Genomic DNA, 144,179 nt, shown 5'->3' on the forward strand with positions numbered 1-144,179 from the left:
AGAAGTTTCTTGTCTGTTTTTGTTCTGGTCGAGTGTTTATGTGTTTAACCATTGTTTTGGGGACTTGTTTGAAATTCTGGTTGATTGATTATCCATCCGACCGTTCATGTTTTAATCAAAAGGCCAGCTTCAACGCTCGGTCAACCTTTTAATTGTAATGAAAGACTCAGCATCTTGTACAAACAATTCAGACATTCGATACGCTATATAAAGTCGGATAAATCGGTTTATTCCTGTATTCAAGCCGCGGTAGGATTAAGTTACCTCAGAGACTTGTACGGCCCCTTTTCTTTTTAGTTGATTCTGTAATAAATAAAATAGGCGGACAGAGAATAGTTAATTTGTTTGAAGTAATTGATAATGATAAATTAATTAGACGGATAGAGAATAGCTAATTTGTTGAAGTAATGAATAAATGTGTAAATCTTCTTTGACTTAAACACTACCGCGCTGACTCTAACTGCAAAAGCTGGGAGAAGCAGAAAACGTGGACGAGCATAAGCGCGGAGAAATCAGCGGGGACGAGCAAAGCAGGGGCCTGCATTAGCAGAGTTAAAAATAGAAAACAGGGTGGGGGCCACATTCCAATCTTAGGGAGGGAAATAAACGCCGGGGAGAGGTGCACATCTGCAGCCTTAGAGATAAAGAAAGTTAAAGAAAGTAAATTAACGAGTAGAATAAACTTAAATAGATTGTATTAATAAATAGTGTATTTCAAAATAAATAAATAAAGTAATAATTTAAAATGGCACCAACAGCGGCAGAGATTTTGAGTAGAGACCGTATATTGCTTAAGGGTGAGATGAAAAAATCTGAGAAATAGGAGGAAAGAACAAAAGGATCAGGCACTATATGGCCCATGGGAGGGACTTTTTGATCCAATAATGTATAGGGACATGGAGGTAGTGATAAGAAATTACAAAGCTAACAGAAGCGGAAAACAACTTTATCTTTGCTTTTGTCCTTAATTTGCTCTGCTATATTTGGTGTGTGTGTGTGTGTATACTTGGCGTATGCGTATGTATGTGTGTGTGTGGTTGATAGTGTGTCCTAAAAGTGAATCCTGGTGGGCCAGGTCATTAGATTCGGATGAAGTTGTCATGTGTTACAGCTCCAAAGATGACAATCGGAGAATACTTATTTTAAGGTGTATATGTGAGCGAGTGAGTGAGGAGTGAGTGAGTGAGTGAGAAAGTGTTAGCATTGAGTTGAGTTAGAGGGGTCAAATGAAGTGATTTGTGAAGAGTGAGACAGAAGGAAAGAGGAAGAGTGTTTGGATGGGCCACTGTTGACTGTCCACTGTTTAAGAGAAAACGTAGAACCACCACTGGGATTGGTGATTCTGTGGTTCTTGGAGACTCTCCATCGCGTCGAAGCGCCATGTGGTATAGATCATTACATCTTGGTACACAGAGCACTGGTGAAACACTGTGTTGGTTAAGAGGGAGACAGTATGTCGGGTAAGAGAGTGGATTGAGAAGATTCTGGATGTGATGAGTTTAATGTAAAGGACACAGAGAGAGATGGTAGGGCCCAACCCAGAGGTGATAAATCAGGGGAGAGCCCAGTATTGAAGTATTAGAGCTACATGGTAATCACAGGATTTAAGGGTAATTATCTTGTTAAGGGGGTTGCGGGTGCAGGCAGGCAGGTAGGACCCAAACGCAGACGGTATTGAGGAAACGGCACTTTATTCACGCCTAAAGGCTAAGGCACAGGAATCAGGGAACTCGGGAGACAACAGGGAACTCGAGAGGGAACAAGGAACTCGGGAGACGACAGGGAACACGGAACACGCAGGACTAACAACCACAACTAACCACAGCAAACCACAAGCAACCACAATGACAGCACAAGGAACAAAGGAAAGACGAGGGCTTAAATAACAAACACAACGAGGAACAGCTGAGACACATTAGGGGAGGGAACAGTAATCAACACAGGAGGGAAACACAGGGAAACACACACACCCTGACAGTACCCCCCCCTTAAGGGTCGACTCCCAGGCGACCCACGACAAGCAAAACAACGAAGAAAGTCAAACCCAAAACGGGTGGGTGGAGGGGCGCCAGGAGGGGGGAATCCAAAAAAAATAAATGGACTGGGGCAGAGCCGAGGGACGTCAGGCGGGCGGCCAGAAAACTGCCCCAGGGCATGGCACGGAGCCTCAGGCGGACGGCCTGGGGGGCAAGCAGAGGCAGAGTGAAGGCGGAACCCTTCAGGAGGCCGGCGGCAAGGACGATGAGGGCTCAGTCCCTCAGGAGGCCTGCAGTGGCAAAGAACCCCCTCAGAAGGCCGGCAGCGGTGAAGGCGGAACCCTTCAGGAGGCCGGCGAAGGCGAGGTAGAGGGCGGGTCCCCTCAGGAGGCAGGCCAGGTAGAGGGTGGGTCCCCTCAGGAGGAAGGCCAGGTAGAGGGCGGGTCCCCTCAGGAGGCAGGCCAGGTAGAGGGCGGGTACCCTCAGGAGGAAGGCCAGGTAGAGGGCGGACCCCCTCAGGAGGAAGGCCAGGTAGAGGGCGGGTCCCCTCAGGAGGAAGGCCAGGTAGAGGGCGGACCCCCTCAGGAGGAAGGCCAGGTAGAGGGCGGGTCCCCTCAGGAGGCAGGCCAGGTAGAGGGCGGACCCCCTCAGGAGGAAGGCCAGGTAGAGGGCGGGTCCCCTCAGGAGGCAGGCCAGGTAGAGGGCGGGTCCCCTCAGGAGGAAGGCCTTGAAGGGGAACCCCCCTCGGGAAGGAGTGGAGGAGGGCCCCCACAGGCAGGAGCGGAGGGCGTGCCTCCCCTGGACGGTCTGGAGGGCGGGCCACCTCCGGCAGGAGCAGAGGGCGGACCTCCACAGGCAGGGGAAGAGGCTGGTAGCTAGGGACCGGGGGCAGAGGCTGGTAGCTAGGGACCAGGGGCAGAGGCTGGTAGCTAGGGACCGGGGGCAGAGGCTGGTAGCTAGGGACCGGGGGCAGAGGCTGGTAGCTAGGGACCGGGGGCAGAGGCTGGTAGCTAGGGACCGGGGGCAGAGGCTGGTAGCTGGGGACCGGGGGCAGAGGCTGGTAGCTAGGGACCGGGGGCAGAGGCTGGTAGCTAGGGACCGGGGGCAGAGGCTGGTAGCTAGGGACCGGGGGCAGAGGCTGGTAGCTAGGGACCGGGGGCAGAGGCTGGCAGGTAGGACCCAAACGCAGACGGTATTGAGGAAACGGCACTTTATTCACGCCTAAAGGCTAAGGCACAGGAATCAGGGAACTCGGGAGACAACAGGGAACTCGAGAGGGAACAAGGAACTCGGGAGACGACAGGGAACACGGAACACGCAGGACTAACAACCACAACTAACCACAGCAAACCACAAGCAACCACAATGACAGCACAAGGAACAAAGGAAAGACGAGGGCTTAAATAACAAACACAACGAGGAACAGCTGAGACACATTAGGGGAGGGAACAGTAATCAACACAGGAGGGAAACACAGGGAAACACACACACCCTGACATATCTGGACTCCAAAACATGAGCAAATAGCATTAAAAGTTGTCTGCACACCACACTCCACAGGAGTCAAGGGGTTCAATCGCGCCAGGGCAAACACAGTTGCACTCATCAAAAGAGGAGCTGACCCAACCCATTGACTCTGCGGGAGCGGGATGTTGTTTTGGTGCTTGGACCTGACGAGGTCTAGGTGCCAAGATAACAACACAAATAAAATATTTCCTTAGAGATTACGATAGTAATAGACAATTTATTAAAAGTGATCTTATAATTTAGAAAAAACAATTGGCAATACTTAAAATTAGACCAAATAAGTACGATAAAACGTTATCCAAATTTCTAATTCAGGTTATCCACAATGACAAATGTCATTTAAAATAGATAAGTAAAATACAATAAGAAAGGATGTGTGTGTGAGCCTGTTCTCGTGTGTGTGTCAGGGCCGCCGAGGTAGGGGAGAATCCTCTCCTACTCAGAGTGATGGAATACACAAGGGGATACACAAGCGTGATACACAAGGGGATACACAAGCATACTTCAGATAAAACAATATGGTTAATTAGTAAATGGAAACAATGTATCAATTCAGTGTTGAATAAACTAGATAAGGACAACATAGAGGGTTAGGGTTGGGTATAGTAGTGAATCAAAATGTGGAAAACACTAAATGTAAGCAATAGGTAGAATAAAAGGTTTAATTAGGTTGTCTAATTTAAATAGATAGTGAAGGGCAATCGGGTAGGATTATGAAGAGAATTGTGATTTTGAGTAACGGTTAAGACAGAAGTGAGTCGCCCAATATTGAAAATGCAAGTTTTAATATTGTGATTTTTGTTTTCTTTCACATCTCCCTAGTTAAGGACAATAGGTGGATTGACGCCACATCTGCTGGGAAGGGGTCCTACATGCTATGTTGTCAATTTGGATTCGGAAGTAGTGGGTTTACCTTTCAAATGCCACTACTGCTGCTGCAACACTTAATTTAATTAATTATAATTTTAACTCTGATAAATTACCTTTTGTTTTATAGTTTCCCTGATGTGTATCCATTACGCACACACTTGGCTGCATAGGGTAGATGGGGCTGAAGACTCTGTCTCCATCCCACCACTTTGCGATCTATACCACTATATGGGTGGGGATTGATTGTATTCCAGGTACGGCATCCTGCAATAAGCCAGTATGGAAGGCTGGTTAGCCAACGACGGGTAAGATCCCACCTTGAAGCCCGGGACAACCTAAAACAGGCACAGTCACGATTACTTGGCAGAGTCACTGTGAGCACTGGCTCACTTGATCATGAAGTGACGAACTGCAACCATCATAGGAAAAGCCGGCTGATGAAAGGTGGAGGGGGAACAGGAGTCCGATATGTCAGCTCTGGCAGCAGAGGTGGTCTTGGAACGGGGCATGTCGCGTTTTATTTTATTTTATTTTATTTTACCTTTGTGGTATAGAAGCCCACTATGTTTTTCGGTTTAGTGCATGACTTTGGAACAGCGTGGTTTCAGGCGGCTGATGGTAAACCCACCCATATTGGGCTTTGGTTTTGGACATACTGGTTTCGATTTCCCTTCCCAAAAGATTGGTTTTAGTTTGCTGACGTTTCGACGTTGGTTGCAGTCCCATCAAAAGACCAAAGTGCGGCTACATTAATCAAGTTTCTGACTAGAGAAGTCATGCCAAGGTTTGGAATTCCGTCACAAATTAGCTCAGACGATAGGGCAGCGTTTATTCAGAAAACACTCAAACAAGTGATTTAACATCTGCATGTCAAATAAAGACTAGTCCGTGTCTACAATCCTCAAACCACAAGGTATGGTGGTGAGAGGAATGGGACGCTTAAGACAAAGATTAACAAAATTAAATTAGAGTACTAAATTAAAGGACTAATGCACTACGGCTGACACTAATGAGTTATCGCATGAAAATTAACAGAACGACACATCTAACTCCGCATGAAATGCTTAAGGGTCGACACATGCCTTCACCTAACATTCGAGGGTCCCAAAATGGACTTCCATTAGAGTAATATAATTAAGGAAAATATGTTTGAACAACTAACTGCTGTACATAAATTTGTAATCCCAGCGAAAGAAGCACAGAGTTCCAGAGTTGGAGGAGGAACCACCAAGAGGGGGGGAGCCAGGTGACCAAGTGTACCTCAGGGTGTTCAGGAGAAAGTGGAACGAGCCCAGGAGAGAAGGACCATACAAAGTCACCAACACAACACCAACAGCCATCCAGGTGGAAGGAAGTGCCACGTGGTATCATCTCAACCACTGCACAAAAGCCGCTCAACCCAAAGCCAGGGATGAGCGTGAGGAGGAGGGTGAAGAGCCAGATGCAGACACGCCTGGGGCTGACCAGCTGCCCCAGGACCAGACCAAGCCGAGCCAGCAACAGCCACATGATGATGCTGAAAATGGGGAGCTTGTTCCTGATCCACAGGTTGTGCCAGATTCCACTGGCTCAAGGACAGATCACGAGGAAGGATGAAACCATGGAGACAACACAGACCTGGAAGAGCCAGGAATCAGGGGCTGGTACTGAAGGAAGCCTAAGAGAAACACAGGACAATCCGGCCCAAACTCATTCAGGAATACTTAACAAGAAAGGGAAAATATTCTTATATGCTCAGATACCACCGCAGAACCAAGTTAATGAATTTTGTGTTTACTGTTATGTCAGGTAACCAACCGTTATGTGCGTTAACCTTCCGCCAAAATTATGAACATACGAATAGGAAAGATCGGTGTGAAGTACATATCCAACCTAAACCAATGAAATGGAGTTTAACAGTAACGTCAAGAAAAACATGGGATTATAACAGAAAGTATAAATTAGATATGAGAGAATATAAACTTCTTAAAGCAGTGTCAGACAGAACATTCAATTTTACATTAGAAGCAGAAGACCCTTGTGTAATCAAAAATCAACCGGGTAAGGTCGTTGAAATTGATCAAAGCAATCCACTAAAATCTTCGGATAATGACAAGGTAAATGTAACCACAGCCACCGATAAAGTAGATCAACCTCCAGTTAGAGATAATGGGATAAATTTATTGGTAACCACTAATAGATTAAATTCAACTCTAGATGCAAGTAAGACTAATGAAAGTTCTGATATCAGGGATTTAGCACAACCTTCAATCACAAATGTAACCTCTATTAGAGAGGAAGAAACAATACTAGCAGCCACTAACGTAACTCCAATTAGAGAAATAACAACAGTCATGAGTGATCTAATAAACAAACTAACAACATATGGTACAGCAGCAACTGCTCAGAGTAAAATAAAATTAACAACAATACTAGCAAAAGTAGAGGTGACCACAATGATAATATCTAAAGAGGATAATATAGAAACATTGGCAACCGCAATATCAATGGCGAATTCAGAAACCATGGCGACTAAGATCTTAACATCGACACCAATGTCTCTTGAAGAGACTCTTGTAGAGCAGACAACCATTCGGAAGGGTAATAACACTAAAAGCATTGGTCGCCACTCAACAGCTAGGACTCTAAAACAATATAAACCTGATCCCAGTGGACGCATTAGGGTAAGAACAACAGACCAATTGTTCAGGCAAGCAAAAGCAAATAGGTGGTACAAATGGGTCGAATTTACTGTAAAACAAATAGAGGCAAATAACTTATTTGTGTAGCAAAAATCGTAAGGATGCCGTAAATATATGAGGATGCCGTAAGTATATGTCGTAAATACTAAATATGATTTTGAATTTTGCTTAAAAGAACGGACACAGCAGGAGTATGATCTAGAGGTCAATTTAAATAGAACACGAACAGAAGGTATCCCATATCAGAAAAAGTATGTTATATGTTCAATGAAAGGTTTTCTGCTGTTAGCACCATAACAAATATCTTGAAGATAAATATGACGGAGAGCCATGGAACGTAATTATGAAAAGATGCCGAGAATTTGAAACCAATACTACCTTCAATAAATGATGTTGTCTGTAACTTAGAAAATAATAACCTAAACAAACGGAAGAGAGCATACGGACCAGACGAGAACATAAGAATTGATAAAATAGGACAACCCAAACCCCCCACATTTATACAGTATACCGGTACATGAAGATAATCAGAGCTATCTGAATCTATGCATGCTTGTGGACAATCTTAATTTTTAATTTCTATTATTTACTTATTTTTTGGAAATGTAATTTTTTGAGTTTCATATTTTTATGCCATATATTCTGAAATGCTAATTTTCAATGCATGCTGAAAATACTATGTTATGATTACTATGTGTGAATTCTAGTTAGACATTTGATAGATTTTTTTGCCTTAAAAAACAAGTTGAAATTCCTGGGAATTATGCAGGTTAATGATGATCAAATGTAGTGCAAAGTCCGACCTGAACGACTTATGTTTTTGTTGTGATCCTAGCAGTCACAAAAGGGGGATGTGTGGTAGAAATTAATGATTATATTCTATGGTAAACTATGATTATTATTAGGCCTGTATATCTAATGGTAGAAAACACACGGTGCCTGGGAGTCTGGGGTCAGAACAGATGGTGGAACCCATGATAGGAGCAGGAAGCTACGGGGTTAATGCGTGCTGACCTCAGACTGGTGTCCCAAATTATTTTTGTTGATAATGTGGTCAGTCGAACTCATGATTGATTGTGGGCGGAAACCTCGAACAAAGAAACTGTTGTGTGTGTGTGGATAAAGAAGAAGCTGATCCGTTGACCAGCAGTGACTTTTGCAAACCCACCCGGCTGTTATCGTTGTTGTTGTTCTTACACGATAAAGTCTTTTGTCAATACTTGCTCCGGACCCCTCGATTTCTTTTACTCTCTCTTACTCTCTCGAACACAGAGATTGTGACATCCGTCAGCAACACACAAGCTCTGTGTTCGTCAATCTACTTATCGAGTCTTGAAAACAAAATGGCGTCGACGGGTGATCTACTGATGATATTGTGTGTATAAAATGTACTTTTTAATAAACAATCTGTACACTTACAAAGTTCTCAATGACTCGTTTTATATTTTAAGACCCATATTATACTATCAAAGAAGTGTCAGGCTACTTCTAGCCTTTTAAGTTGTTTAAAATAACGATTTCGTTTTTACCATGACAAGATGCCCCCATGGTTCCCAGTTTATAGCGTTTTGGTAGAATCGGCTAAAAACAGCCTATTTAAGAATGCGTTTACATGCGCTTTTGTGCTCCCAAACGAACATCCCATCTCGTTATCATCTTAAACATATCCCAGATCCATTTTAAACCGGATTTCTCCTTTAAATCAATATATGGTCTACTCAAACTCCGAAAAAGCAAAAGTTTGTAAGAAACCAAACCGTTTGTAAATCCGTCAAGATTTCAGCGAGATAAGAGCATTAGCGTTTGTGCAGATCACTGATTTACGTCCGCTACAACAGATTCCACCAGAAAGCTTGAAGATGGCAGCCTATGGTGACGTTCTAGACGCCGCCGTAGGGCATCTAGTTAATATATATATCTATGCTCCCGACCCTGGGCCTGTACCACGAAGCTCGCTTAGAGGGTTAGCGAGGTATGATGAGCTCAAAGCCTGGGTTAGTTGTACCACGAAAGTCGATCTCTTTTAGCGTCGCTGTATCACCATGGTGACTTATGCTCACAACCAAACCTGGTCGGGAGCAGTTTTTCGGCGGGTGCGTTTTAATATCCATCCGTCTCGGAGGTCCGAGGATGTTGCCTAGCGACACGCACAAACACGCCCCTTTTCCTCGGACGGCGATCTCGCCATCTCGGTTGAACTCAGTGGTGACCGAGCGAAATTCCGAGACAGAATTCAAGATGGCTGCGCCCATTGTGACTTGAAGTATGAACTGTTTTCATTGTGCTTGGACCACTTTGGTGGTTTAAATGGTAATTTCAATCACTCGTATTACTGCAATACCTTACTACGTCCGTATCTCTGCCTATGTACACAAATATATTGTATTTGTGTACAGCACTTTGGTCAAATACTGTTGTTTTAAATGTGCTATATAAATAAACTTGACTTGACTTGACTATTGCCTATAGCCTACTTATATTGGATCGCCTGGGCCCTGTACCACGAAGCTCACTTAGAGGGTTAGCGAGGTATGTTGAGCTCCAAGCCTGGGTTAGTTGTACCACGAAAGTCGATCTCTTTTAGCGTCGCTGTATCACCATGGTGACTTATGCTCGCAACCAAACCTGGTCGGGAGCAGTTTTTCGGCTTAGTCTAGCCGGAGATCGGCTACTTAAATCGGCGTGCGCAGCTTCCTAGCCCCTCCTCTGACAATGGCGTCACCATTTGTGGGTGTTCCCGTTGACCCCGGCGCACTTCTCGTACAGGCGTCTCTCCGGAGACAGAGGGTTTTACGGGACAGAACCGATCCCTTGGCATTGTCTGACGATATTCAGATTTCAGACTTTATTGTCATTGTGCAAACAACGAAATTGGGGTTCTTCATGAGAGATACAGATTCTCATCAGAGGGTGTTCGTTATTTGATCGTCCTTTTGGAACTTATGTAGACAATGATTACTGTTGCGCATTGTGTCTCAGTGACATAGTGCTAGAGTGGAGGTAGCGCGTCAGTCTTGAATTTCTGCACTTGTTCGACTCCCAAGTGACGTGAATTTATGTGAAGCCTATAAAGTCCTAATTCTCATGCATATGGAATACTTATTCACTAAAGCTTATGGAATTATATTTTTGTGCTTATTTCGTACTTGAACTGTTACGTATTTTAAGAATCTAAGCTACCCACACATAGACCCAATGAAGCAGGACCAAACATATAAGCCGTAAATACTATACAAAGCCACAAGGGGAGCAAGACCTTATTGGAGGCTGCTCCAGCCACAGATAGCAGCACCTTTTGATATATGAAGAAGCCGAAGCCATTACGGCATCCCGGCCACGCCCACTAGGCCACGCCCACTTGACGGCCTCTACCTGTGCACTAGAGGTGGAGAGCGTCAGAGATCAATAGGTAGACGGCAGAGAGCCACCCGGGCCTAAGCCCGGGGGGCTTGAAGTAGATCACGGTATATTCCTCTCACACGCGTTAGATACAATTCCCTCCCTAAAGCTTCAGTTACCATACCGAAACATGCCTACTTTATAATAAATGAAGTCAGTTAAAAGCAACCCGGGATTGGACAACTTTCTTCAAGAATATGCAACATATTTGGTGACCCACAACGTTTGGAAGAAAGTCCCGAGAATCCCGGCGGGCGCGACGCTAAAACAACTTCAACAGGCCACACACGTCTGAGGTAAGTAGAACTCATTGTCTTAAAGATTTAATCTGAAATAGGATTGGTTATAAGAACATTTAGGTGTAAGTTTGTTTTAGCCACCGTCCGATCGTGCTACTCCAGAGGCCTAGCATAACAACACGTGTAGATCAACGGTTGCAAGGAACACTGAAGGCCCTCCCTCCCCACACTTGAGTTGTTTTGAGTACTCGTCGTTAACGATCATTCTTGGTACTGGATGAGAGGTGAAGCCCTCCACTATCGGTCTCTGTATAGATCGGGCCAAAATAGTATATTAACGAGAGTTATCTTTCACTTCTCCGCTGAGAAGTGAACACGGTCTGTGTTCCTAAGCAGTAGCACCATAGCGGACGTTCGGAGTGTATACTATCTTATCTGCCGATCCGCTAAATGTTACCCTAAACGGCATGCTTACATTTTACATTCAAGTCTGTTGGTATTTTCTTATTAAAGACGATGAATTATTAAGGTAAAAGACCCCCTGACCCCCTACACTCGTAAAAGTCCCCACCGCCCCCCCTCCAGGCCCCCTACACACGAGTACCCCCCCCACCCCACCATTCTAACGCCTCCCTCCCCTTGAAACCTTTTCATGTCCCTCTAAAGATCCCGTCAAACACCCCACTCCCCTCCCCCGCACCCCCTTCGTGAATTTACTTTCAAACACTCTCTTCCCCTACCCTTCCTTATTCATATTGCTTAAAGAAGGCCACTCGCCTCTCTATTGTTAGTTAAATTTAAGTTATTTTCTTATTGTTCTTTCTTCCCCTTGCCCCCTCCCACCCTCACACCCAGCCATGTGTTGGAACCAAGATGTAAATTTAGTGTTTGTATATTTGAGGGTCTGTGTGTCTGTGTGCTGAAATACAGGGAGCCAGTTCCTAGTTGATATCGGCAAAACACGCAAATATTTGTGTAGGTTGTAATCAATGTTTTTTGATTCACCAACATTAATAGTTTAAACGATCTGTAAATTTTGACATTTGTACTAAATTTATTCTTTCTCTTCAGGCCTTTGCAACCCAAGCAGTGATGGATGCCCGGCATTCGTCATTTTCATTGTTTACATTTCTTAATATTCTCTCTCTCTCTCTTCAGGAAATAGCAGTATATGCAGTAACGAATGCCTAACACTCAGACATTATGTTTTTCAAGGTTGCTGGGCCCTTCTGTCTGTTTTCTTGCGTTTTGTGTATCAAAACAGGTGTGCAATAGACACGGGTTGTGTCATGCACATTGATATTAGGGAACCAGGATGGTTCAAATAGACACAGGGTTCAACTGCTAAAATAATATGTTTAATTAATAAATGATGCACATGGTTTTAACCGGTGCACAAGGCGGGAGTTAGCTCAACTGCTGTAGTTCAATTACAATAACATTTGTTTCAACCGATAACTTCTGAATTTTTCTTTTAGGTTCAGTTTTTGTTTTGTTTATAGAATATCACCATATATTTAATACCCAGATGTGCATAATTGTTGTAAGTTTGGATGACTCTTTATTCTACCTAGTTTAGACGGTTTTGATTGACCTAGCTCAAGATTCACCAGGTGTCAGACGTAGGATTGTGGCACTCCTTGGGAGCCCCCGAGCCACACGTCGACTGCACCGGGTGTCAAGACGTAGGATTGTGGCACTCCTTGGGAGCCTCCGAGCCACGTGTTAATCGACTAATCGTTCCTGCAGTGTTCTGAGGTGGTAACGGTGGAGCTCAATGGGAGGCTCCGGGAGAGTTAACAATCGCGGGCTCACACGGGGAGTGGTGGCGGTGGGGCTCATGGGTTGGCCCCGGGAGAGTTGTCAATCACGGACTCACACGGGGAGAAATCAGGTAAGTCAGTAAGTCAGAAGGATGAATTAATGTATCGATATATACTGATAAATACTGTTCATGTAATGGTATAGTTAGGTCTGGGACCTGCGTAGCTAAAAAAACTGTTTTGGAAATAGTAATGAACGTGTCCGGGACATGTATAGCTATAAAATAAGTAAAGATAAAACTGGGTTTTACTTTACTTCACTTTGCTAATACATATGCACGTTTGATGTGGTATGCAAAAAGTGGCACAATAGGATGTTGTGCAGAGAATAAGGCGTATTCACGTTTGATGTGGTATGCGATGTACATAGGAGTGAATCAAAGTGTGGACAACATCAAATGCGAGCAATAGGTAGAATAAATTAAGATTAGGTCATCCAATATACATAGTTAGTGTAGGACAATCGGGTAGTATGATGAAGGTAACTGTTATTATGAGATACGGTTAACACAGAAGTGATATTGAACATGCAAATTTTAACATTGTTATTTCCCTTTTACATCTTTTTGGTTATAGCAACTTGGTTGCACTACGGCGTTGTTAGGTTTGGTTGTCATTCAATGCGCATGGCTGAAGCAATGCGCAAGGAGGGATGTAGTGTGAAATTAAATCAAAGTAGATACTGTAAAACAATTAAAATTAGAATTAATGGAAATATGTTTTTGAACAACTAACTGCTGTACATGAGTTTGTATTTCTGCAATAGAAACAAAAGTTCCAGAACCAGATGCAGACACACCCGGAGCCTACAAACTACCACCGCCGAGCAAGGACTTAACAGTCACATGAGGAGATCAAATAACAGCAGGATTTGAATCGGTTCTGTTTTGGTTGTCCACCATCAGAAAAATATTGTTTGTATAAACAACATATCATAATCAGAAACAGTTCGTACAGTTTTCCACGAATAAGGTTAAAGGAATATATAAGGTATGGATATGTTATTGACAGAGCAAGGAGGGATGTATGCGATGATAAGGCACAACATGAACATGTTGTACTTTTATCCCCAATAACACAGCTCTGGATGGGTTGGTGGCCAGGGCGCTGGCATGATTACAATCCCTCAGGTTAGAATTGGCAGAGAACTCCGGCATTAATGACCCTTTCACAGGATGGATGGAGAATATGTTTGGGAGGTGGAAAGGCATGATCCAGTAAGTGCCCGTCGCGGGAATAAATGCAGAGACCGTGTTAATTGTCACCGGCTGCCGTTGTATTCCCTGCGCACGAGGGCTACTGCATCTGCTGATCACCACAGCAGTGGGCGCTACAGAAGCGCCAAGTGCCAGGCTTACATGGGGATCAGATATGATCCGATGAAAGTGAACGATACATCACCTGAGGGGCCCGACCCTATCCAGCTGTAATATGTAGAATAGTCAACACCTATACTAATCTAGTAGAATCGACTGTATTTAAGATAATCAATATCCCAGATTTACTTGAATAACACATTTTAAAACAACCATACCAGACTATGTTTATTATTGTGTAGTGTTGCTTGGTTGCGAGTGCAACCCGTTATTTCTGAATCGCTGCATTGATAATGGTACTGTTGATCTTCTTTGAGACGGTTGTTTACAGGCCACCTGTTGCTGACACGACGACGACGGAGAACCTGTTTGGAGGCTCCCATGATGTAAAAGTAACCTCTCTGTGAGCTGAGCCCTTGACAAGGAGGGACGAGTCTTGGGTTCATGAATTACAGGCCCGACGGCGACAGAAGAAACAATGGCTACGATAATAACAACGCCCAAAACCACCCACATGCAACAGCGAACCAATGCACGAAGATCACCTGAACCACACAAATCCATGCTAGGCTATCAATAATCATTATCTTACGATATTCAGATTTCAGACTTTATTGTCATTGTGCAAACAACGAAATTGGGGTTCTTCATGAGAGATACAGATTCTCATCAGAGGGTGTTCGTTATTTGATCGTCCTTTGGGACCTTATGTAGACAATTGTTACTGTTGCGCATTGTGTCTCCGTGAGAGTGCTAGAGTGGAGGTAGCGCGTCAGTCTTGAATTTCTGCGCGGGGGGCTCGACTCCCAAGTGACGCGAATTTATGTGAAGCTTAAAAAGTCCCCATTCTCATGCATATGGAATACTTATTCACTAAAGCTTATGGAATTATATTTTTGTGCTTATTTCGAACTTGAACCCATATTTTCAAGGCCGTGCTGGCACCACATCTATGGGGGTAAAATGCATGATGATAGACCGGCGAATTTGAACCCCGGTCGCTGGCGTTCGGGTCTTATACTAATCCACTACGCTACAGCCGCTACCTCTCAGCGGTTGAAAACATGCTATACATTTCTTACATAGGGTGTATTTAAAGTGAATTCCCTAAATGATAGAATAAGGCAGGATGGACGTTGCTTATGCATTTTTAAATCATCATCATTCTATTTGGATGAATGGCGAACAATTCTGCATTTGGCATAGTTATTTTATAGACAATATGCAGAATCTTTTCACTTATACGCATATAGACTGCTTGATCTATCGTAAAGGTGATTAAAATGACGCAAAAAATGCCCCTTTCAAGTGAACGTGCACTGAACCTAAAGTGGAAAACCTGGGTATGTTCAGCGAGGTTCGTGGTATACCCCCCCTATGTTTCGCACCCAGTGCCTGTAGCACTTGGGAAATCTTTGTGTTTACCACACTGGCGTCAAAACGTACCAGTGAGAATAAGTCGTCTATCCTATCTCCCAGAACACGCACTCTATCTGCTGCATCTGTGTCTTCAACACGATTGTTCTCCACATCATCGGCCAAACTTAAGTTCGGAGCGTATCAATAATCTCCATTGGTGACCATTGACCTGACACATACGAACTAGAAGTGAACGTGAACAAGGAAATTACGAGCAAGTGACGTAGTTCCCACCCAGACGCTGATTGGCTGATACGTTTGACACTTAGCATATTTACTTTTTGGAAAACATTTTGGATTACGTTTTGGAAAACGTTTTGCAAAACGTTTTGCCAAATCTTTTGCTAAGCGTTCGTTTTGCGGATTGAAATGTCATTTGAATATCGCAACACACGAAGCTTGGCGAAGTGGATTGCAATCACGGGGACGCTATAGCTTTTCAATTTGAATAAAGGAACTCAAAGAATTTGATAAAATGTTATTCTATTTTTATTGTTATAACTTTTGCAAATTTAACTGAGGATTGCATTGTCACTTTGCATATAAAAATACACTTTGAATAACGTATTTACAAATTACATTATAAAATTGCATAATGAATTGTCAATTGCATAATGTAATTGCAAATTGCATTGCCATTTAAATTTTGCTACATATATGCTTCCACATGATATGCGTGGGGTCGAGATTCGGCACAACACCGGCTTCTTGAAAACAAATGCATATGGCTAGCGTAGAAGTGGATGGGGAAGGGTCTTCAACAAGTTGTTACGACATGCCGTAACAACTCGCGTTCAATGCGAGCGCAAACCAAGAAAACAGCGAAGAATCGCGAAAGTTGCATCTATCCCCTTTAAAGATACCATTGAGAATGAAAGGGAAAAGTTAAGAAAGTTAAGCCTAACCATTTTCGGCTCCTGGGCGGGAGACCGGGGACGGGGAATTGAACCGTTGGGGATTGTCTTTTTGGTTTTAAGTGTTATATTTAATTATATCATACAGAATATATCCTGATTCATATTCTCTTCCATTTAATGAATCCATGATCATCTGGTGCTCTTTAGCCTAAAAGAACAATGAATTTTATTCTCCACTGTATTTTCTCACTCATAAAATACAGTACATGGACAGAATTGAAGATTGCATTATGTATTAAATTTCTAATGATGTTGATGTGGAGAAAATCCATGGCCAACACAAATAATGTCTTAATCAATCTTGTACCTTCTGCTGTTCGTCTGGCAGCACTTAGTGGCCACTGCCTGGCTGACAGAACTCTCTCTCTCTCTCTGTCTCCCTCTCTCACTCTCTCTCTCACTCTCACTCGACTCTCTCAAAGTCTAAATATCTTATCTTTGAAATTGGTAGGAGTAACAGTGAGAAAAGCTCTCATACTAAAATAAATATGTGTGTTTTTATGATATACACCTATCTTTAAATGCAGCAAAGTCTGTTTCTCTCTATATCCCATAATTCAAAATCCTGAGGCCTCCTAAGTTGAAGTACAGAGTATATAGTGCAGAACTCGCTCTGGTCCAAAGACCACTGATCATACTAGCCAGTGAACAAAAAGTAAAATCCAGTAAAATTCATTGTTTTATCGTCTGTCTCTGCAAGACACTTTGTGAAGGAAGTCATACAAATGTTCTTTAAGATGACCAGACTCTGAATGCTAACTCGAATATTCGTTTTTGTTAAGAATTAATATTTGTACATGTTAACCCGTCAGATAGATTTTCACCCCATGAAAGGTCTCATTTAAAAAAAATATATGTATCTGTAAATACTGCTAGGCTCCCTTATCGTTTTGATTTCACTGTGAAATTTGGTAGAGCGTAACTGTAAAAAAAATATGAATCATCATATTGCCAGTTTTCTCCCATTCTACTCCCTTCAAACACCAAAAGTACATCAAAAGCACCAAGAGCGATCAAAACACAGTACGTTGATGTCCACGTATCTGCAAAAGTTGACATTACATATATTTTGGTTCAGAAACGTAGAGATTCAGCGTATTCACGCTTTGCAAAAACGTACAAACGAGGCACATTACCTTTGGCGTTCATATCTGTTTCTGTGCCTTTTGAGCCTGTGGCGTCATCCTAGCAGTAAGCCTGGGAGTCAGGGCCGCTTCATGATCCAGGGGTCAGTCCCCGCTCTCGTAGGGCTCAAGACCTTCCTGAACAACCCCAACCCCCTTCCAGACCCCTAGGCGGCTCGCCTCTCAAGGACGGTGAGGCACGGCCAAACTAACGGTTTATACGTTGGTCATAAAGTTGAAACAAGACTTAAATCAATAATAATTCATTCATCTTTTATTTTATGCAAGTTGTCCCAAACCAGTTGGTCTGGCGGCACATCTCAACTCAGAGAAAAGCTTGTCAACAAGGGTTCAACAAATAATCTCAAGGTTCTGTTCAAAGAGCATTGAAATGCAGAGTGAGAAAGTGATGTATTCCAAAAGAGAGAATAACAAGTAATGTGTTCCAGAAGAGAGAATAACAAGTAATGTATACCAGAAGAGAGTATAAAAAGTAATGTGTTCTAGAAGAAAGAATAAAAAGTAATGTGGGCCAGAAGAGAGAATAAAAAGTTTCCATCATAAATTTTCAGATTTGTCAATGGAATTTAGCCACATTTGGTTTGGTTTAGTGTGTAGAATTTAGTGGAATCTTGCGGAACAGACTTGCATGCATTCTTAAATGCATCCGTATTTCGGAGGTGTAGTTTTTGAGGATGATTTCCCTGTTCGAAAACTAAAACTAGGCTACCACTACTTCGGGAAAGTTGGTATATATTCACCTCCCGCAGTGCGAGTCAACATTGGCTTGGAGCGCCGACTGCTATCGAGATGGTTGATCAAAACATATAACACGTATGATAATTAGAGGTCTATGAATGAAGTTCACCACTATGGATGCAATCAGAGGACTGGGTGTTGAGTATCGTGAATAGGCTGTAACCTCCACCATGTCCTTGAACATGTACAGTAATCATAGTGATAATGATTGATAAAATAAAAAAAAAGATTAATTTGCAGTCTAGCCGTTAAATGTCGCTTTCTTCAAATTAATGTTGCACCTTACACAACACAGGCCAAGACAGGCCCCCGCGGTCAATAGTTTGAGGGGTGAGGGGTCTGAGTTTTCAGTGGGTTGTAATCCCCACCGCTGTTTATAAATTCGACACACTGGACCTTTAATCAACAACAACAACAACTACCAAATCGACCAATCCCTCTCAGACACATTCCCCTCTTCCTAAATGACTCGGCGTTCCAAGAGGGAAGACCGAGTCCCTCGGTGCTCCAGGGACCTCGAGGCGGCCGGCCGGCCCGTCGGGGTCCAGCGAGGCGGGGCCCGGGCGCCGGCGGTCCTCCTGGCCCGGGTTGGCACTGATCTGGGAGGACTGCAGGCTCAGCATGTGACCCCTGGCCCGGGACTGGTACAGCTCTGTGGACGTCTTCTTGTAGCTGGCCTCGGGGAGATGGGCAGAAGGGAGAACACGGTACTTCAAACCAGGGTACAACGCCCCCGTTTGGTTAAAGGTCCCATGACATGAAAATCTCACTTTTATAACATAAATATGAGTTCCCCTAGCCTGCCTATGGTCCCCCAGTGGCTAAAACTTGCGTTTGGTGTAAAACGAGCACTAGCTGTTCTGCTCGCCTTTGAAAAAACGGAGGCTCAAGCGCGCTGATTTGGAATGTCTTTATTTATGTCGTCATAAAGCATCTAAGCTCCTCCCCTTACTCTGCCTGGCCCGCCCAGAGACGTTGGCCCGCCAATGAGACACGACCGTGCGAGCGCCACATGTGTGTGTGTGAATACACACACTGTAACGCAAGTGTTTCTTGTCAGTTCTTTGACACAACGTATTTCCACAACGAGACTGTAGTGGGGGTTATCTGAGCCATGGTTGAGAAGGAATTGGGGGAAAGGAACTTTGGCTTCGACTCGCTGAGGTACATGAACTGCGACATGCCGCCGGTTGCCGCGAGGCACCATCGCCCGGCAGCGGGCAGCCGGCAGCAGGCAGCGCGCGGTTCAGTCTACTTCAGATTGATGTGAAAGTTGAAGAACCAGAGACGTCGCAGAACCCGACAAAGTCGTTTGTGATTCATAATATCGTCTGGAGGCGCACACAGCTTTTGGCCGTGATAATATGTATTATATGATATAGATATGTATGTATTATATGATATTATTTAGATATAGAGCTCCAGAACTGTAACGCAAGTGCTATACACTTCCTTGTTATTTGGATAACCGTTCTGCTTTTGGTGTTATGGCGTATAACACGTCGGACTCTCGTCTCTGGTATTTCTACAACGAGACTCGTAGTGGGGGTTATCTCAGCCAAGGTTGAGAATGAATTGGGGGGAAGGAACTTTGGCTTTGACTCCCTCAAGAACATGAACCACGACATGGAGGAGAAAGGGATTGTTGGTGGCGAATGTCTCCCGCTTGAGCCCCGCTGAGGGATGTGATGGAAAATCTACATGTTGTTACGTTTTTGGTCTATCTATGAACTTAAGTTTTGTTACTATTTTGTGTGATGCATATATTGCCTGCCTTCTACTCTCCTAGTGGGTCATCTGAAGTGTGAACCTTCGAGGGTCATGTGATGCATTTTATTGCCTGCCTGTTCCTATGTTTTCGTGTGTTGTAAATCATCTTCCATGCAATCCTTTGATGTATGGGCCTGTTCCTCGACCCCCTGGCTAGCGTCAACGAAGCCAGAGGGTTACATGGCACGGCCGCCACCCACTCCAATGGCATCCAGGGGAGCTTCAATTGTAAAGATTACCATCTGGTAAACCAAGGCTTTTGGTTTATTGGGGGACACACCCCCTCCAGAACCCAACCCAAGTGAATAAGAACTCACGACTCTGAACAATCGGTGGACTTCTTCCGAGCGTACCTTTAGAGTATGAAGTAAGACGCAACGAGAAGCTACCATCTGAGGCCTAAGATTATTGAAATGTTTGCCTGTTTTATTGTTTGTTGATGCATGTTGTGATGTATCTTTGTTCGTACTTTTATTACAAATATATATGACCACCAATTGTCTACAGTATTGTGTGCTTTTTGCATCTAAATATCTCATCTGTCTTAGACGCAAACTCTGATAGAGAAATTGCCACGACAATTTGGGGGCTCGTCCGGGATACTTAACCTGACGATCCCGTGAAAAATCCCTGGGTGTCTGCCAAGTCAGGTCTGAGGATTCGGTCTCAGTCCCAAAGCTCTACCTCGCCTCCAGGTGACTGTAACCAGATTAATGGGGTCGAGGAAAGGGTGTCTGTGGGGGATGAAGTAGGGGTTCTTCAGTACGGTATCCAAAGGAAAAATAATTCGAGCAGGTGAGATCACAATACTGTTTAAAGCTTCAAAATGAAATCCGTTACAGGAACGGTATATAGATGTTTCGGTAAACGTAAACTTTTGTCTGAACAATAGGCCTTGTTCAAGGAAACTCTGTTATAGGAACATACGGTAAAGCTCCGCTTCCGTCAATATATATATGATTATATATGTAACAGAAAGGGCAGCTAGGGTCTGTCGGGGACGGTAAAGGGAAACCCGTTGAAGCGCGGTTGGTGTCATATATATATCTATAAATAATAATAATAGGCATTCATTAATAAATATATGTATATGTGTGTAGTAACAAGGAGGTTACGGGGATATAGTTGAAAAAAGCATCTAAATTGTTACTCCTCAACACATACACTTGCAAACACTGACTTATACGTGCTATGTCCCCGTTATGTGTTGTATGTAAATGTGACATGCGATGTGCCTTGTCCCTGTTACATGCTATATGTGCTGCAGAACAGGAACCTGCTGGAAATCAGCTATTTTACTGAGACAGGCCCGTTTTACATTGTAACTTTGTTACTTCTAATACTTTCCTGTATAATAAATAAAAAGAAAGAAAGAAAGATATTAGATAATTCGTTAAATAATAACTAATAGTGTAAAAGGATCTAAAACATGGGTAATAGATCAGGAAAAACAGAAATAACCGGACCTGCAAAGGTAATGTTGGGGAAACATGGTGATGCGGCTCTGGAGGGTTTAAAATACTGGTGTAAACTGGGCTTTCCTGAGATGGGGAGTTTTAGCTTAAAACGGTTAAATGAGTTAGAGAGACGGATGTTGGAGTCAGAGAAGAAAAAGAAAAGTTCCAAACTATGTTGGTGTGCATTTTATTTGTGGGAAAGAGAGGGCCAGGATAGAAAAAAAAATCAGCCAGAGACAGAGAGCGTAGAGAGTGTGGGGATTTTTAATCTCAATGTCACCCGAGATATAGACCCGGACCTGGACTGCACCGGCGGACCGCGTGCGAATCCCCCTTCACCTCCCCCGTATGACAACGCCCATGAAGCCGCCTCATCGGACAATCTCTACCCTGACCTCAAAGAAGAGGAGGAAGCACCCGCATGAAGCACGACAGGAGATAGGCCTGCAACTCGTAGCCAGGGGAAAGCTCCACAATCATTCCAGCAGGCGACGGCCACACCGACCAAGCGGGAGCCGCTTGAGGAACCAGGGAATGTCGTTCTCCCCAATTCCTCAACATGGGGACGTGAGGGATGGGCAATTCCCCAGGATCAAAGTACTGAACTCCCAGGATGGCAGTCCAGCATACGTTTTCCTTGCATGGAGACCCAGTGACATTAAGGACATAGCGGAATGGCTCCCAGACCCATCTGCAGTGGGAGGGGCTGCCTTCGCCACATCCCTTCTTGAGTTGGTCCAACAACACAAGGCCTCCATCAGCGAAGTTCGCCAACCCTGTACGTACAGACTGACCCTAAGGTGGGGTCGTATTCAAGGCGACGTGCCCGGAAGGGACGAAGCTGATTTAATGTTCAGTTGGGATCAAGGGTCCGTATACCGCCGGCTGGTAGAGGGACTGTGCGATCGGGCCAGGAGGGGGCGTTCCCCTTGGTTAGAGACTGGACCGCTCTCCGCAAGGTCCAACAACAACCAGGCGAAATGGGGGCTGACCTGGTGGACCGTGTTGAAAAGGTGTTCAAAATCCATGGTGGAATGCCGGTACCGACCGACCGAGTAGTTCAGACTCCATACGAAGAAAGCCTCACTGGACGCGCTGGCCAAGAACATATCAGAGTTCAAACAGACACACTGCATTGGGTGGCGTACCGCCAGACTTGATTTGATTATAAGTCACGCCACCCACGCAGAAGACCTCTTCAAGAGTAAAGAAATGCTCGGGCAGAAGAAAGACAAAGAGGTGACCCAGAAACTTCACCTCGCCCAACTGAAGGATCGTAGGACCACCCGTCGTGACAAAGACCAAAGAACCGACCGGCCAGAAGGGAGAAAGTCCCGTGGATTAATCAACCGGGACTGTTTTTATTGTGGCTCCAAGGATCATTGATTAAAAGATTGTCCCATTAGAAATGAGGAAAACGATGAAGCGGACGACTGGGAATCAGCACCTTCCCGTGAAGTGACTGTGAATCATCCAAGAGGCAGAGGTGAAAGGGGGCATTCGCATTGACGGGACGCAGGAGCAGGCCAGGTCCAATGAGGAGGTATGAGCACCATAACACAAACACAACAAACACGCAAAATGGTCTCAGCGTCACAACACACAACACAAGCACCACATCCAAATTATTGTTGTATGGTTCTCACCAGCCTTACGCGACCTGATCAGCTAAATTTAATATTATATATGGTTATTATATATGGTTATTTTAAACAACGGGCTATTTTAGACAGTGGATACTCGATTTTTACAATCTATCACAACCAGTTTAATGGTCAACCATATCACACAGCCATGACATGACCCCGACTGACCCAGACTAACCCCGACTGACCCCCAACTGACAACGTGACGGGGACAACAGAAGTGTGTTGCCTAATATTGAAAATGCAGATTTTTTACATTATGATATTTTGTTAATGTTTTATGGCCAAAATGGCAACAAGGTGAATTGACGAACGCATGAGAGAGATTGGAAGAAGTATGTGTTATGAAAGGAGAAGAGATAGATGAGAACGTAAGGCAAGACAAGATAAGGAAAGGGGTTGGGAGAAAGATAACCCATCTGCATCGAGTTTTGTTCAAATAGATCCGAACCTGGACAACGCTCCTCCTTCTCCTGCTTTCAGCCCGACCAGTGGCCCAATACAGTGCAAATACCACGACTCCTCTACATCAGACTTTATGAAGTTACAGACCATGGGAGGCCCACCTGAAGAGCTACGGAACGGTCTGCTGGACGACACAAGGAGACAGTCCAGCAGGACCAACAGCACCAGAGTGGTGGCCTCCATGGTGCCTGTGTAGCCACAAGGATATGGCAGGCACCATGGACCACCATGGACCACCAGGCACCACCCTGGAGCCTGAACAAAGACAAAGAGACGGGAGAGATGTGGGGACAGGCACTTCAAAGGACAGCCCGTGATGTGGATGACAGGCAGGAAGCAGAGAGAGAGGTGGAGGCGTGTCCAGGCGGATGGAGAGAAGAGCAGTGTACGGAAAGTATCGCACTAGACACAGCATTCACGCATATTACAAGAGACGAGATCTAATGTGTAACTAGGACTGTGTATAAATTGTGTGATAATTTCTAAGAGGATATCTGAAAGGTTTGAAAGTCATCAGGAAAAGTGGTTTGAAGAAACAGACAAGCAGAAAAGTTGAAGGTTAAAGAAATGTGCTGGACAGAATCCAAATGTACGACAGCGGTAGAATTCATTAAGACACAAAACGTTAAAATTGAACCCCAAAAAGCATAACCATGATGTATGCTACAATGTTTTTCAGAGTTAAAGTAGAGGGTAGGTTGGTTTTTGCTTGCCAACTACTCATGTGTTTGTATCACGGCAGCAGCATTGAGGACACATCAAATACGAAGAATATTTTTTGTTTAGAAATGTTTGTAAAAGGTAGCCTTGTTTCTTTGTTTTTGTTTTTTTTATGACTTTTGAATATATGGAAATCAGATTACTTGATTGTGATGTTTATGTGGATAATTATCAAAAGGGGGGATTCCCAAAGAAATTATCCAGTGACAATGGTTCACATTTGGAGAACCAAGTCATCCAACAGAATTGACCCACGCAACCATTGTGCGTACCACCCTCGGAGTGGTAGGACAGTAGAGAGGTAGAATGGTCCCGTAGAGAACATCGTCTACGGGACAACAAGCCAATGCAACTGCAGATACAGCCCAAGGAAGGGCAACTCCACGATACATGGATTACTATCGAAGACGTGCCTGGAATTCACCAAGGTGGTTGGAATCATTCCAAGTCCTGTGGATCACAGCAAGGTAGCTAAGAGTGCCACCCAGACCCACGCCAGCCACTGCAAGCGGGCACCATCACCAACAACAAAGGTCACTTCCGACCCAACCCCCTTGGCCGTCACCCCAACACTGAAACCAGGGTGAAGTGCAAGTAACTCACCCTTACACACACAATCACGTCAGAACCAGGCCCAAAAGACTGTCTCTGGCCTGGGGAGAGATGGGGAGAGATGGGGCCAGAATCAACATCATTCAGAATGGACGCCAGCCCTGGACCACTATCTGATGGGATTGATAGTGTGATAGAAGTTTCATTGTATTTTTTTTTTCAGGTGATGTTAAGTGATTTCGTACTACCTTCTGTAAAAGCGAACGGTGGTATAAATATCTGTACTTGGAGGCCATGGTCGGACATAGTAGATTATGAACATATGCATGTTGGGATTAAATGATCATTTTAATCCTAAGGGTTGCATGATTTTGTGATTATAAATAATCAAAGGGGGGATTGTGATGGAAAATCTGCATGTTGTTACGTTTTACGATCTTTTACGATCTATTGTGGCAGACGCCAGGGAGGGGTGGTGATTGAGGGGAGGTATGTGGCAGCATGCTGGCTCCACCCCCAAGCTTTACAGGGACTGCCTCCCTTAACGATGCAAGCCTGAGGTGCATTAGGCAGGAGTGCTTGGGGATAAAAGGGAGCATGCAACCACATGGAGGAGAGCCTACTACGGAGTGCCTCTGAGTGAGCCTCTGTGAACTGTGTGTGGCCATATGTGCAGGAAACCTGAACATTGACGGATTATTTGTGTACCGACCGCTTTGCATGAGAACCCTCCCGGTGACGACCCCTGGACTACGGACTAAGGACTCTGGATTACCCTTTTCCCCACCCTGGTGACAATTATTTGTCTATTTTGAATAAATCACCTTATTGAACTGCTCTCTGTGTTGTGTGTATCATTTGACTTGGTGGCATGGAAACCCCACACCCACTGGCCCGCTACACGTGGTGGAGAATGCGTGCTTGCAGCCAAAACCAAGTTAAATAGATAGACCAACAATGGAAGCGTTGATGAAACAGCTAGTGGAAGTGAGCATGGCGCACCAGGCTATGACCCGGGAGCTGGTGGGAGCGCTAGCAGCCGGACATGGCGGCGTGGCTGCAGGCGCTACAGCTTCCCGTCCTGCCCCCAGCAGGTTTACCTCAATACCTTTGAGAGGACGGCGGTTCGGGAGAATTGGGATCCAGCACAATTGGCCAGCCTACTCACACCGTTCCTGTCAGGCACAGCACAGAAGGCGTATCAGGACCTGACGGACGATCAGGCGTCTAACTACGAAGGGCTGAAGAAGGAAATACTACGCCTGTATGGGTACACGTTGATAAGTAGGTCACAGAGGTTTCATGATTGGACTTATGATGCAACGGCGTCGCCGCGCTCACAAATGCACGATCTAATTAGGTTGGCCAAAGGCTGGCTGACGGCTGCCCCACTGACGCTTACGGCCACAGAGAAGGTGGTCATGGACAAATTCTTGCGATCCCTCCCATACGAGGCAAAAAAATTAGCCAGCCAAGCTAACCCACAGAGCGCAGATCAATTGGTGGAGTTGGTGGAAGGTCACCAGGCGGCTGTGGAAGTCCTACGCAGTGGACGTCTACTGAGGGGTGAACCCAACCCTCGCCCAAAGGAGCGGGAGCGGATAAGGACGGAGGACCACGGCAGGATCCCGGCCAGGGAGACGCCAAGAGCCAGACCCCCGAGACGACGGCCTTTCCTGAACCCAGACAGCAGAAAGTGCTACGAGTGTGGCGAGCCGGGACACATCTCATGGACCTGTCCGAGTCGTGATGTCTCGATGCCGTCGGCATCAGCCGGTGAGTTAACAACCGGGCGTCCCTGCAGATTGCTGACGGTTTGCTGGGGGGAGGAAAGTGGTCCTTCCCCAGTCACTCCGGTGAAGGCCAACGGAAGGGACACGACAGCCATGTTGGATTCCGGGAGTATGGTGACCCTGATCCGACCGGACTTCGCCCGGTCCCCGAGCTTGATGGACACTGTGGCAGTAACATGCATACACGGTGAGACTAAGAACTACCCCACTACCCTCCTTCACCTACAGACCACAAAGGGGCAATACACAGGACCAGTGGGAGTCGTCCCAAACCTTCCGGTGCCGGTTCTTATTCTGAACTCTCCGCTGTTCAGCCAACTGTGGGCCAGTTTGGCCGGAGAGGGGGGAGAGGACACCGGAGAAGGGCGAGGGCCGATAAGAGGGAGGTCCGGATGTGTGGCCTACACGAGGTGGACCCACAGGGGTCAACTGAACCTCTATCGGGAAGTGACGCAGGGGACACAGGACAGGAGGCAGGGGAGGCGAGTATGGACAATCTGTTCCCGATGGACCATGAGGCAACGCCAGAGCCTGCCTCATTATCGGGACGGTTCGGAACAGCCCAACTGGAGGATCCCAACCTGACGAGTGCTCTCCAGTAGGTGACCGTGGTGGACGGGAAGGCCATCGAGGGGGTAGGTCTGATCACATACCCTCATTTTGCCATCAAAAACAAGTTGTTGTATCAGGTCGTAAAGAGGAATGATGAATGTGTAGAGTTGTTGTTGGTGCCCCGTCCCTTTGTTCAATCAGTCCTGCAGCTGGCACACTCCCACCTTCTTGGGGCTCATCTAGGGGTGGAGAAGACCCTGGACCGGATCAAGGCAAGAGTCCACTGGCCGGGGGTAAAGAGGGCAGTGGATGATTACTGCCGCAGTTGCCCGGAGTGCCAACAGGTGGCACCAAAACCACATTTCCGTGGCCCATTAATTCCCCTACCCATTATTTCAGTTCCTTTCAGCAGGATTGCCATGGACCTGGTGGGACCACTACCCAAGAGCAGCCGGGGGCACCAGTACATCCTGGTGATACTGGATTATGCCACTAGGTACCCCGAAGCCATTCCACTGCGCACCATGGCCTCAAAAGGAATTGCACGTGAGTTGGTCCTGATGTTCTCCCGGTTGGGCATTCCCGAGGAGATCTTGACAGACCAGGGAACCCCGTTCATGTCACGAATCATGAAAGACCTCTGCAAATGAATGCAAATAAAACAGTTGCGCACCTCAGTATATCTCCCGCAGACCGATGGACTAGTGGAAAGGTTCAACCGGACCCTGAAGCAGATGCTGAAGAAGGTGATGGAGGCGGACGGACGGAATTGGGACCAGCTGCTTCCCTATCTCATGTTCTCGATCAGAGAAGTGCCCCAATCGTCGACCGGCCACTCTCCATTTGAACTCCTCTATGGGAGACGACCCCGGGGGCTGCTGGACATAGCGAAGGAAGCCTGGGAACAGCAACCGTCGCCCCATCGAACCATGGTGGAAGACGTGGGAGACATGAGGGACCGGATGGCCACCTTGTGGCCCCTGGTGCGGGAACACATGCAGGAGGCCCAGGTTGCCCAAGCACGGGTCTACAACAGAGGGGCCCAACAGCGAGATTTCCAGCCCGGAGATAAAGTGCTGGTACTTGTCCCCACAACAGAGTGTACGTTTCTAGCCCGGTGGAACGGGCCAGAAACGTACACTGGACGAGGTGAATTATAGAGTCTGACAGCCGGGACGTAGGAACCCAACTCAAATTTACCATGTGAACCTGTTGGAATGCCCGGGATGCACTCTGCTCTATTCCTCCAAAGGCTACCAGTGAAACCGGGCCTGCCAAGGTGCCCCTAGGGGAACAGCTGAGCCCAGCACAGAGGCAGGAGCTCATGGAGTTGGTCGACCAGAACCAGGATGTGTTCTCCAGTGAACCGGGCCACACCAATCTGGTACAGCACCACATCATCACTGAGCCCGGGCAAAAGGTGAAATTGAGACCCTACCGCATACCGGAGGCCAGGAGAGAGGCCGTCAGGACCGAGGTAAAGATTATGTTGGAAGCGGGAGTCATTGAGGAGTCAAACAGTGAGTGGTGCAGCCCCATAGTGTTGGTGCCGAAACCCGATGGCACCATACGCTTCTGCAATGACTTTAGGAAGCTAAATGAGATATCTAAATTTGACGCCTACCCCATGCCCCGAATAGATGAACTCATAGAACGGCTAGGGACCGCCCGGTATATCAGCACGCTCGACCTGAAAAAGGGTTATTGGCAGGTACCCTTAGCTCCCGAGGCGCGGGAGAAAACCGCTTTTGCCACTCCTGACGGGCTGTTCCACTACAGGAAGCTACCCTTCGGATTGCACAGGGCCCCGCCCACCTTCCAGAGGTTGATGGACCGGGTACTCCGTCCCCATCGGGGGTACGCTGTGGCCTATATTGACGATATAGTCATCCATGGGAGTGAGTGGGACACTCATGTGAAGCAGGTGAGCGCAGTATTGCAGGCCTTACGGGAGGCGGGGCTAACGGCTAACCCAAAGAAGTGTCAGCTCGGTCTGCAGGAGGCGGAGTACCTGGGCTACACCATTGGGAGGGGATGTGTGAAACCCCAGATGAAGAAGGTGGAGGCGATACAGGACTGGCCACGGCCCCTGACCAAGAAACAGGTACGCACGTTTGTGGGGCTTACCAGCTACTACCGGAGGTTTATTCCCCACTTTGCGTCCATAGCCAGCCCTCTGACAGATCTGACCAGGGACCGGCTGCCCGCCCAAGTCACATGGACCGAGGAGACGGAGAAAGCCTTTCAGGACCTAAAGGGCGCACTGTGTTCAGGACCCGTGCTGGTAACCCCGGACTTCACCAAGCCAATGGTGATGCAGACGGATGCGTCGGAAACAGGGGTGGGGGCAGTGTTGTCACAACTACATGAAGGTGAGGAACACCCAATTATTTATATCAGCCGGAAGTTGTTGCAGAGGGAACCAAAATACTCCACGGTGGAGAAGGAATGTCTTGCCATGAAGTAGGCCCTGGAAACCCTGAAATACTACCTGTTGGGGCGCCACTTCACCCTGGTCACAGATCATGCACCACTGGTTTGGATGTCAAGGAATAAGGACAGTAACGCCAGGGTCACCCGCTGGTTCCTATCATTACAACCTTTTGCCTTCTCGGTTGTTCACAGGTCAGGGGCAGCCCATGGGAATGCGGATGCCCTATCCAGGAGGGATGCTCTGGGGAGCTGGACCGCCCCTCCCTCCCGGTCGGAGCTGAGGGGGAGGGTGTGTGGCAGACGCCAGGGACGGGTGGTGTTTGAGGGGAGGTGTGTGGCAGCATGCTGGCTCCACCCCCAAGCTTTACAGGGACTGCCTCCCTTAACGATGCAAGCCTGAGGTGCATTAGGCAGGAGTGCTTGGGGATAAAAGGGAGCATGCAACCACATGGAGGAGAGCCTACTACGGAGTGCCTCTGAGTGAGCCACTGTGAACTGTGTGTGGCCAAAGAGTGCAGGAAACCTGAACATTGACGGATTATTTGTGTACCGACCGCTTTGCATGAGAACCCTCCCGGTGACGACCCCTGGACTACGGACTATGGACTCTGGATTACCCTTTTCCCCACCCTGGAGACAATTATTCGTCTATTTTGAATAAATCACCTTATTGAACTGCTCTCTGTGTTGTGTGTATCATTTGACTTGGTGGCGTGGAAACCCCACACCCACTGGCCCGCTACACTATGAACTTAAGTTTTGTTACTATTTTGTGTGATGCATATATTGCCTGCCTTCTACTCTCCTAGTGGGTCATCTGAAGTGTGAACCTTCGAGGGTCGTGTGATGCATTTTATTGCCTGCCTGTTCCTATGTTTTCGTGTGTTGTAAATCATCTTCCATGCAATCCTTTGATGTATGGGCCTGTTCCTCGACCCCCTGGCTAGCGTCAATGAAGCCAGAGGGTTACATGGCACGGCCGCCACCCCCTCCAATGGCATCCAGGGGAGCTTCAATTGTAAAGATTACCATCTGGTAAACAAAGGCTTTTGGTTTATTGGGGGACACACCCCCTCCAGAACCCAACCCAAGTGAATAAGAACTCACGACTCTGAACAATCGGTGGACTTCTCCCGAGCGTATCTTTAGAGTATGAAGTAAGACGCAACGAGAAGCTCCCATCTGAGGCCTCAGATTATTATATTATATGCCTGTTATGTTGTTTGTTGATGCATGTTGTGATGCATCTTTGTTCGTACTTTTATTACAAATATATATGACGTAGTATTTTGTATTTTGTGCTTTTTGCATCTAAATATCTCATCTGCTTAGACGCAATATCTGATAGAGAAATTGCCACGACAGGGACCACCGCCGGAGGCGGAGGTGCCTAAGCGCTGCCCGGCAACAATCCCTTTCTCCTCCTTGTCGCGGTTCAGTCTACTTCACATTGATGTGGACGTGGAAGAACCAGGAACGTCGGAGAACCCAACGCGGTCATTTGAGATTCATAATATCGGCTCACACAGCTTTTGGCCGTGATATATATTATATGATATAGATATCTATGTAGGCTATATGATAATATTTAGATATAGAGCTCTAGGACGCCCGTGTGTTCTAGAATATTTACAGAACACGGCTAAAGGCTGTGTGCGCCTCGCCATTGTGATACATCCACTGTAAACAGAGCGCATGGTACCGTGGCCGCAAGCTGCTCAGGGCCACACCCCCACCCTCCTCCTTGACCCGCCTCCTCATTTGCATTATAGCTACAGACGCCAAAACAGCGCATTTGGGGGAAGCTCAATGTGCGACTGGCTCGGAGTGGCTGTAACTCTGCACCACGGCAGAATTTCGGGAACATCTTTGAATACTGTGTTAGTTGCCCACTAATACCAATGTTAAAGAATACATAAAATAGCATGTCATGGGACCTTTAATGGACACAATTATGGTAACATGGCATTGACGGGTAATTATATTGAAATTCCCCATAATTTGCACCAGAACCAAAACAGGGGGTACTGTTTCTAAGATGTCGGAAATATGAACTCTTGCGCCACCACCACACAGTTCAGTCCCCATTAGCCCGGCGTGTTTGTGATGCTAGTTCATATCCCAATTAAATAAGTAGGAGTGGTGGGAGGGTGATAGCGTAAGTGGAGGTCTTCACACATACTCACGTTCTCAGCAGCAGAGAGGACAGAACCACGGACACGGAGGAGGCGGCCATCGCGGCCGAGCCCATCCAGGGTTGCAGCACCAGGCCTGCCGGCATGAACACACCTGGGGCGCAGCGTAGAGACCAGGGCATTAATGAGGACCGGAAACCAGGGAGAATGAGGCTTGGATGGCTATAGGTGATAAGGTGTTCTACTCCACAATTCATTCAGATGTGTCGTCTGAAAAGGGCGCAGTACATCCATTTGTTTGTGTTAGCTTTGAAGGTCACTCCCCAGGTCAATACAATTGGGTTGATATTAGTTTGAATTCTTCTCACTAGACATGTTTGACACAATCATTTACGACGAGTGCGTGTGTGTGCGAATGCGTTTGTGTTTGTTTGTGTGAGTGTGTGCGTGTGCGTGTGTGTGTAGATCACCTGCAGCGATGGGAATCCCCAGCAGGTTATACATGAGGGCGAAGAGGAAGTTGATTCTGATCCTCCTCACGGTCTTCTTGGAGAGCTCAATGCTCGCTACCACATCCATCAGGTCGTTCTAGGGGATAATAAAGAGGAGAAGCACTTTAGAAATCCCCCAACGGGGATGTTGACTTGTTACAGAAGCTCTAGAGTCAAAAGTATTGAATAAAGGGATTAAGAGAATATTTATAAAGAAAAAAACGATGTACACTAAAAGCCCATGTTTCGCAACTGTGATGATACTCGAAGAAGATCATTCCCTTGATTCATTTAAAATATATTGATTCAGATTTTGTTAATTTTTCAATCGATTTTAGTCCAGAAAATATTTTTGTTGGCGTCAGAAAGAGCATCAGCATGATACATCTTCTGGCAACATTTTATGGTAACTTGATATCATGTCCGAATAATTGATAAAAAACATAGTTTCAGGGTTAAAAACAAAAATATTCAGATTATTGTTAGGACAGAGGTAAAAAGTCAAAAATGAAAATTTATTTAAGTAATTTAGAAATGTCGCACCAGAGGGAAGCACCGACTGGTAGATCTTTGAGACTCTCCCGAAATAATAGTAAACTACATACACAAATAAAATATGCCAATTTTCAGTTTTGCAATTTTGCTCTCTCTCTCTCACTCTCTTGATCAGTGATGGGAATAAGGTCGTTCTAAATAACGGTGTTACTACTCTCTCTATCTCTCTTTACTTTTCTTCCTTGGTTATTAGGAACAAGACAATCGCATTAATGATGATGATTGGCTGAGGTCGAGTTCAATTTCACGGTAAGCCAATCAGAGGTAGAGTTGGTCGGGTGTTGCTTACACATTGAGTCAACGAGAAGCAGGAATGGCTTGCCCAAATAATCCAAAAATAGCATTCTTTAAATGGAAGTATAGCCATTACTTTACCCTCCAGGAAATTATTGGAATGAGTGTAATCGTGAAATGCAAATTATGCCCTGGACAAAAGTGCCTTTCAACGTCCGTGTTCCAATACCCGTACTATCTGTACTTACTAGCCAAATTTTGAGTACGTAGTACGTTCCAATTCAGATCCGGCGAAAAGAAGTATACTTCAAGGACCCGGATGTCGTACTCAAAACGGGCTAATCGTGAAGTGTGGATCGAAGGACACTTTCCGCATAGATATATTAACTAGATGCCTTACGGTGGCGTATAGAACGTCACCATAGAAAATAAACGAGGGAAGACGGAACAAAACTGTCAAAAGGGACACCAGGCCAAACCGTCAACGATCCAACTCTTTTGGAAGTACAACAAAAGTTGATATATCCTCATTTCGATCCTATCTCAAATCAGAAAAAGCCTCACAGGCAAAGACATCAAGAGATACCAGATCATTAAGTTCTGAATCAAGCATTAGCTCACCAGCAAAGAAGAGGGCTGACACAGCTGTTGCTGACAAAGTGGATGTTAAGAACCAGGAGGCTTCTCAACAGAGGAAAAGTCAACAACAAGGCCTCCAAGTCTCAACTGGAGCAGGTGCAACACTGGGGACGACTAACAGCCCACCAGGAGTAAACAGTCTGAAAGCTAAAGACACCCAGCATGAGAATTACCAGAAAACACCTGAGAAACAGAGTACCCTGGGGGTTCTTGCCCCTGATCTTAGAAGGTTAACTGACAGTTCTTGAAAACAACTTTAAGACACTATTTACCACTCTAGAGTTAATGGAAGGAGTTCTGATTTTCATGACCTTGTGTACGTGCTTGTGTACCACATCCATATGTCTGCATGTATTGTCTGAGTGTGGGGGTATGAGTGTGTGCTATGGTGTTATGTGTATTTGTGTGGGCGTAGTTTCTGCACAAGTTATTGCAAGCTTGAAAAGTAGACTATTGGTCATTGAATGCCTTGGATTCTCACACTTACATTACACCTTGGACTATAAATGGAATGTGGTCATAACTACTGACTTGACATTGGAGCTAATACCATTGGTGCATGCCCTAGTCTTCTGTACTGCCTCCTTTACCCCCTGGACATTATCCTGGTCACTATCCCTAGCAGGAGATCATATGACTCCACCTTTTGATCTGTGGCCCTTATATAGCATAGCCTTTATATACAGTGGTTTGGATATATGTCTATGGGATTTGAATACTTGAAAAATATCGATGATAGCTATGGAGTCAGTTTCCTGCCATAATTCAAACCTGAAAAAAAAAGTTTCAAAGGCTTGTAAGTCTGGGTTTGAAAACTCAACACCTTGTAAAAAAGGTTTTGCAACACTGAAAAAAGAGATTATAACCTGAAAAAAAATAAAACTAAAATTCAAACATCTGTAAACATGATTTTGTGTTCTATTTTATCTTCTTCATCATTTTCACCAACACATTTTCAAAGTTCAAACAATTTCACCAGCGCATTTGCAGAGTTTCAAATCTGGCACTGTTCTAACAGTGTATTTCATTGTTGCCCGGTTTTGAAACCTTGTAAATGGGATTCTGCAAACAGGTGTTCATACATTGAGAAATACGTTTTGAAAGGTTGAATATTTAGTTTTAAAAACTTGTAAAGGTGTACGTTTACGACATTGCAACGTATTTTTTCAGAACTGACTTTTCAGCACTGACTTTTCAGAGATTTGACCACACAGGCGAAAGCTTTGAGTCACGTGAATATTGGCAGTGTTCTGACGCCACTCGTTTTGAAACTCCTGACAGTCGAATCTGAAAACAAAAAAACGTTCCTGGGGCGGGACCATTTAGCTCTAAACCTATTGGTTGATCTCGGCTGACGTACATTCCAAAAACAGGGGATTATCACGCTTCCGGGTTCTGTTGGCGGGATTTGCCTCTGATTTGTCTTCGTTGTGCATGAACACTTCTGGCGCACTTCAACAATGGCTGAAACAAAGGCTAGATGTCACTGCTCTGTTCCACTTTGTACATCTAACAAACAACACCAACCCTACTTAAGTTTTCATGGATTCCCGACTGAATTGAGTCTATGGAAGAAGTGGATTCAAGCGGTTCGCCGGGATGAAGGGCCAAACTTTAAAATAAAACAAGGTAGCACGTTTGTTTGTAGCCGGCACTTTAGTGAATCAGACTACACTAACGCTACAGCTAGCAACCAACCGGGGTCACACCAAGCGACTGAAAATCGGGTCTGTACCCTCCTGTTTCCAGTGGAACATCTGGGGACTGCCAAGAAGTGGGTCTGTTTATAAAAGAGCATCAACTCGCTTAGGCCATGACGTTCACCCAGCCCTTCCTCATGAGCAACCGCTGCCCTGTGAATAAGAGCCGATGGAGGAGATCGCAGCTTCGGTGGTGATGACAGAACATGATTTCGGTTCTGCTCCTAAACCAGGTTTGTCAGTGTTTGTTAGTGTTCTGAAATATTGGCCTACTATTACCCCATACTGTTCTTAAACCACCTATCTGACAGGATGTGCTACCTATGGTTTAATCACAGAATGGGCTCTTAGTAGGTTATACCGAGGAGGTAGGTCAACTTTTCAGAACTCGGGCACAAAATGTTTAGTCTTATTGATGTCCCAGCATTTGACCAAACCACAATGTGAAAAGCTTCATCACAAGTACAAATGTTGCATTCTATATCTGTAAAGGTGAATATTGAGCTATAAAAAGCCAATTTTAAAAGCAATATTGAGCTACAAAAAGCAATTTCTTTAGAGGTCCAAACTGCTTTCAATATGCAAGTCACAGCCAAAATCTGGGTTAGATGTTTTAATTTTTTTTCCTCATCTCATACAGGTGCACTGGATGCTGCTGCTGTACGCATACAGCAATTGGAAGAAACAGTTAAGGAGCTGATGAGAGCTGTCACAGCTGAAAGTGGTTCAAGACTTCAAGGGCCTTTTCACAGATTTTGTGTCTCAGACAAGGACATCCTTTTTTACACCAGATTCACATCAAGAGATGTTTTTTGTGACTTCTGGGAGGTTATTCAACCATCTGCCTCCATGTTTTATTGGTCAAAATCTCAGAAAAAGAAAAACATTTGAACCCATTTCTCCCAATCCAACGTGTAGACTGCAACTGGTTTCTCTTCTGCTGCCGGGTTGCTGCAGGCCTGCAAGAGAAGGTGCTGGCTGACATGTTTCAGGTCAGTGTGTCCACTGTCTCCCATGTTGTTATACCGTGGGCCAACTACCGTTACCTGCTCCTTGGCTCCCTCCCCATCTGGATAAGTAAACAGCAAGTCCACCATGCAAATTTGTGCAGTACAGTCCAGATGATGATGTTCAGGAAATCATCGACTGCACCGAGGTGCAGTCGATGATTACCCGAACATCATCTTACAAGAACACAACAACCTTTAAGGCCTTGATTGGGATTGCCCCTTGTAGTGCTGTGACTTTTGTGTCAAGTCTCTTCACCGGCTCCATCTCCGACCCAGAGCTGACTGAACGAAGTGGACTGCTGGATTTACTGGAGCCAGGAGATGGCTGCATGGCAGACAAGGGTTTCACCATCGAGAAGCCACTAGCTGATCGTGGGGCAACGCTGATTATACCACCCTTCAAGATGACAGGTAGGCATGAAAGGAATGAACATTTCAAATGAAAGCTTTGACCCAAATGTGACCATTAAGATATGTAGACAAATGTTTAAGATGGACTGAAGCACTCACAATAATAATACTAACTAGAACTGCAAGCAGTTATGCAGGGGTCCAAGAAATGTGCATTTCGCCGGCACAACGCGACAAGAAATGTGCATTTCGCCGGCACAACGCGAAGCATGTGTTCAAAACGCTACCCTGAACCTGTGGATACAAAGGATTTGACTGTGGTAGGAGTAGCGAGAAGTCAGTGTAGCGTTTTCGCGGCGAAATTTTGTAGAAAATATACAATTTCCTCGTTTATTGCGGCCCCTAATGGCAAAATATTCCGATTTCAGGGTAGCACCGACATGTGTCTAAAATTTGGACTTGATCCGATGTCTAATTTTGGTATTATTTTAATTTTTGCGTTTCGACGTAAAACGTAGCTAATAAACAAATATTCAAAACGCTACCGTTTCGTAATCGAAGGTCGGATCAAAAAAGTGTTCCTTGATTTCTTTTCGTGTGCGTCTGAAGATGTCGTGTGCAAAGTTTTGTGTCAATTGGTCAAGAAATGTGGGAGGAGTAGGGAAAAGACAGTTTTGCGGTTTTCGCGATTTTGTGCCATGCCTATGCCAAAAGATGCAGCAGACTCCAGTGAATATGTGGGTACAAGTTTTTGACTGTGGGAGGTTCGGTGTGGGAGTTATAGCCCCAAACGCGTTTTCCCTTGGTATAGCGCCACCTAGTGACCGGCGTGTATGGATTTGGTTATCTGAGTAGCGGTGCCGGACCTGGATCTAGTCATGCTATTGGCGTGTTCGCACCATTTAGGGTTTGGGCTGTGGTACCACTTCTATGGCGGGAAGAATAAAAATAATAAGAAAAATCCTTACAAAAACAATAGGGATCCAACCTGTTGGCTTGGACCCCTAATTAACTTATCTCTAACCACTGCGCAGTTCACCGAAGAGGATGCTCTGAAAACACAAGCAATCGCCCGACTTCCAATCCTCGTAGAAAGAGCAATAGGCAGAGTCAAGGAATACCGCATCTGGGAACGCACTGTCCTTTCACCTTGTCTGCGACAGTCAACCAGCTGTGGACCGTCTGCTGTGTGATGACCAACTTCCAGGGACCACTTGATTTAAAAGGCTACATCCCTGTTGAATAGTGTTTCTACTCAAACATGTACCTATAAATATAATATATAAATATTAAAACGAGAGGCACTGAACATTTGGAGTGGTCCCTTCATTTTTTCCGGAGCTGTAATTCTGTATACTGAAAACATTGTATATATTGAATGACATGTATGTAATTGAATGAGAAGTCTTTCATCTATAATCAATTTTAAAGTCCAGTCAGTCCATCCTGAAAGTATTCAAAATAATGTTAATATGTAATGTAGTAAATTATGTACTCAGAAAAAGGGAATGAATTAAATCCTTTTATTCTTTCAGTTCCTTTATTCATTCAGTTCATTTCACATTCATTTCACTTTCTGCTGAAGATACACATTCATATATGTACCAAAGAAGTACAAGTCTACCTTATTTTTCATGTCTTATCATTTCATCATCCCTCCAGACTGAGCTGACGCCAAACTGACGTTAGCATAAGCCAACCTACCTAGCGTAAGCTAGCTAGCAGACACTCGCATTCGTAGTCGATATATTTCTCGAAAAATAAACAATCCCTTGTCCAGTTTGGACAAGGCTGTTATGGAGTGTTGTTCGGTAAGTCTGTGAACTTCAGAAAACGTGACTTTGGGTACATTTACCAGGGATGTCGTGAAAGTGAACTGCCGGTCCTCCATCATCAGTTCGCTAGAGTGATGAGTGATTCACCGGATGTCACAGTGCACAAAGAACACCGAATGCGGAAGTACTACGTATCAGCGTGATAATCCCCCAATGTGGTTGATTTTGATTTCCATTTTCTGGAACCATAGTCTCATCTCCATAGGACGCGACTAGCAAGGACGCGTCCTAGCAAGGCTGCAGCCTTCACTTTGGGAAACAGCCACGGTTCCAGAAAATGGAAATCAAAATCAACCGCGAAAGTCGCTTGTTATTCGTGTCATCGGCAGAGCACTGTCAATCACGCACAGCCCGGTGAACGGCACATGTGATTGGAATGTACGTCAGCCGAGAGCAACCAATAGGTTTAGAGCTAAATGGTCCCGCCCCCAGGAACGTGTTTTTTTTTTTCAGATTCGACTGTCAGGAGTTTCAAAACGAGTGGCGTCAGAACACTGCCAATATTCACGTGACTCAAAGCTTTCGCCTGTGTGGTCAAATCTCTGAAAAGTCAGTGCTGAAAAGTCAGTTCTGAAAAAATACGTTGCAATGTCGTAAACGTACACCTTTACAAGTTTTTAAAACTAAATATTCAACCTTTCAAAACGTATTTCTCAATGTATGAACACCTGTTTGCAGAATCCCATTTACAAGGTTTCAAAACCGGGCAACAATGAAATACACTGTTAGAACAGTGCCAGATTTGAAACTCTGCAAATGGGCTGGTGAAATTGTTTGAACTTTGAAAATGTGTTGGTGAAAATGATGAAGAAGATAAAATAGAACACAAAATCATGTTTTCAGATGTTTGAATTTTAGTTTTAGTTTTTTTCAGGTTATAATCTCTTTTTTCAGTGTTGCAAAACCTTTTTTACAAGGTGTTGAGTTTTCAAACCCAGACTTACAAGCCTTTGAAACTTTTTTTTTCAGGTTTGAATTATGGCAGGAAACTGACTCCATAGATAGCCATCCTTGTGTTGACTATGTGGATAGTTTAAACTGCAAAAGCTACTCTCCCGACCAGGTGAAACACATCCTTAACAATAATAACTTCTCTCTTCTCCATTTAAACACTAGAAGCCTGCAAAAACATCACGATGATTTAGTTTCCCTCATGACTATTACTGACCATGGATTTGATGTGGTGGGCTGTAGTGAGACATGGCTGAATGAGAGATCACACATAGAATCTCTAAACATTGAGGGATACAGACTCATCAACAAAAATAGATCAGATAAAATTGGAGGTGGTGTTTGTTTTTATGTGAGGTCCAAGCTCAACGCTAGAGTGTGTGAGGATTTGAATATCGATGATGGTCTCTCAGACTCTCTATTCATTGAGATCAAGACTAGTAATACCAAGAAATATGTAATTGGAGTGGTCTACCATCCCCCTGATCCAGATTTTAACTTGTTTAGGCTGAAACTAGAAGAACTCTTGTTTAATTTAAATAGCAACAAAAATAAATGCATAATACTTGGAGATTTCAATATTGATATAGCAAAAAATGATAGGGTAAAAAATTATTTCATTAACACCCTACACACATATTCCTTCTTTCCTACTGTTAAGACTTTTACCAGAGTCACATAATATACTAAGACCATCATCGATAATATTATCACCAACATACCAATTACGAGCTTAACATCTGGAGTAATCATCTCCGACATTTCTGACCATTTTCCTGTTCTGGTATCCATTGATCTAATGACCAAACATTTAATTCCAACCCAGAAAACAAAAGTTAAAACCATAAATGAAAGAACAATAAACCAACTGTGCCAAAACCTACAAAACAAAAATTGGGACGCTATTTATCACTCCAGTGATCCCGATTCTGCATACAATTCCCTTACTGATATCATAACTGATTCTATCCATTGTACCATCCCTGAAAAGACGGTTGTAAGCAGTACTAAAGTCCATAAGCCATGGCTGACAGTGTATCTTAAAATCTATCAACCACAAAAATAAACTCTATAAATGCTACATAAAGGACCCTAATGATACTAACAGGGAAAATTACACCAAATTTAGGAACAAACTCACACATATCATCCGGAAAAGTAAAAGAGAGCATTACACCGACTGCCTCAAACGATCTCTGGGGGATTCCAAGAAAACGTGGCAATAGAGCCCTTGGTAGGGACAGGAAAGACTCAGTTCTCCCTGACACTGGTAGCTCTTATGGTCAAGATGACCTTGCAAACCGTTTCAATAACAATTTTGTCTCCATTGGAGAGAATCTAGCTAGCAAAATTAGCCCACCCCTGGGAGCGTTCTTCACCCAATATCTATATGGGGAGTACCCAAACTCATTCTTCATGCGCCCAACAGATCAAAATGAAATCCGTACGATCATTGGGAAGATGAACAACTCAAGGACATCAGGAGATGATGAAATAAGTAGTGTTATCCTTAAGGCCATCATAAATTTCATCCTAGAGCCACTTGCTTACTGTGTAAACCTCTCCCTGTTCTATGGGATCGTACCAAAACTTGCAAAAACAGCAAGAATCATTCCCATCTATAAATCAGGAGATAAAAATGACAAACAACTATAGACCCATATCAATCTTGCCTACACTCTCTAAGGTTTTTGAGAAGGTAGTGCACAAGAGGCTGAGTGGCTACCTTGATAAACATAACATACTTGTCCCCTCTCAGTACGGCTTCAAGAAACAAAGCATGCCATAGACAACAACAAACAGGCTATTTGGGATATTTCTGGATTTATCGAAAGCATTCGATACTATCGATTTCAATATCTTACTTGGCAAGCTACAGCATTATGGGATCAGAGGCACAGCATGGAGATGGTTCAAGAGCTATCTCCAGAATAGAGAGCAGTTCGTACTTATAAATGACCATAGATCAGTACAGAAAACAGTCACTCTTGGGGTCCCCCAGGGTTCCATTCTCGGACCTCTCCTGTTCACCCTTTATATCAATGACCTATATGTCTCTGATGCCTTTCATAAAGTGTTATTTGCAGATGATACCAACTTGATCCTGTCTCACAAAAATATTCTTGTCTTGCAGGAAACTGCAAACAAGGAGCTGTTAAAAGTGGACACTTGGTTTAAGTGCAAGAAATTATCACTAAATATCAATAAAACAAACTACATTATATTTCGTTCCACTTTTCGTTCCAATATCATCTGGTGCAATACATATCCTAGTCATCTTTTAAAGTTACAGTCCCTTCAGAAAAAGATTATACGTGCAATATCATGGTCAAAATTCAATGCTCCAACTGCCTGACTGTTCCACTCATCATGGTCTCCTCAAGCTTCCTGAAATCAACACCTATCACAATGCATGCACAATGTACCAGGTGGTAAATAATATGAACGCCCGCCTATGTGAGCTTGTACCTATCTCTCGTCCACTGCACACACACTATACCAGGAAAAAACATTTGATTACTGGCAAAGTAAGAAAACTGAAGAGCACTAGCCTGAGTATTGTTTCCAGGGGACCACAGATATGGAATAAGCTTGAAGGCTTCATAAAAATGTCCCAGTCCTTCTTGGCTTTCAAAAAAAATCGAAAACAGAAGCTGTTATCCACCTACATATGACGGTGGTGGAATGTATTGTTACAACCTAGTGTTGTCAGTGTGTCTGCGAGATGTATGTGTCGTGTTCTCTGTGGAAGTGTGTGCCTGGGATGAGGCTATGGATGTGAGTGTGTGTGTGGGTGTGGGTGTGTGTATGAGTGTGTGTGTGTGTGTGTGTGTGTGTGTGTGTGTGTGTGTGTGTGTGTGTGTGTGTGTGTGTGTGTGTGTGTGGGGGGGTCACGGGTCCCCGCTACAAGCATTTCTTGCTTCTTAGGGATCGACTTTTCATGCTGCCATCTTTGTTGTTGTTAATGCGTGTTGGATGTATGTATTATGTTTGTGCTCTTGTATTGTCCGGCACCTTAGCATGAATAAACTAAACTAAACTAAAAATAGGCGGCCATCTTACCACAGTAAGCTGCTCACCCATAACATTGTTTTGGTAGTGGTACATGTACTTTTTAAATAACCATAACTTGCTAAATTTTCAACCGATTTACAAACGGTTTGGTTTAATACAAACGTTATTAACGTGATTATGATATTGTACCTATTTTAGAACATTATTCTATTTTTCATTATTCTATCAAAAGTATGCAGTGTCATAACTACATCTCTGACGTTTATAACAAACCAAACCGTTTGAAAATCGGTTGAAAATTTAGCAAGTTATGGTTATTTAAAAAGTACATGTACCACTACCAACACAATGTTATGGGTGAGCAGCTTACTGTGGTAAGATGGCCGCCAGTGGTGACGTTCGACTCCATTGGCCAGCAGCGAGGACGAGGCATCTAGTTAATATCAGAGCCCGTCTACGAAGAGCCTGGGCACTTCCTATACGCCCCATTGTACCGATCTTGGTTGTAGTTCCATCAGACATCCACTGGGGGTGATCGCGGGCGAGTCCAGATTGAATGGGAGTCTATGGGGCTAGACGGCTAAATATGTCTCTTTCACCTGCTTGTCGTTGAAATATCGCAAATTTTATTGTAGATTACACGCTAGCATTCTGCTAATGAATGCTGATTGGTCAGGGACGGACTTGCGACTGATTACGACCAGAGACCCTTCTTGATGGCATCTGAAGCTGAAGCACAATCAGAAACATTATCTTAAGGAGGACTTTCCGTCTGAGTAAATTTTTGCGTACTGTATTTATATTTTCCTGCAGGCCCTTTTATTTGTTGTATAGTTACGTATGGTGAAAGTACATGGGCATAAATGGAATTTCTTCCATTTCTTGTGTTCAATTTGTTATATACATGGTAGGTACGGTATGACCACCTTAAATAATACAGTCAATGTCCCACTCAATATCATTTAGTCTGTCATTGTCTATTTTTCAAAAATAAAGATAGTTTAAAAAAGAAATGCCTCGTAAATGTGCAATGATAAACTGCAGTAACAGTGGAAACGGATTGTCCGTCTTTTCGTTTCCCAAGGACAGAAAAAGGTAACGTTCTCGCTTGCTCCTGTATGAATGGTCCTAGGCTACCTGAGGCTGCACCTGATAAGGAAAGTTCTGATAAGGAGCCCCGTTAAAATCACACATGGCTTATTCAAGTTGCGCGCTAGACATTCTCTATAGTGTCGAGACTGAATCACTTAACTTACCTTAACCGATTGTTCCATACAAATTGTTAGTTAACGATTTAACAACTTCAACATCTGCTATTACAGTCGTTATTTTTTTGTAGGACTTGGGCTAATGACCTTGCACAGAGGGAAAACCATCTACACCACTTGTCATTGATTTCTATGCATTCACTGATCTTTACAGATGGGTTTGTTTTAAGTCATTGAATATAATTGCTCTGCCCTGCAACACATTATAAGCTACACATGTTTGTTAAATGAGAAATATGGTCTGGGTCACATTGAAACAGTAACAGTTGTATAACAGTAATTATACAACGGGGGGCCTAAATCCAGCAATCTGATTGGTTCTTAACTGTTGTATAATGAGCCTATACATAACTGCTATGACGCCCAATCATTTTGTGAAAGTATCACTCCGCGCCTTGAAGTGGAAAGTGTCAAAGAATACAACCGTATTTTTACTAGTGTGTGTGTGTGGAGTCATTTTGCCATAATTTTAACAGTATACAGTATAAAAGCAATAGCACAGTTCACTGAAGCCTAAAATCGGCGAGTGAACTGCTCCATAGGATAAATTGCCGGCGAACCGCTCTATCGGAGCCTTCTCTCGGAGGGACGCTAAAGTGTGTTGCATAGCGACCGTCGATGCATAGCGGCAGCCAGGAGGGACTACTTTTTGGTAGGCTTTAATAAAACGGCTACTTTGACTTTCTTGGTTTCTTTTTAAATGTAGTGTGTCTATGACTTTCGTTTCGCCATAACAGTAACCGTTGTATAAAAGCAATAGATCACTTCAGTCAGTGGCATGTGCTCATTATACCACTGTGAAGGGGGTCGCCGGCCCTCCGCTGCGCGTCGGGCCGGACAACGCCCCTTAACAGTGGTATAATGAGCACATAACACAGCCTGGCGTGATCTATTGCTTAATTATACAAACATTATACCAACATTGCAACAGGCCAGTTTATTAAAACATCACACTAACAAGAACACAATAAGAACAGTAACTAATAGTAAATAAAAAAAAAGAAAAGAGAAATGATTTAACAACACTGAACATACTGAACAGAGGCAGAGAAAAAGGACAGAGGAAGAAGACTTGTCCGTTGTCACAGCATCAAGGTCCAACTGTAGAGATCAAGAAAGGAAGAGGCATGAGGAGGAGTATAACAGAACACTGCTCTCTAGGAGATTGTTTACTGATGTAAACTAAGTAGATGCAGTGTTAAAATGATGACTCTAATCCAGGTTTCTATTTCAGGAGAAAGAAATAGCTCATAATCTTTACTAAAAAAAAAGCTTTATCATCCGCACTAGTGAGGATTAAAAAAAACACTATGTGAGTAACATACATATGTAAAACATTTGCGCATTTCTTTTTTTTACATTAGCTCACTAAAACTCTAACTAGTGTATTAAGCAAAAAAATGCCTTACCTCCAACAGCTGGTGTTATCGTTGCGGGGAAATGCGGAAGTGCTTAAGAAACTGCCGTAAAGCAGTACCTCTGACAATATGACAATGTGTGACGTCATCGGATGTTTTTAACGCCTTTTTAGAATAGATACGTGACCTTAAAAAATGCAATATTCAGCTGAGTTTATTATCTTAGCCCCTCCTTTTGAACGCAACTTTCAAATTACTTGACAAAAAATTACCTCGTGAGAAAAGTGGATTCTGAGGATAAAACCCCATAGGCTCCCATTCATTCTGGACTCGCCTGCGAGCACCCCGCGTGGACAGAGATTATTACTGCAACCAGTCCAGAAAACCGGAACTAACCAGCGAGTGGCCATTCTCCTCATATTAGACATTCTCTGTTAATATATATATCTATGGCCGTTTCTCAATTCCTAGTACGCGTACTACGTACTCGCGGACTTGGAAGTTCGTACTTGGCAAGTCCGGACTTCAAGTAAACACTTCCGAGGACGGGAGTACGCACCTGCAATTGACGTGCGTTCACATCGCTGGGAATTATGGGAAAAACCTTTTCGCAACGTCGGAAAGTTCGCGTGAACGCCACCTCATGACGCTGTTATGATTCTACTTCCGTTCGGCAACTGGGGCCAAATTTAGTTAACAGAGTTGCCCAGTTGGTGACGTATGGTGACTCATTGTTTACTAGTGATGCGCATGACCATGTCGGACCTCAACGCAAAAGTTTTGAACGGTGAGAAAGTTTGACTCAATATAAAAGAATCAACCATCATATCACATATTTTTTGCCATGTCTACACTTTACTATTGATTGACGTTGTAACTGTCTGTTGCCATCGACTTTGCTCAGTTTTAAAGGTTGTGTACTGTAAAACCAGCTGTAGATAAGGGCAAGTGTCCATACAGTGGCAATACTGTATGTGCTTCTCATAAATAAAAGCAAAAGGATAGTAGGTTCATAGGCTACAAGGAAATAAAGGCATTTACTTCTGGCTGTTTTTATCTGATAAATAAACCCTGGTGTGATTCCATTTAGGCACTGTCCGACTGAGAAGCACCTGACTGCACAGTTTGTATGGATGATCCTCATCCCATTTAGTGAATTATGAACTTGTGCTTTGAAGTAAATCCTGTAATTTATTGGGAGCCAATGCAGGGATTTTAGGCTATTGAGGTAATGGGAAGGCTTCAATCTGTAGGCTTGGTTGTTTAGTACAATGGCTGCTACAACATCTGTGTCATTTACATAAAGTTTAAATCTCTTTCAGTATACATGGATGAAAAACTGCAGCTTTTCTGGGACCCAAGCCTTCATCATCCCATCACCCAAACATTATATCAAAGACCAGGGGAAACTGACCTCTACACTGCTAAGGATTGGGCTGTAAAATTAAGAGCGATTTTGGTGCGTCGTTTACCATTTGGCACAGCCCATGCCAGCACCAGTACCACTCCCAGCACCAGTGCCACAGCCAGCACCAGAACCAGCGCCACAGCCCACCCCAGCACAAGTGCCACAGCCAGCACCAGAACCAGCGCAACAGCCCACCCCAGCACAAGTGCCACAGCCAGCACCAGAACCAGTGCCACAGCCCACCCCAGCACAAGTGCCACAGCCAGCACCAGCACACGCTTCCCGTCCTCACCTTTCAGTGCTCCTGTCCCGTATGCCTTTAAGGAACTACCACAAGGTGAGTGAACAAACAAGTCCAACACTTCATAATATTTTCATAACAGAACTACAGTGTATGTTTTACAGTGAAATGAAAGGTCTCCAATTCTATTAAGCGAAATATAATTCAGAGACATTTGCATGCGTTTCAAGTAGGCTACTTGAACTCCAATTCATTGGCATGGCATTTCTGTTGTAGTGGCGATACATTTTATTATGTAGGTTAACCTGATAAGCATGTCGCAGGAGGGTTATTCCAAATGATACATCAGACAGATGTGTCACCTATATTAATGGTGTGAATTGATTTTGGTATGGGAATCAGGGGTTTTTCTAGAAAAAAAAAGTAGCAGGGAGCAGACCCCTGCGCAAAGCCGAGGGAGCAACGCGACCGAGGCGGGGGATGGTGTGTAAGGGGGGTCTCCCCCTTCCACGGCGCAAAGCCTTTGAAAAAATAATGATTAAATGGTACATTCTGAGGCTATCTTAGAGAGAAATTCTAGCTCTTGTGGTCATCCTGAAAAACTAAAATACTATCAACTTTTGGTAGACTTGTACAACTTTACCCTGTAAATAAACACGACAAATTTCAAAAATATTGATCCTGAGGAGGTGGTTCAGGGTAGCGTTAGTCATGGTAGACCTCCTGTGCCATGCCTCTATGGAACAAGTTTTGGGGCTCTAGAGTCAATAATGGCGACGCTATAGAAATGTTACTATTGTTGTCGTTTTCAGTTTTGCACTTTGCAGACGGTCCCTAAGCTCGCGGCTGAAAGCCGACTGCTCGTAGAAGCCAATGCAATTCAGTTTTGCACTTTGCAGACGGTCCCTAAGCTCGCGGCTGAAAGCCGACTGCTCGTAGAAGCCAATGCAATTCACCGTTCGCTAAAGACGGCTCGTTTAGATGAAAACTATGTTGTAGCTGGTTCTCTGGGTTACTACACTTTTATTGGGCTAATTCGGCCGTGCAGCTGCCATTTAGTTCCCTGCTACGGGTTCCCTGGTAACAGGGAACCCGTAGCTTTGTGCAGAGAGAACTGGAATGGTCTTGTATACTTGCTTAGCATCTTAGCGCCTAGACCAAAAACCCATTCAAATACATAGTAGCTAGCTAGCTAGCTGCTAATAACTTTAACGTTAGCATGTCGACTCGGTCTGGGAAACTCCAATTCGGATCGGAATATTTTAATTAATTATAAGTTATTTGAGGATCAGACACATTGTCAGGTGGTGGTGTTGGGATATTTTCGCGGAGAAAAGATCGTTTTGAGAAATAGTGTATGTTGTACAGCAGTAAGTACAGATCCAAGTCTGACAGGTTCAGTCGGCATTTCGGTAGGATGGCGCACGCCGGGAGTATCGGGGCGCAGCGTTAGAAATTGTTTTTCCCTTGTTTAGAAAAAACCCTGGGAATGAAGCGACCTCAGAACTTGATTTGTGTTACTGTTAATAGCTGTGTTTTTTTCCCCCAGACCTCTCCAGCACCTCCATCAAGCCCCATCAGGTCTTCACAACCGACCAAACCCTCTATTTGATTGACCTGATGCGTGGCCACCTCACCGATGGCCAAGCTGAGCTCCCCCAAACTCTGGCTGAGCTTACGGACAGAGTCAAGCAAACAAGGGGGCAACGGAAGGCCTTCTGGCAAGACATTTCCCAGAAACTGAGCATTTCGTCCTTACTTTTGACCACGAAAAGGTGTCTCGTAAGTGGGCAACATTAATAGATGCCTACAAAAGAGTGATCGATAACAACTCCTCAACTGGGCAGGGGACAATGAAGTTCCAATTTTATAGCAATTTAATGAGCTTCTTGATAAGAACCATGATGTGGACTTCCCGGTAATTGGAACGGCAAATGGGGTGACAATTGTCAGGCCGGAGGCTCTGTTAAGGGAACCTCATTCCTTAGAGGAGAATAGGTCAGGCTCTCCGGGCAGGTCATCTACCCAAAAAAGAAAGAAAAAGGGGCGAGAGGCAGACCTTTGCGAAATCCTGAAAGAGGCAGAAGCTGCCAAGCAAAGGCATTTTGATAAAATTTTCAGTTTCAGGGAAGAGTCCCATGCTGATTTTAAGAAGATGATGCAAGCCTTATTAGACAAGGAGTGAAATGGTGGATTGAAGGCATGTGTAGATACTTTTTGTTATTATTTGATATTTTTCTGTTAAATAAGATCCTGATTTTGTTGTTTATTTATTTCATGTTTTTCAAACAAAGGGTCACAAAATGATATAATTTTTTTATTTGAATACCGGCAAATAAGGGAAATGAATTGAACAAATTGTTTCTTAAATGCCTGCAAAAAAAAACCACATTCTTCCATAATGGAAATAAAAAAATAAAAAAATAAATCTTCTTGAATGGGTCTTTCTTCTCCCTATGCATTTTCATCCCCCTGCCTGGGACATCCATTAGGGTGTTCATTGCATGCTCCCTCCGCCAGCCCAATACACATGTTATGGAGGGCACAGCATGAGACGATGATCTTCACGATGACATCCAGACGGCTGTTCTGAAGATCCCTAAGCCTCCTCCATCTACATTTAAGACCTCCAAAAGAATGTTCCACCACCACTCTGCCTCTGGCATTCAGCTGTTGGTCAGCAACACTCAATGCTCCATTGTCCCTCTTAGGGGTGACAATGGTAGTGTCTGCAAATATAGGCACCGTCTCCAAGGAGCTTAAATTCTCCCATTGACTCCCTCCAATCTTCAAAAAAAGGGGAAACCCTCAACATGCGAGAGTCATTGACCCTCCCTGGGGGCCTGGCGAAGATGTCTATGAATCGTCCCCGGTCATCAACAATACCCTGCAATAAAACAGAGTAATAGGATTTCCTATTGAGATAGTCCCCCCCTCTCACTGGTGGCCTCTGAATTCTGATGTGGCAACCATCTATGGCACCTAGGATGTTGTGAATGCCACACTTTCGATGGAACACCACTGCATTTCCTCGCTTCTCACATTCGGATGGCCAGATTATGAATGTGGACGCGAGCTCACAGGTGGTGTCCAACATCTCCACAATGGCATTATGGGCAGCCCCTTGGGATATATCGAAGTTGTCTGACAGCTCCCTGAAACTGTTTTGGTTTGACAAGTACCACAAGAACATTTTCACCTTCTTGATGTCAACATTTTGTGGCCTAATAATTTCCAGTTTATCCAAGAAAAAATGGAATTGAGGTTTGGTGAGGCGAAGGTGTCGCTGGAAGGTACCGTCATCCATCTCCATCAATATTCTCCATTCAGTGCCAGTCTTCAAAACCTCAGTGGGCAAACTGAGATGGAGGATGAGGGCATCCCTTCAAAACCAAAAAAGACAACACAGATTTTAAGAACTCAAAAGGAGTGTACGGGGTTGGATGTTGCATGAGTGAAAAAGTCCACACATCCCTTTGTCTGGAAATGAGCCCCCCATAACTACTGGCACTATTGTAATCTGTATTTTTATAGCATATTATCTTTGCCTTTCTGCATTTGTTTTTCTAATTGCCATTAATTGGCTATAATAAATGGCATTATCTTTTTGCTATTTGGCAAGGGGTTTTGACCAAAGTGGCTTAGCCTACCTAACAACCACATTATTACCCTGCAAATAGAACTAGGCTACTGCATCCCACTTTAATAACAGGCTATACTGCCATTACTTTTGGGCCTATTGTTGTTACAAAAATAATGAGAAGACCAACAATCTCAATATACAAAAATTATGAAAAAGGGGAACACACATATACTGATATGATTTTTCTGACTCACCATATATCTTCCTGATCGTTTTCCCGCAGATATTCCAAACATCTGTCACGGTGTTGCTGGTATGCACGAATGAAATGATCCCCGACAATCAGTCAGAACCTATGTTCCACGCCAAACAGATGGTGGCGGTAATCCTCTTGGTGTGATATATACCGCTGACGAAGAAGAACTTCTAGATCCCGACCGGAGTGCACATGAACGGTCGCTGTCGGAAATACGCGTAAACGTGCGCGTCATCACTGACGAGCCGTCTCGTTATCACCAGGAGAGTGAACGCACCATTGGAACAGCAGCGGACTCGATAACGTCACCAGCTCAGCTCGTCTGTTAACTGTGCTACGGCCTCATGTAGGCATATAACTACTGAAAAATATGAACAAATTATATAAAACAAAACACCAGCTTTTTTAGTTTTAAAATAGTAGGCTATATTAATATTTTGAATGAATATAAAATGAAAAGTTATGCGTATTCACACAGCAAGCCAGCTGTACCCTACATATAAACAATCAGTGGCTTGACAAAGATTGTATGAGATTGCCGTTTCTCAATTTTAATATATAGCATATTATTGGAGAGTAGGCTATTGATATAAGAATTACGAACGAGCGAGAACACACACACACACACACACACACACACACACACACACACACACACACACACACACACACACACACACACACACACACACACACACACACACACACACACACACACACACACACACACACACACACACGGGAATTCAGTTGCGATGGGATTCCTCCATCAGTGACTTATACAATGTAAACAAATTATATAAAACAAAAACCCTCTTTCATTTTAAAATAATAGTATGTAAATATGTTGAATAGGCCTCCATCTTTGTTATACCTTTAAAATGTTCCTATATAGCCTATTTTATAGCTTACACACTGATATTTTAAAACGGGAATGCGAAAAGCGAAATGCATCCTGGGATATTTAACGGCCCCAAGTCCACATCGATGCAGGCTCGATATTTCGGCCAATTTAAGAACGCATCAAGAACACTTCCGGGTTTTACGACAGTACTTCGCCTGATGCGTACTTTGAATTGGAACAGTACTTGGGCTACGACTGATGACGTTTCACAAGAATGCAAGCCAGTGTCGGCGCTAATGGGGGGCATTTGGGGGCCGTGCCCCCCCTAGCGGTCATTAATGCCCCTCCTACCACAGGTCATTATTTTATTTATTTTCCCGATAATGACCGGCGTTCTATACATTATCCCTTACTTATTACACGGGTCTTCTCAATGCTGTGGAACGCTCCGTTCACTTGCATGGGTCCTTCACAACTTCGGGCCAAGTATGACCGCTGTCAAGGTAAACAAAGGATTTTTTGCCTCTCATGACGTCTTTGGTACCACTCCGAAAGTATTCCGTAACTTGTCAACCCCAGAGTCTTCGGTTGCTTAGCAACGTCTTTGGCGGACTATTTCTCTGCCCTTACATATTAAATGTGCAAACTGTAACTTAAATGAAATAAAATAAAATAAATGAACGGGGAAATCACATCAATTTGGTTGTGCATGCATAGCAGGTTAGGCTTGGTTAATGCTCATTGGTTGCTGAGTAAACTAGTTACATTTGATTTCAAAATAACGTTGTTGAGCTGCAAACTGTAACTTAAATGAAATAAAATAAAATAAATGAACGGGGAAATCACATCAATTTGGTTGTGCATGCATAGCAGGTTAGGCTTGGTTAATGCTCATTGGTTGCTGAGTAAACTAGTTACATTTGATTTCAAAATAACGTTGTTGAGCTGCAGTGCGCAGCCGCAGAATCCTGGTATTAATCGAAAATTACAGTGGTCCTCCATCATAGACGAAAGTTTGCCTAACTAGCTAATTATCACCAAACATGGATTTACGAAAATGGCTTAGTCCTCCTGCTCCTCCTCAGCCAGTAGCAGACTGTGACACTCTGGCCACCACCACTAGTACAGCCAGGGTCTCTGAAAGCCGAGCTGGCCCTTCTGCTAACGCAAGCTCCGGGCAACCGCCAACGGATTTAGCCCGCGCAGCCATAGAGCAACGACGATCTACAAGCCCCCCAAGTCAGCGGACAGCGGTTGATGATCTCGGGACTGACAGGCCTGTCCAAACTGTGTTGAAACAGTATCCTGTAACTCTTTACAATGGTAAGGGGAGATGTTTTCCGGTTGTTAATTTATTCACTTCTTGAAGCCAGCCCTGGCTTTCATTATAAGGCCTACTAAGCAGGTAAATTGTTGATGTTTGCTTTGTCTATCTATTGGTGTTTAATAGGCTTGTATACGTATGGCATTGTGTCATTTCTGCCTGGTGCGTGGCTTGTTCAATAGGCTACTTTCTGCCACAATGCGTGCCTTCTGTCAGCGGTCCTGTTCTGTTATATGTTGTCAAGGTTTATAAACAGTGCCAGGCCTACTTAATGTTTTTTTGGAGGTTCATAAACTGTTGATGTGAATAAACTATTTATGACATAGCAGAGGTGGTTAAACTGCACTTATTTGCGTTTAGCATCCACGACACCCCTCCCCCTTTTTTTGCGTTAAAATATTTCACAAACGGCAGTGCCCCCCCGCTGGCGACCCATGCCCCTCCAGTAGATCTGCTCTGAACACAAGTACAGAAAAGAACGCAAATTGAGAAACGGCCTATGACTTTCCGTACTCAACGGCAGCCATCTTAGCTACGTAGCGGAAGAGGCGGAGCCAGGCTGAGCCAAAGTCGGTGCATTTTCCACATAGCCTGCATTAATAGTCATTTTGTAGGTTTTATAATTTTTATAGCTTTTTATAGCTGCTAGGCGTAAAGAGTTCACCGTTCAAAGCGGGATGTTTATTGCGGGGGAGGAGCCGCGGCGGCAGTCGTGATCGTAATTTCCGGTTAGTGCACCATGGAGCACTCACATCTGAAAAATTAACGCACTGAGTGAGTACTAGGGATGGGCATTTGAAGAAATTTTCTTGATCGAGCATCGCTAGAGTTATCGATCAATTATCGATTAATCATTAACTTTTTTCTGTTTTTTTTCTAATGTTTTTATCAATAAAATCTTTATTCCAACAATAATGTATGGGCCAAAATTAATACAATACAGTTAACTTGAAGACCTACAACTGTTTAACAGTTTTAAAATAATAAATACAGGCATTATAGGTTATAGGCCTATGCGGCGCTCGTAAAGTCCGAACAATGCGCCTACAGGCGCTCTTAAAGGTTTGGAAACGATTCAACAAGACTAAATCTGTAGCCTATTCCAATTACAATAAGTAGCGAATTTATCGGACAACAATAATCAAACAAAGGCAGTAGGCTAAAAGTGGGCATTAAACTGTATAACTGTTATGAAAAAAAAGGGGGGGGAAAGGCCGACATATAATGCCTGCAGCCGGCGCGCGGAAAAGGCTCGCAACAAAAAGATGAGCCACCCATTTACAAACAATTGCATGAACTAGTCTATCTAAAAGCAATACCTTATTGAACATATATAAGGCTGGACTTGTTGCTAAAATATCACAGTTTTGGCAAAATGTAACGACTCCAAGAGGCACCAAGCGGAGCGAGAGTCAACACATTAAGAAAGAAAAGAGCGACTCACATACGGTGGTGACTGTCGTCCATAGCATACAGTAACTCCAGCCTACATATTTTTGTTTAGGAATATAAGCATGTTAACATGCTCGAGGGTCAGACGCGAACGCAGCCTTGTAACTGTCAGTCCAGCAGCAGAAAACACCCGCTCTGACGGGACCGAAGTTGCGGGGATGCAGAGGTATTGTCGCGCTAACTTTGACAGCCTGGGGAACCTTCTTCCATTCACTTTCCACCAGTCGGCAGGGTTATATTCAATTAAATGCTTCAAGACTCACAGTATGCAACACAACGTCCTTTTAATCGATAACAATATAAATTGATCGACGCATTTCTTAACGATCAATTATCGAGCATCGATTAATTATGCCCATCCCTAGTGAGTACGTATCCTTTAAGTATACTCATGGAAGTACGGGTATTGGAACACGGGCCCCCGGAGCAGTGCATACTTCCGCAATCCACCAGTGCTCAGCGGCCAAGCCTGGTATTGCAGCTGTTTTAGCGGGATGTGGACCCTTTTTAATAGGTCCATGGTCCCTCGATTCATGGGGCCTTTAAGAATTCTCCTGTTTGCATAGGAAATTTCCTTTCCTAACAAGATGACCCAGAAATACTTGGAGGAAAGGTGGTTTGAATTAAAAAAATGCTTAGGAAAGGAGCCTTGATGCATCCTTCAACCCTCCTTTAGCATAGTTTTATATCTGAGCAACCTTTATGCAAGTAAAGGAGATAGAGGTATCCCATAATCCTTTACGGCTGCAATACTTAAAGCAACATGCCACTGACGAAGTTTACGGTAAAGACGGTGAGAGAAACGGTAAAGCAGAAGAAGAGAAGTTTTCATAGGAATGAATGGGCGCCTTTTTTGTATCAGCTGTCCTTTCTTTAAAGGAGACATATTATGCCATTTTTAAAACAAGTAAACATAGTATTTGAGTTCCAGTACCTTCCGCCATTGTATCAACAGCCTCTGTTAGCTTAGCTTCAGACTCTATGGATGTTAGTTTCTGCTGGTGAAGTCCCACCCACTGGCACTGCTCTAAAATGTCTGTAGCGTCAGTGGGTCCCACCCCCCTACTAGTGCTTGTAGTCTTACGAGAATCCTCCCCTCTTACACTTCCTATTTACTTCTACGCAAAAATCGTCATATTGTGTCATCTTAAACAGGAAGTGTTGGAGATCGATACAGATCTCTCCAGTCTCTCCAGAAAATAAGGGAATGATGCACGACCATTCAAAAATATGAGTGGGTTTCTAACGATACAAAGCTTAATGGAAATGGGCAAAGTTTCCCTTTAAGGAAGACGAGGTGGAAACCTTTGAAAACTTGGAAAATAAAAGAGGGAATATTTGTCCAAAGGAAAAGAGTTGTGTATTGCGTCCTATGTTTTGCTCTTAGCCATTTTACCTGTTCAGGCAGACATTGAGTCAGAAAAGCCAGGAGAACTCGACAGTTAGTAATGCAAATATTGTTACGAAAGTATGAAAAACGGCGTTCCCGAGCTCACCCGGATCAGGACAACGTCGGCGGCCTCGATGGCCACGTCGGTTCCCGTGCCGATGGCCATGCCCACGTCGGCGCGCGCCAGGGCGGGCGAGTCGTTGACCCCGTCCCCCACCATGGCCACGCAGAGCCCCTTCTCCTGCAGCTCCTGCACCTTGGCCACCTTGTGGGATGGCAGCACCTCCGCAAACACCTTCCTGATGCCCACCTGGGGGGTCCGGGGAGACACACGCACAGTCAGGGGCTCAGGGAAACAAACTGAAAGACAGACAACTAATTCAGCCATTCGAAAGAACTAACTGAAAGACAGACAGGAAGACAATTAATGCATTGATTATAAAAACTAAAGAGAGAGAGACAGGCAGATGATCAATACAACAATTAAAAAAACTGAAAGACAGACGGACAATAAGTCTGTCATGGTCCGCTCCTGATTTTCCCGTTCACCTGCCCGCCAAGCTGATCTCACCGAATTAGCTCAACCACCTTCACCAGTGCTCCCTCTATATAAATCCTCTCTCTCGAATCAGTCTCTGCCAGATCGTCTCTCGATACTCCGAGCTTTCCCGCAACTCCAGAACTGTTCCTCCAACGCTGATCCTGCCTGTTACCGAACCCTCGCCTGTCTGACCACCCGCCTGTTGTCGAGTCCCTGCCGGCCTGTCTGCTCCCCTGTTCTCAGCTCCTTGCCTGCCTGCCCTCCTGATATCGACCCCTTGCCTGCCCGACTACCCGCCCGCCGACGGTACCCCCAGTCTACCTGATTGCCTGCCGGTTCCCTAACTCTTGCCTGTCCCCGTTTACTCTGCCTGCCCGACCCTGATCATCTGTGCGATCAATAAAACCTTTGGACTGCCCTGTCACCTTTGCCAGTCTGTGCACTTGGGTTCTGCCTAACCCCCCCCCTTTACAACGCCAAGTCAAATGAAGACAAATAATCAGACATCCACTTAAAAAATAAAGAAAGACAGGCAGACAATAATTGCTAGGCATAAAAAAAATAAAGACAGACGGACAGACAAACCAATAGGAAAGTATCAATACACCCATTAAAAATGCCAAAAGCAATCCAAAACGAGACCAACCCATCCCTAACGTACTCATCTCCAAGTTTACATCTTTGCAATGCATTCAGACCGTCCATGTGTATGTATGTGTGCGTGCGTGTGCGTGAGCGTTCACCTGTGCGGCGATGGCCTTGGCGGTGCGCCGGTTGTCCCCGGTGATCATGACAACCTCGATGCCCATGCTCTGGAGCGTATGCATGGCCAACGCTGACTCCGCCTTGACTGTGTCGGCAATGGCCAGCATGGCGCACATGATACCTACACACACACACACACACACAGATGTGAGAGCGCACACACATACACACACAAAAGTTCACTGTAGAGCTTAAGAAAAAACTTTACCTATAGGGACAGCTTTATTCTAAAATATAGTACAGAGATATATATATATATATATATATATATATATATATATATATATAGTAGCGGGCCAGTGGGTGTAAATTAAGTAGTAAATGAAAACCAGGGTGGGAAAAAGGGTCATCCACCTCCTATGTGTTCCAGTCCGTCCAACACCTTCCACCTGTCTCTCTCTCTCAGGGCGTTCCACACTGCCAGGCGATCACACAGATCCTGCCTGTCCTCTGCTAGCCCTAGCTTCTCTTCCAACTCCAACCCCAACTTCCCCACATGTCTGTTTGCTAGCCATCTTAAGCTAGAGCACCCCTGCCTAACGATCCCCAGGCTTGCCTCGTTAGAGGGAGGAAGACCATATATGGCTTGGGGGTGGAGGCAGCAGGTTGCCAGACCTACCACTCCCCTCACTCCTCCCTGGCGTCTGCCACAATATATATATATATATATATATATATATATATATATATATATATATATATATATATATATATATATATATATATATATATATATATATATATATATATATATATAGTTAACTCAGTAATACATTAGTTTAAGTAAAAAATATATAGTAAAACATCTGTATCCTCTTCGTCTATTTCGCTAATCTGGGATATCCAAATAGTACCGATAGTAGAAGTACAGTAGTAGAAGTAGTAGTAGTAGTATTAGTATAGTAGTAATACTAGTAATAGTAGTTGTAGCAGTAGTAGCAGTAATGGCAGTAGTAGCAGTAGCAGTAGACGCAGTAGTAGTAATAGTAGTAGTAGCAACAGACCCGGCGCCAGAGCAAATCTATACAGGGGGCACGTAGATTTTGTGGCAGGGACCGCATCAATATTATGACAGACAGGTGTAGCCTACAAAAAATCTCAATTGCAACAGTCCACAGCAGCACAAACACATCAGCATGGCCGACAACAGCATTGCCTTAAGACGCACGCAGTTCGCAAATAATAGCCTACACATTAACACACACACACACAGCCAAATACTAATCACATTTGCATTGTGTGCGCGGCGGCAAATTAAATACCACAGACGCCAACAGCAATATGCTGCGCCACGCAGTCGAGCAGTAAACATAAACATACAAAACATTCGCAACATTGCATCATGTGCTCGGCCAAAACATTGTCACATAATCCAATGAAAGCGCCGGTCGGGACCCATGAGGTCGGCCTGTGAACAGACTTTGTCTCTTTTCACCAGAATTTGTAGGAAATGAGCGACAAAAACTACCAAAACAATTACCATAACACAGTGATTTTCGCTTTACATAGCTTCAGGGCCTGTGTCCAAGTTGGGTTTATTTTTTATTTTTTTCGGTTGGAACCAACACTGTCTGTGTTTTCGGGAGTGGCCGGGGCATGCGTGTGTGCAATGGGAGAGAGAACGCTTTGTGTGGAGAGAAAAAAGGAGGCACGGGAAATCGCCAAAGCCAATGCAAATCTTCGGCTCATTATGATGCAAGTCAACGTGTCAGAGGCAGGAATCGGCTGTGCGATCGACTTTTACAGTGGCTTTTTAGCGGGGGCTGTTGTGCTGAGGAGAGATGCCAACTGCGCTTTCCTTTTACGCCGCCGGGGGCAGAGGAATAAAGTCTGTGGTAAACACATCAGAGTTTGGTCTATTCGGGTCGGAGTCAGGTAAAAGGCAAGGTCTCGGAGGAGAGGGCTAATGGCGGCTACTTGCTGTAACTGCAGGTTTTTTTCCCGGATAAGTAGGCCCATTAGTTTTTAACCAGCGTCTGATATCCATTTTCTTTTTAAAACACCAGAGCAGGCTAGGCTACTAATTTGAATTTGCCGGTTAACGCCGTCGTTCCGTGTGACGCATTCTTAATAGTGATAGGTTTACACATATGTCAATCGCATAGTCTTTATTTTCTACACATTTTTCATTTAGTTTAACAATTATATTTTGAGATTTTTAATAGTATCTGACATCATATATATCTAAGCATAAAAAATAAAATAAAAAAGTAAAATCCATTTTATTTTTACAAGGGCAAAGACATCAAATGGGCGAGGGCAAAGACATCAAATGGGCGGGCCCGGCCCAGTCTGGCCCGCCCTTGGCGCCGGGTCTGAGTAGCAGCAGTACTAGTAGCATTAGTAGTAGTACTAACAGTAGCAGTAGTAGCAGTAGCAGCAGTACCGTCTATGGCCAACATCTGTATCCTCTTCGGTCTATTTCGCTAATCTGGGATATCCAAATAGTACCGATAGCAGTACTGGCAGTAGCAGTAGTAGAAGAAGTAGTAGTAGTAGTAGCAGTTGTAGCAGTACTGACAGTAGTAGTCGTAGTAGCAGGACTGGCAGTAGTAGCATTAGAAGTAGCACTATCAGCAGTAGTAGTACTAGTAGTAGTAGTACTATTAGTAGTAGTTCTAGCAGTAGTAGTAGTAGTAGTAGTTCTAGCAGCAGTAGTAGCAGTAGCAGAAGGAGTAGCATCAGTACCGTCTATGGCCACCAGGATGGCAGTCTGTCCTTTGTTCTCGTGGCTGGACATGGCGGCGTTGATGTCCGCTCCGATGTGGTGGCCGTTCCTCCTCATCCACTCTCTGTTGCCAATCAGCACCGAGTGCGACCCGCCGCTGCCTGCCAGTAAACGCGTTACAGAACCATTACAGAACGTTAGAACCAGTGCAAACTTTGAACTGTGAACTGCATTTATATCTCACGTGCGTACATTAAGTGCCAGGACTTACAACATACAATAAGTGTGTACATTAAGTGGCAGGACTTACAACATACAATAACTGTGTACATTAAATGCCAGGACATATACAACATACAATAAGCGTGTACATTCAGTGCCAGGATGTACAACATACAATAAGTCCATAAGACGGGTGTTTTTAGGAGAGTAAGTGAGGAGGGGCGACGGGGGGGAAGGGAGGAGGCCAGTGAGTGACTCTGCGGTCCTGACATCGGCAGGGAGCCCGTTCCACCATTGCAGTGCCAAAACAGAGAAGAGTTGTGACTTCATTGTTCGACCGCACACACACACACACACACGCACACACACACACACACACACACACACACACACACACACACACACACTGTGGCAATCCCGATCGTCGGCGGCTGAGATTCCCGAAGGAGAAGCACCAAACAGGGTGTGGGTCAACGGTTTTTATTGCGTATTACCACACATGCAAAAATGGTAACGAAAAAGTTAACTCAGGTTCTTCCTGGTATGGGAAAAAAGGACACCGCTCCGGGTCTGGTCCTGCTGCGGGGGGCGGCGTCTCGATCCCCTGCGTCTTCGGCTGCTTAGTCCTGGGGAGAGGCGTAATGGCGTTAGCGTGGGTCCGGGTAATCTCCCCCTACCGCGTCTTTCCAACTCGGCCGCATTCCCCTTACTGGTGCGCGCGCGGTCCTTAAGTACCCTCCGCCGTCTCCCTCCGCCGGGTGCTCCGCATCTCCGTGATTGCGCTGGTGCGCTCGATGCGCGCTCCCGCGTCGCTGCGCCGAGCGGCACATATCTCCCACGGACTACCCGCCCACGGAGAGGGCGCTGGCGGGGCTCGAACTCCTCCGTCGGATCGGGGTTGCCACACACCCCCACCCTCAGCTGCAAGTCGGGGACCCCCCGGCATAGGCCTAGGCAGGCGTCCCTCCGGGACAGTGCGTCTGCGTTGGCATGTGCGCGTCCGGGCCGGTGGACCACCTGGAAGTGGTAATCCTGCAGGGCCAAGAACCAGCGCGTCAACCAGCGCGTCACTTCAGGGGGGCGTGGTCTGTGACCAGGGTGAAGGTGCGTCCGAGGAGGTAGTAGCGAAGCTTCGCCAGGGTCCACTTTATTGCCAGCGCCTCCTTCTCCACGGTCGAGTAGGCTTTCTCGCTGGCCAGGAGTTTCCGGCTGATATAGGTCACCGGGTGCTCTTCGCCCGACCGGACCTGGGATAAGACCGCTCCCAGGAATGACTTCACCTGCTTCTTCGTCCTCGGCCGGGGCCAGGTCCGGATGGTCTGCACCTTCTCCTCTTGAGGTTTCACGCTGCCACCTCCCCACTCGGTAGCCCAGGTAGGACGCCTCTTCGAGGCCCAGAAGGCACTTCTTAGGGTTGGCCGTGAGGCCGGCGGCTCGGAGCGCTCCCAGGACGGCACGGAGGTGATGTAGGTGCAGGTCCCAGGTGCTGCTGTGGACGACGATGTCGTCGATGTAGGCGGCGGCGTATTCCCTGTGGGCCCGTAGGACCCGGTCCATCATCCGCTGGAAGGTCACGGGCGCCCCGTGCACCCCGAACGGGAGGACCGTGTACTGGTACAGCCCGTCGGGGGTGGCGAATGCTGTCTTCTCCCGGGCCCGCTGGGTGAGAGGGACCTGCCAGTATCCTTTTGTCAGGTCCAGGGTGGTAATGAACCGGGCCGGCCCCAGCCGCTCTATCAGTTCGTCTATGCGGGGCATGGGGTAGGCGTCGAAGGCCGACACTTCATTCAATTTCCAGAAGTCATTGCAGAAGCGGTACGTTCCGTCCGGTTTGGGGACCAGGACCACCGGGCTGGACCATGCGCTGTGGGACTCCTCGATGACCCCCATCTGCAGCATGCTTATGACTTCCGCTCTGATGGCGGCCCGCCGTGCCTCCGGAATGCGGTAGGGCCGGAGTCGGACTCGGAGTCCCGGTTCCGTCCTGATGTCATGGCTGACGGTCGCGGCCCTCCCGGGCCGCTCCGAGAAGACATCGAGGTGCTGGAGGACCACTTCCTTCATGTCCTGGGTCTGGCTTGGGCTCAGCTGCTCCCCCACTGGTACCTCGGGCAGGGGTAGTCGTGCGGACAGGGACAGGAAGGCTGGTTCTCGAGGGGCTGTTGGTGGGTGCCACTGCTTCAGCAGGTTGATGTGGTAGACCTGGATGGTCTTGCGTCTCCCCGGTTGCCGCACCCGGTAGTTGACGTCGCCGACCCGGTCGATGACGTCGTAGGGACCTTGCCATTTGGCCAGGAACTTACACTCGGCGGTCGGGACGAGGACCAGCACCTGGTACCCCGGGTTGAAGGTGCGGAGCTGGGCCCCTCGGTTGTATACCCGGGCTTGGGCTTGCTGGGCCCGTCCGAGGTGCTCCCGGACCACGGGCCAGATCTGCGCCATCCGGCCCCGCATCTGCTCCACATGCTCGATGACGGTGCGGTGGGGAGACGGTTGGCTCTCCCAGGCGTCCCAGGGGGATGTCGTGCAGCCCTCTTGGTCACCGGCCGTAGAGGAGCTCGAAGGGCGAGAATCCCGTGGAGGCCTGGGGCACTTCTCGAATGGCGAAGAGGACATGCGGAAGCAGCTGGTCCCAGTTTTTCCCATCTGCTTCCATGACCTTCTTAAGCATGGACTTCAGGGTTTTGTTAAATCTCTCCACCAACCCGTCGGTTTGGGGGTGGTAGACGGAGGTCCGGAGGTCCGGAGGTGGCGGATCTGCAACAGACTGGTGAGGTCTTTCAAAACCCGGGACATAAAACAGGACCCCTGATCCGTCAGGATCTCTCGGACTATCCCCACCCGGCTGAATAAAACCATTAGTTCCCTCGCCACCTCTCACGGGCAGTGGGCCGCTCAGAAATCTCGAGATATGCCTCGACGTCATCGTCCGGTCCCAGTTTAGTGAGCCGCTTCGTGGGGCGGCGTGGGGCGGTTCCCGTGCGAGCTGGTCGGCCATCCGGACAAGGCATCGCCGCAACACCTCGATCTCCTCCTCCCGCGTTGCGGGCTGGTCTCCGGGTTGGTTCATGGTTGCCGAAGGATCGCGTTGCCTGCATTCTACACCACTGTGGCAACCCCGATCGTCGGCGGCTGAGATTCCCGAAGGAGACGCACTAAACAGGGTGTGGGTCAACGGTTTTTATTGCGTATTACCACACATGCAAAAATGGTAACGAAAAGGTTAACTCAGGTTCTTCCTGGTATTGGAAAAAAGGACACCGCTCCGGGTCTGGTCCTGCTGCGGGGGGCGGCGTCTCGATCCCCTGCGTCTTCGGCTGCTTAGTCCTGGGGAGAGGCGTAATGGCGTTAGCGTGGGTCCGGGTAATCTCCCCCTACCGCGTCTTTCCAACTCGGCCGCATTCCCCTGACTGGTGTGCGGTCCTTAAGTACCCTCCGTCGTCTCCCTCCGCCGGGTGCTCCGCATCTCCGTGATTGCGCGGGTGCGCTCGATGCGCGCTCCCGCGTCGCTGCGCCGAGCGGCACATATCTCCCACGGACTACCCGCCCGCGGAGAGGGCGCTGGTGGGGCTCGAACTCCTCCGTCGGATCGGGGTTGCCACAACACACACACACACACACACACACACACACACACACACACACACACACACACACACACACACACACACACACACACACACACACACACACACACACACACACACACACACACACACACACACACACACACACCTACCTGTGGTGCGGGGCTGGCCGCCCGCGGTCAGGGGGCCCTTGACCGTGGTCGCCTCCTGCAGGTGGACCACCACCTCGGGGGCCGCTGCCACTAGCTGCTCCACGTTGGACACGCGGCAGCTGATCCCACAACCTGGTACCGCCTGGAAGTCCTGGCAGTAGCCCAGCACAGCCAGGCCCAGCTCCTGGGCCACCACACCCACGGGAGGGGGGGGGGGAGATGTGGAAACGTGTTAGCGTTTGGATTTGGTTGAAAAGGTGTAGCACTCAGCTAACCGCTCAGCAACCGAAAAGGTGGAGCTCTCTCAGCTAACCGGTAACTAGCCAAAGATCACAAGACGTGGAGTCCTCCACCTCCCACGGAGGTCCCATTGGTTGGCCCCCCACCCAAGGGTCCCCAGGCTCACCTCTTTGCAGTGCTTGGCCACAGCCACACCCAGGGGGTGCTCGCTGCTGGCCTCGGCAGTGCCAACCACGGCCAGCACCATCCTCAGGGGCATTTGGGCCGCCTCCCACAGCACCAGGACCCGCGTCACCCGCGGCACGCCGCAGGTGATGGTGCCCGTCTTGTCGAACATCACCACGTTGATCTGAACATGGGGACAGGGGTGAATTTTTAATGGAATGCATTTAAACAGCACTTTCCTAACCAGTGGCCACTCAAAGCGCTTTACAATATCGCCTCACATTCACCCGTTCATTCACACATTCACACACTGATGGCGGAGTCAACCACGCAGGGCGACAGCCAGATTGTCAGGAGCAGTCAGGATGAGGCGTCTTGCTCAGGGACACCTCGACACTAGGAGGAGCCGGGGATTGAACTAGCTGCTGTTGATGTTTAACCCCTGCTGGTTCCTCTCCCCTTGCTTGCCAGAGGGCCGCTTGGAGGAGTCCCAGTATAAACTAAGCTCAGCGGGTCAGAGGAGCCCGCTCTAGTATAGATAACACATGTCCAGTACGGTCGCTGATTTATCCATCAGCTCCTATGCATCACATAAGTCCACACGAGATGTCAAGATGTTCCCAGACTAACATGGCACCGGGGGATCAGACGGCTGCTTTCTCTCTCCGCTCACCATGTCATTTACATTTAAATTTAGGGCATTTAGCAGACGCTTTTATCCAAAGCGACTTACAATAAGTACATTTGTCAGAAGAAGATGAAACAACCATATCTGTCGGTACGGTAATGATGTTCATAGAACCAAGGGCCAAGCACTAACAATCACTAGGTCAACCCATTCCCTGTGTAAACAGAAATAGCTAGGATAAGATGCTACACAACTAAGTACTATAACTAAGTACGACATACAATAAGTGCGTACATTAAAGGGCTGTGGACCCGTTACGTCCTTGCGGACCCTCCTTGCATCCTTGCGTCCAAGAGCCTGACGTGTGCCTCCCAAAAATGTTAGCCTTCCGTCGAGGCGATGCAGCAGCAAGGGCTGTGATTGGTTTGCTCACTAAAACCCGAAGCAGAACCAAAACAGGTTCACGACTGCGTCGATGTGTGAGGAAACCTTTGTTTCCTCACATATGCAAATATGTTTACGGATATGTGTTTGCGTGTATATGTACGTGTGCGTCTATGTGTACATTAGAGCTTGTTACCTTGTGGGCCATCTCCAGGGGCTCCCCCCCCTTGATGAGGATGCCGTTCTGCGCCCCAACCCCCGTGCCCACCATGACGGCCGTCGGGGTCGCCAGCCCCAGGGCGCAGGGGCAGGCAATGGACAGCACCGTGATGGACGCTTGGAAGGCGAAGCGCACGATCACGTCCGTGCGGGGGATGTCCGGGTCATAGCCCTGCCGTGGAGCAAGGACACACACACACACACACACACACACACACACACACACACACACACACACACACACACACACACACACACACACACACACACACACACACACACACACACACACACACACACACACACACACACGTATTTCTACAAGCCGTCATCATGATAAGGGTCCACACATCTTTTTTCAAAATGCGTTACATTTCGCTTTAAAGGGGACCAATTATGCTTTTTCGACTTTTATGACCTATAAACGTTATAATGATTGATAGTCATGTTTAACCATACTAAAGTGTAAAATAATGACGTACATTAATTTCAACGTATTCCCTGCTGACAGTCTGGGGTGGCTGTGCAGAGCGCTAAACACTCGGGACAACGATTATTTTCACTTGTTCACATTTCCGGGAAACATCTACGTAGACATACTCCTGCCACGCCCCCATATGCCTGGTCAAATCTGCCCGCGCGCGCGCTCCAAGGAAGGTAACCAATCACAACGGAGTTGGGTTGGCAGGAGGGGGGCAAGGGGGGGGAGAAGGACGAAACTGAGTGTTGACAGAGAAGTCTGAAAGCGCTCAGATGAGAGGAAGAGTTTCCCAAAAATCTACATCGTTTTTTGTGTATGGTTAAACATGACTATCAATCATTATAACAAGATTTATAGGTCATAAAAGTCGAAAAGCATAATAGGTCACCTTTAAGTTCAAAGTAAAAAAGGTTTAACCAAGCGGCCATCTTGGTTGTAAATGCTAGCTGGGTGGGGAGGAACTGAATGCAGTTCGCTTATAAAGCCCATAGGCTGTCTTCATGAGACGAGTCATGAGACGAGTCATGAACCCCCCCCCCCCCACCATCCATCATCCCCGCCCTGTCAACACCCTTACTGGAAAGTTGTCTTTGACAATGTCAAAGTTGACGAAGCCAATTGCTAGCCATGCCAGCAGCGTTAGGACGGACACAATGACGATAAATGGAACAAAGTAGCCACTTAGCCGGTCTGCAAACTGCTGGATAGGGGCCTGGAAGTAAGGGTTGGAGGGGGGGAGGGAGAGAGGAAAGGGAGATAGAGCGGAGACAGACAGAGAGAGGGGGCGGGTGAGAGAGAAAAAGGTAGATGGAGAGAGATTTAGACTATTTCATTACTTCGTATTCATACATCGTATTTCACTTTGGTGATTCAGCGCTGAAAATGTTAAGGCAGGCCTGCATGCAGCTTGATGGACAAAGATAAACATAAGCAGACGTACAAAGAAACAAAGTCAGCCAGCTGGAGGTCTTTCACACATGCAACACACCGCTGGAGATAAGCCTCAACAGACTTGACTAGACACATTCTCTGTTTACTGAGGGGTTAGGTCGGTTTTACGTCGTGGGTGACAAGTGAGGTTCTGTGAGGATGAGCCGTTTTGCAGGGAGACGTGTCCGCGATACAAACAGAAGAGTGGAAAACAGCAACAAGTTAGAACGCAAAATACAGACGAAAAGAGCAAAGTACGAGGCTACCGGTTTCGTGCCAGTCGCATTATAGAAAAGTCATCAATGCATCAGACTTGACACCAGGGCTCCGATGGATTAAACTTCAGACTTTACACCAGGGGCTCGGTGGGTTAAACTACAGACTTTAAACCAGGGGCCCGGCAGGTTAATCTACAGTCTTTACACCAGGGGCCCAATGGGTTAAACTTCAGACTTTACATTAGGGGCCCATTGCGTTAAACTACAGACTTCACTCTAGGGGCCTGGTTGGTTAAACTATAGACTTTACACCAGGGGCCCGCTGGGTTAAACTACAGACTTTATTCTAGGGGCCGTTGGGTTATGGCGCGTTTCCACCGAGCGCTGCGGTTAGGTGCAGTACGGTGAGGTGCGGTTAGGGGCGGCTCGTGTTTCCACCACCGACAGTACCCTTAAGGTAGGGTGGGGTTTAAGCCGGATGGCGATAACCGCGGCAGCTACGTAAGCATCGTGACATCATAGCAGCCCGACACAGTGTAGCCTGCTAATAAATTCACTGGAAAAGAAGAACGCAACACATGAAACAAGAGCAACAATGTAGGACTTTTTTCTTTAATAAACGGGTGGGTTAAATTAGAGCCTTTACACCAGGTGCCCGGTGTAAAGACTTTACTTTAGGGGCCCAGTAGGTTATCCCGGATTTGCGGGTTTTACATTACATTTTTGTTCACACATCCAGCCTAAATGGGGATTATCTGGAGAATGTGTGAAAGGCCTTCGATGGGTGTAGACTACAGACGGCCTCACCTTGGAGGTTTGGGCCTCCTCCACCAGCTTCACAATCTGGGAGAGGGTGGTGTCCGAGCCCACGTGGGTGGCCTCCACCAGCAAGGCCCCCTGGGCGTTGATGGAGCCGGCGATCACCCTGCTACCCACCCGCTTACTGACGGGCATGGGCTCCCCTGGAGGGGGAGAGAATTAACAGGGAAAGAGGGGGAGAGAAGAGGGAGGGAGGGAGAGAAGGGGGAGAGAGAGAGTGACAGAGAGATACAGAGCGACAAGAGAGGGAGAGAGAGAGACAGAGAGAGAAGAGAGACAGAGAGACACAGAATTGTCCGAAAGACTTGGAAACTCAGCGAATCCCAGGAGGAATGAATCAAGAAATCAAAAGGATTTTATGTCTGAGTAACGACAGCGATTAGATGTTACAGAGTTAATGAACTAATTCCAACAAACACACAACACTTGCTGGGTTCACTTGATTAACATACAACATTATTCTCCAGATCCGACACACAAGGCCCCTTGATGGAGCAGAGGTCCAGGGTTACCTGTGATCAGGGACTCGTCTGCCATGGAACTGCCCTCCATCACCCTCCCGTCCACGGGGAACCGCCCCCCCGGAGACACCTTCACCACGTCCCCCCGGTGCACCAGCTCTACCAAAACCTGCTCCTCGCTGCGGCCACGCACACACACACACACACACACACACACACACACACACACACACACACACACACACACACACACACACACACACACACACACACACACACACACACACACACACACACACACACACACAGGGTTAGCACTAGCGAGTTAGCCCTAGCGAAGCGGCTCGTGTTGGAGTAAAGTCTTGATTACAACATACAACATGATAACAACATACATATAATTCAGTTGTACATTTTAAAAAACACATTTCACTTTCACTGTAAAGAGTTCACAATCCAATGTATTAAAATGCTGTCCAAATAAAAGTCAGCTGTGTTTTCAGCTACTGTGTGCACAACTCGTTCTGTTGTAATGACAGTTATATCATTAGTTAAACATTCATCGGATGAGGACGTAAACCCTTACATAACATAACCGTTTGAAAACAGTGAACAGAGGATGTTGGCCATCTGGGTCTCTGATTCAGACCACTGTTGTGCTTTCAGTGTTTTTAAAACTACGCCACGAACGCATGCCTCACTACCTGGATCATTCCCCTCACGGACTAAACATATGTCCATACCAAGACGTACACATCACCTACTGATCTACACCCCCATCTATATAGAAGAGGAATAACCTGAGCAGCACTGTAAAAGACTGGTTTTGGAGTTTTAAGGTGGTGGAGGTCCAGACTGTTGAAGCATTCCGTCTCGCTGGTGCAGTGTGTATAACACGGCCCTCAGAAGGCGCAGTCACTGGAGCGCTGTGTGACTTGGCAGTAAAGTAGCTGTGTCATAATGATGATCAACCCCATAACCAGACATTTAATACCTGGAAATAAAATGTGTGTATTATTCCCCGCCAAAAATTATAATTGTATTACGTTTTACCTTTGCCCATTGCTCTATGGAAAACTGAGTGTGTGTTTGTTTGTGTGTGTGTGGTTGTGAGAGAGAGTGCATGTGTGTCTGAGTGAGTGAGTGAGTGAGTGCATGTGTGTCTGAGTGATTGAGTGAGTGAGTGAGTGCATGTGTGTCTGAGTGAGTGAGTGAGTGAGTGAGTGAGTGAGTGAGTGAGTGCATGTGTGTCTGAGTGAGTGCATGTGTGTCTGAGTGAGTGAGTGAGTGAGTGAGTGAGTGCATGTGTGTCTGAGTGAGTGAGTGAGTCTGAGTGAGTGAGTGAGTGAGTGAGTGAGTGAGTGAGTGCATGTGTGTCTGAGTGAGTGAGTGAGTGAGTCTGAGTGAGTGAGTGAGTGAGTGCATGTGTGTCTGAGTGAGTGAGTGAGTGAGTGAGTGAGTGCATGTGTGTCTGAGTGAGTGAGTGAGTGAGTGAGTGAGTGAGTGAGTGCATGTGTGTCTGAGTGAGTGAGTGAGTGAGTGAGTGAGTGCATGTGTGTCTGAGTGAGTGAGTGAGTGAGTCTGAGTGAGTGCATGTGTGTCTGAGTGAGTGAGTGAGTGCATGTGTGTCTGAGTGAGTGAGTGAGTGAGTGAGTGAGTGCATGTGTGTCTGAGTGAGTGCATGTGTGTCTAAGTGAGTGAGTGAGTGAGTGAGTGAGTCTGAGTGAGTGAGTGAGTGAGTGAGTGAGTGAGTGAGTGAGTGAGTGAGTGAGTGAGTGAGTGAGTGAGTGAGTGAGTGAGTGAGTGAGTGAGTCTGAGTGAGTGAGTGAGTGAGTGAGTGAGTGAGTGAGTGAGTGAGTGAGTGAGTGAGTGAGTGAGTGAGTGCGTGCGTGCGTGCGTGCGTGCGAGATACCGGAGGATGCAGTGGTCTGGGCCCAGTGTGACCACGGTGGCATCCGTCGCCTGGAGGGACATCAGCTTGGCCAGGGCCTCGGACGTCTTGCTCTGAACACCAGCAGAAGATGGCCGGTAATTATTGATAAGAATGACATCACATTGTCATTGATAAGAATGACATCACATTGTTATTGTTAAGAATGACATGACATTGTCATTAATAAGAATGACATCACATTATCATTAATAAGAATGATATCAAATAATCATTAATAAGAATGACATTCCATTATTATTGATAAGAATGACATCACATTATCATTAATAACAATGACATCACATTATCATCAATAAGAATGACATCACATTACCATTAATTAAAATGATTTAAAATGATCATTAATAAGAATGACATCACATTATCATAAATAAGATTGACATCACATTATTATCAATAATAAAATCACGTTATCGTTAATAAGAATGATATCACATTATTATCAATAATGACATCACATTATTATTAATAAGAATGACATCACATTATTATCAATAATAATCATGTGATTGAATTAGTGGATTTTTTAAATCTATTTAAGGAACTTAAATTTCAGAGAATTGTATTTACGCATAAAAGTGTACTGTTTATGCTTTAGAATCTCAATGTAATTTCACAGCTTGTAATGTGAAATGGATGATTCATAAGTATGAGGTTATAAAATGCTCATAACAGTGTTTACAAAGCTTATGATCGTGTTTTTCTGTTTTATACAATCTATAAAGTTGATGATCTACTAACAAACAACTCAGGTCTGACCTACTATGTTACGGCATAAAACATGGTCAAGATCCCTGTATGATGCCATATCATCAGCTTGCTAGTTAGCTTTTACCATGTAGAATCATCATCTAGGTCAGGTCGTGGCACCATTCTTTACGAGATATTGTGTCTAGGACAGATGAGTCTTCTAAACGAGTAGCACACAATATGTGTCGAATAAAATGTTATTTAATATAAGCATATGATGAAGTGAAACTTATTTTTAGGACACGTCGGCCAGCGAAATATTGGATTTAATATTAGAGCATGATCATGGGAAAGTACAGGCAGCAAAGTTACCAAGGATACATTCAGGGAGACAATGGGTAAACAAGATTCTTAAAAGGGAAAGTAAAATACATTTTGTCTTAGGTTGTGTCATATCTGGCAATAGGTGAGTTTGGTAACTAAGATTCCTAGTGTTTAGAACTACGATTGTTTGTTCTAACTTTCCATCTGTTACTACAGTGTGATTTAGACCTGTCGTGTTGTGATCAGTTAAGAGGTCGTTCTTCTTGCTATAGTTTCTGACACTTAAGGGGGAACAAAAGGGATGATAGCTGGGCGGAGCCAAGTCTGCCTATTTAGCAGAGTCGGGAAGCTGAGTAAACTCAGTATAATACATTTTGTCTTACAAGTACGTTGTGTCATATCTGGCTGTAGGTGAGTTTGGTAACTAAGATTCCTAGTGTTTAGAATTACGATTTTTTTTTCTAACTTTCCATCTGTTACTACAGTGTGATTCAGACCTGTCGTGTTGTGATCAGTTAAGAGTTCGTTCTTCTTGCTATAGTTTCTGCCACTTAAGGGGAAACAAATGGCTTGATAGCTGGAGCTAAGTCTACCTGAGCTACCATGCCCATTTAAGGGCTAGCTATTGTTAGCGTCAGCTGTAGCGTCAGGACCCAGCAAACGAAGACAAAGGGAGTCTCTCTGCGGGAGTCCCTCGAGGAAGCCCGGGGGAGGCCACCTGCCCTATTGTAGCTATGTGTCGTACTTCAATCATTGTCAGGATTTCTACCCGTAGACGGCGTTACCATGGCTCCTCTGCTCGGCGAAGTAACCCGTCTAATCTTTGCCATCCACATACCCTTGCTAACACTGACCTTGAGGTGATGGGAGGACTGTGGAACTGCCAATCAGCGGTCAAGAAGGCGGACTCGATTTCAGCCTACGTGTCCCTCATGAACCTTCACTTCCTGGCCCTGACAGAGACCTGGATCACTCCAGAGAACTCTGCTACTCCTGCTGCCCTCTCCACCATATACTCATTCTCGCACACCCCTAGACCATCCGGGCGAGGAGGGGGGACCGGACTCCTCATCTCGCCCATGTGGTCCTACCAGGTCCTTCCACTAGAACACTTGGCCAGATATGCGTTTGAACTCCACGCTGTCACTGTCACCATTCCTATCAAGCTCTCCATTGTGGTGATCTACCGTCCTCCAGGTCCCCTCCGTGACTTCTACGACGAGATGGATGCCCTCCTCAGCTGCTTTCCTGAGGATGGCACACCACTCGTTATCCGCGGCGACTTCAACATCCTGCCAGACAAGTTGCACTCACCTGAACCAACCAACTTTTTCGCCACCTTTGCCTTAACACTATCCCCTCCTCCTCCCACACACAGGGCCGGGAACCAGCTTGACCTAATATTCACCAGGTCCTGCGGCACCTCTGCTTTCTCCGTTACCCCGCTCCCCGTGTCTGACCATCACTTTGTTGATTTTTCTCTCCTCTTGAAACCCTCTCCCCCTCCTCTCTAGTTCTAACATTGTCACCACTCGCCCCAACCTCAAATCCCTCTCCCTCTACGTTTGCCTCGACTGTTCTGTCTTCACTACCTTCTATCGAACGATTCTCTCAACTATCTACAGATGAATCTTCAGACACTCTGCTATCCTCCCTCTCCTCCTCCTTGGATTCCCTATGTCCCTTCCACTCCAGACCAGCACGATCCTCACCCCCCCATCCTTGGCTGTCCCATCCTCTGCGGACTTGTAGAACAAAGTTGCGAGCAGCTGAGAGGAAATGGAAGAGATCAGACTGTCCTAATGATCTATCTCACTATCTTTTCCTTCTTTCTGATTTCACCTCTTGTGTGTCAACCACCAAATCTGCCTTCTACCGGAACAAAATCAACTCCTCCGCCTCAAACCCCAGGAAACTGTTTTCCCAGTTCTCGTCCCTCCTCAACCCTCCCTCACCCCCACCACCTTCCTGCCTCACTGCTGATGACTTTGTTACCTACTTTACCCAGAAAGTGAAGGACATTAGCTCCTCTTTTATCCCTTCCTCCATTCTCCCTCCTCCCATCCCCTCCTCTGTCTTTACCCAATTTAGCCTTCTTACCTCTGACGAAGTCAACAGAATAATAACATCTAACCATGCCACCATCTGCCCCCTTGACGCTATCCCCTCCTCTCGCCTACAGGATGTCTCAAGCGACATCCTGCCATTTCTCACCTCACTTAACAACTCCTCCCTCACTTCAGGCATTGTCCCAGCGTCTTTCAAGACTGCCAGAATAAAGCCTCTCCTCAAAAAAACAACTCTTAATACCACCGACATCCAGAACTACAGACCGGTATCTCTTCTTTCATTCCTGTCTAAAACACTGGAACGTGCCGTTGCTAACCAACTGTCCTCCTATTTCTCATCTAACAACCTCCTTGACCCTCACCAGTCAGGTTTCAAGAAGGCACACTCCACTGAGACGGCTCTCCTCGCGGTGACTGAGTCCCTCCGTGCTGCCAGAGCCTCATCCCTCTCATCGGTTCTCATTCTCCTCGACCTGTCCGCAGAATTTTACACAGTGAACCACCAGATCCTCCTTGCCACTCTTACCGAACTTGGCATCGCTGAATCTGCTCTTTCCTGGTTCACATCCTACCTGATGAACCGCCCCTATCAAGTAACATGGAATGGCTCCTTGTCCAAACCTTGCACACTTGAAACTGGTGTCCCTCAAGGCTCTGTACTGGGGCATCTTCTGTTCTCCCTCTATACCAGATCTCTGGGCTCGGTAATTGCATCACACAGCTTTTCCTATCACTGCTATGCTGACGACACTCTATTTCTTTCTTTCCCCTCATCTGATAAAGCCCTGATTGCAACACGCATATCGGAATGTCTTGCGGACGTCAGCACCTGGACAACTGCCCATCACCTGAGGCTTAACCTCAGCAAAACCGAGCTCCTCCTAATCCCAGGGAAAGTTTGTCAACACATGGACTTGCTGGTCACCGCTGGTCACCGTTGAGAACATCACTGTGTCTCCTTCTCCAACTGCCAGAAACCTCGGTGGGGTATTGGACAATCAGTTATGCTGCACCGCAAACATCACTGCAGTGGCCCGACCCTGCAGATTTGCACTTTACAACATCCGCAGAATCCGGCCCTTCCTCACAAGGGAAGCAGCTCAGCTTCTAGTCCAATCACTGGTCATCTCCCGCCTCGACTACTGGAACTCACTCCTGGCTGGACTTCCTGCCTCTGCGATTAAACCTTTGCAGCGCATCCAGAATGCGGCAGCGCGCCTCGTGTTCAACCTACCGAAGTTCTCCCATGTTCTCCCATGTGACCCGGACCTCCACTGGCTCCCTGTAGTAGCTTGCATCAAATTTAAGACGATGGTACTGGCATACAAGGCAGACGATGGAACTGCCCCTGCCTACCTCCAAGCATTGCTAAAGCCACACACCCCAGCTCGATCCCTCCCCTCAACTACCTCAGCTGGACGTCTGGTACCGCCATCGCTAAGACCTAGCAAAGGCCGTTCAGCAAAGTCACAACTTTTCTCGGTTTTTGAACCTCAGTGGTGGAACAAGCTTCCTTCCGCTCTCAGGACCGCAGAGTCGCTCACTATCTTCCGATAAAGACTCAAGACTCAACTGTTCAGAGACCACCTCAACTCTGCATAGCCACCCTCCCCCTTCTGGCCACCATTGTACACTATATTGTGTTGTGTTGTATTGTATCGTTTTGTATTATAGTACTTATCTGTGTAGCAACTGCAGTAGCTGCTATCATTGCTGTAACACGGGGAATTGGTTAGCCTAGCGATTGTTGTACTTGCACTTGGTTCTATGAACATCCTTTCTGTACCGACAGCGATATATTGTTGCATTTCTTATGACAAATGTACTTATTGTGAGTCGTTTGGATAAAAGAGTCTGCTAAATGCCCTAAATGGAAATGGAAATGAAAACGGAAACGTTTGCATTGTGGGTAGGGAATATACAAGTAACAAAGAGTAAGTGGGAGTGACCATCCTGGAGAGTTTAGGATTGGCGGGAGAGGCCAAGTTAAAATGCAATACACTATGGGGGAAGTGGACATGTCTGCAAGTCTGCAATACAGTTAAACAAATAAGTCAGTAGATTGGCCTGGCCTCAGTATCAGACTCAGTGGCTCCAGTGGGAATGCAAATCTTAAAGGTCCCATGACATGCCACCAGGTGTGGGTTGATTAGCCGTTACAAGCCGTTTTGGAAATCTGCCCCTTATGACATCACTGGTGGGCGTGTCCACCTAGATGTGTGACGGATAGATGAGCAACGTTTGCTACAGTCCACTGGGTAGGCTGGTAGACTGATCTATCCAGCACACGTCTAGGTGGATACGCCCCCCTGTGATGTCATAAGGGGCAGATTTCCAAAACGGCTTGTAGCGGCTAATCAGCCCACACCTGGTGGCATGTCACGGGACCTTTAACCTCTTTCAGTTAGAGAGAGGAAGGGTGGTATCTTAAGGAGAATGTAAACAGTTCCTTTTAGAATGATTAGTAATAATATAAACAAGGTTAATGTCATTTTTATAGTTGTGTATTATAGACAGTGATGGGAATAACGGCGTTATATACAACCGAGTTACTAACTGCGTTAATCTTTTCAGTAACGAGTAATCTAATGGAATACCCTTCCCATCATTATAACGCTGTTACCGTTACTTCCTAAAAATGCGGCGCGTTACTATAATTTAAGCATTTTTTCATCAGACCCACTAGTTCTCGCTCTCTCTCTTTACTGTTCTTCCTTAGTTAGTAGGTACGAGACAATCGCCTTAATGATAAAGATTGGCTGAGGTAGAGATACATGTCACGGTAAGCCAATCAGAGGTAGAGTTGGGCGGTTGTTGTTTACACACATTCGAAAGCACGCATAGTCGGACACACGATACAAGTTAGTCAACGTGAAACTGGAATGGCGAACCCAAATAATCCAAAAACAGCCTTCTTTAAATGGAAGTATAGTATAGCCATTACTTTTCCCTCTAAGAAATGAATGGAAAGAGTGTAATCGTGAAATGCACGTACTGCCAGGTCGATGTAAAGTAATTCATACATCTTTCAACGTTGCATACTTCCGTGCATCCCATGCTTCCGTGCATGACATGCACATGTATTTTGAGTTTCGTTGCAGAGGGGTGGGGGTGGACATGGGGTCTAAATTATTTGACACATTTGATGATTTAAAAATGTACTTGAAAGTAAACGCAGTAATGACTTTCCACAGTAACTAGCTACTTTTATAATTTGTAATGGAGAAACTACTTTAGTTACTTTTTGGGAGAAGTAACTAGTAACTGTAACCAATTACTTTATTAAAGTAACTTGCCCAACAAGAGTGAGCACCAATCATAGCGCTACAGAGTCTTGTAACAGTTTTGCGCCCTTGCACGAAAGCTAGGCCATTCTGCAAAGAGAGGAGATGTACTAGACAAGTGGTCTGTGTGATCTTACAACCAGTTGTTGCTGGGAAAGGTAAAAGGACAAGGATAACTCTTTGGAATTACCCATAACAATCATCCGCAAGCTAGCTAGCATATCAAACTAACAACCTAGCTAGCTTTTACAACTACCTAGCTAGCTCCCTACGAATGCTCGCGACCCTCCGACCACCAATCCAATCACCTTGGCCACATGCTCCAGCCATCTCCCAAGGGCGATAAAGACGAAGAGCATAGGCGGCGTGTCGAAGAAGGTGACTGGGCTCTTGGCCGCGCCCTCCGCCATGGCGACGACCAGCACCACGCACGAGTACACGTAGGCGATGGACGTGGCGAGCACAATCAGGACGTCCATGTTGGCCGTGTAGTGGCGCAGCGAGCGGTACGCCTGGACGTAGAAGTAGCGGCCTCCGAAGATCTATGGCAGAAGATACACAGTGACTTCGGGAGATGAAGACCTTGCGTTACATGAGGAGGAGATGAAGATACCACAGTGCCCTCGGGTTACATGGGAAGGAGATGAAGATAACAGTGACCTCGGGTTACATGAGGAGGAGTTGAAGACCTCGGGTTACATGAGAAGGAGATGAAGACAACAGTAACCTCAGGTTACATGAGGAGATGAAGATAACAGTGACCTCAGGTTACATGAGGAGGAGATGAAGACCTCAGGGTACATGAGGAGGAGATGAAGATAACAGTAACCTCAGGTTACATGAGGAGGAGATGAAGATAACAGTGACCTCAGGTTACATGAGGAGGAGATGAAGACCTCAGGGTACATGAGGAGATGAAGATAACAGTAACCTCAGGTTACATGAGGAGGAGATGAAGATAACAGTGACCTCAGGTTACATGAGGAGGAGATGAAGACCTCTGGTTACATCAGGAGGAGATGAAGATAACAGTAACTTCAGGGTACATGAGGAGGAGATGAAGACTTCAGGTTACATGAGGAGGAGATGAAGATAACAGTGACCTCAGGTTACATGAGGAGGAGATGAAGACCTCAGGTTACATGAGGAGGAGATGAGGATAACAGTGACCTCAGGTTACATGAGGAGGTGATGAAGATAACACAGGGACCTAGGGTTACATGGGGAGGAGATGACGACCTCGGGTTACATGAGGAAGAGATGAAGATAACAGTGACCTCAGGTTACATGAGGAGGAGATGAGGATAACAGTGACGTCAGGTTACATGAGGAGGAGATGAAGATAACACAGGGACCTAGGGTTACATGGGGAGGAGATGAAGACCTCGGGTTACATGAGCATATTAGGATCATACGATTTAAATTGGTTTACATTAGGTTAGAGTTTAAATGGTTATGTTGGATTAGAATTAAGAATGAAATAATCAATTGTGAAAATCTGGTGTGGATGTATGACCACTATTTAATAATAAGAATTAGATAACAATTTAATGGATGATATTGGGCCATCTGGGAAGGAAACCTTTGATTAGTTTGGCTGAGTACCATGCTTACACAGGACGCTCAATGTGCACTTGCTTTGGGGCCCTACACTGCGCTGACTTCAATTTTGTTTCAAGTACAGCCAAGGCTCATCCTCTTAATTTTTTATTAAAAATAAATACATCAAGGAGGTTGTCTGTTTATTAAATAAATATTAAACATTGAAAAACAAGTGGCAATCGGATCAAAGCATCAACAATGCAGAAATGTGGGTGAAAATCAATTTAAACCGTACGCATGGAAACATATCATTTGGGTGGAACTTTTTCCCTTTGTGTGAAAAAGCATGCTGGGGGTCGGCTTAGCTCAGGAGGTAGAGCAGTTGACTTGTAACCGAAAGGTTGCTAGTTCGATCCCCAGCTCCTCCTAGCTGAGTGTTGATGTGTCCCTGAGCAAGACACTTAACCCCAACTTCTCCTGACAAGCTGTCATCGGTGTGTGAATGTATGTAATAACCGATGTATGTCACTTTGGATAAAAGTGTCTGCTAAATGCCCTAATTGTAATTGCTGGGGCCCCAGCAGCAGGAGGCCCCCCAGTACAGGGTTACTGGGTACCTGTACAGGGGTACAGAGGATGAAGAAGGCCAGGTTGAGGATGGAGAGGCCGGGCAGCACGTTCTGCTCCTCAGGCATGGCTCCTCCGTGTTCCCCATGCTGACTGTCCATCACCATCATGTAGATCATCAAGCCCATCACCGGCATGCCGAACAGCAGGCTCAGCAGGAAGGAGCTCTTCCACCTGGACACCAAGGATTCATCAAGTCCTCACGCAATACCCATTTTCTTTACTCTAGTACTCTGTTTCAAGTACTTCATGAAATAGACTTCATGATCACAATATTACGTTGATTAAAGGTTGGGTATGGAATTCGCTTTTTAGGCCATTTTTGCTGAATTACTTGAAATCCTTGTCATAACCCACTTACAGCCACTGAGTTAGAAGTCCTGACATGAAAATTAAATCAATCATCTGTGGAACGGGCAGGGCTCGAAAAACTCCAGCCAATGATTTCCAGAGCCACCGAGTTGCATTGGACAGTAAGTACGTCAATCAAACGGTCGTACTGCACTCCCACTCCCCCTCCCCCCGCGCCCCGCGCACGACCCCTTCGTGCAGTACTCGTGACCCAGAGCTCGTGACCCAGAGCAAGCTCCTGTTTGTTGTTATCCTGCGGTAGCTACTGGAACCAGTTAATCCACATTTGGACCTAGCAGAAGAAGACAATTTCCATGGCAGACAAGACGCTACCATCCCCATGTTGTTTTTTTATTGTTGCCATGTTGTTTAACGAAAACCTACGCTAGCCTGGCTCGCTCTCGCGCATCTGTGTTCGCGCTCGTGCATTATTGCGCGTCCAGGTACTTGGAATGGGTGGAGTCAGAGTCAGCGTTGAAGGAGAGGGGGTAGGACCATTTGAGTTGTGTATTTTCAAAATCTGCTGGCGTTTCGCAAATCCCATACCCAACCTTTAATCAATCATTATTCATCAAAGTATCTATATTATATCTTGGCTGCAAGATTTGCAATAAGTGTTGAAACAATCAGCTGATTCGTAGTTAAATTACTAAAAATATATATTTTAATTTGGATATTTACGTTGTCATTTATAATAGAAATATGAAGAAATGGATACTTGCTGATGAATCTCTTTTGAGTGGTCGATGTAATTTTGATGGCTTGCTTTTAAAAGCATGGCCCCAAACCCCATTTGCTGGAGTTAAGAAGAACATAAATAATAGAGAAAGGATTAGGGTGCCATCTTTGTTATTGTTGTTGTCGTCATAGTAGTCATAGTTGTTCTGTCTTAGACGCTGTGCTGTACTACCTCAATGGTCCTGATGATGTCGCGAGCACCAATCACTTCAGGGTCAAACCGAATGTTAGCTTTGTTGGTTGCCAGGGCGACAGAGGCCGCCAGGACCCCTCTGGTACTGGTGAGTCTGGACTCGATGCTGTGCACGCAAGACGCACACGTCATCCCTGTCACCTGGACATGGAGCAGAATTTGAAAAAATAATTTTCTTTCTTCAAATTTGTCAAAAACATTTCTTAACTAAGTCTGAATACTATGAAGTTGTTTGGGAAACTGTAATTCAAAAAAGAATAACACTAATTCCATCAGAGAGCAGGTAGAGGGTTAGCGGGCATCAAGGCTGTTGGAACACCCTGACCATGCGACTATTCTCCACTGGATGAAGTCTCACCGTGAGTGCCAGCTTCCCTTGGGGGACCACGTCATCCTCAAGAAGTGAAGCCCCAAAGCCCAGCTCCTCGATGAGCTGCATCACAGCCATGGCGTCCAGCAGGTCCGTGTGGTACTTGACCTCCGCCTTTCCTGCCATCAGAGCCACCAACACCGACACGATACCTTGACACGACACAAAACAAAAAATGTTCACAGCATTTTGGCAATAACGTGATAAAATGTTTCTGTTTACTAAAATCATAACGTTTCTAAATAATTAAGCATTTTGGAAAGGGTTGGCAAAAATGCTTTCAGGAAAAAGAACATCTCATAGAACAAAGTCTGAATTGTAACAAATTTAGCATGTAGGTCACCGACGGCGATGTTGCATTTCCAGTGGCACCCCAGCGTGAGCTAGTCATCGGATCATCTTCATCGCGATATCGTCCTCACCTCTTTGTTTGAGGAGGTTCCTCTCGATGTTGGCGACACAGGAGGTGCAGGTCATGCCCGTTACACCAATGAAGCACTTCTCTATCTTCAAGGCGTCCGACGGGTCACCCAGGCGGCTGTTGGGTGGTCTCTGGGACCCCGTGCTGCTACCCCTTGCCATCGAGCCCCGCGTCGGTGAACCCTTGCTCGGGTCGGACGACTTTGCCAGCGTTTTTTTGGTCAAGGGTTCTTAAGAGAGAAAATTATGCTTTTAAGTTATATCGGATAGCAATTAAAGGCCCCAACGTGGTAGCGATTGATCATTCCTTCAATACCACTGTTGGAGTAGTGCTCGGATGATGGCTGCTTCAAGCAGCCTTGTCTGGCCCAGTCTGATTGGACTCTGGGGCTGGGTCAGGCTGCAGACATGTTGGGCATTGAGTAATCAGTGTGCACAGGTTAAACCAGCCACCACCAGACACACCATGCATCATATTCTGCAACTTTTACAATAAGCCGGATGTCAAACATCAGCTCCCCGAGTCCTTAATGTTTGGAAGAGCCTAGTTAAAGTCACCTAGGTGGAGTGTGTCAGTCACCTAGGTTGTGTTTAGCATGGACCTTTGCTACACTGGTACCCAATGAGGGGGCCTCTACAAACCGCATGGGATATCGGGGGTGTGTGCAGAGACTGGCTACCAACAGCGGCAACGTAGCCCCCCAGCAACAGCCCTTCACCAAGCAGCTCTGTGGAGCCCAGCGGAGGACGGGGGAGGACGGGGGAGGACAGGGGAGGACGGGGAAGGATGGGGGAGGATGGGGGAGGACGGGATATGCAGCACAGCAACCATCACAGGCGAGGCAACCATCTGTGGCTAGCCCCCCGAGCATGAGGCTACCACCGCAGCCCAGCTGAACCTCAATCCCAGCAGCCACTTCCAGACAGCCCTGCCCACGCCACGTACACCAACAACTCCGCCAGGCAAGGCAGCAGCCCCGGTCTCCGGTCCCCAGGAGGACGGAGGGGGAGGTCAGGGTGGCGGGTCACCCTGAGAGGTGTGGGGACACTGCGGTTCAGGTAATTATTTTATTCTAGAATTCTCTACAATTTCTTTATGGATGGGGGGGGCTTCGGTGTTGGGGTATTTGGGTATGTGTGTGTGGATGATGGCTGGTTTAAGCAGCCTCACCTGGCCGAGTCTGATAGCAATCCTGCTGCACATTGAGTAATCAGTGTGCAACAGGTTCAACCATTGATCAACACATACTCTCACATGGCAACAAGGAGCACCAGGCCATGTATCACTTTTTGCAACTTTTACAAGAAACTTCCTGTGGCCGGAGGACCTCAATAAAAGTCACCTTGGTGGTGTGTAGCATGGACCTTTAATGCAACCACCATTACAAACCACATGCTACACATTTATTTCTGGCATAAATCGGTAATAATGCAATAAGTTTTATAAGTCCCATCCTTCGGAGGAGACGTAAAACCGAGGTCCTGACTCACTGAGGTCATAAAAGATCCCAGGGCACTTATCGCAAAGAGTAGGCTAATTCAATCTGGCCCCCTAGACTCACTAATTCCCTCACTCTCCACCTCAAGCTGGTGTGTGGTGAGCGTTAACCCTAACCCAAGTGGGTGCTACACACTGGTGGTGGTTAGTGGGGTTCCCCCTTCCCTGTAAAAGCGTATTTTAGTGTCTAGAAAAGCGCTATATAAATTCAATCCATTATTATTATTAAGCTACAGATTATTATACATTAAGGAAAATATTGTATTGAGCAACGTCAGTATTTCCACAACAAAGCAGCATCACAGCATGTGCCACTTTTTATGATGAATATTCCTTGAACTCAGTTAAACCCCTAAGTATTTGTGACCTTGACACCCAAAATATAATAATAATAATTAATTCCCCTCTTTGGCAGACTGCCGTGTCATTAAATCCAACAAAGGAGAAAAAATGGAAAGGAGTCCCAGCCAACATAAGAGCCCTTGGTATCCACTCCAAGGAATACTTGCTCTGGTTTCCCTGGTTACAGGAGGCAACACAGGCTGTGAATTAAAACATAGGAACATGTTTCTTCTCCAGCCAGAACGGGGAATGCAAAATGTTTTCCATACTTGAATACTACAGAAAAGAACGAGGAATGGAAAAGCGAGGAAGCTGTTACAGCTATAGCACTGCATTGTGGCGGAATGACGGAAAATCTGCTACATCAAGTGTGCTTATCTTTTTCTTATGCTGTAAGTTGTGTTTGTTTCGTGTTCAGTTGCTGGCGAGTTTGACATTTCATGAATCTACAACCTACCTCATGAATCTACAACCATTTTTAGTACTTAGTCCTAGTATCCTACGTAAAATAAGGAATTTAGGAATTAGAAGAACCCTAAAAGACTTCTTGTTATGTAGTCGAAACGTACAGAATGTGACCGTATCTCACAGTGGCTGTTCCTTTGATCCTAACCTTCTAGGAAGGCCCGGAAGCCCATATCTTCGATGGCGGCCCCGAGCCGTGGCGGCTGGGTCACGCTGGGGTCGAATGTCACCGTCGCCTTCCCCTCCTCCAGCAACACGGCGACAGAACGCACGCCAGGGGCCTGCGCCACCCTCCCCTCGATGGCCCGCACGCAGGACTCGCAGGTCATCCCCGCCACCCAGATGCAGACCGTCGCCGGGGCCCCCAACACCGTGGCCCCCAACACCGTGGCCCCCAACGCTTGGGCCCCAAGCGCCGGCAGGACCGCAGGGCGCTCCCCGGCCCCAAGCGTGGCGGTGAAGCCCATCTCCCCGATGACGTCTCTGAGAGCGTCCGCCGCCACCTCCCATGGCCGGTACGCGATCACTGCTGCGCCGTCCTCCAGGGACGCCCGCACACCGGACACCCCCGCCACCGCCCCCACACGCTCCTCCAAGGAACGGACGCAGGTGCCACAGGTCATCCCCTCCACGCCGATCCACACGGTCCGGGTCACTTCCCCTCTGAGGACCTCGGGAAGGGCGGGGACGCGACTGGTGGCATCGTACCGATCGAGGGCAGTTGCGTAGACGGGTACGCTTGGGGCCTGGAGGTACAGCTCGCCCTGGCTCCCGCTCTCGTAGGCCGGGTTGTCATGGCCGCGCTCCTTGTGGGACAGAGCGGGGGGAAGGACATGGGAGAGGAACTGTGTTTTCAAACCTTGTTCCATCCATTAGGTTTAGATTATCAATGTCGTGGACTTTATGAGCCCACATTTGTACGATCTGCCAGGATTAGGATCACACTTTTAATACAAAGGACGTCAAATGCAGGCCTTTTTAAATCTGTTAAACCGTTTGGTGAAAAGCTGACTTTGGAAATAAACATTGCCTTAACTTATCTCCACCTGAGAGATGGTGATGAACTAATTTACTGCTTTTTCTTATCATACATAGATATTATATTCTGGCACAACTGCAATTACAGACTGCAGCACCCACTATTGCAGATCAAATTGCCAGAAAACGATGTGTTTCATAAGGGCTTCAGCTAACATGAAGGACAGAGAAATAAAGATTTCGGTCCCATTTCTGGACCTCATATGGCCCTGAAACACGTGTGTGTCTTTAAGATTGTGTGTGTGTGTGTGTGTGTGTGTGTGTATCATGGAGTTTGTGTAAGTGTGTAAGTGTGTCATGGAGTTAGTGTGTGTTTGTGTATCTTTAAGATAGTGTGGGTGTGTGTGTGTGTGTGTGTGTGTGTGTGTGTGTGTGTGTGTGTGTGTGTGAGAAAGAGGAAGACGTTGCAAGCCTTCCTATAAGCCTCCAAATGTGACTCTGCTTAAAGTCAAAAGTAATATATGTTGGACTCTTCAGGGCACCCTCTTGAAAGATGTCTGGTACAAGACAAAGAAATAAAGGCAACATAATAAAAGAGAAAGAAAGAAATGCAACATAATGAAAAAAAATACATATATATGTCACTTTTGTTTCTGTTGTATCCACTAATTCAGGTTTTAAAAATAAACAAATATATTTTGAGGCATGTTCAGTTCATCATGACTCTATTCATGAGCAGGGGTCACGTCGTGAGGTGAGACAAACATACCACTTGTTTACCGGTGTTCAAAGTGCAACTGTATCTGTATCCGTTGCAATAATAGCATTCTATTTTCTATACTGTCATATGTATACATATATATACAGTTACAATATTTAGATATATTTGATATATATATATGGTAAATGTATATAGTGTTACAATGTAGATTTTAACTGCAAAGCATCACTGTCGTTTATGAAGCAAAATTGGGTCCTGGAAGGGGTCCTGGAAGGGTCTAGTCCCCAATCCAACCATGATTCCTACTGCCGGGCCGGCTCATATCATAGGCCCTCAGCACGACACATGTGTTCACTGAAACCACCACTATAAACCTGTTGCACTTTTAACACCGCACGAATACAGAGACAGCAACCCGAAAAGAAACCCAGTTCTCATGATGTAGCCTAACACCTCAATGTGTCGCTGCCCAAGAAGTCATAGAAGACTAAGAAATGACATAAATATTAACTCAAATACACACTCCTACCTTGAAGTACGCCTCCCCGGGGGGTCCGTGGCCACGCGCACCGGGCTGCGCCCCCGGTACCGGTTGGATCGCCCCATGTGCTGGGTGGACCTCACAGTTGAAGCCCGCGCTGCACACACACTCCACCATGCACATCTGCTCCACCGCGGCGCGGCACGGCTCGGAGACATACTTGGAAAGATTGTTCGGCGACTTGGATTTGAACATATTGGCCGGCTGAATCGTATTGCTCCGCTTTATTTTGACAAGTCCAACGCGAGGGGCGAAAGTCCGCGGCGGGTGGCGCCTCTGATCAGGGAGCAGTGATAGGCTACCCTGATAAGGGAGCAGTGATCCCGTTCAGAGCCATAGAGAGAAGAGTTGCGACACTCTCTGATCTCGCCGGCAGGGTGGTCACGTGGTTCATGTAAGCCTGTATAGTTCCAAAACACGCCGCCCTGCCGTGTTCTTCAATGGGACTGACAGCAGCGATTGCAACATTGAATGGTAAATATAAATTAAAAAAACACCCCGACATTCTTTTCTGACTATTGTTGCATATTTGTAAATGTCAGTTTTACATTTGGACTGGTAGGGTGACAACTGAAAGCTACTTATACGTTTTTAAGTTTGAGGGAAAGCTTCACGTTCGTGTTAGCATGGGTAGCACTAGGCTACTGACTTTAGTGGCTTAAAGGGCATGGTGCAGGTTTTTACTTTTTTATTTTCTGGCAATTTTCTAGTTGGTAATAAACATTTAAATAATTATCCATTGTATTTGATGTTGTAGGTTATCACAAAAAATAAATATAAGGAAAAGTAGGTGATATATTAGTGGTTATTAGCCACAGGTTAGCGATGATTCTTATTTCTCCCACAATGCATTGCATGACGTCACATAAGGTACTCCGCTTTTGGACGACAACCGAAGCCGCTAGTGAGAGAGTGACAGTGTCAGATTATAAGTAGATATAAGTAAGTAAGTAAATACATAGATAGAGATAGTCTATATAGATAGATAGATAGATTGATAGATAGATAGATAGATAGATAGATAGATAGATAGATAGATAGATAGATAGATAGATAGATAGATAGATAGATAGAATAACATAACATAACATAACATAACATAACATCGATAGATAGTGAGGGATAGCATAGCATAGCATAACATAACATAGATAGCTGATTGATAGATAGATAGAGAGAGAGTAGATATACAAGTATATAAAATGGTTTACTACTGTATTTGTGGCGGGTGCAACAACTCCAGCAAAAGTGGACATAGGGTCCATTGCTTCCCCAAGGACAAAGGGATCCTCCGAAGCTGGGTGCAATTTGTCAAGGTTAGGCGGCAGATTTTTCAGCTAGCTCTGTTACCGCGTACTCAAGAATATGCAGCGTGCATTTCAAGGAGGAGGATTACCACTCAGGGGATGCCAAGATGGTCTCACTTGATTTAAAGAGTAAGAGGACGGCGAAGTTAATTCCTGCCGTCTGTGCATGCAAACCTCTCTGCCTGCCCTGTCCCGAGGTCGAGAGACACCGTCTGCCGCAAGCGAGAGATTGCCACGGTAAGCATCATGCTTTAGCTGCTAATTACAAGCTGCGCGTTAGCTAGCTCTGTGTGTATTTTGCATACCGTGTTCCCTTTGACACAGCCTCCACTACAAGCATGATCAGTCTGACATTAGAAGAGCATATTTCGTGATTCACGAATATGAGCCAAAACAAAATTGCCCTGAAGTAAATGTCCATATCGTCATGAAAGCTTCATGGCTAGTGTTTGGATCAGTGATCGTCATCATCAAGCGGCTTTCGCAACAGTGTGTTTGCGTTTTGTGTTAGTGCTAGACTGCTACGGTTCTCTTTCACATATATTTGACCGTGACCGTGTCGCCAGGGCTGTAGTGGAGGCTAAACGCAAGTAAACGCAGTTTACCCACCTCTGAAATTTCAGAAACAGAGTTTATCCACTTCTCACTTCAGAGTTTAGCTACCTCCCAACACAGTAAATCCACTACCCTTGGTTGCGAATCACTGATCTAAGTATTCATAGTTTACCCACCTCTTATTTCACCACTACACCCTTGCATTTCTTTTTTATATGCTTATATGTACTATACTTTATACTAATATATAGGGCTGCACGATATGGGCAAAATATGATATCCCGATATTTTTTGGCTGAATGGCGATATACGATATATATCTCGATATTTTCTATAGAGTGGGTTAGATGTTTTTTTTTGTAAGTCCAAAGCCACATGTGAGATGTTGCAAGCACTTTTATTAAAACATAGTCAGTATGACTGCAACATGTGATTTTGTATCGTTATTTTCAACAGAATTGAATGAACATGTTAAAAAAAAAAAAGGGACGTTTTTCACCTTCTTCACAAAATAATCACTGATGCAAAACAATTTAAAGCTGTAGGTTACACACATTAGCTACCATTGCATTGGCTCTGTCGCATTGTCCTGCGTACTACGGTGAGGGTTTCAGTGCGCCGTAACTTTAATCCCCCGGCCCCTCCCTTCTCCGTTCCATTTGGGAACATGTTTGGTTTCATTTCGCTTGTTTCGTATATTTTAATTAATTAATGAAGAGCGTCACCAGAGGGCGCCCCCAACACATTTGCCGAGCGTGGGCCCTGGTTTCGGGACAGAAGAAACTGTCGCGGCCGGTGATGCAGCAGCACAGCCACAGAGTTTTACGCATTCCTCATACTGCACTTTGTGCCGCTGCTGTAAATGGTGGAACAGATTTGTCGTGCTTCCACTTTTAGTCGCAACGGTTTTGCTACACTCTCTACAGATGGCCTGCAGCAGCTGCTCATCTGTTTTTTTCCACATTATGGAGCCGTTGTTTCTCCTCTTTGAAACTATTTCGTCTCCCGCCGCCGTCTCGTTTTCTTTACGGGTATCATCCATGCTTGTTGTGTTGTGAGGGGGCGGCGGGGGCGGGAATGAGGCGTCTTTGCACACGGCACGTTCGGAAAGACAGAGTGGGAGGGGGAGGGGTCGCGCTCACAGTCTCCAAGACAAGCGCTGTAGACGCTTGAGGGGGAAACTGACCATTTTAACGCATATCGATATAAACGATATTGTCAAATCTTGTATCCCCTTGGAAATTATATCGATATATCGTACATAGCCGATATATCCTGCAGCCCTACTAATATACTTTTTTATATTTGTTTTCGCAAGATGTTGACAGACGCCTCACAGCAGGAGACCGTGGACAGTGTAAACACTGTGGAGAGTGTCGATACTGGGGATCAGCCCTGGCCCTCCTCCACTTCTGACGCTGGGACACAATGTTATTTGAAGCCCCCCCGATGGTCTCACGGTAAATCTTTGGTATTTTAAGGGGTAGATATTATGTATAAAACATTGCAAGCAGGACATTTCCATACACATTGATGAAATTAATACATAGCCTACACCAAAACATAGCCGCTTAGATTTGCCATGATTGTCATATGTTTGGGTATGTTTATTGCCTCTGCCACAGCTGTGCAGGTTAACCTGAAGCCCAAGATGGTTAGCGTGGGCACACAGACTTCATTCAGCCCACAAACCTCCACTCCCCTCGCTAGTCCTGAACAGACAGTTGACGATGATGATGATAATGCCACTGTCATCAGTGACTTGTCGTGGGTGCCCGAAGAGCCGATGGATGAGGAGGAATTGTTTGATGAGGAGACACCTTACACGTGTGACCCCCACCACAAGTGAGATAATCTAAAACCAACATAAACCATATTGAATGCTCAATGCTTTTTTAGTTTGAATGACACTGCCCCCCTCCCCCTAATTTTTTGTTGTTGTAGTTGCATTGACAAATTCATTGTTTGCCAAGAGGAGCTGATGGGCCTTTTTGCCATCTGTCCGGCCTGTTGTGAGAGGTCGGATAGTAGCATTGTGCAGCAGGAAGGAACTTTTGTTAAGATCAAGCAGGTACAGTTTTGTTTATGCAGTTTTGTTTACGCGGCCATCTGATTAGAAAATCAGAATATCTAATTACAATCTGATAGCTCTAGCTAGTCCGGACGGGGGGAGCACGGGGGCTCTGGCGGCCAGCGGAGTAGTCGCCGGGTTATGCCCCGGGAGCCTCTGCCTCTGCCCGGTCCCTGCATTCCCCGCGGCCCTGTATCTGCCACCTTTCCTTCCCCTGAGACCGCCGAGGCCGTCAATGCGCTTTGGCTGCGCAGTGGAGCTGGCCTCGACATACAGCAGAGTCTGCAGCTGAGGCTGTTACTCGAGGAGTACAGGGACATTTTCGCGGCTCGGGATGAGGACTGCAGGCGGACAGGGCTGGTGCAGCATGCCATCGACACCGGCTCTGTTCGGCCCATCCGCCTGCGGCCCCACCGATTAGCACTAGCCAAGCGCCAGGCGGCGGAGGACAAGGTCCGCGAGATGGCTGCCGGGGGAGTGATCGAGCCCTCGTCCAGTCCATGGGCGGCCCCGGCCGTCCTGGTGAAGAAGAAGGACGGTAGCTGGAGGTTCTGCGTGGACTACCGGCGCCTCAACGAGGTCACCCGGAAGGACTCGTACCCGCTTCCACGGATCGACGACGCCCTGGACTACATCGGGGGGTCTAGCTGGTTCAGCTCCCTGGACCTGTGTAGCGGCTACTGGCAGGTGGAGTTGGCGCCCGAGGCCAGACCTAAGACTGCGTTCACCATTGGACAGGGGCTGTGGCAGTTCCGTGTCATGCCGTTCGGACTATGCAACGCGCCTGCGACTTTCGAGCGGATGATGGAGAGGGTGCTGGCGAGCATCCCCCGGAGTCGTTGTGTCGTGTACCTGAACGATTTGTTGGTGCACGCCCGCGATTTCGGGGGGCGCTGGCGAACCTGCGGGAGGTTCTTGGGGCCATCCGCCGGGCCGGGTTGCGGCTGAACCCTGCCAAGTGTTCCCTGCTGGCCAGGGAAACGCTGTTCTTGGGGCACGTGGTGAACGAGCATGGCGTAGCCACTAACCCGGCCAAGGCAGCTGCAGTCCGGGACTGGCCGACCCCCACCAACGCCGGTGAACTGCAGAGTTTTCTGGGCCTGGCGGGGTACTACCGCCGGTTCGTCCAGGACTTTGCTACGGTCGCCAGCCCCCTCCACCGCTTAACCGAGGCGGGCCGGCCGTACGTCTGAGACAACGCCTGCGCCACGGCCTTCGGCCAACTCCAAGCGGTGCTCACCGAGGCCCCGGTTCTGGCGTACCCCGACGCTGGTCGCCCTCTCGTCCTCGACACCGATGCCAGTAACGTAGGGGTCGGTGCGGTCCTCTCCCAGGGGATAGGGGAGGGGGAACGTCCCGTCGCCTACTTCAGCCGCACTCTCAGTCGGGCGGAGCGCAATTACTGCGTGACCCGACGGGAGCTGTTGGCTGTGGTCCTGGCCGTGCGGAATTCAGGCCGTACCTACATGGCAAGCGCTTCCTGGTCCGCACCGACCACGCGTCCCTCACGTGGCTCCTCAGTTTTAAGAACCCTGAGGGCCAGGTGGCTCGATGGCTGGAGATTCTGCAGGAATACGACTTTGAGATCCAGCAATGGGCGGGGCGTATCCACAACAACGCCGACCCACTCTCCCGGCGGCCCTGTGCGGTCCTGGGGTGTCGCTACTGCCTGCGACAGGAGGAGCGGGTCCACGAGTCTCCGATGGTGGCGGCTCTCCAGCCCACCGAGGCTGACCAGACCATCGGTGAGGCGGAAGGGTGGCTCCTGCTGACGGCGAGTCAGTTGGAGCAGCAGCAGCGGGCCGACGAGACCCTGCTGGCCGGAGGTGTCGGCACGTTCCCACGCCCCGCTCCAGCAGTACCTGGTGGGAGTACCGATGGCACGGGTGGGGGTCGACGTCCTGGGGCCGTTTCCAGTCACCGACTCCGGCAACCACTACGTCCTCGTGGCCATGGACTACTTCACCAAATGGCCTGAGGCGTATGCGGTGCCGGATTAGAGCGCTGCCACCACCGCGGAGAGGCTGGTGGAGGAAATGTTTGCCCGTTTCGGGATCCCTGCCGAGATCCACAGCGACCAGGGGCGGAACTTTGAGTCCCAGGTCTTCGGGGAGGTCTGCCGGCGGCTGGGGGTGCACAAGACTAGGACGACGCCGCTCCATCCCCAGAGTGACGGATTGGTGGAGCGGTTTAACCGCACCCTGGCCACCCAGCTTGCCATCCTCACCAGCCAGCACCAGCGGGACTGGGACCGCCACCTGCCCCTGGTCCTGTGGTCCTATCGGACGGCAGTGCAGGAGTCCAGTCACTGCACGCCGGCTGCCCTCATGTTCGGGCGGGAGCTCCGGACACCGGTGGACTAGGTGTTCGGGTCCCCGCCCGAGCCTGAGATCGCTGGGGGTGCGGCTATGGACTATTTCCGCAGGCTGAGGGATCGCCTGCTGGTGGTCCACGACTACACCCGCCAGGCTCAGGCTGCCTCAGGGGTGAGGCAGAAGAGGGGCTATGACACTCGCTGCCGGGGACGAGCGTTCACACCCGGGGACAGGTTGTGGGTGTACTGTCCCGTCAGAAAGAGGGGGGTCTGCCCTAAACTGCGGAGCCACTGGCAGGGACCGGGGGAAATCCTCGACAGGGTGTCCGAGGTGGTGTACCGGCTGCGGATGCCGGGCGCCCGGGGGCGTGTGGTAGTGTTGCACCAGGACAGACTCTCACCGTACCGCCCCCTTGCCCCGGTTGTTGCTGGTGAGGGAGGCGGAACTCCTCGTGGTTCCCCTGCCGGCTCCCCGGATGTGGGCCGTTGGCCCTGCGGCTGTCGCCCCTAGGGGGGCTCAGCGGCCGAACCGGCGGCGCCGGGCCCCTGAACACTTTAAGGACTATGTGTCGGGTGATGGGGTTGTCGGGGACGACTGACCCCTCAGATGGGAGCTGTGTAACGACCGGTGTTCGGAACATGTGTTCGTTCTCTTCCGGGTTCGTGCGGGGGATTCTGGGGGCGCATGTTGTTGCTGTTATTGTTGTTGTTCTGGGTCCGTTGCTAGTTGTTGGTGTTGTTGATGATCAGTGGGGTTAATGGGTTGGGATTGTTCATTGTTGTGTGTTGTTCTGTTGTGTGTCGTTGTTGCCACCATCACCGAGAATGACTTGTGTGTTAGTTAGGTGTGCTGTTCTATGTACGTGTTGGTGGGTTAATAAAGAGGTGGTTTCTGTAGTCGAGCGGTGTATGAGGCACAGAACCACTATTTGACCAAAAGCCTGACTCCCTGTTCTTCCTGGTCGGCGCTACAGTATCCTTAAAAGCAGGGCTCTAAAGTGCGACCAATTTGGTCGCACATGCGACCTAATTTCTCAATGGTGCGACTAAAAAAAATCTGAGGTCGCACCGGTGCAACCAGCTGTTCAAAAAGAAAAAACCTCCAAGATAACCACCATTGCATGTCTTCGTGATATTATATATACAAATATTATATTATATACTATTATATTATATATAGAGCTCCGGGAGTCGCAAACGGTAACATTCACTTTATCCTCCATGCTGCAGTTCACCCCGGACTGAACTGCACTGAGTTTGACGGTTGAACGCTGATTGGCTGTTACGTTACACATGTGACTCAGTGGCCACGCTGTTGAACGCGGATTGGCTGTCATCACGCGAAATTTGCGTCAAAGTTCAAATATTTCAACTCGAGCGAATTTGTTGCACCACAAATCCTCGTGAACGCGCTCGCCTGTGCACGCTGCACGGCGAAAGTGTTGCGCGATAAATCAAAACTTTCGCCGGTTTTCTCTCGCAAAAAATTCCCCCGATACGCGTCTATACGTTCACTTTGTATGGGATCCTGTCGCCCCGTCGGGTTTGGTGTGAACACACAGTTTAGACAGAGAGAGTGGATGTGGAGGAGGGTGACCAGACATCCCCGTTTTGGGTGACCTGTCCCCGGTCAAAGTCCCCGCTCATAAATGGTATGTTGTGTATGAACTTATTTATCGCGTGTGTGTGTGTGCGCGTGCGTGTGCGTGTGTGTGTAGTAACGTTAAAGTAAGTTGTTTATCTGAACTGAAGACCTAACGTAACGTTATAAAAGTCAGTGGACGTTAACATTATGAAAATGTTTTCATATCTGTCATTAGTGACGCTGTAACGTTAACGTTAGCATGAGATTACCAGATGATGACATTGTATGTGGCTCTGTTTTGGAAGAGGGGGAGGTGGAAGACTGCTTTGGTAACATATGATTTTCCTGTAGGCATAGGAACATGAGACTGTTAAAAATAATAAATAAATTAATAATAAATCAATGGTTGATAGTTGTGTGTGTTAGGCTAACTTCTGTATTTTGTGTCGGGCTGTGTGGGTAACTAATGACTGTAGTAGTTATAAATGCAGACCATCTGATTAGCTGATGCCCTGAGTCATGTAGCCTATAATATTAATATACTCATATGTTTTGACTTGGTCATTATTATTAATTACATCTTGATGATATTTACGATATTTATTTATGATAATATTTAATGATTTTTCACAGCGTGTTTCACGGCATGTGACTGCAATTGAGGATAGTCCATAAGACATAGAGCCATGAGATGTTCAGTTTGAAGTTTCAGTTTAAAACACTTGCACTTTTAATTTAGATTATATTTTTATTTAATTTATCTTGAGATGTTTTTAGTTAGATTTCAGCTCAGTGAAGCACTTTAAGCACCAAAATTTTTCAGTGAAATTACCTTTCTTGTGCAAACATTCAAATAAAGAACTTTATGTTGACCAGATTCTTAGTTCATTTACAAGTCAATAATGCCCATATGGGCAGCTATTTAAAAAACATGAACCTGTGAAACTGCAGTGTTGAATGCGATAGGTCGAAAATTTGGGTGCACCTAACATTTGCGCTGGTGCACCTAAAAAAAAAAGTTAGGCGCACCAGTGCAACCAGTGAAAAAAGTTAGTTTAGAGCCCTGCTTAAAAGGCACGTTGGATGTTTTTATTTTTCTGCAGTTTAGACTTCTTTTATAACCTATTTTTTAAAGCAAAACACCAAACTCATTGATTTAACGAGGCAGGGTTATTTGAAACAATTTATTCAATAAATATCTTGAGTTTGCTTCCTATTTATGTCTAGTGTACACCCCTACTGCCTAGGGTTGCCAACTTTCTCAACCTCAAATGCAGGACACTTTCTTCCAGGTGTGCGCGTGCACGCTCGCGCAGCCCTAACATAAACCTACTAATTTCAAAGTGTGAAAGGACAAACCCTTTCTGTACTTGCTTGGATGGTTCACAGTAATAATGATTGGCCTTTAAAAAACGAATTTCTGTCTTTTCACAAAATAAGTGCTATAATCTGGGTCATGAAAGCTAGGGCCTATATATGAATGGACCACTTTGGGGGGGAATAGCATTTTGAAGAAAGACAGACATTTATGTAGGTTATATATAAACATTTTATTATAACTTTTACAATTACAAAGGGTGTAGAACATTTTTGTCATCGTCCATCTGTCCTAACTGTTTGTCTTTCGTACATTTTTTTGGTGTTGCTATCCTGACCTGTTTCTGTTGTTTCTTACTATTGTCTTGTCTGTGTGTGTCTCTGTTGATATCCAGTTGTCTGCGTCTTTGTTGTCTGTTTCTCCGTTTCTATCCCCAGTCAACTGTCTCATGGACCTCCTCTTACCCTGCAGTAAATGACAGAAACAAATCATTATGTTAGTTTGAGAAATACTGCCCTTAATCTATGAAGTTATCTAGTGGAAGGCTATATGTGGGAATTGCATACATAAGAAATTGCAATTAATTAACCAGCAAACCAATCAAAATAAGACTCACCATCTAGGCTACTGCTTCCATGGCTATTTCTTGCTACTCCTGACTGATTCAAGCATTTTTTTATCCTTCTGCACAGCCAGGTAGAACTCCTTGCAGGACAAGTCACAGTTAACAGTAACTAGAAGTTCATTTTTGATCAGTGTTGGGAAAAATAACCTGCTGAGTACATCACATGTACATTATAAATATAGCTAACTCCTACCCTAGCCTGATGAGCACATCACATGGACACATTATAATATAGTCGACTCTTGCTCTAAACCCAACGAACACATAACACAAACATGATAATATATAGTCAGGTCAAGGCCGGAGCTGAAGGCCCCATCTCCCAGGCAGGCAGATGGTGGACACTCAGACAATGCACCAGTATCATCTCCAGAACGGGAGAGCCACATTAATTTATCACACAGGAGACATTTTGAGAGCTCTTCCCCGTTAGGAGGAACCAAGAGATACCTCTGCCCACACCAGGGGCCTGAGAGCCACATTAAATTATCACACACGAGACATTTCAGGGGGGCACTCCCCGTTTTAATTTATCACACCGGAGACACGAGGAACTCTCCCCGTTACGAAGCTCTCTCAAGGCCTGGGAGCCAAAACACACAGAACCGCACACACCTCAAACGCACACACCTCATCGAGAGGAGGATACAGCATAAGACTGCATCACACAGGGACTCTTCACCTTCTTCTGAAGCAGACCTTCCACGGAGGCGAAGCTCCAGACGAACCATCAGCGCTGATTAGGGACTTAGACATATTCGATTTCTCACGCTTTATGACTCTGTATAACCGTTGCCACTTTACTTAATAAATCCAAGGTCCTCGTGCCGATAGACTTTATTACCTCTCCGTCTCATTTTATCTGGTCCAGTAGCTAGACAGACCGTTTTTCCCCACAATTTGGTGACCCACAACGTGATTTTTTCTGAATTGAACACGCAACTGGGAAACGAGAGACGGAGAGCGGCACGACCTCGGGACCCCGGAGCACCGGACCGATTCCTGCAGTCTCACCTCGCGTACGCCCAACAAAAGGTAGGCAGAACCTGTTGATAAAATCCAAACTCTGCATAGTTATATAGGAATCACATTAGGAGGTGAGACTGTGAGAGCGGTTCGCTACGGGATATCTCGTGGGGACGAATAGGACTGCATCCCAGCATTTCCCCATAAACCCGATTGACCCTGAACGCGTGACACATCGAATATCGGCTCGTTGCATGGTGAAAGAATACCCTCGAGACCATAGGGCCTATAAGAATCGGGCATAGTGATACAAGACTACCGATGGCCAAGTAATGGATGTGTAATAAATACACCTATGTCTAAAGGGGGTTATAGTCCCTCGAGGGGGGGGTTAGAGTCCCCACCTATGTCTTAAAGGGGGTTAGAGTCCCTCGGGGGGGGGGGGTTAGAGTCCCCACCTATGTCTTAAAGGGGGTTAGAGTCCCTCGGGGGGGGGGGGTTAGAGTCCCCACCTATGTCTTAAAGGGGGTTAGAGTCCCTCGGGGGGGGGGGGGGTTAGAGTCCCCTTCTTTGTTTGTGTATTAAATAATTCTATGTGGTAAGAAGGTTAGAGTCCTTTATCAGGGTTAGAGTCCCTTTGCAGAGGAAACGGTGCCTAGGGCACGAGTGACACACAGAGAGACAGTGGGTGTATGCGCGTGAGAGAGAGAGAAAGGCTGTGAGCGACTCCGTGTGTGCGCGTGTACGCAAGAGGTGATGTTTCTGTGTGTGTAAGAGGCTGTGAGAGACAGAATGAAAAGTCTGTTGATATGTTTCTGTGTGCATCTGCGAGAGACAGAATGAGAGAAGTCTGTTGATATGTCTCTGTGTGTGCGTTTAGAGGAGACAGAGTGAGAAAGGCTGTGTGCGTCTCTGTGCGCGTGTACGCAAGAGGTGATGTTTCTGTGTGTGCGTTTGGAGGAGACAGAATGAGAAAGGTCTGTTTAGGTGTGTGTGTGTGTGTGTTTGTGTGAGAGGGAGCGAGAGAGATAGCAAGGAGAGATGGCAAGGAGAGCTAAAGTCGAAGGACGATCGATAGGGACCATTTTCCCTCTAGACAGTTGGAGGTAGCGATAGAGTGCGTGTTTTTCTAACAATGAACGGTTGTTTCAGGACCACGAGAAGGGGCTCTGTATGGTTTTCAGGCCCAGAGTGTAATCCCCTTTCTCATATGTGTAGTCCTCCCATTTGAGGTCCCCGTCCACCATATTTGAAGTCCTCTACTCCACCTCATGTTGTAGTTCCCCTCCCTAAAACCATATGGAAGTTAGAACCTGTGAGGGTGTTTTGGTGGTCAGCTTCGTAGTTTTGTGTATATATAAATTTGGAAAGGGGGAGCAGTATTAAGTTATATATAATAAAGTGAAAAGTTATTTGTGAATGAAGGGACAGAAGGATCTTTTTGTGTGTGAGAGATAGTTATTAGGCCTTGTTCCATGATGGAGAGTTGAGGATGTTGCATTCCAGGCTTATCTGTTAACGGTCCTAGCTGCTGCTTGACCCTAAGGGGAGCGAGGAAGGGTGAGAGAGAGAGAACACATTTCCCCCCCATTTGTCGACCTACACCATTCAGGCAGTACAGAGAGACACACTAACACACAGTACAGAGAAAGGAAATAGAGTGTGTTCAACTGAAAGCGTGTGGTGGCCATACGCCATAAAATACCACATATCAAAGGAATGCAGGTAGAGCTCTGTTGAGTTTTCAGGCTTTGATAAATTTGTAGTTCCCTGTCTGCCATGTTTGAAGTTCCTTGTAGTCTCTGTCCATAGGTTTCACCTGAACAACCCCTCTGCTGGCCGAGAAAAGGAACTACCCATGGTTTCTCTCACACCCAGCCCCCAGAGCACACTCGCTTTCAAGGCGTTATGGCCGCACCCAACGTGGGAGGGAGACACGCAGAGAGAGAGAGAAGCCACATTCCACCCTTATCTGTTGTCTTGCACCAAACAGCACCCCGTACTGAGGAGGGAGAGAGAGCGTGTTCTCCCGAAGGAGGGAGAGTCACAGGGAGACACGCAGCGGATATTCACATTATGGCTAATTAGTTTTTCTTTAAGTTTAGTTTTAGTTTTGTTTTTTATTAAGGATGATGAACATCCTGACACAGTTACCATTCAGGATGAAGAACATCAAAGTTCATGAGGAGGTTATAAGGACAATAACGTTGATACTTTAATAGGACAACAGTGATGATAATCTAATGCAATTGGACTAAAGAAGGTGTTGCTATTAACTAAGTGATTCATATTATTTTCACACAGGAAAGAATAATTTAATAAATATGGATATGATAAAGAAGGAGAATAATAATAAAATAAAATAAAGTAATCTTGATAAACTGTACAAGTAGGACTACACCTATTAAAATATGGGGTGTATCTCTTTGGTCAAGGATGACAGGTGGATTGAAGCCACATCTGCTGGGAAGGGGTCCTACATGCTATGTTGTCAATTTGGATTCGGAAGTAGTGGGTTTACCTTTCAAATGCCACTACTGCTGCTGCAATAATTTTAACTCTGATAAATTACCTTTTGTTTTATAGTTTCCCTGATGTGTATCCAATAAGCACACACTTGGCTGCATAGAACAGATGGGGCTGAAGACTCTGTCTCCATCCCTCCACTTTGCGATCTATACCACCATATAGGTGGGGATTGATTGTATCCCAAGTATGGCATCCTGCAGCGAGCCAGTATGGAAGGCTGGTTAGCCAACGACGGGTAAGATCCCACCTTGACACCCGGGACGACCTAAGGCAGGCACAGTCACGATTACTTGGCAGAGTCGCTGTGGGCACTGGCTCACTTGATCATGAAGTGACGAGCTGCAACAATCATGGGAAGTCCCGTCTGGGGTGTAGGGTGGAGGAGGAAAAGGAGTCAGATATGTCAGCTCTGGCAGCAGAGGTGGTCTTGGAACGGGGCATGTCGCGTTTTATTTTATTTTATTTTACCTTTGTGGTATAGAAGGCCACTAACGCATGTACGTTTTTCGGTTTAGTGCATGACTTTGGAACAGCGTGGTCTCCGGCGGCTGATGGTAAACCCACCCATATTGGGCTTTGGTTTTGGACATACTGGTTTCGATTTCCCTTCCCAAAAGATTGGCTTTAGTTTGCTGATGGTTAAGGTTAGACGTTTCGACGTTGGTTGCACCAATTGCGCAAGGGGGGAGGTATTGAGGAGAATTAAAAAAAAAAAATTAGAACACAAGGTTTTTTCTTCACCATACTTGCAAACAAACAAAAAAAAACACAGTGTTCAACAGATGGGTAGAAGCAGTCCCATCAAAAGACCAAAGTGCGGCTACAGTAATCAAGTTTTGGACTAGAGCAGTCATGACAAGGTTTGGAATTCCGTCAGAAATAAGCTCAGACAAAACGTTCATTCAGAGAACACTCAAGTGATTCAACATTTGCATGTCGAATAAAGACTAGTCTGTGTCTACAATCCTCAGACCACAAGGTATGGTGGAGAGAGGAATGGGACGCTTGAGACGAAGATTAACAAAGTTAAATTAGAGTACTAAATTAAAGGACTAATGCACTACGGTTGACACTAATGAGTTATCGCATGAAAACTAACAGAACGACGCATCTAACCCCGCATGAAATGCTTAAGGGTCGACCCATGCCTTCACCTAACATTCAAGGGTCCCAAAAGGGACTTCCATTAGAGTAATTAGAAATAGAATTAAGGAAAATATGTTTGAACATCTAACTGTTGTACATACGTTTGTAATTCCAGCAAGAGAAACACAAAGTTCCAGGGCCAGAGGAGGAGCCAGATGCAGACACGCCCGGAGCCGACGAACTACCCAAGAATGATGCAATCAGATTTTGGCAGGGTTTGAATCAGTCCTGTTTTGGTGGTCCACTATTAACAAAAATGTTGATTGGATAAATAATATATACTATAATCAGCAACGTTTTGTCAATTTTTCCACGGATAAGGTCAAGGGACTATATAGATATAGATATGCTATTGGCAGAGCACGGAGGGGTGTGTGGGATGATGAAGACGACATGTTGTACTTTTATCCCCAATAACACAGCACCGGATGGGTCGGTGGCCAGGGTGCTGGCAGGGTTACAGTCCCTCAGATTAGAGTTGGCAGAGAGCTCCGGCATTAATGACCCCTTCACAGGATGGATGGAGAGCCCAATGAGCGATGGGCGCTACAGGTACAGCAGGTGCCATCCAAGCTTACCTGGGGATCGAGTATACACCGGAGAGTTTGGACGCGGGACCGCCAGAGGGGCCCGACCTGATCCGGCTGGAGAACATGGTGGGCTGCCCCATTCCCGTCCCCGCCAACGGCACCACCCCCCTCCCACCTGATGCACCCACGTCGCCCGGACCAGGGATCTGCGTTCCGGTACCAGGGGCTGCGGCCCGTTCCCTTAAGGCTTGAGGGCGCCCCTGGCTGTATTCGCTTCTGTACGCTTCACTGTTTTTAGCCGCTCCCATATCTATGCCCGCGTCTACGCAACCGACGCCGGGAACGCAAATGTTGTTGTTTATATCGCTGTCCCACTAGATGGAGCTCGGGGATACACACGGGCGAGATTCCAGGGGCCTTGATTGCCCGTTTATCAGATGAGGTCCTGAGTGCAGTTGAATAAAAGGGTCTAATGCTCAGGTGGCGCCTTGCGACCACCTGCCCGTGATGACGCTCAGGACTATTCCGTGGTTTCAGTTGTTCCCGTGCCCCGGGCCTACCCTGAATACCCCATGCGTGTGATTGCTTATTGTTACACGACCAGTTAACTCCTCCTCACATCCTTAGTGTGTGGTCATCTAGGGATGGGTTGAGGGGGATTGCCATCCGTTGTGTACCTCATATCTTTCTGATATTATTATTATTATTTAGGGACACGTTTCATGGTTACATTTCTTTCCTGTGATTGTTATTGTGTAGTGTTTGTGTGATTGTTGCATTTTTGTTTATATCGTTATTGTTTACTGTTAGTTTTGTTGTTGCATTTTGTTGTTGTTGTTATGGTTTGGTGTTGGTTTTGTTGTGTATCATCTGCTGCCAGTATTGTTGGTATTGTCTGCTCGCGATGTAAGGCCGGGGTGGATGCCACCCCTAGGTGGGGTGTGTATGGCATACCCATGTCTGAAGCATGGGTAGCGTTTCTCCCACGTGGTTCCCCATACACCCGGTCCAGCGAGTTGTTTTAGTCCCATGCTCATGGTTGTTTGTTTTTATGGTCATTTTGCCTTCTTTCTGTTATTTCTAATGGTGTTATAATGGTAGTCCCGTGCTGGAGTCCTATCCCTCGTACCCCAAATGAGTAAAAGTCGTCTTGCGACGACTTGAGGGGGATATGTTGGGAAAAATAACCTGCTGAGTACATCACATGTACATTATAAATATAGCTAACTCCTACCCTAGCCTGATGAGCACATCACATGGACACATTATAATATAGTCGACTCTTGCTCTAAACCCAACGAACACATAACACAAACATGATAATATATAGTCAGGTCAAGGCCGGAGCTGAAGGCCCCATCTCCCAGGCAGGCAGATGGTGGACACTCAGACAATGCACCAGTATCATCTCCAGAACGGGAGAGCCACATTAATTTATCACACAGGAGACATTTTGAGAGCTCTTCCCCGTTAGGAGGAACCAAGAGATACCTCTGCCCACACCAGGGGCCTGAGAGCCACATTAAATTATCACACACGAGACATTTCAGGGGGGCACTCCCCGTTTTAATTTATCACACCGGAGACACGAGGAACTCTCCCCGTTACGAAGCTCTCTCAAGGCCTGGGAGCCAAAACACACAGAACCGCACACACCTCAAACGCACACACCTCATCGAGAGGAGGATACAGCATAAGACTGCATCACACAGGGACTCTTCACCTTCTTCTGAAGCAGACCTTCCACGGAGGCGAAGCTCCAGACGAACCATCAGCGCTGATTAGGGACTTAGACATATTCGATTTCTCACGCTTTATGACTCTGTATAACCGTTGCCACTTTACTTAATAAATCCAAGGTCCTCGTGCCGATAGACTTTATTACCTCTCCGTCTCATTTTATCTGGTCCAGTAGCTAGACAGACCGTTTTTCCCCACATCAGCCCTGTGCTGCATCTGTTTCTTGAGTCTGACCATTTATTAGCCATCAGTAAGAAGATCCTCTCAACAAAGGCATTTGAGCCTGGCACACTGAGCACAAATGAGACAATCTTGAACATGTTGGTCATGTCTTTTCCCACATTTTGGAAAATTGCCACCCATTTCTCACTGGTGGATTTTAGTGTATCTTTTGTAGCTTTCTGGATTTCCTCACGGCTAGCACAGAACTCTTCATGCAGCTGATCCATGTTGATTCTGTCAGTTTTAGTGCAGCCACCATCTGCTCCAGGTCAGGAAAGGAGAGCTCATCATACAGGCCAATTGGTTTCAGTTTCACCATTACATTATCTGATGAGAAGTTGAACCACTTGCTAATGTATGCAATGACTGAGTCATAAAACTTCACAAAGTCTTGTTGTATCTTGGACCTCTATGCTGGCAACTGTTTCTCCATCAGCCTCTTGGTCTGGAATCCCAAAAAAGTGTCTTGTTTCCTCTGGAGCATCTTCATTTTGAATTGTTTTACTTCTTCATACACATCTGTGATGCAGAGATCTGTCAATTCTAGCTTCTTAACAAGTAGATCGAAAACACATCCCACTTTGTGGAAAAAGCACTGATATATCTCAGCTGTGTCTGTGTTAACTTCCTCCTCAAACGTTTTCCTCAATGCCACTGGACAGTTCTCCCCAAGGGACCTGAAATATGAGGTAAGAGCAGGCCAAGTTTCTAGGAGATGATTGACAGTTGGATGAAGAGAGAGCCATCGTGTGCAAACATGACGCAGGATTTCACGCCACTCTATGTCGACAAATGCAAAAAATTAACGCAATTCCTCCCTTCGAGAGGCAGACACTGAGAAGTGGCTATATATTTTCAAGACAATTGTCTCTATGTCCACTGACAGCTGATCGCTGGCGTGCTTGCAGGCATTATGAGCGATGTGGGCCGGGCAAATAGCTTTCAGAATGCCTTCGTTTGCGCTGCTGAGTAATTTGTAAACAGAGTGATGTTTCCCATAGTTTAAATTCGCATTATCGGCTGAATAGGCAGTGATGTTTCAAATATCCAGCTCATACTTGTCCAGGCTGGTCCTTAGAGCTTGGTGTATGCCATTTGCCGTTTCATCGCTGCCTTCATAAAAGTCAAGAAGCTTGGATTGCACACCATCGGACACAGAGAAATACCTCACACATACTGGAAACGTTTTTCTATTTCCCTTATTCGAGGCATCGCTGGCAATTGAAAAATATACGGGCTCACCTTCGGCTGGAGAAAGGTAAGTCACAATTTTCCCCACAGTACTTGGTCCTAAGACGTTCATTGAGATCATCTCAGCTTTGGTCCTGAGTGCATCTTCTTGGCAATTAATGAGTCTTGAAATACAGTCTAATTTAATTTCACAGCGCAGTCTGTGCTGTTATAGCTGAGGCCGTGTTTGATGGTATGATATACATAAGTTACCTCACTTGCTGCAATTTTATCTTTTTCGGCCATAGATGAGGCGAAGAATGTTGTAATGTTGCTAGCTCCTTTGGCTAGCACAGCCTTTTTGTGCACGCCAGAGTTTTCGTGGCGAACTAAATCGTTCTCGCCACCATGGCTTATGGCAAATTCTCTCCGGCATAATGTGCAGAATACCTTCCTTTCGTCGTTGCTAACAGGTTTAACCCACAACCTTTTTTGTTCCCACTCTTTTTTATGTAACAAGTGTTGTATGTTGTGTTATAGATTCCGCCCCAATTCATTTATTGGTTTAGTTTTATTGTATCACCTGTTGTGGTGTTTGTGTTTTTATTTTGAAAAGTCTTCGAAGTTCGCACTGTGTCTGTAACGCCGGTTGACGCAACGTCCGGTTGTCTGACGTCAACCGAATAATTGGTAAGTCGCGCTCCTCGTGGCTCCTGTTTCATATGTTGATATTATTCTGTTTAATTGTACATATTGCCGCCATACTGTCATTGAAATGTGTTTTATACGATGGATGACAATGTCCATTGCGAGGGTGGGGGGTAGTGTCAGCTGATGTGTGGGATGCCCGTTGATATATTTCATCCGACCACGTTGTGTTCAGGTTTCCACAAGCTAATCTGACGGCGGTTGCGCCCCCTACTGTTTGTGTGACACAGGTGGGTCACTGTATGTACATTTCCCATTAGGGGTTTCTTTGTATGTTTTATTTCTGTGTTTTTTATTGAGATTTTGTAAACGTTTATATTATAAATGCTTGCGGTGGTCTGACGTCAACCGAATAATTGGTTTCCACAAGCTAATCTGACGGCGGTTGCGCCCCCTACTGTTTGTGTGACACAGAGAAAATAAAAGTGTTCGTGTGGAGATCAACCCTGTGTCCTACTTCTCCGTCGTCACCTAATGGAGGCTGCTTGAATGAGGCCGGTTACAGTGGTGCCATGACCCGGATCGTCGCTGCTCTTCAGCATCATCATCGCAAGAGTGGTGGACTGACGCCATTCGGTCACAGGAGGTTGTACAATAGAAGAAAAAAAAAAAAAAAACGCAGATAAGAAGTAGGACTCTTAAAGGGATACTATATATAATTTTGTTTGATCTCCAGGTGTGGTAACATTCAGGAAACATTGTTTTGATGCAAATACTGATTTAAGAATAATCTATTTTATAGAAATTCAGTTTTTCACATGGTTTATTTATTTTATTATTATCATCAATCTTGGTGGAATATATCCAAATGAGTGTTTTCATTGACATGGACGGTAACGGTAGCTTAAGTGATCTCGGCTGGGACAGAGAGCTCGATGAGAGTGGTGGGGCTCCTCAGGGTCTTAGGGGCGTGTCTACATGTGATGTTGGGACACCAGCTTTTTGTTCAACGCGCGCTAGAGGCCAGTTGCCAATCAGCAATCCACCAACATTGTCATGTGTTCCCAACGCAGGGGATCCGGCCATGGGTGTGTTGATTTCAAATATTGCGCAGCAAGTAGGCCAGGAAATCAGAGACCAGTTGAGCGGTGCGGGGGTGGGAGGAGCTAGTGGCGCCCGGGTACAATATGGGGCGGACCAAACAGCCGGTGAGCCCACCTATGTTAACCTGACTGGTGCTCGGTTGGTCATGCAGGCGGATGTGAAAGAACCACCCGTGTTCCGGGGAGATGGGTCAGATAAATTCACAGTTGATGATTGGCAGGAGATGATGGAGGTATACCTCCAGAGACGAGCAGTGCCCCTGTCCGAGCAGCACACTGAAGTAATGTGCAGGTTGATGGGTAAAGCTAGAGACGTTGTAAAAATAACCCTGCGGAGCAGCGTGGGGTTAACAACACAAAGCGACCCAAAGCTAATTTTTGATGTGCTTAAGCGACATTTCGGTGGGTACTCATCATCTGCTATGCCTATGGCCGATTTTTACAACACAATTCCGGTTGCCGGCGAAACTCCAATGGCTTACTGGTTGAGGTTGAACAAAGCAGCTGATGCTGCCGCGGAGGCTCTTGAGCGATCGGGCCGACGTACTCACGACCCATGTCAGGAGTTACCAATGATGTTTGTTAAATACTGCCCAGACCCTGCGCTCTCCGCCGTGTATAAATTCAAAGCGCCCCAGCAATGGACAGCCGGTGAAATACAAGAGCACCTCGACCGCCATCACATTGAGATGGGGACCCCACACACTAAACATGTGGGGATTCACACCCAAGCACCAGCGTTCAATGGCTCGGATGCTCAGCAGGACAGGAACGGCAACATGGAAAAAGGAAAGTGGGGTGATGGAAAAGTCGAGATGTGATGAGGGCTGTATGGAAATGCTGGTCAACATTTTAGACCGAGTTCTTTCTCAAAACAAACAAGAAACCAACAGGCCCATAAACACACAGACACATGGACCTGGTGCCCCATATCAGATGCAGGCTCAGTTATGTAAAGTCTGCAAGTCCGCTGAGCATACCACCACAGAGCACTGCAGGAAAGAACGCTTGTGCTTGTCGTGTTTTCAGCCAAACCACCTGATTCGAAACTGCCCAAACCGTCCCCCTCGCCGCGGTCAGAATACCTTGCCTCAACATGACTCGGCTGAGTTAAACTAGTAGGCCCGTGCCTCGGGGGTACAGGTGCGGGTGGTGTCAGCGAGAACCCCATCAATGATATTAGACAGCACTACCTGGAGGCATGCGCCGGGGCTCCGGCGGGTGCACACATTATCGCACAGAACACACAGAGGATTGGGCCTTATGATGAGCTGTTTTATACCCCAGTCAGGATCAACCAATATCAGGTCAAGGGTATGCTAGACTCAGGTTCCATGGCGTGTACTCTCAGTGAGCAAGTGGAACAGCAGATGTTGGTCAACAAGTTGCTGCCCGCGGAGACTGCAATGAAAGAGGAGGTAGTACTGGTAGGCTGTGGGGGAGTAAAGACTACGGCGAAGCGCATGTATGAGGTAGAGATGGAACTCTACGGTGTAAAATGCATAGTGCCCATTCTTGTAGTACCAGGCCAGCGTGACGAGTTGATAATCGGATCGAACGTTATCCGGTACCTTACCCACCAGCTGAAGTCGACCGATGACTACTGGCGCGTGGTGTCCCAAGGCGGTGTACCCAAGCAGTGTGAGCAGTTCCTCGACCTACTGACTAGCTCTTGTCGTTGGAGGGGTGGGAATGCTCCGGAGAAAATAGGGACCTTAAAGTTGGGACAGGCAGTCACGTTATTGGCTAGGACCGAACATTTGGTTTGGGGGAGGTTACCCAAAAATGTTCTGATGTCGCCGGGTAGCGCAGTTATTGTGGAGCCGACCACGTCCAAATCTATGCCTCGTAACATTCTGGTTGCCCGCGTTCTCGCGTCCATGTGGGGGGATGGATGGGTGGCTATGAAGGTTACCAACTTAGCTGACAAACCCATAGTGCTGAGAAGGAACTGCAAATTAGCAGATGTGTCCCCCTGCTTAGCAGTGGAAGATTTTGATGTTGTCCAGGGCATCGGCAGGGTTGAAAGAGGGAGTTCCGAGGGTGGAGTCGTTGAGAGCCAGGTTGGGGAACTCAAGGAGCGTCTGCAGCAGGCCAAACTCACTGGTGTTGATATAGACGGATGTGACGCAAGTCCAGAAGGCAGGGAGAAGTTAGTTAAACTGCTCAAACAATACAATGATGTCTTTTCAAAACACACTTTGGATTGTGGCCAGGCCAAGGATTTTACCCACCGAATACGGCTGACAGATGACAGGCCGTTCCGATTGCCGTACCGTCGGGTGCCACCGGCCCAGTACCAAAAGCTGCGGCAGGTACTCTCGGAGATGGAGGAGCAGGAGATTATCCAAAAGTCTACTAGTGAGTATGCGTCTCCGCTAGTGTTGGTTTGGAAAAAAGATGGGAGTTTGAGGTTGTGCACAGATTTTAGGTGGCTAAACGCGGGCACCCTTAAGGATGCACATCCGCTCCCGCATCAAGCCGACTGTTTAGCTGCGCTGGGCGGCAATGCCTACTTTAGCACAATGGACCTGACCTCCGGGTTTTACAATATTCCCGTTGAGGAGGGTGACAAAAAGTACACAGCATTCACAACGCCAATGGGGCTCTATGAGTACAACAGGATGCCCATGGGGTTTTGCAACAGCCCTGCATCATTTATGCGCATGATGCTTAGCATCTTTGGGGATTTGAACTTCAACAGTCTGTTGTGTTACCTCGATGACCTGCTTGTGTTTGCCCCGACAGAGAAGGAAGCATTGGACAGACTGGAAGTGGTTTTTCAACGGCTAAGGCAGTACCATTTGAAGTTGAGCCCCAAAAAGTGCTATTTACTGCGGTCTTCCATCAAGTTCCTAGGACATATTGTAGATGGAAATGGAGTGTCCGTAGACCCAGCAAAGGTGGAGGCCATTCAAAAAATGAACAAGGCACATTTGATGGAGAATGACGGTTGCACACCCTCGGTGAAGAGAATAAAGTCATTTCTAGGCATGGTATTTTACTACCAACATTTCATCCCAAATTGCTCGGCTGTAGCCAAACCACTTTTCGCACTTACAGGTGGACAAAAGTGGCGGGGGAGGACGAAAAAGAACTCGAAGGTGGGGTCATATCGCCGGCTTGTCCCAGCTGATTGGACTGATGAGTGCGACAGGGCAGTGGAGAATTTGAAGGACAGTTTGCTAAACTGTGTTGTTCTGTCGCACCCAAATTTCACCCGACCCCTTATTTTGTCGATTGACGCGTCATTAGATGGCCTAGGAGCCGTGTTGTCACAGGTGCCAGAAGGCGAGGAGAAAGCACGTCCCATTGCGTTCGCAAGTAAAACCCTCAGTAGTTCGCAAAAGAATTACCCGGCCCATCGGCTCGAATTCTTGGCACTCAAGTGGAGCGTGTGTGACAAGTTTAGTCACTGGTTGAGGGGAACCCATTTTACAGTATGGACGGACAACAACCCCCTCACCTATATCTTGACCAAACCCAAACTGGACGCATGCGAGCAACGGTGGGTGTCCAAACTAGCACCGTACACATTCGACTTGAAACACATTGCGGGCACGAAAAATGTTGTCGCGGACACGCTCAGCAGGGACCCTTTCACTAGGCCAGTGAGTCATAGGCTCATCACCGAACAGTATCACCATTTACTGACAGAGTCAGAGAATGTCGATTATGATGGCATCCAAGATACTTTCCGGTTGAAAGCCCTGTGCCAGCAGGTGGGGGAACCAGAGTGTAGTGAAGTGTCTAGCCGGCATGGGTCACCTGGGAGTTGGGACAGCGGCGCCGTTAGGGCGGTCTTAGAGTGTCATGATCAATGGGATGTGGCTGTGGGGTCAAGGGCGGTGGAGTTGGCACAGTCGGTACAAGGACTAGTACCGCCAGGACAGGACTCACTGCCAGTATTCCCACTCGATGAGCTCCAGCGTTGCCAGGAGCATGACGATACGATCTCTAGGATTGTGCCGTTTGTCATCCGCAGGAGGCGCCCATCGAGGCGAGAGAGAGCCATGTTTAGTGCTAGGGATCTAGCGCTAATGAAGTAGTGGGAAAGGCTCAAAGTGCACGATGGTGTTCTGTACAGGGTCATTAAGGACCAGTTTACCAAGCAAAGAAGGCAACAGTTTGTTCTACCTGAGAGTTTGAAAGAAAAGGCGTTGCATGGTTTGCACAACACAGCAGGGCAGGGGCGGACTGGGGGAAAAAAGAGGCCCGGGAGTTTCTGTCAGACCGGCCCACTCAATACACGGCGCGCGGCCCACTCAATACACGCCGCGTTGCCCACTCAATGGATCGCACGTATCGAACAGTCAGTGGCCTTCTGGGAAAAATACCCATACACTTAACATTATTTTGGATGATTACAAAGAAATTACATCATATATGTATGTTTGTTTTTTAATAACATTTGGATCCACCAATTTGCCTGGATGGACACATGGAATAAAATGATTATTGGCTATTGTAACACTCCAAGGTAGGTATAGTTTGCTAGATGAATATGCTTAACTCTTGGCTAGTATCAGATGGTTATACAAGTATAACTACAAAGCCTTAAGGAATGAATGTCAGCAGAGAAAGACCACACAATAAAGAAACTGGAATCAGAGGGTAGAATTAGCATGAACAATATATTAGAAATGAACAGAACAGAACATACGATGGGGTGTGAACATCAGTGGTATCAGTAGTGTTGCATGCTGGGTGTGTGATTGTTTGTGTGTGTAGGGGTGCTGAAGGTGCATAACAAAACAGTAAGTTACATAACGACGTTCCCGAAATTCAGCCGTGGTGCAGAGTTATAGCCACTCCGAGCCAGTCGCACATTGAGCTTCCCCCAAATGCGCTGTTTTGGTGGCTGTAGCTATAATGCAAATGAGGAGGAGCGAGGCGGGTCAAGGAGGAGGGTGGGGGTGTGGCCCTGAGCAGCTTGCAGCCACGGTACCATTCGCTCTGTTTACAGTGGATGTATCGCAATGGCGAGGCTCACACAGCCTTTAGCCGTGTTCTGTAAATATTCTAGAACACACGGGAGTCCTGGAGCTCTATATCAAAATATTATCATATAGCCTACATAGATATCTATATCATATAATATTATAACGGCCAAAAGATGTGTGAGCCGATATTATGAATCTCAAACGACCGCGTTGGGTTCTCCGACGTTCCTGGTTCTTCAACGTCCTCATCAATGTGAAGTAGACTGAACCACGACAAGGAGGAGAAAGGGATCGTTGCCGGGCAGCGCTTAGGCACCTCCGCCTCTGGCGGTGGTCCCTCAGCGGGTCTCAAGCTGGAGACATTCGCCGCAAACAATCCCTGTCTCCTCATGGGTTGAGCGCATGCGTAGAACTGGGTGCCGCGTTGCGTGTATGTATGCAAATCCAAATTCTCTACCTCAATCCGCACAGCTGAGAACACTTCGGCTGTGTAAGAACCAATTTAGAGGTGTTTATTAATAAGGTGGAGATCTTTTCTTACTTTGGACTTCCGAAGTCTGTAAAACACATATTAGAAGACACTTAAAAAAAAATCGAAAAATAGTCACCATGAGTGTGAAGACCGATTGCGAGTAGCAGTATAAAAGTCAGTCAGTGCGATTGTGATTAGATAGGTATAGCTCTTGGAGAAAATTACGCTTGTGCCACTGTGATAACCATTGTAGGGCAGATGCGATGATGGGCGTGGGCCGGTACATAGTAGTATTTTGGGCCATCGGCCCACCGGGGATGTCCCCGGTATTCCCGATGGCCAGTCCGCCCCTGCAGCAGGGCATCAGGGACAGGCTAGAACGTTACACCTGGCCAGGCAACGTTTCTTTTGGCCCAAAATGGAGCAGGATGTTAAAGAATACGTTAAGTGTTGCCCAAGGTGTATCCTAGCTAAGACCCCTGAGCCTTCGGCTCGCGCCCCGCTTGAATGTATCAGGACTTCTGCCCCTATGGAGCTTGTCTGTTTAGATTTCTGGAGTGCGGAGGACAACAAACAGCGATCAGTAGATGTTCTGGTAGTCACGGATCATTTTACTAAGTTGGCGCACGCATTTCCATGCATGAATCAGACAGCAAAGCAAGTAGCTAAGAAACTGTGGGACCATGTCTTCTGTGTGTATGGGTTTCCTGAGCGTATACATACTGACCAAGGGGCTAATTTTGAAAGCGAACTTATCGCAGAGCTACTTAGGCTTGCAGGGGTCACAAAGTCTCGTACTACTGCTTACCATCCCATGGGTAACGGGGGGACAGAACGCTTCAACCGCACGTTGGGCTCAATGTTGCGGTCTCTTCCCTTGAGGGAGAAGGACAAGTGGCCACAGCAGATACAAACACTTACGTTTGCGTATAACGCCACGGTGCACGAAACGACAGGGTATGCCCCATTCCAGCTTATGTTTGGCCGAGTCCCAAGGCTCCCTGTGGATGTCATGTTCAAACGAGGACTGCATGACCCAGTAGTTGTAGACTACAAGAACTATGTGCGTACTCTAGTTTCACATCTTCATGAGGCGGCTGGTATTGCACAAGAACATGCAGTGAAAGAACAGGACAGACAGGCCAGGGGCTACAATAGGAAAGTCAAGGGAACTTGTATTGACGTGGGTGCTTATTGCCAATAAGGGAGTGTTGGGAAAGAGGAAATTGGCTGATAAGTGGAGCCCCAGGGTGTACACGGTCAGGGACAGGAATTTGCATACTCACACGTACCGGGTGGAAAATGACGAAGGCGTTGTCAGAGTAGTGCATCGCAATTTGATTTTGGACATCAGTTTTCTCCCTGTGGGGGAAGATGTGGAGCAAGGCGACACAAGTGTCGATCTGGGTGGGGACGAATCAGAGTCCGGACCATTAGATCAGGGACACAGTTATTCCTCTAGTGTAAATGATGTGGATTTGACAGTGAGCCAAGAGAGTCAGGTTGAGGACTCCTCTGTGGAAACTGACTCGGAGTCATCTATCATGTCTGAGGCGCTGATGGGGGTGGTTGGTGGTCACTTGCACACGTCGGACATGAGTAGTGATGAAGTGTCAGAGTCGCAACAGGCAGAGCAGAGTGGTTTAAATGTTCATGCCCCTCGTTTTGTGTCCAGTTCTATGCCTTCATTTGGGGGTGACGGTTGTGATATTTCCACAACGTTGCAGGATGTTGCTAGTTCCCGTAGGGGGAGGGTTAGAAAACCAGTTCACCGACTGATAGAATCAATGGGGCAGGTTATGGTTTCGTGATACCATAGGATTTTTTTTTTCTTCTCTCCTTTTTGATGTTGGTGTGATCCACTCACAGGCAGTGGGCTTGACATGGGATACTGCACCTAGGCAGGGTGGGACATTTTGTGTGGTGCAACAGGCAGCACATTATTTCACAGGTGGGGTAGTGACTGGCTATGGTCTTCCCCTGGTCTACTGGTGTAGGCGGCCTCGGGCTTGAGGGTGGGACCAGTGGTTCCGCCGTATGTCCTTGCCGGGTGGGTGCGGGTGTCCGTGAGTCTGCTGTGGTGTGATGTGATTTTGGCGGAATCTAGGAGGGGTGAATGTAACAAGTGTTGTATGTTGTGTTATAGATTCCGCCCCAATTCATTTATTGGTTTAGTTTTATTGTATCACCCGTTGTGGTGTGATACAATAAATAATTGGTAAGTCGCGCTCCTCGTGGCTCCTGTTTCATATGTTGATATTATTCTGTTTAATTGTACATATTGCCGCCATACTGTCATTGAAATGTGTTTTATACGATGGATGACAATGTACATTGCGAGGGTGGGGGGTAGTGTCAGCTGATGTGTGGGATGCCCGTTGATATATTTCATCCGACCACGTTGTGTTCAGGTTTCCACAAGCTAATCTGACGGCGGTTGCGCCCCCTACTGTTTGTGTGACACAGGTGGGTCACTGTATGTACATTTCCCATTAGGGGTTTCTTTGTATGTTTTATTTCTGTGTTTTTTATTGAGATTTTGTAAACGTTTATATTATAAATGCTTGCGGTGGTCTGACGTCAACCGAATAATTGGTTTCCACAAGCTAATCTGACGGCGGTTGCGCCCCCTACTGTTTGTGTGACACAGAGAAAATAAAAGTGTTTGTGTGGAGATCAACCCTGTGTCCTACTTCTCCGTCGTCACCTAATGGAGGCTGCTTGAATGAGGCCGGTTACATTTATAGCTGCAGAGTCTCTTTTTTTTGGGGGGTTCACTGCTCATTTTGACAGCTCAGTGGCCAGCTACTCCACTCACGCGCACCGTAACCACACACCGTAACCATAGGAACTTGCGTGAGTTTTGGCGCGTTTAAAGCAAAGCTCCGCTCTAGAATAATATTATTTGGTTTACTATGTTCCGCTCTAGAATAATATTATTTGGTTTACAGTATTATTTGGTTTAAATATTATTTGGTTTAGTAGCCTATATGGCCATTGACAACTTGACAAGGCCGACGAGGCTGTGATCAAAATGCGGGACAACAGCTGTCCCGTACGGGACAAATCAAAATCTTCAGAAATACGGGACGTCCCGCACAATCCGGGACGGTTGGCAACCCTACTACTGCCTAACATTTTCAAGTAAGCTATACCTTAGGGTCTCTTATATATCAAAGGGGGTCACAAAGGACGCGTACGCATCAACCTGTGGCTCCAGCCCTGCAGGAAATGACTCAGCAAGTGCTCCATCTCGTTGCACCTCACCCAGCGGCTCGCTTGCAAGATTTTGGCCTGAAGTTCTTCCCAGACCTACACCGTAGCCATCCAACCTGCATATCTGAGAATCAGGCCTCTCTTTAATAATGACAAAAAGTTATGAGAGAAATACACATTCACTTTTGTTATCTCATAAGCGGCGTGGTCCCGGCTCCTTTTGACCTTTTGACCCCAGACTTCTGGGGTAATAGCTGAATCAATTCATTAGTCAATCAGAAGTATGTAAATATCTTCCCAGTGGCGAAAGAGGTTGAAGGTGTCCTTCAACCTCTACGCTTCCAGGCGATTGCAACGGTGCCACACATGAGCATATTCGAACATGTTTAATGGTAGTAATTAGCTGTCGAAATTGGAGGCCTTAATCAATAATGAGCAGCTATTGATTTGCTTCCCGATAGAAATTTGTGACAAATGACATGTTATTTAGCATCTACACGTTGAGCTGAGTCCAATGACACCAAGCATGACACTCTAGCAAATGGTAACATGTATTTTACATGGTACACCTATGGTCTAGGACATGATCACGGTGTGGCAAGAGGGCGAGCTAGATCTCATTGGACTCAACTTAACGTGTAGATGCTAAATAACATGTAATTTATCAAAAATCTCCATCGGGAAGCAAATCTGTAGCTGGTCATTATTGATAAAGGCCTCCAAAATCGACAGCTAATTACTACCCCGAAACATATTCTTATATGATCATGTGTGGCACTGTTGCAATCGCCTCGAATTGTAGATGTCAAAGGACACCATGTTTGCCCCATTACACCACCGGGAAGATATTTTCATACTTCTAATGGATTGATTCATATTTTTAGGTTCTCGGAGTGAGACTTTTAGCGGCTGCAGCAGAAGTGTTGAAACGAAAGATGATATCAAGACATTTATAGAATATTCCCATTCACATTATGATTCTTCGTCATAACTATCCAACCAAACATCCTTCACATTCACCGAGCAAAGATTATGAAAGTCCAGGCCCCCCCTCCTGCCCTCGGGGTCCGACCGGGCCAAGTTTCGGTGCGGGGGTCCCAGTTAGGCCATAGAATTCCTGCCCTCGGGGTCCGACCGGGCCAAGTTTCGGTGTGGGGGTCCCAGGTAGGCCCTAGAATAAGGTATTCAAATTTCAGGGGGGTAGGACCTTCTTATCTCAAAAACTGTTTTTCCACCACATTCTGAACTACTAAGTCTTGCAGGCAACACTCCTGAGGGGCTTTGTCCAAATAACAGTCCATTTGGGAAAACTTTTTTTCTCTAAAGCCCAGTTCAGACCAAAGATTCACCTTGCAACGACTTGCAACTCGCAACTCCTTGCGACGCCTTGCAACGAGACGTGCTGCGACGTTCTAAAACTGGGCAGTTCACACTGGCTGCAACGTGCTGCAACGGTCTGCGACGGTAGGTGGTTTCCCTAGCAACTGTGAACGCAAGTTCACAAGTTGATCTGGCTGCCTTTCGTGTTTTCACGAAGAATTTATAACTCTTTTGCGGAAAATTACTATGTGGGTCTACGGTACAAGGGAATGAAACCCGACCTTATTAATATTCCCCCCCACGATGGTATGAGTTCGAATCCCGTAATGTATCATATTTTAAGCATTCGTTTTTCATTTATTTCGGCTTAAACGGTTCTACGTGACAAGTTTCTTCCAATTACACTCCAAATACGAATGAGATGGGAATGTTTTTGACATTTTATTGAAAGACAAATCAAAGAGGCATTCGCAAGGACAGCTACGTGTCTGGCCTGATTTCCAACAGCTGGCGTAGCCACGACAACAAACGACGCATTCGGCTAATGGTCACCAGTTAACACGGTCACGAGTTGAACTTAATAATAATAATAATAATCAATGAAATTTATATAGCGCTTAATATGGTACTCTAAGATGCTTTAAAACACCACACCAAGTGCCACCGCAATGTCGCAACATGCTTTCTTCTTGCTGTCCCTGTTGCTATACCCCTTGCTGCCAACGTCGTAAAGGACAGGTTGCTCCTCCAGCAAGCGAATTAAATTCTCCTCCCTCTCCTCGGACCAGAAGTCTGCCATCTTGGGATATTTGTATGCTGGAGTGGACAGTACGGTAACGGGACGGAGTAAGGCCGTGACGTACAAGTTGTTCTGTGCTGTGATTGGCTGAAGAGAAATAGTTAAATCGCCGCGTTCTAAAACTGGACCTTGCGATTTGACATGTTCAATCTCTGGCGACTCCTTGCAACTCCTTGCGACGCCTTGCAACTCCTTGCAACGGCTTGCAACGACCCGTTCACACCGCCCCTGCGACGTTCTAAAACCGTCTCGTTGCAAGCCTTTGCAAGGTGAATCTTTGGTCTGAACTGGGCTTTAGGGCTAGAACTCCAAATCTCTGATATGTCGTTCTTGGGACAGCGGGAACTGTGCGTAAACATTTTAGCATCCTTAGCTATCTCGAAAAAGCCGGAAAGGGGGCGTGACATCCAACAGTACAGTAAATGTACATAAGACAGAGGTTAGTTTCTAGTCCCCATTTTTTGCGGGATGGAACTGGACATTTGTGGCTTAAGGTGTGTAGACACAGCTGGCCTGTGGCCACGTTTTTGAAGTCTGGGGTCAAAAGGTCAAAAGGAGCCGGCACCACGCCGCTTATGAGATAACAAAAAGTTAATGTGTATTTCTCTCATAACTTTTTGTCATTATTAAAGAGAGGCCTGATTCTCAGATATGCACGTTGGATGGCCAGGGTGTAGGTCTGGGAAGAACCTCAGGCCAAAATCTTGCAAGCGAGCCGCTGGGTGAGGTGCAACGAGATGGAGCACTTGCTGAGTCATTTCCTGTATGGCTGGAGCCACAGGTTGAAGCGTATATGCGTCCTTTGAGACCCCCTTTGATACATAAGAGACCCCAAGGTACAGCTTACTTAAATGTTGTCGACTCAGTCACCTATTGCATCACTTCCTTCGGGGCTTCGGCCTCCTAACTGATCATTGTAGTATAATTGAATGCCCTCTTTCATGATACCTCCACCACTGGGACGTGGCAACAATTCTCCAAATCCATATGGGGAGGGGGGGGAAGCTTGTTTACAATAGGGGTGTACACTAGACCTAAATAGGCAGCAAACTCAGGAGAAGGTATGACCTCTCATAAATATTTATTTTATAAATTGTTTCAAATAACCCTGCCTCTTTAAATCAATGAGCTTGGTGTTTTGCTTTCAAAAATAGGTTATAGAAGAAGTCTAAACTGCAGAAAATAAAAACATCCAAGCTGCCTTTTAAGGATACCTTGGAATATCTGTCTATTTTTAAACCATCGGACCCTGGTTTACGACAAAAACAACACAATTGACGGCAGCTCCTTTGCCGCGTGGTTTTTAGAGCAAGGGTGTAAGGATTAGAGGGGGCGGTCGATAGCAACCACCATAGCAACCATGACGGTCAAGTGGATGCAGCCCCGTTGAAAAAAATGTAATACCACCCTACACACTCAGGAGATTAATGATATTTAAATGATTATGACCATGAAGTCTTTATTTGCATGGGTTTACATTTCGGTCTGTGTAGCATGGAAAAATCGGAGAAACACTCCCATTCAGAATGCATTGGTTTACATTTCGTTCTTTGGAGCACGGTCAGGGCCGGATCTACCATTAGGGCCCACTGCACTGTGCCCAGGGGCCCCAACCATTCCCAGCCAGTGGGGGGGCACCACACGAAAGAAACTTCTTTTTTTTTTTATGAATGTTTGTACTCTTAAAATAGTTATACATGGTATTATTAAATAGGGTATTCATTTAAAATTCATTATTAAAACGAATGTCATAAGAACAGCAATATAATGATTCTGAACAATATAGTGGCCTAATGTGACAGTTAACCCCCCTCCCATAACCGGTCAATTGAGCCAGTCCACCTATGGTGAAAAAAAAAAAACGCGGTAGAGATGAAAAATTGACAGTCACAGACATGATGAGACATCAACTGAGTGGTTTCGCTAAAAGACAAAAAAAAAAAGTGAAAGACAACAGGCGTTTAGCCGCAATTCAAAATGTTAAAGTAAAGTGTCTTAAAAGAACTGCAGCGTCCTGTGATATCTATGCACCTGAACACAACGCAGTAGTCGGCGGAGTAAGACCAAGCCGGCTACACTTTATGTGTCATTATGTGTGTGTGTTAAAATAATAATAATAAAAAAAATATATAGAATCTTTTTTTCCTGATTTTTTTTTTTTTTTTCAGACATTTGTGCCCAGGGGCCTATGATTTGTTAATCCGGCCCTGAGCACGGTTATTTTTATTTATTTTCAGTTTTTGAGGAGGTGCTCAAAGATGCTAATTTTTCTGCAATAATCCAAAGTCCAATGGAAAAACCCGTTGGATATTGGAAAATGCGACGTAATCCAGTGTTCACGAAAACTTTGTCAACGTATGCTTTTGGCGACTGGGTTGGCTGGGTCAGATATAGCCTACGTGTTTCTAACAAGATGATATCATTAAAAGTTACATAAAATAACGGTTTAATAACACAAACGCAGGAAACACGTGAGCTGCTAGTTTAGCGAAAGCAGCGACGTCCCTAGCAACCTGACGTCGTTGAAACATGCGAGCGAGCCGATAAAATCTTCCTAATAACTATAAAACTAAAGATCAGACACAAGTTCAAGTTCAAGTTCAAGTGTTTTTATTTGTCACATACAATAAATTGAAGTGAAATGTTAAAGGGTCAATGCTCCACACTGTGCAAAAATAAATAAAAATATAAAATAAAATAAATTAGTTAATTTATTTAGATAAAATAAAAAATGTAAATAAAATCAAATTTAAAAATAAGGTGTTGAATTAAAAATTTGAATTCAAGTGTCTCACTGCCTGTGGATAAAAACTTCTCTTAAGTCTCTCAGTCCTTGAGTTAAGGCTTCGTAGGCGTCTACCCGACGGCAGCAGGGTGAAGAGGCTGGCATTGGGGTGTGTGTCATCCCTCCTGATGTTTTTTGCCCTCGACTCCACCCTCTTGTGGTAGATGTCCTTCACATTGGGTAGGGACGCTCTGATAGTCCGCTCAGCTGAGCGCACCACCCTCTGTAGGTTGGCCTGGTCTTGAGCGGTACAGCTTCCGTACCAGACGGAGATGCATCCTGTGAGGACGCTCTCCACGGCTGAGGAGTAGAAGGTCTTCAGGATGGAAGGGGAGACCTTGAATTTCCTCAGCCTCCGGAGGAAGTACAGTCGTTGCCTAGATGACTTTGTCACATGTTGTGTGTGGAGGGTCCAGGTTAGGTCTTCAGTGATGTGCACACCCAGGTACTTAAAACTAGGAACTCTCTCCACAGGCTCCCCGTTGATGATGAGGGGAACCCGCTGTCCTGCTTCCGCCGGAAGTCCACCACCATTTCCTTTGTCTTTTTTATATTTAGGGCCAAATTGTTGGACTGACACCACAGTGCCAGGTCTGCCACTTGGTTCTGGTAGGGCTGCTCGTTGTTATCAGAGATAAGACCCAGCACCACAGTGTCGTCTGCAAATTTAATGATGGAGGTTGAACTACCGGAGGCTGTGCAGTCATAAGTGTAGATGTTGTACAGCAGCGGGCTCAGAACACAGCCCTGGGGGGAACCGATGTTGAGGGTCAGCGGCCCAGAGGTTACACCACCCTCCACTTTCACCACCTGGGGGCGGTCAGTAAGGAAGCTGAGCACCCAGTTGCACATTTGGGTGTTGATCCCCAGCGACCTCATCTTGTCGATCAGGCGGAGGGGGACTATGGTATTGAAAGCTGAACTGTAATCAATGAACAGCATCCTCACATAGTTCCCCCCCCCCACCATCCAGATGAGTAAGAGTGGTGTTTAGCAGGTTGGAGATGGCATCGTCTCTGCTTCTGTTTGCTTTGTAAGCAAACTGGAGGGGGTCGAACGAGTTTGGCAGGGAGGTGCAGATGTCATTTTTCACCAGCCTTTCGAAACATTTCATCACTGCAGAGGTCAGGGCCACTGGACGGTAATCGTTCAAACATGATGGTTTACTATTTTTGGGCACCGGTACAATGATAGACTTTTTAAAGCAAGATGGGACGACAGCTTGGGCCAGGGATGTATTAAAGATCATGGTGTACACTGGAGCTAGTTGGTCAGCACAGGATTTAAGGACTCTTTCAGGGATCTGGTCAGGCCCGGCAGCCTTTTTCCCATTTACCCCTTTGAACACCCTCCTCACATCACTCTCACTTACTATGAAGGGGGGTTTGGTGTTATTCCCAAACATGTCGGCCATGACTGCCATTGAGTTATGATCTTCACTCTCCATCTCAAACCGTGCAAAGAAAGTGTTGAGTTCATCAGCAAGGGAGGGGTCAGAGCTACACACCGAGCCGGCCTTGTTCTTAAAGTCTGTCATTATTCGCAGGCCCTTCCACACACTAGCGGGGTCACCAGCGGTGAAGTCGGCTTCCACTTTGTCCTTATATCGGCACTTTGCAGCATTTACGACCTTCCTTAGGCCATAAGCAGCCACTTTGTAGTCCAACATGTCCCCCGTAGTAATCCCAACATTATAGGCAGCAGTACGCGCTGAAAGTGCTGCCCTGACAGTTCCATCTACCCATGGCTTCTGATTTGGGAAAACTTTTATTTTGACTGATGGTATAATGTCATTTACCAGTAGGTGTATGTAGTTCCCGACCACTTCCGCAAACTCACTGACGTTGTCGGAGGACTCCCGGAACATTTCCCAGTCAGCGTTGTCAAGCGCGTCTTGCAGCAAGCCTTCTGATTGGTCATTCCAACGTTTTACTTCTTTAGTCACCACAGCTTCGTTAAGGATCTTTTGCTTGTATTTAGGGAGAAGGAAGATGGCAACGTGATCGGACTTTCCGAATGCAGGCAGGGGGATAGCCTTGTAGCTGTCCTTGAACGGAGTGTAGCAGTGATCCAAGGTGTTGTCTCCTCGCGTCGGGAAGTGGATGTGCTGTTTAAATTCAGGCAGGCCCCGGGAAAGTTTGGCTTTGTTAAAATCACAGAGAACGATGATAGCAGCTGCCGGATGACGATGTTGTTGTTTGTTTATCACCTCCTGCAGCTCGGATATGGCAGTATCTGTGTTGGCTTGTGGGGGGATGTAAACCGCGGTGGTGATGAACACAATCACTGACTTCTTCTTCTTTCGTGTATCGTCTTCATATGTCCAACTTCGTGTCGTGTAGCCACTCCCTCGTCTCAGGTCCCACTTGGAAGAGGCCCTCCTCTGAGGGTGGTCTATGCCGGGGACAGGTGGTGATGATGTGGTCGGCAGTCTGCTCAGGCTCCCCGCACTCACACGCTGCACTGTCTGTTAGGCCCCACTTCTTCATGGACGCTTTGAAGCAGCCAACCCCTGTGCGAAGGCGGTTCAGGAGGGTCCATTGCCGGCGAGGTAGATCTTCTCCCTTAACGCCACCTCCAGGATCCTGGATGTAATGGTGTAGGCGTGTCTGTCCTGCTGACTCCCACTCCTGCTTCCATGCCGCTGCCAGCCAGGCTTTGGTTGTCAAATCCTCCGGGATGGAAATAAGCATCTCTTGTGCGGCCTGATTGTATGGGTGGCGGGACTTGAGTCTGCTTGGAGGTGTTGCCATGGTGGTGGTTTCATGGAGGAGGTGCCAGCTGTGTTCCTGGGCTTTCCTTGCCAGGGCGAGGGTAGCGGCCTCTCGCCGTAGGCCGGCTGGCGCTATTCCTGCTAGGACTGGCAGGTAGAACACGGGGGTGGGTTTCAGGCAGCCACTTATGATCCGGAGGGCATTGTTGATGGCCGTATCGACCTTCTTGGCATGTGGGCTTCTACTCCAGGTTGGGGCACAGTACTCAGCTGCAGAGAATACGAGGGCTTGTGTGGAGATACGTAGAACCTTGGCCGAGGCCCCCCAGGTTGTACCAGCTAGGCGCCGGATGAGTGAGACCCTTGCTGTTACTTTAGGCCTCACTTCATCCAAATGCTGTTTGTAGGACAGTGTCCTGTCCAAGCGTACGCCCAGGTACTTTGGGGCCTGCTGGAACTCCAGGGGTTTGTTGTCCACTGAGATCTCCAGCTCCCTTCTTGCTTCCCTGTTGCAGAGGTGGAATGCTGCTGATACAGTCTTTCCCTTACTCTGACTGAAGATTATGCAAGTAAAAAGTATATTTCTCGCTAGAAATGTTATTAGAAACACGTTTAATGGTGAATCTGTCCTAAAATATTGCATTTCCCATTCAGATAATAAAGATTAATAAAGATCATACACATTCACTGACTGAAGATTATTCAAGGAAAAAGTGCATTTCTCGCTAGAAATGTCATTAGAAACATGTTTAATGGTGATTCTGTCCTAAAATATTGCATTTCCCATTCAGATAATAAAGATTAATAAAGATCATACACATTCACTTTCTGGAGATTATGCAAGGAAAAGGTATGTTTTCGCTAGAAATTTTATTAGAAACACGTTTAAATGTGTAACTTTCCTAAAATATTGCATTTCTCATTCAGATAATAAAGATTAATATAGGCTACGTAACAATTTCACCAAATGCTAGGAGAACGTCTCGCCCCCTGTTGGTGTTATTCATACATTCATTTAGAATGGAGAAGAAAGCGTGTAGGCTACTCCTCATGCTTTGGTCAGGCAAAGCGTGACCCTGAACACGCCTTGCGATGTGGACCAACGTATCTATTTCACGCCTTGGCGTGATACCGGGTTGGTGTGTGTGTGTGTGTCCACTGCCCAGCCCCGCCCATCCTCTGGTTTTTAATAGTTCTGACTGATCTTTCAAGAAGATTATACAATACATATTACACCCCAACTGTTTCTGCGCTGGGTTTGGAAATACTCAAGAAAACCGTGACCCTAACAAGACTCTGTTTTTAATACAATCCGTGAAGCTTGCAACCCTGCATCACCGTCACCTTCGCCGTACTAGCAGTGATGGGAAGTTTCCAAATAGATAATTCATGCATTGTATATAACCAGGAATTTATGTATTTTATAACCTTGTTGGTTGTTCAATAAAACATATTCACGGCCAAGATACGTGTTTCAGACAAAATACGTCAAATGAAACGTTCCCCGAATTGAAATAAGCGTTGACGTTTAACATATCTGGGATACGTTTCAACCAAACATAATCCTAGAAGTAAATAAAGGGCAAAAAATAGGCTGAGAACGAACGTATTTGAGATACGTTGAATAAAACGTAATCACGGACAAAATACATTTTTTGACAAACGTAATTGAGAATGCCGAGTAGTTCTCTGGGAACGTAATTTTGATGAGACAGGGTTGCTCTGATGGTCTGTTTTTTTTTTTTTTGTAGATCATGTCAAACAAATCAATAGTTGCATAACGTGACGGCATCACCGTTGATGGACAATGATATCCAATATATCCGACGGTGAGGGATTAACTGTCTGTCTGACGGACCCCCGCGTTGAAAGACGACGAAAAGGGTACCCATATTTCGTCGGAAATTCTCGCTGGTGATGTCGTGGACGTATCTGCCCTCCACAGAAGTTAATGCTGGGTTTTGAGTATCATATGCACGCAAAATTGTCATTTGGCGTAGGCCTATGTAGGGGAGAGCCGGGTCGATTGAAACACTTTGCAGTTAAACGTCTTTTTCAAAGATGACGTTACGTATACAAATAATTTTAACATGTGATCAACAACTCACAGGTGTGTTCTCTTAATTACAAGTGAAATTTAATACATATGTTGGATGATCGAGCTGTTATTTAACTTTGAACGCAAGTTGACATTTGTTTCAAACGCCCCGCCTAGTCGGGACGTTTGAAACACGCATGCGGGACGAATGAAACAGCATATTTTAAAAATAATCTATTGCCCTTACTCTTCTTTTTACGCTACATACCAGACAACATACTAGTGTACTCGTCATTGCTAAAATTTCACATAATTCCGCATAATATAAATAGGTCAAAATATATTTTTGGCCCGTGCGTAATTGTCAAGATGCACATTTCGGTTAAAACTCACCTTTCTTCTTTTGGACGACTAAATTTGCATTAAATTTACTTATTTCCCTGTCCTAAGTAATGTTTAAGGATACACGGTTGAATACCCTTTTATTTATTTTAAACAAAAACTACCAGGTCAACAGGATATCACGAGACCTGTTACATCTGAAATGTATCCAAGCGCCGCACGGGGTTAACTTCTTTTCGACACGCTCAGCACGGCGCACAGAAGCATCCGAAGTCTCTGTGGACAGGTAAGTGGCTAAACTTATTTTTTCTGATAAATATTGTGTAATTGTCTGCACATTTACATGAACATTATGTTGAAATCATAATAAGCAGAACTTTGACACTCTAGCTGATGGATGGTAATGGCTGGAGAAAAGGATAAATCGGCAAGCCATGTGTCGTGACCAAGAGCTAGGGTGTAGAAGGCTAGCCTATAGCTTATACCCAGCAGTTCTTAAGTGTGCATATCCACTAAATTAAATTATTATTGTCATAATTGAATGTAGCCATTGTTATTTTTGATGCGTTACCATGATGGACGAAAAGTAGGCCTACCCTGCAAAATATTTAATAGCCAAGCTCCCACTCATAGCCTAACCCAGGCCTCATAGTTAGTTAGTTAGTTAATCAGTCTATAATGTTAAGTGAATTGTGCTGTAGGCCTACATTTACAGTATTTCCACTGCAAACTAGTGAAGACACATGGACAGTATAGTAGGCTGAATATTTTTATTCTTTGTCACACAGGTGACACAGGTAGTGTGCACTCCCGTCGGTGCAAGCCTCATGCGACCACTTATAGCAAAATACACACTGGACCCACTCTTCCCCAGACATCGAGGCGCTGAAGAGCTCGCAGCACACGAGGCAGCTGACGTCCTCGCTGGATAGGCCTAAATAAATTGGAGATGTAGAGGCAGCAATGGTGGTGAACTCTGCTGCCTCCGGAACAGGACAAACTAGGCCTAAGGTGGGGCTGACTCCATCAGCGGGCCAGGTGATGGTGGGAGGAGCAGCTGAGGTGGCACCAGGGGTGACTCCAGCAAGGGGGGCGGCTTCAGGAGCGGGCGAGAAGAGCCTCTTCTTGGGAGCCCGAGAGGAGGGAGGCTGCTTGGCGGGACGACGCTGCTTCACAGTTCCCTGTTTTTCCGCCTCTAAAGCAGCCCTCACCGGGGTGTCCGTAAGTATAGCAGTTGTCCTGAAACATTAAATTGGACGTTTTAATGATAATTGAATTACTTTAAATGTGGTAGGTCTACATGACTGTAGACAAAGGAAGTCCAGACAAGATATGAGATGCAAGAGTAACTCCACTTGCCTCTTTCTCCCTCTTCTCTTTGTGATCTTTCTAGGTCCGGCCTTAGGGTAAGGCCGGACGATGTCCGGGCTGAATTCAACGGCCTCTCTCTCAGGCCGGACAGCTTCGTCAGGCCCGGCAGCTCGATCAGGTACATCCATGCCTGCCAAAGGACACATTTAAAAAATACACACTTTTAAATAAATGTTTATAAACACAGCTTCTCTGCCGTCCACTGCCCTATGGACTTCTTTTATGAACTTGGACTTATGGGACTATTTATTTATCTATTATTAACCTTTGTTTAATCCTCTGTTGCTTCTGATGAACAGTTCCTACCTGAAGTGGCACCTGGAGAAGCGCTGACCTCGTCACCCGAAGCCTGGGGAGGAGGACGGTCTGTCGAATAGGCTCCGGCGAAGTCCTTTTCCTCAAATGCAGAGGGGTTAAAAGGCCAGATCCCTGGACTTGAGAACCCGGAGGTGATGTTGTTCACTGTTGCAGCCTTTGGTAAGGCTTCAGCAACGATGGAGGGCACATCATAAATTGAGATGTTTATCCCTGGGTGGCTCCTCATCCACCTGTCCGCCGCACTGTTTACGTACCCCTTAAGGGGGCCGAAGACGCTAATGTCCATTGGCTGCAACCTGTGGGTGCAGTGGGGAGGGAATGACAGCAGCACTATGCCATTGGCTCTGCAGTAATCAATTGCTGCAATTGACAGGTGGGACGTGTGATTGTCCAGCAGGAGGAGCAGCTTCGACTCCTTGGACACACGGGTGTGACTGGTGAAGTGGGCCAGGTACAGGAGGAAGTCTGGCTCCTTCATCCAGCCAGTTGGGTTGCCGCTGCCAGCACAGCCAACGGGTCCACCCCTCAGGAAGTGGTCTTTGAACCGCTTACGGGGGAAGATGAAAAATGGCGGAACAAGGTCGCCCTGAGCATTGCCTGCCAGGGCAACTGTGACCAGGGTCCCCCTCTCCGCTGAGGTCACTGACCCGACCTGCTTCTGCCCCATCTGGGCGACGACACGGTCTGGCACCTGGACAGTGGTGACCCCTGTAAATAGGTGTGAGTATAGTTGTATATAATATAGTTGTGTGTATATAGTTGTGTATATATATAGTTGTGTGTATATAGTTGTGTTTTATGTTAATAAAGTTCATAGTAAATACCTGTTTCATCAATGTTCCAAATATCCTTGGCCTGGAACTGGTGCCGGTCCAGCACTGTCTTTAAATTTTGGTGGAACAAGTTTACATTACTTAGGTTGAAACTTGACAACCGTTGTTGGCTAGTGGCCTCTGGACGCCGAAGGGAGAGGCTGCCACTGCGCTCCATGAAGGAGGTGAACCAGTCCTTCCCCGCCATGCTCTTCCTCGACCAGGATGCAGGGAATGGGCAGCTGAAGTGCACTGCCAGCTCAAAGGCAAATTTTCTGACCTGAAGGGGTCATAAAAAGTTGATGTACATTTGTGTGTTTATGTTTATGTTATTTGTTCATATTTATTAATTAAAGCATGTGCATAGCATACATGTGTGCCTGTCCTACAACTTATGTAGCCCTTTTCACAACACTGACCTCATTAGGGGTGAGCCCAAAATAAATGGCTGCTGCCCTCTTCAGGTAGTCCCTGACCTTTCCCTCCTGCGCTGCGTTAAAAACCCTATTGTGCGGGTTATAGCCAGGGGACCTAGCCGCTTCACTGCCCTCTTCTGCCCTCCGCTTGAGGTAGCGTGACAACGTCACATGGTTTATGTTGTTGGCCAACGCTGCCTGCCTCACTGAGCTCCCAGAATTGACCTCGCTGCAGGCCCTGGCATACACCCATGCAGGAACCAGCCCACGGGAAGTGGTTCTCCTTCTCACGCGCGGCATTTTTCACTCAGTAATAATCTGTTGATGCATGTGATAAACACGTTTTGTTCATTCAAAATATGTTATTAATTCAAAGCAATAGTTATTCATTGCAAAACATTTATTAATTCTGTGATTTATACAGGTAATGATCGTGCAATGTTCGCGTAATTACGCATGATGATGTGCGGGACGTTTGAAACAGGTGTTTCAATTGTCCCGACAGCGACTACTGACACTTAAACCTTTTTTACCTCTAAACTTCAAAACTGTGACATTGCACACTTTATCACAGGTTTAAATACTAATTCATCTGTTGTATAGTGATATTATTATGGCATGAAACATAAAATACAACTATTTATTACAAAAAAACTACCGCAGGAAGGATTTTACTTACAGCTCTCGAAAACACACAGCAAAAATTGGAGTGTTGAATTTTCGGGGTTAAACATTTCTGAGTTGTTTTTCACTCCCAGAGTGTAATTTTAACACATTCTGATTTAAATGGTGTTCAGAGTTGGAGTTATATGACAGAGTTGATCACATCAGTGTTAACGCAACTCTGCAGAGATGTAATTAAAGGTTGGGCATGGAATTCTCTTTTTTGGCCATTTTTGCAAAATTACTTGAAATCCTTATCATAACCGGCTTACAGACACTGAGTTAGAAGTATTGACATGAAAATTAAACAAGTCAATCATCTGTGGAACGGGCAGGGCTCGAAAAACTCCAATGATTTCCAGAACCACCGAGTGGCATTGGACAGTAAGTGCGTCAATCAAACGGTCGTACTGTACTCCCCCTCCCCCTTCGTGTATACCCAACCTTTAAGTTCCGCCCATGCATTTCACTTCTACGGTTGGAGACAGAGGAGGCAAGTCTGGACATTTTCTACCACTCATGCAATACTACACAGTAAGTGCAATTAAGTCAAATTTACTGAAAAATCTATTTATGCTGTGTATTTCAGTGTGTTTAATGCAAGGACTGATCAGCAAATTGGTGCTGGTGATTAGCCACTTAGCAGACTATGCTAATGGGCTAAGCTAACCACGTGTTACTAAAACCGTCTCCTATTTCATCAATGACGATTTAACAATTCACATGCAAGCTTAAAGCGATAAAAAGACCAGCTTTATGATTTTTATTGTATAAATCTCGTTTGAGGCCGATTTTTGGGCTTCACTATGTTCATCGAAGGGGCTGCATGTCCGAACTTGTCCCTACACGCAGACGGGCGTTTCACGTGTCTATTTGTGTGTACTGTATTTGGTGACCCATCATCAGATTATGTGACCTGCAGTGTTGGAAAAGGTATTCGGATAATTTACTTAATTAAAAGTTTCTAAGTATTTTACCAGTTAATTTACTTAAATTACTAAATTAAAGCTAAAGCACAAAATGGCTTTTCCCGCAGTCTGCCCATTCCCGCCGTCCGCCCATTCTGACACACATCGTAACTAAATACATTTTTAACCGTGTACCTGCGTTCAAAACATTTAACATATCTACACACTTGTATCTTCAATAAAATAATTTATACTTAATTCAGAATCACGGTTTGAGTTCCATATCGCTTAGTTTTCAGTTGATGGCATTGGACAGTGAGTACGTCAATCAAAATGTCATACTGCACTCCCCCTCCCCCGCTCGTGACCCCTTCGTGCACGTACTCAAAGCTCGTGACCCAGAGCAAGCTTCTGTTTGTTGTTATCCTGCGGTAGCTACTGGAGCTAGCTAACTAGCTAATCCACATTTGGACCTAGAACTAGAAGACAACCCTAAACTCTAACCTAGCTAGCCTGGCTCGCTCTTGCGCATCTGTGTTCGCGCTTGTGCATGATTGTGCGTCCATGTACTTGGAATGGGTGGAGTCAGCGTTGAAGGAGAGGGACCATTCGAGTTGTGTGTTTTCAAAATCTGCTGGCGTTTCGCAAATCCCATACCCAACCTTTAGAAAACTAAACTTCACAGTCGCACCAACGTGAACCGCTAGCCGCCATGTTTATTGTTTAATGGGAAAGAAGGGTCACATGGACTATACGTCATCCAGCTCAGGTTGCGTAGCCGTGCGTGTGTCGAGTCATTAGCATCTGTACCGTGGCCTGAGCACACCTCTCCCAAGTGTGCTCAGGCCAAGGAATGGAAGTGGACTTGAGTACGGTTGGTGCACTCACACTAGCCAAACAATCTAGACTTGAGCAAGGTACAGGTGTGAGATGCACCCTCACACACACACACACACACACACACACACACACACACACACACACATATTCTAGTTTTTACCGTTCTTCCTTTGAAATGTTTATTTACTTTGTCAAACTTCCTTGCATGTCTCAGTAAAAATGCTGGTCCAGGTGAGGTACGGCCAACAGCAGAAATATGTGAAGTTGGAGGAAGCTGAAGGACGGTTTGATTTCCTGCAATTCCATGAAAAAGGTTAGCAAGGCTTAGGAAAAAGGTTTAAAACCACACCCATGTTATTTTAAATGCTCATTCTGTAAGCTCCGTAATGTTGTGTATTCTGATGCCTTTAATTTGCACTTAAGAGGGAGGGGGTTGTGAGGGGAAAATGCTCTAGGTCTATTGAATGATTATACAGTGCTGATATTTAATGGGAAGTTATTCGCTGTGAGGCAAGAACACTGCTGACTTAAAAAGCACATTCAGTTTTATCTTATTATCTTTTCTAGTCATCGAAGGATTTTGCCTGCCCACTGATGCTAAAGTTACATACAAGGATGCAACAGGGACAGAAGTTGATGAAGATATATTCAGCGACCTCGTTGGACAAGGCAATGTGATGCTGACAGTTTTCTCAGATCAGGGGGAGATATAAAGGCAGGCATAATTAAGCACTACACCTTACAGAATATAATTACTAACATGTTTTCTATTCCTTTAGAATTATCTGACAGCTCCTTGTATTCTGCTCCTGGGCTGTCTGACTCAAGCTTCAGCTCAAGTACATCAACTGTTATAATAGATGAGGTCTATAGCAAGAGACAAAGAATCGAGGATACACGTGATGCTGCGTCTGCCGAACAGGTTTCTTAATACTTCTTAATACATTTTTACACTCTTGAGTCTCTGGAAAAGCTGTTTATCCGCATGTTTGTTATTCTCATGTTTTTGTTTTTTATTAGTTGATTGAAGCTGTGCTGAGAGGCAAATCCGGAGGTGAAGAAGTACTACAGGAGTACCAAACAACAGAAACCCTGACAGATGCTGCAAGAAGACAAATGGTTAACATCCTGGTGGCTCACATGATTGACAATCATGGGTATGTTTCTTTCATATTGTCTTTATTTGTGCCAAATGACTGCATGGTCATTGCATTAAATGTACTCATTTACTAATTGAATATCTGCTCTCAGGCACCTTCCCACTAAAGAAACCAGAGAGGATTATGCACATGGGATAGTGATGCTGTTCCCTTCCCTCAGGGATCCATATTCCAAGAAGGGCTATGTAATAGTCATTATTATTGTTTACACTTTCATGTAATGATAAAAAACTGTGGATGACATTGATATTTGAATTCCGTGAGATTGCTCATGAGCCTGGTATGACGACACATTTCATTTATTTTTAATTTCAGGAACACTTCTATGATTCTGCAAGTAGCACAGGATACATTTCTTGGCGTCTGAAAACAGTCCAGAGGAAGATTCGTCAAGGATCTGCAGTGCCACCAAATAGCGCTATTTGCTTTTCTCCAGGAGGCCCAAATTTCCAAAGAACTGTTCATGTTGAAAGGCAGCTTGATGGTGATGCTTGCCAAGAGGCCATGTCTTTGCTCAACCATACCACAGACAATTCCCTAATTTTCCAGAAGATGAGAGAGACCTTTCTGCACCGTCAGAAGCTCGTTAATGACCCAGGCAGAAGTGTTGATATCCTCTCCAGCTTCCCAAGATTCCTGGATACAAAAGGATTGGTAAGTTTGAGATGAGATGTTTTAGAAAGCTAGACATTTGAAAGTATTTCCTGTAGTTGAATATCTTCTTTCTTAAAGGTGGACCAAGACTTCACTCTCCTATTTGATGATGACACATCCTCCAGGCTTCTTCAGAAATGGGATTTGTTCTTCAAGCCAAATGTCATAAAAGAGGCTAAGCAGCTCACTTCAACACCAGAGTTGCGTCACTTGGTGCAGTCAGCAGAAAGTCCCCAAGGAGATGATCTTGATGAGGCAACAAGTGAGTTGTTTTTGTTTTAATGCATTTGCTATAATTGCAGTTGAACTTTTAACTGCAATATTTCATTTGTTTATTCTGTGTATCTCTTAAGCGTTGATCAGATTTTTTGGATAAATGTGACTAATAGATGGATGACTGTTTAAAACTTTCTCATAATGCCTCCTTGTTCTTATTCAAACTTGAAAAGTATTACATTTGAAGTTTTCAATTAATTCTTTTGTGTCTCTTTGTCCTCAGCCTACGACCCAATGGCCTCTCTGTTGTTGCTGTTACATCTCCTTCCACCACCTCCAGGGGGACTGAAGTCTCCAAAAATTAGTGCATCTGATGCAGTTGAGAGACTTGTTGTCTTTCATAAGGTATTTATATTATTACGTTGATTATAATAATTGTCACGTCACCTTCTTAGCCACATGTAAATGAGGGTTGCTAAAAAATTGGATGGTATTTTAATTAAGTCTTCATTCCCATCTTGCACTAGCCAATGAGAAGATGTATGAATAATCACTTCCATAATGTCGTTTTCTCTGTGGCTGTACATAATTCTTGTGTCTAATGTTCAGTTTTCATATTTCTACCCTAGTCATGCTGCAGTTTGGAGGAGCATCTCCGCAACCAGCAGGGTCGACAGCCATACCTCCTTGCGGTCGGGCGTCAGAAGAGCAAGATTGACAGCTTCTACATCACCATGGATAAGCATCTCATCCCATGCAAGGCAATCCGCTTCCTCGGGGCATGCGATGAACTTTTCAAAGCACATTTTGTGTTTAATTTGTCTTACGATGTGGCACTAGTGAATTTTTACACGTTCCTGCAGACAACAGTGTATAACATTGATGTGGGGAAAATGAAGGAGTCGCCCAGAGCGAGACTGCTTAACCATCCAGGAGCACTTACACCCTGTGAATAAGAATACTTTTGGTTGGAGATCACGTTGTTTTTTTGTCTAATAAGCTATTTACAGAGAGTGTGGAAAGATGTCTATTAAAAAGTGTGGAAAGATGTCTATTAAAAATGTCTGAGCTTAGATTTGATAAACCTTTTGATATTCAAAGCTCATACAATGTTTTAGATGAAAGTTTGTATTATACCTTCATTCACAATGTTGTAATTAAACTGACTGCAAGGAAGAATTGGCACAAATAAATTATTTGAAATGATATTGTTTATTGTAATTAATTAATATCAACATAAGTATATATTAAATTAATGAATAAATATTTAATAAATGTATTTTACATTTTTTCAGTGTAGATAATTTACACTTTAGGGAGTGAAATTAACACTACCCATATAGTTAAAACGTACTTGGAGCAGTGTTAGTTGTCTAATCCCTTAGTGTTACTTTAACTCTGTTTTGCGAGTTAAAGAAGGAACTCTGGCAGAGTGTTAAAAGTTTAACTATTTTGAAAGTGTTAATTTAACTCTGGAGAGTGTGGAGCTATATAAACCCTCAAAAAGTTAAAATTAACTCTGTGGGAGTTAATTCAACACTGGACTTTTTGCTGTGTAAGAGATTTAGCAAACTTTCTCTGTTATAGAGAGTAGAGAACCTGTTTGCTGCAGACAGCTATGTCATTTCCTCTTGGTTCCCACCATCATCGAGGAACCCCATGGATCACCTTCCGGTAATTTGTTTAAAAGTTTTGCTTTATTGAGTGAAGTTTGAGCATTTAATATTCAGCTATTGTTGTCTTTTAACAGGATAATGCAGCCAGTCTACAGTGGATTATTCTCCCAGTGTCCGTACCTGGACATTGGACCCTCTGTGTAAATACTTTTATATTTTCTTCCTTTTTTTTCTTTACACAAGTTGCTCATTGCTGATTTTAATGTTTTTCTATAATTAAATGCATGTCAGCTCTGTTGGGATTCCAGGAACATTACACAACTCACTGCAACTGGTTATATTTGAATTTGAATATTTAACAGATACTGAGGCCACAGGCTAGGGAGATTTTCTTCCTAGATTCCCTCTCAGGCAGCGGTTGGAGAGATGAGAGTAGAACAAGTCTATTCAGGTTTTTAGGGCACCTCACATAATCCTTTCTGGACAGTGGTAGTTTGGTTTTAAACCACTTGTCCTTTTGTTTGTTTTAATCAATGGTTCTGTTTTTATTTCATCTAAAATATTCCATTCCATATTCCAACTATTTTGATTCCTTAAACAGATGGAAACAGAACAATTTCTCTTTTTTGAGACGGGCAGTTCTGTTTAAGCCTGTTATGAAAACTTTTTTATTTGAAGTTCCAACCTCTTCCTTATTCAGTTCAAGCTTTGTTCCAAGCGTTTATGCATGCTTTTCAATCAAAAGTTGATTGAAGTTAGCTACTTTTATTTACTTCACTTATTATTTGTACAGACACGTTGCTCACAGCCTCTCTTCTGGCCCCTGGAGAGAGCTTGGTGTGAATGATGTCCAGGTGAGACATTACATAATAGCATTTGCTAACTTTTTACTATTTTCTTGCCATACTTTTATTAAAATACATTGTTCACACCTCAGGGCCTAACAAAGCAAGGGTGCTCCAACAACTGTGGCTTGTTTGTTTTGATGGTTAGACCTAATCAGTATGATATAGCATTGCTGTTGTCTGTAAAAATGTTCACTTGCAACATTAAAACCACGTTAATTTGTATTGAAAAAAATGTATCCTTGGGAGTACGCCTGACATTATATTAACCAGTACCTCTTGACTTACAGTACACTCTGTACATTGTAATGGGGGCCAATTGTGATTTCAGAGAGGTATGTGTAAATCGTGAGACATTATGCTTAGTGTACAAGGTGTTATTTTTTTACAACATATTAACATCTTCCTGCATTTCCTTCTTCAAAGGAAAACATGCTGCAAATTAGGAGATGATGGTGTCTCGCTCTCCTGCAGAACTTCCCCATACCGCAAGTGCCCTGAATATCACACTTTTGAATCAAATCACAAAAAAACAGTTTTACTCACTGTCAACAGACCAACATGAATATTTTCCTAGTGACTGTATTGCCGCGTTTCCACTGCAGGGTGCGGAACGGTTCAGTTCGCAAAGGTGGGGTAGGGAGGGGGCGGTATAGCCCTGCTCAGTTCCGAGGTCGCGTTTCCACTGCCGACAGTACCCTTTGTGGTAGGCCGGATGCCTTACAAGTACTTTCATTAGTTATTACTTATTGTTTCAATACACCTCTGCAACACAAGCAATACATTTGTTTATTAAATTATGTTTGCTATTTGTGTCTTTCAGATGCTTCAGCTGTTGCACATTCACAGCCGCAGGCCAACAGTTTGGTCTTTCAGCCGAGCCAGTACCTGGTGGGAATCGATTGTTCCTGAATTCACCAACAGACAGTGGGTGGATAACTTCAGGATGTCAGAAGAAACATTCATGTACCTCTGCAACAAGATGCGTCCAGCGCTGCAGAGGCAGGACACAAACTTTCGCCTGTGTGTCCCCCTGAAGAAAATAGTTGCCATCGCACTGTGGAAGCTGGCAACCAACGGTGAATACAGGAGCATAGGCCATCTTTTCGGTGTAAGCAGAACGACTGTTTGTCGATGTGTGCAATCGTTCTGCAATGCTGCCTGCAAGGTGTCGGCTCCGGAAATGATATGTTTTCCTGACCAGGAGAAACTCAAAGAAATGGCAGCCTACATTGAGCAGAAGTGGGGCCTTCCGCAGTGTTTTGGTTCCATTGATTGGTCACATATACCCATTATAGCCCCACAGGAGTGCCATGTTGACTACTTCAATAGAAAAGGCTGGCATTCCATCATCCTTCAAGGTGTTGTGGATGGAAAAGGACTGTTTTGGAGCGTGTGTGCAGGAATGCCTGGGAGTATGCATGACGCTCGAGTTTTGAGAATGTCCACAATGTGGGAATTAGTGGAGCGTGGAAGACTTTTCCCAGCCTGTACCAGGAACATTGCCGGGGTAAATGTGGGTCATTACATTCTAGGGGACTCTGCCTATCTGTTGCAGAACTGGCTCCTCAAAGCATTCCCTGACACCGGCCGGTTGAGTGCAGAACAACCTCTGTACAATAAAAGAGTGCAGGGCACGTGTTGTGGTGGAGAATGCATTTGGAAGACTTAAAGGGCAACTTCACCCATTTCACATAAGCTTTGTATTTTTAGAACCCCCCGCATATTTTTGAATGGTCTAGCATCATTCCCTTATTTTCTGGAGAGACTGGAGAGATCCGTATCGATCTCCAACACCTGTTTTTAATGACGCAATATGACGATTTTTGCGTACAAGAAAATAGGAAGCGTAAGAGGGGATGATTCTCGTAAGACTACAACCACTAGTCCCACCCCCCTCTAGGGGGTGGGACCCACTGACGCTACAGACCGATTAGAGCAGTGCCAGTGGGTGGGACTTCACCAGCAGAAACTAACATCCACAGCGTCTGAAGCTAAGATAACAGAGGCTGTTGATAAAACTGAAGTACATTGGCGGAGGGTACTGGATCTGACATAGAAGATGGCTCCATGCAAAAGTTCACCATTTTGAAAGAAATACAAACGAGGACTACCGTATTTTCCGCACTATAAGGCACACCGGATTATAAGGCGCACCTTTAATGAATGGCCTATTTTAGAACTGTTTTCATATATAGGGCGCACCGGATTATAAGGCGCACCTTTAATGAATGGCCTATTTTAGAACTGTTTTCATATATAGGGCGCACCGGATTATAAGGCGCATAGAATAGAAGATACTGCAGTCAAACGTTTGACTGGGGTTGCGTTATGCATCGACTAGACCGAGCTGTGCTAAAGGGAATGTCAACAAAACAGTCAGATAAAGTCAAACTTTATTAAGCGTTCTGACAACTCCGGTCGCTCCCATGGTAACGATGTTCAAACGTTAATGTGCATATTAACAATATCTCATCAATATCTGATCAATATCAATATCTCTTAACAATAAACTCACTTTTTCAGTTCATTCCCCGTCTACGAATCCCTCGAATTCTTGTGTGTCCGAATTGAACAGTTGGACGAGAACGGCATCCAACATGCCCGGATCCCTCTCGTCATTATCCGAGTCAGTGTCGCTGCTGTTGCCTGGCAGTTCAGTGATTATTCCTGCCTTCGTGAAAGCTTAGACCACAGTTGAGACTGTTATATCAGCCCAGGCATCCACGATCCATTGGCAGATAGTGGCGTAAGTCGCCTGGCGCTGTCTCCCCGTCTTGGTGACGTGTGTTCGCCTTCTTGGCCCCGTCCACACGAAGCCGATTTTTTGGGTGAAACCGCATAAAAAAACACTTTTGGTGGACACGGGCTACGGCCACACCAAACGCGTGTAACGTGCCTAACTTGACGCTTGATCATTGTGTGTCACAAAAATTGGTTCAACGCGCCACCGCGCCTGTGGCTGCGCTGGATTTAGGAGTCCGAGGTAGAAAACCCAAACGCCGCCGTGTTTGGGTGCATGATAGAGTTTAGATCGGGTTAGATTAAATAATCTCGGATATAAATAACAATAATCGGGTTAAATAACTTCACATGGTGTGTCTGGTGTGTTTCCAGCATTCGTAGTGTTGATCAGCAGATAGTCCGCCAAGACGTTGAGGTTGCTTAGCAACCAGAGACGCTGTCCATGCAAGTGAATGGAGCTTTCCCTCTTCGTCATAACTATCAAACCAAACATCCTTCACATTCAACGAGCGAACATTATGAAATTAAAATGCACATTTCTCGCTAAAAATGTTTACATAAACGCATTTAATGGCGTAACTATGTTACTATTTCCACCCAGAATAAAGAAAGATGTCGGCCGTATGCTTCTGTGCAAGCGTCACTACTCTAGTGACGTCGGTTCAAGCTCCACTCTGATTTGTTCCATTAGTAGATGGAACAAAGAGGTGTCCGATAGGCGGAGATGATCAGCGGGAGTGGCCGCCAGCGAAGCTGTGCATGGTGGGAGTTGTTGTCTTCAATCCACAAGTGCCAAAAAGTTACTTTCTGCCTTTTCTCGGTCAAGACGGCACCAAATTAGAATTTTATTTTATTATTCGACTACATATAGGACGCAATTTCAATACATATTCATGCCTCCACCGGTAAAATGCTCCTTTAAGGGGAGGTGGCGTTGCCTTCTGAAAAGGAATGATAGCAGCATCGAACTGGCCAAAACGATGATTGTGGCTTGCTGTGCCCTCCACAACCTTTGTGAGAAACATGCAGAGGACTACCAGACGGAACTGGACATACCTGCAGCTGTGGCAGCAGAGCCTATGGTGCCACTTGCAAAGGGGGCAGAAGAGGAGGGTAGGGAAGTCAGAGAGGGTGTGATGCGCCATTTGAACATTGAAATATAAATGCAGATTCAAGTTTTGACCAGTTTGCAGTTTTGTACATGTATATATTTTACAAATAACCTTTTGCTTAAATCTGCCTCTTCATATTGTGAAAATGAGGATGCTGTGTGTTTCCATGTAGATTACATTTGATGCTATTTAAAGTGAGTTGAGGGTGACTGGTTCGACGACTTGACTAAAATCAAAAGTGCCACTGCATTAAAAATAACACTGCAATATGGCGTTTTCATGTTCAAACTAAATATGAACCTTAACTTCAAATTAAGTATCGATTTTACAGCGCAGAACCAATTATTGTCCTGTATAATACGCCATGCATCTTACTGGTTTCCCCTATTTTAATTGAAAAGTTAAGCAATGCTGTCCACTTTCCCCATGTGTGAAATGTGAGCCATCCCGAACTGTGGGTGTGTAAACTCAACTTCAAGGTGACCATAAAATGTGTATTAGGAAAATGTGTAGAAAGAAACTTCTGCTTTAGTATTTTTTTTTTATTAAACTAAAAATACAGGAATATTTATTGACATATTAAAACATTAAAAAAAAGTCAAAAGGGGGCCTATTATGCTTTTCCGTTTTTTCCTTCTCCTATTGCGCTTTACATATGTTTTGGGGTATATAAATGGTTGGCAAAGTTACAATACCAGAAAATTCCCGCAAGGGGGAGTAAATTACTACCGCAAATCACTTTTACCGAGCTGCCTAGAAACGGCTCGTTGGGATTCTCTCCGCGGCTTTCTTTTACTTCCGGTACATGGTGACGTAAGCATGTACTTTTGCTGGGAGTCAATGGGAGAGCGTCATCGATCAACTTTTGCTGCGTTCCTGGACACGTTGGGGTCGGGGGGAACGGATCAGAATGGACAGAAAGACATAATACTATTTATATATTATACATATATATAGGGTTATATATATATTACTTTGTTTGGACACCACCAATTGATCTTCAAGGCAATTCTGCAGTTCCCGCACAATACAGGAATGTACGTAAAAATCAAGTTCAACATCTGACCTATGGAGGGCAGTACTACGCTGATCAGCGTCTAAACTGCCGGAATCAGTCAGAAGAATAGTTAGATTTCGCTGTTCCCGCCGCCCAGCAAGTTTTTGTTAACAATGGTTAGAAAGTGTTTTCTTGGTTGTGAAGGGACCTCTCCCTTGTATGGTTTGCCAAAGGCAGAGCCTTCACGTAGCCGTTGGCTAGATTTCATTTTTAACCCTATTCCCCCGACTTTACCGAGCCTTTTTCTGTGTCGCCTCCACTTCACGGATGGCTGCTTCAGCAACCTGCGTTTGTTCAGCAATGGATTTGCGAAACTGCTAGCTCTTAGGGAAGATGCTGTTCCAACACTTTGTGGCCCAATGGGTGAAGATGCCTCTCAACATGTAAGTAAACCTATAGTGATAATAACAAAAGTGGCTGTGTTGTGTGTGTAAGCTTAATGTTAGTTGGGGTATTTACCCTACCATTTCCTACCATAAAATAATCCATTCTGTAGCTAGCTGCTAGTCTTGTCGCGAGGCTGGTTAATCTTCCACATTTTTCGCGGGATCTCAAACTACAATTCTAAACTGTCTATGAGAGCTAGCCTTAGCTATGTGAAGTGTTACTATTAGGTGGGTTAAATGGTCACAGTTCCTGTTTCAGATGTTGTTAGTGTGTACTGTGTAAATTCATTTTCGTCGTGACTTATGTGTGATAATTTTAGCAGGACTGCAGCGCCCATTATCGCCCCTTTGAACACGTCGGATGCCAGACTGACACGCCTCAGAGGATATCGACGGGAACCCAAACAAACTCACCGGTGGGAATGCATTCTGTGGGAATACAAAGTGCACGGTTGAAGTCGACATCAGTCGGCACACAGTTGTCCATGGGATCGCTAAAGGCACACGTAAGAAGCAAAGGTATGTAGCCACTATGAGTTTTTAGTGTCTTAGTATGCAATCCATACGAAACTTAGAGCATCTTTTTCCTGTGTATTGGGATGTTGTATTTTTTTTAATATGGGCTATGCATACGTTCATTTATGACATAATTACTTTCTACTAACAATTCGATAAAAACATCTGCTAAATAACTTCATAACCAAATAGGATATGATTTATATTTGCAAATGGCTTCTTGTATGTGTGATGGGAAACAAAGGTTTACTCTGCAGTGTTACTCCAATACCAAGGAAAAAACAACAGCTAAATTATTATTTCCGGTTTCTAATACGATTTGTTTCTGTTATTTGTAGCCATGCAGACACAGGTGTCTCCTGTCAGTGCAGACTTCGGAACAACTGCTCATTTGCAAGACTCACTGCTGACTTCAACCCCAATAAAGGGCCCAGGCTGGCGACCTAGCAAGAGACCACGGCTTGAGTTGGAGGAAGAGGAGGAGAGTGACTCCTCAAATGAATCACATAAAGATCCGCTGGACTCGACATACAACCCTGGTGACTCTGTTCTTACAGAGGAAACTGACGTCTCGTAGGTTTTTAGTATTGGCTGCATCGTACTAAAAGCAGCATTGGCTAGGGATTGGTAGCTACCAGTTTTACAGTATTTCTAATATTATTCTGCCTTATGTTTTCTGCCTTATGTTAGGTATGAGACACAGCCCACACCGAATGAGGCTAAGTATATTGTCTTTGAAAGCTGCCTCAAACAACTGTTAGAAAACTGCCCCGTGTGTAAGGGAGGCTGTGATCTTCAACAGCGAAGGATCGGTACCTATGTGGCTTTCACTCAGAAATGTCTACACTGCAGCTACTTCAGACATTGGGAGAGTCAGCCCATGGCTGGAAATACCCCCATCGGCAACCTGCAACTTTCAGCTGCTACCTACTTCACAGGGTCCTCCTTCATCCAACTACAAAAGGTAAACATTTTACAATTATACAAATATGTGAAACTCACTACTGGACTTTTCTTAAACACCGCTTATGTGCCTTTCATGTAAAGGTGTGTGAGGCCATGCAACTCCAGATATTTCAGTATGACACCTTCAGGAGGCATGTAAGGAATTACATGGAACCGGCTATTGTTCACAAGTGGAAGATGGATCAGCAGCATCATTTCCAGCAACAGTTGCGCCTTGGTGGGTCAGTTGCAGTGGGAGGAGATATGAGGGCAGATTCTCCAGGTTTGTAGAAATGGGAAAGCCTGACAATTGAATAAGTAGTCTGCATTATGAAACATGTTGTCCCTTGAACGTGTGCTGTCAAGCATTCTGTAATACATTTGTTTTTTTAGGGCACTCAGCTAAGTTTGGCAGCTACTCATTAATGAATCTGGAGAGCAACACCATTCTGGACATTCAACTTGTTCAGGTTTGTTTCTCTGACATAAATATATTTGTATTATTATTTGAATATTACATGTGTGTGTGTTTTGTCTCGTATCTTTTTTGTTTGATGCCCACTCACTACCAGAGCAATGAAGTAGGCGGCAGTTACCACATGGAGAAGGAGGGACTCAAAAGATGCCTAGATCATCTGGAGGCAAACGGATTTAAGGCGGATTACATTGTTACAGACCGCCATCCACAGATCCAGAAATATCTGAGGGAACGGAACATCACGCAGTTCTATGACGTCTGGCACTTTGAGAAAGGTAAAGTGTTTCACTAATTCATAGCCTACACTTTTAGTTAGTTACTTACAAATCTTCTAGGAACATGTTTGTGTTGTGTGTTGTAAATAGGTTTGTCTAAGAAACTGGAGAAAGCATCGCACAAAGAAGACATTCTTAAGAAATGGCTACAGAGCATCAAGAACCATGTGTACTGGTGCGCTACGTCATCAACCACTGGACCGGAAAAAGTGGCAAAGTGGACATCGCTGCTAAATCACTTGCAAAATGTTCATGATCATGAAGACCCCCTTTTCCCCAAATGTCTGCATCCTGAACGAGCGTCGAGGGACCCCAACAAATGGCTACAACCTGGTATGTGCCAAATTAACATTACACAGAAAATCCACAGTGCTAAAATGATGCCACTGATATTTCACCATGTGTTATTTTTTCACTCAAGGGTCAGTTGCACTTCACAAAGCTGAGAAACTACTGCTTAACAAACGAGTCCTGAAGGATGTAGCAAAACTCAGCCATCATCACCAGACGTCATCGCTGGAGTCATTCCACAGTCTGATACTGCGTTTTGCTCCAAAGAATGTGGTTTTTCCCTTCATGGGAATGTTGTGCAGGTAATAATTTACACCATCTCGTAATTGTGAAAGCCATTGATTGGAATGATTGTCAGGCACACTCTGTGTTGTTGAATGGCTGTTTTTTTGTTTTTTTTTACTATAGGTTGTATCTTGCATCAATGCACCACAACGAAAATGCTTCACGGGTGCAAGCTACGACTTCTGCAGGGCAGGCTGTTTATAAAGTTGTCTATCCAAAGGCGAAGATGGGGGAAGGTGTTGTGAAGCCCGTGAAAACAGATCCAACATTCAGTAAGTTTGTAAAAGATAATCTTTAAACACGCACGCGCACACACACAAATCAGTTTAGATTGTTATGGCTACATTCATTAGTATGTTAATGCTATATCTTCCAGACTATGTACATGACCTCATGAGGCTGCTCATGGAGGTTTTTGAGGACCCAACATCATTTGACGAGGAAATGAAGACTATCCCCATCCCTCCAGACCTTTCAGCAGAAAATACACGCACTCCGAAGGCTGAGCTGGTTGCCCGTCACATCTCCCGCTTCAATCTAGAGGTGGTCTGAAGCCTACGTAGTCACCAGATGGGAACTGCTGCCGTATCCGCTGCACCACACATGACGGGAGGACGACCCGACAACTATGTCCTAAATATCCCCAGCACCAGCTTACAAAGCTGCGATAGGCAAGATGCCTGAAACGCCTAAGGGAAAAAGAGCAGAACTTTCAGACCACCTGTTTTCAACAATAACCTCTTATAGGCTGGGCCTACACTGGGCCTTACTGTGCACCCCCCACCTCCCAACGAAACCAACTATTTTTTAATGGTCTGACCATGCTGAACATAAAAAAAAGGAGGTGGGGGTGCACAGTAAGACCCCGTTGCTCGCGGCCTAATAGTTTTATTCTGTTTTTCTTCTAATGGTAAATTGATTCACATAATATTAATAGTATAATATTGCTTTGGTTTTGTTTAGTAGGAGCTTAGACAAAATTACTTACTCTTCATCTGTTGTGTGCCTCACAGGTCCATAATCATACTTGTAAATATTTTGTAGACTGTATATGTTTAGACACACAGGCTCCAGGCCTGGATGTTGTGTCATACAGGTAATTGATTCTGGCACTTGGCTCATTCGTCGTAGTACCTAATAAATACAATAAGACAAAATAACTTCTGTGTAAAGTGACCTTGACCTCAGAGTACAACATGACTGCATAGGACAATACAGATTCAAGAAGCAACATCTGTTTTCCAGTCATACTTTTATTGAACATTTTTTTAAATCACTGATTAGTTCTACATAACAATGATTGTTATACAGTAAATAGATGGCTGAGACAACAGTGAACAGGTGAGATTTCTCGTAACTGGTATTGCTGAAGCAACATCTATTCGAGTAGGATTGTTATTTACAAAAAATGGTATCAATGACTTCACATAACAAACATGGTACAGTTGGCTGGTACTACAGCAAACGGGTGAGAACGGTGAGATTACTCGTTTTCCTTTACAAGTACTGGTATTACTGTTACTATAAATAGTAGAGATGATCTAAACATGCAACATATTTTACTAGAAGTTAATAAGGTTTTGTGGTGATAGTGGTAGGCTCCTCGTCTTCTGAGGAGAAATATATATATATCTGTCATATGTCATAGATCTATCATCTACGGCGAGATATATATATATATATATATTTATTTATCGCCGAAGATGATAGATATATGACATGACATCGTTCTCAACAAACTAGCTTAGCCTAAAGCTCATCAGTTTTACCTTTGGGATTTCTCTACAGCAGACGTTCTCCACTTCGTTGGGCATAGTGGCACAATTCCCACAGGTGCACCTAGGTAGAGATGTTATAAGTTATAACGCTGTATTTTGACAGACAAAAGTAGTCAACAATATGCCATGTGGGACATAAAAAGCTTGTTACGGACGCTTGAATAGTACGAGTTGTCTACTAGCCGCAAGCTAAGTCCGAAAAACTACGCTAAATACATGATAAATCGCCTGTGTGTATAATAGCATAAACAAAAGCTTACCACTGTGAAATGTCCTGGTCCATTCTACGACTAAAATCACGCTCGTCGTTAGCGTCTTCAGCTCCATTATCGCTTTCGGGGTCCGACTCAGGCTCAAATTGGTACGGCAGCACTGCAGCCATAGTAGACAGAGTGCCTGAAGAGACGTCAGCACTCAGCAGTGTCAGCACCCTGTCAGCACCAAGATTCTAAATGCCTCAAAATTCTAAGCAACAGGGTGTTTCACATAGGGGTTGTAATACTCATAAAGTATGATAAAAAAATAATGTGCTAGACAACCCTTTATTGTTGTAAATCAATTCTATGAGGTCAAACAAATTAAATAATGAACAGTAAATAGGGGCATAATAGGCCCCCCCAAAAAAAAAAGGTTCAGAGGGTCAGGCGCTGAATGGCTGGATCACGGCACAGGGTCACGGTGTCCAAACGCCTGCACCATCTGACTGAAGGTTTGGCGGAAGGCTGTGTTGAATGCTGCAACTTGCGCCATCTGCTGCATTGCTCGTTGATCCTCATGCAGTCTAGCATCGATGGCATCCTGTAGGGCCTCCTCTCGAGCGACCCGGGGTCTACGGTCCAGCCGCTCCTCTTCCCGCTCCTGCCGCCTCTTATCAGATGCCTGCATATCCCGGATGCTCGCTGCAACATCACTGGCCCTACTTCTTTTGGCTGTAACAGAAAGGAATAGTGGACATCATACAAATTGTTTG

The 144,179-nt window shown here is 45.8% G+C and overlaps 2 protein-coding genes and 2 long non-coding RNA genes across 12 annotated transcripts; 3 read left to right on the plus strand and 1 right to left on the minus strand.

Annotated features, from left to right (window-relative positions):
* Positions 1-17,543: 17,543 nt before the first annotated feature.
* Positions 17,544-85,410, minus strand: LOC132455141 (copper-transporting ATPase 2-like). Of its 3 annotated transcripts, none has more exons than XM_060048866.1 (21): positions 85,054-85,409; positions 82,974-83,631; positions 80,523-80,750; positions 80,089-80,252; positions 79,710-79,871; positions 79,522-79,595; positions 78,439-78,622; positions 76,588-76,821; positions 69,871-69,962; positions 68,010-68,137; positions 67,486-67,640; positions 66,108-66,242; positions 65,027-65,221; positions 63,820-64,002; positions 63,414-63,597; positions 59,473-59,613; positions 56,763-56,905; positions 55,585-55,788; positions 32,044-32,161; positions 31,625-31,727; positions 17,544-18,722 (listed from the first exon to the last, which is right to left on the minus strand). In XM_060048866.1, exons 1-21 carry the CDS (start codon positions 85,258-85,260, stop codon positions 18,491-18,493), a joined length of 3,924 nt encoding a protein of 1,307 aa, XP_059904849.1. In that variant the 5' UTR covers positions 85,261-85,409; the 3' UTR covers positions 17,544-18,490. The 3 variants fall into 3 exon arrangements, with proteins under 3 accessions (XP_059904849.1, XP_059904850.1, XP_059904851.1); XM_060048868.1 differs by having other exon boundaries at positions 18,527-18,727; positions 85,054-85,410; XM_060048867.1 differs by lacking the exon at positions 66,108-66,242.
* A 44,217-nt stretch (positions 85,411-129,627) lies between these two features.
* LOC132455164 (uncharacterized) lies at positions 129,628-130,222 on the plus strand. Its single transcript, XR_009525110.1, has 3 exons — positions 129,628-129,772; positions 129,871-130,007; positions 130,102-130,222. It is a non-coding gene; the product is annotated as an uncharacterized LOC132455164 (long non-coding RNA).
* A 2,226-nt stretch (positions 130,223-132,448) lies between these two features.
* LOC132455165 (uncharacterized) lies at positions 132,449-133,596 on the plus strand. 2 transcript variants are annotated; one of them, XR_009525112.1, is made up of 4 exons: positions 132,449-132,554; positions 132,631-132,696; positions 133,305-133,350; positions 133,434-133,596. It is a non-coding gene; the product is annotated as an uncharacterized LOC132455165 (long non-coding RNA). The 2 variants fall into 2 exon arrangements; XR_009525111.1 differs by having other exon boundaries at positions 132,449-132,696.
* A 4,209-nt stretch (positions 133,597-137,805) lies between these two features.
* Positions 137,806-142,268, plus strand: LOC132455145 (uncharacterized). 6 transcript variants are annotated; one of them, XM_060048887.1, is made up of 11 exons: positions 138,172-138,638; positions 138,962-139,160; positions 139,496-139,730; positions 139,848-140,121; positions 140,205-140,385; positions 140,496-140,572; positions 140,675-140,855; positions 140,946-141,188; positions 141,277-141,448; positions 141,555-141,707; positions 141,808-142,268. In XM_060048887.1, the coding sequence occupies exons 1-11, from the start codon at positions 138,369-138,371 to the stop codon at positions 141,818-141,820; spliced, it is 1,998 nt and encodes a 665-aa protein (XP_059904870.1). In that variant the 5' UTR covers positions 138,172-138,368; the 3' UTR covers positions 141,821-142,268. The 6 variants fall into 6 exon arrangements, 5 of the variants coding, with proteins under 5 accessions (XP_059904870.1, XP_059904868.1, XP_059904869.1 ...); XM_060048885.1 differs by having other exon boundaries at positions 141,555-141,703; XM_060048886.1 differs by having other exon boundaries at positions 140,214-140,385; positions 141,555-141,703.
* Positions 142,269-144,179: the final 1,911 nt, after the last annotated feature.

The sequence above is a fragment of the Gadus macrocephalus genome, chromosome 4 (genome assembly GCF_031168955.1).
Source record: "Gadus macrocephalus chromosome 4, ASM3116895v1".
NCBI lineage: Eukaryota > Metazoa > Chordata > Actinopteri > Gadiformes > Gadidae > Gadus > Gadus macrocephalus.

What these genes read in the sequence shown, in the direction of transcription:
- LOC132455141 (XM_060048866.1), bottom strand. Translation starts at nt 85,260, where the DNA reads ATGTTCAAATCCAAGTCGCCGAACAATCTTTCCAAGTATGTCTCCGAG. An exon ending in CCAAGGCCATCGCCGCACAG is followed by an intron (nt 55,789 to 56,762) that starts GTGAACGCTCAC and finishes CGGACCCCCCAG; the next exon opens with GTGGGCATCAGGAAGGTGTT. An exon ending in CCGACGTTGTCCTGATCCGG is followed by an intron (nt 32,162 to 55,584) that starts GTGAGCTCGGGA and finishes ATTATCCCCTAG; the next exon opens with AACGACCTGATGGATGTGGT.
- LOC132455145 (XM_060048885.1), top strand. Translation starts at nt 138,369, where the DNA reads ATGGTTAGAAAGTGTTTTCTTGGTTGTGAAGGGACCTCTCCCTTGTAT. An exon ending in GTGAAGATGCCTCTCAACAT is followed by an intron (nt 138,639 to 138,961) that starts GTAAGTAAACCT and finishes TGATAATTTTAG; the next exon opens with CAGGACTGCAGCGCCCATTA. An exon ending in CCTTCATCCAACTACAAAAG is followed by an intron (nt 140,122 to 140,204) that starts GTAAACATTTTA and finishes TTTCATGTAAAG; the next exon opens with GTGTGTGAGGCCATGCAACT.